The sequence below is a fragment of the Gymnoscopelus microlampas genome, assembly GCF_963454915.1.
Source record: "Gymnoscopelus microlampas genome assembly, chromosome: 7".
In the NCBI taxonomy this organism is placed as follows: Eukaryota; Metazoa; Chordata; class Actinopteri; order Myctophiformes; family Myctophidae; genus Gymnoscopelus; species Gymnoscopelus microlampas.
This window is the reverse complement of record NC_139944.1, coordinates 22,387,075-22,531,253: the sequence shown is the minus strand read 5'-3', so window position 1 is coordinate 22,531,253 and position 144,179 is coordinate 22,387,075. Positions and strand designations below refer to the sequence as shown.

General features: G+C 41.2%; 2 protein-coding genes across 3 annotated transcripts; one reads left to right on the top strand and one right to left on the bottom strand.

Annotated features, from left to right (window-relative positions):
• The first annotated feature begins 52,116 nt into the window (after positions 1-52,116).
• On the top strand, positions 52,117-117,678 carry col2a1b (collagen, type II, alpha 1b). 2 transcript variants are annotated; one of them, XM_084063144.1, is made up of 54 exons: positions 52,117-52,433; positions 57,094-57,303; positions 58,829-58,845; positions 59,417-59,449; positions 60,499-60,531; positions 60,705-60,758; positions 63,687-63,788; positions 65,144-65,221; positions 67,515-67,559; positions 70,197-70,250; positions 74,834-74,887; positions 76,634-76,687; positions 78,013-78,066; positions 78,272-78,325; positions 78,762-78,806; positions 79,600-79,653; positions 80,094-80,138; positions 81,258-81,311; positions 84,635-84,733; positions 85,219-85,263; positions 87,222-87,320; positions 87,513-87,566; positions 89,077-89,184; positions 89,472-89,525; positions 90,357-90,455; positions 91,912-91,965; positions 93,158-93,256; positions 93,687-93,740; positions 94,557-94,610; positions 95,088-95,141; positions 95,703-95,756; positions 96,194-96,238; positions 96,737-96,835; positions 98,298-98,405; positions 98,567-98,620; positions 98,778-98,831; positions 99,208-99,261; positions 99,455-99,508; positions 101,337-101,444; positions 102,211-102,264; positions 102,448-102,501; positions 102,604-102,765; positions 104,948-105,055; positions 107,436-107,543; positions 108,041-108,094; positions 108,766-108,873; positions 109,661-109,714; positions 109,925-110,032; positions 110,316-110,369; positions 111,030-111,137; positions 111,725-112,013; positions 112,745-112,932; positions 114,107-114,349; positions 115,156-117,678. In XM_084063144.1, exons 1-54 carry the CDS (start codon positions 52,346-52,348, stop codon positions 115,300-115,302), a joined length of 4,470 nt encoding a protein of 1,489 aa, XP_083919270.1. In that variant the 5' UTR covers positions 52,117-52,345; the 3' UTR covers positions 115,303-117,678. The 2 variants fall into 2 exon arrangements, with proteins under 2 accessions (XP_083919270.1, XP_083919271.1); XM_084063145.1 differs by lacking the exon at positions 57,094-57,303.
• A 3,079-nt stretch (positions 117,679-120,757) lies between these two features.
• On the bottom strand, positions 120,758-125,393 carry LOC311048198 (leucine-rich repeat-containing protein 3-like). The gene is made up of 2 exons (XM_084061300.1): positions 125,235-125,393; positions 120,758-122,145 (listed from the first exon to the last, which is right to left on the bottom strand). The coding sequence occupies exon 2, from the start codon at positions 122,065-122,067 to the stop codon at positions 121,219-121,221; it is 849 nt and encodes a 282-aa protein (XP_083917426.1). The 5' UTR covers positions 122,068-122,145; positions 125,235-125,393; the 3' UTR covers positions 120,758-121,218.
• Positions 125,394-144,179: the final 18,786 nt, after the last annotated feature.

Here is a 144,179-nt window from a genome sequence, read left to right as displayed (position 1 = left end):
TGTTTGCAGTTTGCACAGTGCAGAGAGAGAAAAAGAAAGAGCTTGAGACAGAAAGAGAGAGTTGGATAAGTCTTGCAGGGTTGTGGTTTGTGTGTGGAGCACTATTTGCAGCAGTCTCAGGAATTATTTACCATGAAGTACGACCCCAGTGACCACTGAGTTGACCAGTGGGAATATAGGACAGGCATTAATGACTTTCTTTTATATTGTAACTGGACTAATGTTTCATTTACATGCAGTTTTATGATTTATGCCATGCAGTAAAAAATAATAATTGAAAAAACAGAATTCTGCAAATTCCTTTTCCTGGCAGATGCTGCAGCTCATTTAAAAAAATCATTAAGGCTTCACTTGGCATCAGCTGATGCCTGATTTGAGGCATGAGAGGACATGACAAGGACGAAAAGATGAAAAGATTACGAGGAAGGGGGAGAGGATGGTGTGATGGGCGGGAGCCAGAGAAGGAAGGTATGAAGGGAGGACGGAGTAGGTGGGGGTGCGAAGAAGAGAAGAAGCACATTTTGGAGAGGAAGGGAGGAGTCTGTAGAGGGTGGGCAATCCCTTCACCAATCTGCACTTTCCTTCCTGATACAAATAGTGCCCTTAAACCAGTGGTTCTCAAAGTGGGGTCCGGGGACCCCCAGCGGTCCTTGGGGGGGTTCCAGATGGTCCCCAGCAAAATGAGGTTTAAACACTTAAGCCCTGTTTTATTTCATTTCTTTTTTAAATGTTGACAAATCTTGACAAATCTTCTCTGGCCAAATGGCCAGATACATATTAATACATACATAGATTTGGCTGTCTTTTAATGTTTGAGAACCATTGCCTTAAAGAATGGACTACATGCAGCAAGCTTACAATACATTGTCGCCGTTTAAGCCCACTTCTATCCTGGGACACCTGATTTGTGTTCAATCTCAATACCAAAAATGTTCCGTTCCCCCTCTTCCATTCCTCTCCTCTTCCCTCAGGCCTGCCAGGGTGTCTGATCATGAGAAAAAAAGTCGAGGAATGCCAAAAGGAAATAGCTCTAGCAGTCATGGATCCAAACAGACAGAGAGCTGGCGCAGCGAGGCTCCCTTCTTGATGAAAACGTTTTAATAAATCATTGTTAAGAAGATGACGCCATGTTAAATGGCTTACAGTAAAAATGGATCATAAAATGTTAGCAACTCCAGTGCCACTGGGGCCTCTAACACTTACTGTTGTGATTCATTTTGCGAAAATTTGTATTAATACCACGGGTGCTGTATTAATGGCAGCTCCTAATAGTTAGGAAGGGTAAATGCAGAGGACAAATTTGACGTTTGTGCAAATGTACAGTAGCCCCAACAACAACCAAAGGGGACAGTCCCCACAGTATCGCCGCAATGCCAGTGCTGAAATATAATGGTCAAGAGTGATGTATGACATTGTCTATCGTGCAGTCCCATATATTCTGTGTTTTTCTTGTTTGTTTTTGTTTTTTGCTTTGTCTCCTGTGGTAAATAATAATACAATTAATACACATACTTCAGTCAGACACTTTTGTCAAGAATGATATTGTGTTGAATTTGGCAGTGTGACAGTACGACACAGAATCTGAGATTACTAACCCCCTTGAATCAGAGCCTAAGATACAGAGTTATTATATGGACATAACATTGAACCCTTCAAGGGCATAACTGAAAATACACAAATCATACAATCCCAAGAAATCCATACAATTAACACACTGACATAGTGAAGAACTAAATGCCACAAGGAGGAGGCAGGGTGGTCGAGGGAGTTTGATCACTGACAAACTGCAGAAGAGGTGCTGTGACCTACAGTGTATGCTGAGCATATAGTATGAAGAGTGAACAGCGTTCTCCTTAACAAGACCACCTAGAATGAACCAATAGGATTGAGGGTGTATGTGTTAGCTTGTTTCCAAAAGAGATTGGAGGGTGGCTTAGCGTGAGGATCAGCTTGACTGCCAAATACTGCAAATACTGTATCACTTCTGTCTCTCCCTCTCTTTTTCTACTGTCCCTGTCATGTTTATGTGAGCGCACAGTAGAAGCGTTGCTGTTGCACAATAATGTGTTTATAATCTGTTACCTCAAATAATGCACAATATTGATCTTTGTGATATGAGGTTGAAAACGTTTTGTTTGATGTTTACCACTCAAAGAAGCAGAACATCAAACAAATGACTCTATCAAAGAAATTACAGCAGGCCGGGTTTTCAGCTCCTGATGCTTTTCATTTCATCCATGTGATAGCGATTCATTTAGACTCTGCCTGGGCACCAGGTGAATGTGATTAGCAGCAGCAGCAGTCTGGCTCCTCGGACCAGGCTTTGGAAATTGGAACCAATGCATTACACAAGTGGTTTCCAAACATTTTATGTGTCGCACTCGCAAATAAATCCATTTTTTTTAACCTTTACTACAAAGAGAAGATAGCAAATTTCACTATTTTTGAAATAGGGCATAAGTGATCATTCATAATACATTTTTGTCAGTTTAGGTCCCAGCTGTATAGGGAGACACCAAAATTCTCTTTTGGTGCTTGAGCTGAAAACGTTGGGGAGCCCTTGCATTACACTTTGCTCTGCCTCACTGCCTGTCGTCGCCAGCAGCACCTGTAGGTGGCGCACTCTTCCTGGCAGTGACCAGTGGCAGGTGGTGGTTGTGGTACAGTGAGGCTTTAGTTAGCAGGGCCTGTGGCGTTGGCCCGGTGCGTCTGCTGTCTATGAGGCCATTGTATCAGTGAGGTAAAGATAGCATCGCCCGGTAGCCATCACCTCCGCGGACACACAGAGCCTCCAGTGTTCCGGCCCAGCCGTCCATGAACGGCAGACTGAAAGTGTCTGCTTTGCTCCCCTCTCCCCAGTCTCTATCTCATGGCCTCTGTCTGTTTGTCCCCTCGCTGCTGTTATCTCTTTATTCCTCTCTGTCCCTCTCTGTCTTTCTGTCTGGCTCTAGCTCGATTCATATGTCGTCTCACGCCGAAAATAGCCGACCTACAAGTTCACAACACGTCGCATCCGCGACGTGTTGTGAGCTTGTAGGTCGGCTATTCTCGGCGCGCAACACTGTTGTGCGACGAAGCATAAATTAGGCTTCTCTCTCTTTGTTGTCTCTGTTTTTCTTGTCATTACCTCTATCACTTACTGTCCCAGGCCCCGTCAGACTCTTGACTTGCTGGTCTAATTACACCAAACTGGTACCACCAACACCCCCCCCCCCCCCACCACCACCACCCCTCAGCCGCCCTAACCCTTCCACCTTTCTATCATTCACTACCAATTACTTCCACTGCATTTATTCATGTACCATATTGTTGAACAGTGGTTCGGACACACATCCTGCCAATAGAATGTTATATTGCCCTATCAGTGAAGCCCTTGTAACTGCAATGGGGTCATCTCACTCACTGTGTGTGTGTGTGTGTGTGTGTGTGTGTGTGTGTGTGTGTGTGTGTGTGTGTGTGTGTGTGTGTGTGTGTGTGTGTGTGTACACACTGGTACTGCTGGGAATGGAGGAATATTGCCCACTGTCATTTGGTAGGTAAGGTTGTCAGGTTGTCTAAGAGAGCGAGCCTTGTCTCTGGCTATCCCTAGAAAATAATTATATCAAGTATTTTGGTCTCGTGCCAACTTGACATCTACCTTCCCTTGGGTTTCCATGGAAACTCAGTCCTCAGCAGGCTCGTTGCTGATGTGAAGGTCAGGTCAGGTACGTACAGTGGTGGAAGAAGTACTCAGATTATTTTTTTTACTTAAGTAAAAGTAGCAATACCACAATATACAAATACTCAGTTAGTAAAAGTCAGGCATTCACAATTTGACTTAGAAAAAAGCATTGGGATTAAAACATTTAGATATACAGTATAAACTCACAACATGTCGCATCGTAACACCTTGTAGTGGAGTAAGAAGCGTATCAAAAATGTAAATATTCAAGTAAAGTACAGTACACCAAAGTACTTGAGTAAATGTACGTAGTCATTTTCCACTACTGCAGGTGTACAAAATTGGTCATCACAGCAGTGAGGATGGAATGAGCACTGATGTAGGAAGGTGAGGACAGATGAGGTAATTGTGTGTGTCAGGCTGCCAGACAGGCAGGCGGAGTAACTGCAGATAACTACCACTGGTCCCAACCCACCAGTGAAAGCGCACTGAAAGACAAATTTGTTGGACAATTAGAAGCTGTCCTTAAAGGGGTATCTCACTTTAAAACTATTCTGGGGTCATTTTAACGTCTACTTGGGCTTTTGTGTCCATCCCTGACAGTTCTTATAAGTTGCTTGCTTCAATATTTAGATATTTTGATTAAGAAATGTATATATACATGTCCCCCTCCCAAATATAAACCCATTGTAACTTCAAACTCTATCATGTTAACCATGTTAGACTCAATGAAAGGGTTTTTTCAATTATTTATTTAATTGTATTTAGTTTTCGTGCAAGCTCCATTATTTTTGTAGACAGTACAGTACAGAAAACAACAACTTGAGGGCACCTGGCCAACTCACTTGGGGGCGCCTGGCCTCAAAGGGATCTGGCGCTCCCGTTCCGTTTTCTCACTTGTACTGGTTTCTCACATGTACTGTAACATATACGCACAATATATATGTAGACATGTAGATATCTCGAGAAAAATGTGATTTGTATGCTGTGTGGTCCCGTTTTTCATGTTATCCATTATGAAAGCTAAAACGGTACGTCAGTACAATGCTGCTTTAAATCAGTTTATGTACCACACCACTCTCAGATTTGAGTAGAACGTGTTCACAAGTTAAAATTCCTTCTTGTTCAAATTTGCCAGCTTATCCCACCACCACAGCCTTTTACAGTTTAGAGCTGGCCAAACTGAGATGTCACAGATGTCCATGGAACAGTGTGTCAGCTGAGAAGAGCACACAGCTATGTTCTGTCATTCCTCATGTAATTCCAACCCACCCCCCTACCCACCCACCCACACAAACACAAACACACACCTCCTTCCCCGCCAACACAGATTACCACATTCCTTTCTCTCTAACCTGGTCTTTAGAAGCCATGCAGGGCCGGAAAGTGAATGGTTTAGGGAGAGGACTTCTATGTACAGTAGTGCATTACTATAATGTTCACTGAAGTGATCTACAAGCTCACAACGTTTCAGATTGTGATGTGTTGTGAGTTTGTAGATCTGCTACATTTGGTTGAGAGGGAAAACATGAGGGGACCCCGGTCAAGAAATTATATAGGGTTTAAGTGATTAAAAATATATAAATGTTGTCAAATGATGGTACAGTATGTACAATATTGAGGGATGATCAAGGCAAAATTATTATTATGCCAACCACAGACTAGTACTGAATGTTGATCTGTAAGACAATAATACCACGGCTCTGTATTTAAATATGGTGGCTGTCATTCATGGAGTGGAGTCAGGTGTTTTGACCCGATGAAGAGCCTTGGCTCGAAACGTTGTCAATAAATTTACATTGGAGCAGATGAGTGTGCGGGTTTATTATTTTTCGTCAGTGGACTCAGGTGTGCCATGCTCATAAACAAGTATTCATACTTACAATATACATGCAATTTAATAAGGATGAAATGTATGAAGTTTGAATGAGCATTAGTTGAAGGCATTGTGTCCAGGCAGCTCAGTCAGTTGAGCACCACCAGCTCAGCGTATGAGTACTGCTTGGGTGAGTACTGGAAGTGTTGGTAGTTGTGGCGGTCCTTGTTGATTGGCTGATACTGACAATATAAGCGACTCCCTCCTACTTAATTACTTACTTAAACACTTACTTAAAATGTAAATATTTTTTACTTGAAGAATTAAAGGCTCAATGCGTAAGTTCTGATGAATTTAAACTTAAAGGCAGCTGTGTCGTTCAGATATGCCTTGTCAGCAAACTGATTTAGACCTACTGTTGTAATGTATAGAGATGGGGGTTAGGACATTCTCAAATGAGATACTTTTTGTATGATAGCACTCAATTTTGGTCTAGATAATTAACTTTTTGCTATTTGCTTTAGCCGCAGCTGCATTGGGCCGTGATGACAACGGGGTCATTTTCTCATTAGGAGCAGTAACCCAAAGCAGTTGCTGTGACTTTCCAAACTGTCAACATCTTTGAAATAATATCAACCTAATTAGTTCTACTGTGCTGCGTGCTTTTATCTCACATCCAAATACAACACACGCATAAAAACATCAGCAGTCGCGGCCTTCATGTTTCTCCAGCTCCTCAGGCAACACCCCGGGACAGAGAACCAAAGAGATGAACATCATCTTCCCCGCAGGAAACAGGATGTCCTAACTCAGACTTCAGACTGGCGGACTGAGGGGGCTCCACTGCACAATCCAAACAAATAAAAGTGTTTCCAATATACGATACGTGCCAATCGGAAGCTCGGAGGCCACCCAAAGTCCCTCCCCCTCCCCCCTTTGATCATGTCTTCAACCAATGTCTTTATTCCCGTTCAGAGACAAACAACTGGTTCCAAGTTAAACATGCTTTCTGCACTCATCCATGACATCAATAGGGAATAGTGCTTTGTTTGAAATTGATATGTTGTTTTTTTAATCCGGAAATCATTATTGATCACCCTTGAACAAAAATACATTTTGCTTGGTGTGCGTTCAATAACAGCATTCAGTTATTCATAAACAGTAGCTTGAATAAGGCATGATGAATAAAACATGAAGACAGTAGGTCAAAAGGAAGTCAGAGCTACTGATGTTCATTTTTCTCTAGTTGTAGCACTATGACACTTGCGGTACAGGTACTTAAAGGTAGGGTAAGTGATATTTTTGGGTTAAAACAAAAAGTATTTTGTTAAAAGGTTAAAGCACTATATTCTAATCATTGCTATAGAGTGTTTGTTCAGTAACAGATGTCTCCGTGTCTCTCCAGCTCTTTAATAAACAGAAAATACATTTTTCGGTAGGTGTCAAAATCTCAGCCAATCAGGAGAAAGTACCAATTTTTAAGCTTCATTTTTATAGTTTTCCAGTTCCAATTTTGTCTGCTCATTTCTTAGTGTCATCACTTCCAATTTCACTTGTTTAATCTATATCCTGATTGAGTTCTCTATCCTGATTGGATAAAATTGGAAATGAAACTGAAACTGAAATGAAAATGCATTTTCTGTTTTATAAAGAGCTGGAGAGACAAGGAGACTCCTTTTACTGAACAAACACTCTATAGCAATGAGTACTATCAGAATATAGAGCTATTTAACACTTATTTTAACCAAAGAAAATCACTTACCCTACCTTTAAGGTACTTACGGTACAGGATGCCAATTAATTAGCACCAATAATGCAATGATATGTATTGGCTGTCTTCTCATAATCAATTAATTCATTGATCAGTTGGTTTGTTCTTAGTCGACCTAGACCTTGTTAGTCGACTAGTCTTATGCTTATTTCCATGCGCATCTCTTGTAAACTATACTCCTTTAATTCTACCAGTCTATAGGCCAATAGCCAGTAGGCATTGTGACAATGCCCCCCCCCCCCCCCCCCCCCAGCATATCCAACCATGGATGTGTCAACACTGTGTGAGAGCAGTGCTAATGGATGAGGTAAATCAGTCACTCAGTCATCCATAGCAGCACCACAGGCCAGCATGGCCCCAGATCACTATCAGGTACCCCTGACCGCCAGCTCCATATGATCTGCCCTTCCACTGAGGAATGAGACCACGGCCTTTTCATTTCCTCCCACCACTGTGCTCTGTGGTGCAGATGCGTGGCCCTTTTAGCTTTTTCGTCCATGTGGATATTTGAGTGTGCCCGACGGCGAGCAGATCCTAATCCACGTCGGCGGGGACCTCTCCCTTTCTGTTGCTTTTTGCAGGTTTCCCCCTGCTCTGTTTTCTGTGTAGGGGGGCGAGCGTTTTCCATTCCTGGGGAAGTAACATGGATGAATGGTAGCTTTGTTGGAAGGGCTAACTTCATGTTGATTTGGTCTGGCCTTTGAGCTACCCCACTCTTCACCCCTCGATACCCCCCGCCCCCCCCCAAACATTACCATCCCCGCTTTCAATCATCTCTCTTCACTTCGCACTCCATCTTCTCCAATTCCTTAGTTTTATTTTTGAACCTTCTCTTCTTTTTCAATCTCTCTGTCCTCATCTGTTTGCTCTCTCTTTCAGTGTGTGTGTGTGTGTGTGTGTGTGTGTGTGTGTGTGTGTGTGTGTGTGTGTGTGTGTGTGTGTGTGTCTCTCTCTCTCTCTCTCTCTCTCTCTCTCTCTCTCTCTCTCTCTCTCTCTCTCTCTCTCTCTCTCTCTCTCTCTATTGATCACAGGAAGTGGGAAGTACAGGGCATAACTGGGGGAGCTTTGATCCAGACGGGGCCTCTACTTGAGAGTACAAGAGTTAGACCAAGAGCAGGGGTCTCAACAATGGATGCTCAGTCCTCCAAGCATGACCAACTTTATTTATAATATTAACTCTTATTTATATAGCACTTTTCAAAACCAGGGTTACAAAGTGCTTTACACCAGCGATTCCCAAACTGTGGGCTGGGGCCCACTGGGCTGTCAGGACATTGCAAGTGGGCCCCCAAATAACTGGCAAAACACAAACATTTTATTGATTATATGATTAATAATAATGAATATTAAACAATGATTGTATATTTTTGGGGTATTTTCTGACTTTATTTATAGTGTATTGTGGAGATGGACAGGAAACAGGGAGAGAGAGATGGGGAGAGACTACATGCAGCAAAGATTGTCAGGAACGGGACTCGAACCTGCGATGCGCTGTCAGGCTACGTTAGAGCCTAAGTGCCCGGACCGCAAGGCCATGCAGCGATCCGGGCCATTTCTGTATTTAAAACATAAAAAAATGCATTTACATTGGGATACCGAATAAATAGGAACTTGTTTGTTAGTTCTGTTGATCCAAGCCGGAACACAATCCGAGATTTTCAAGTTGGCCCTGATCCAGAAAACGTTGGCAACCACTGCTTTACACAACTGAGAGAGAAGAGTGAAAACAAGCAATAAAAGAGAAGGAGACATATATATGTAACGTAAAAAGCAATTACGCGTTTTAAGATGGGATTTAAAAGTACTCTGTGAGAGCCTACTATGATCCTCAGGCAGGCCTTTATAAGGCCTTGGAGCTGCAACAGTGAAGGCTTGATCACCTTGGCTTTGGTCCTAAGGTTTGATTTTGGCAATGCCAGAATAGCCTTGCCCAAGAATATCAGGCTATGAATGTGCTCATAGGGCTTAAAAGCTCAGATATGGTGCCGCACCAGAAAGTCCATTAAAAGTGATTAGTAAAATCTTAAAATCAGTCATAAAACTTAATGGAACCCTGGCAATGTGCTCTCTTTTCCGAGACTAAGTTAGTGAAATTTCTGACTGCAGCATTTTGAATTAACTCTTGGCTAGTTTTGATAGACAAGGCATGTTTCATGAATTTCAGAACAAGCAATCAATGAATCAACTTTATTTGTGTAGACTCAGAGTTCCATTCAAAACAAACAACATAAAACACTATGCATTACAAAAAGAACAACCCTATTCCATAAAAACATAAATAAATTGGATATTACAAGAGACAATCATACCAGTGTTGACCGATCTTGTAACACTGAGCCTAGGGTTTAAGAAGATAACATAACATTTGCATGACAGTTCAACTTTTGACCATGGTTTTGCAGCATGGTGATTAGGGCTGTGGTTGGTTTAGGCAATTAAGAAGCATACAGTATCTGATTTGCCTTATTGATGGAGAAAATGAGGGAATGTCTCCTCTGTTGTAATCTGTCTCTTGTCTCACAGCTCATTCTGTGCCTGTGGTCCATTCATAATGATTTAATACCATATATACCCATATACACATGCAAAGCAAGCTTCCAAGATTTTAGTTTGAACTTTCATTTATTTATTACTGTATAGGTAGTAGCCTACTACAGTAATAAATAAATCCAAAATACTGTGAAGACTGTGGCCGTCACAAGACATTGCTTTGGGGTGATACAACAACATTTTAAGAGGATGGGCATGGGCCAACCATAAACTATCCTATTCAACACTACAGTATCTACACCTAAAGCAGTGACAGTGGTCAGAGAGGTCAGCAAGGCGGACCCTCTGTTTGTGGGGGCTGTGGTGTCCATGGATATTGTTTGGTGAAACACCACCAATGCACAGAAAGGTTAGAGGGGAGACAAACAGATAGGGGGTCAGTTTGTTTGGGATTCTTGCGAAGAGACAGTTCACAAAGGCCTTCTAATGGGAACCAGCTGATTGCTGACTGTTAATACAGCTATGGCCAGGCTGGGGCTATTTGCTTTTGTTCTCTAGACCCTTAGTGGCGGTGGGGGGTCTGTTTGTTATCCTTAATGCTCCCAAGACTCCAACGGAGGCAAGAGACATTTTTATTGGGTCAGGTTTACTTTGGGCCCACAGGATCTTTTTTTTTTTTTTTGAGCCACTGTTTTGGTTTTCATGAGTGAGAGATTTGCTGAAATACCACTGAGCAAAAGTGTCAAGAAATCCTTTTGATTTGCTGACCTTTTGATTTTTTTGGTGTCCTGAGGTGAGGACTGTCCAGGCTCTTTATTATCTATGTTTCCTAGCAGTGACTGCTGAATGTACAGCAGCATCGGAGGTTTTATTGATTGATTGAATATTTTATTAACAGTTCGCAAAGACAAGCACAGGGAAGTACAGTTCAATACAAGGTCTGTTAAGAGGATTTTAAACCCAAGAAAGCACTATTAATGTAGCTCTGACATGGGGCCATGTGATTAAATGCTTAATTATGAGAGCATAGTGGGCTAGCTGAAAGCTAATACACTTTTGTTATTCTAGACTCTAAAGTAGTACATTTAAGATTTATACAGAATTTAAACAATACAGATGAATCAGTGTCTTTGGCTAGACTATCAGAGTTGTTATATGGACAGAAGGAAACAGTAGGGACATAAATCTCCTATCTTCAATGTTTAGTATTAAAACTACTGTTGAGGAAATGCATTTTTATTGTATAAGTTCATTATTAAGAGATAAAGCAAATGGGAAATTAAAAATTATAGGATAAGGTCTCTCCACTTGACATAAAATACAGAAAGGATAAAGTATTTTCTACCTGACATAAAATACAGAAAGGTTATTCAGTTTGCTTACTCAGCAATTATGTAGCCCACATCAACAGGAACTACTGTGTGCTTTTCTCTCCGTGGGGAAGGGGGTATATCGGTATGGTTCCTCTAGTACCCCTCCCTGAGTGCATTATGGGAAGTCTGGGATGTGGGGCAAGCTCCTCTATGCTTCTCATCCAAAAGCAACAAGAGAGATCATGCCCCGTTAGTACAAAGAGTCAATATGTAGAAGAGAATTTGTTTCCTTTCCCAATCTCCCCATCTTTTCGTTTTTCTCCTAAGACAGACAAGCATGTGAGTGTTTAGTCTGGGTTTCCTGCTGTACCAAAGAAATGTCTATATTCCTATCAGAGGGCATTTGATTAATTTTTGGGAAGGCTCCAACATAGGTGTGGTCATGCAACGGATGGCTTAAACTTGTCTTTCAACGCAACATGTGAGAAGTCATGAAAAAAAAGCTTTTTCTATTTATTCAAATGTGTGAAGTGGTCTAAATTTCTCTAAATGTATACTGTCCAAGTCTAAATTTATACTTAAGTCTGACGTGAAAATCAGTAATTTTCTAATAGTGACATGGTCATATGACAAAGTATAAATTAGCCTTTAGTCAGACAGTGGTTCCATGGTTTTAAATATGTCTTCTTCATAGCACTGAAGGGTTCTCGATGCTGGTACATAAATACAGACCAGCTTAGACATGGAACAGACACACGAACACGCTCCCGTGCGCGCGCACACACACACACACACACACACAATCACACACACGCACACACACACGCGCATGTGCAGGCACGCACACACACAGCTTATTTTTCCCAAAAGAATAAAAGTACTCAAAACACAAATTGTGTCAGTAAATTATCTTTAATCACCTAGATACTGCAGCTGTCTGACTACAGAGCCAAGTTATGGTTAGAGATGTGTTTACAGGAGCTCGCCACTGCAGTCCTGTAACTACCGCAGCAGACGAACACTGAATAGTCTACAGTACATGATATTGTACCCTCTCATCTAGGCCACTGTCAGAAAAATAAAACCTAGCTATACAAGTCTGATTATCCAGTTGGAAAATGAGACAAATCACACAAGCAGCCTAAACACGTACAAAATATAATCACTGCGAAAGTCTACACTAAATCAACTCTGAATCTAAATAGATTAAACCTAGCAGTTCTACTGATTGTTTTGATGCTGAGAGAGGCAGACAGTAGAGTTTACCAGAGCTGTTCTGTCCCCCCCTGAGACAACAAGCGCTGTGTAAACTGTATGTCGGCTTTCACAGTTTATCCGAGTCATTGGTCGAATCTAAGGCCGTGTCTTTACCACCCAGGCTGTAAGAGAGAGAAACAGCCTGACCACCCTCACTGTCACACACGCCATATAGTCCCCAGTTCCTGTTCCCGTTCCTTTTTTTGCACAAGTGTGCATTTCCGCTGCACAACCCTTTACTGATCCAAAGGGAAAGTGATTGGTAAAAAGATAACAGCTATTTCTCAAGCCCTGCGTTGAGCAATTAAATCACTCTGATTGAACAAAAGCCATTCAATGGAGACCATACACACAATAGTCTGGCAATTAAAATCATCTAGCATGCGAGAAGAGAAGCTTTTCTTTTCCTCTTCTGTCAACTCTGCTTACACCATCTTTTGCATTTCCGTTTGCTGATTACAAGGGGTCCCCATCGAGAGGAGATTAAAGGCTTGATTGCTCTCTGATGCCTCTTGGTCGTGTCTCAGTACATTAAGCATTTTGTTTTCTTGTGAAGACCCGTCTTTCATCAAGAGTGTATGCCAGCAGGTTGTACCACTCCCTATGGAAAGCTATCTGGGGCACAAAACAGCAACTGTCCAATGTTATTAAAGTTAGTCATGCAATGGAAAGATCAGCTTCACTAAAGAAAGAATGAAGGAAATCCCACCAGACTGAAAAAGAGGGGGGGGGGACAAAACAAAAAACAGACACCACAGGTAACTTTAGCATGAATTGTGTTGCTTTATTGAGCAACACGGATGTATGTTGCATTTGAATTTGGAATCCAGTAAAAATGTAAGGAGTGACCAGATGGCACAGTACCTGCCCACCACCGTGGACACTGGGATTTGATTCGTCCACGGTGCCTCCGGCTTGGCAGGTCGCTCCAGGCGAACACAACTGGCAGTGCTTGCAGTTGGGAAGCTGGCAGGGGAGGCTGATCTCTTATTTTTTAGTTTAAAGATATTTTTGGGGGCTTTTATTTAGAGTTGTACTGTAGAGACAGACAGGAAACAGGTGGAGAGAGATGGGGAGAGACATGCAGCAAAGCTCGTTGGGAACCGGACTCGAACCGGCGATGCGCTGTCAGGCTACATTGGAGCCTAGGTGCCCGGACCGCTACGCCAGCTGTCCAGACCGAGGAGGGTGATCCCTGTTGGTCGGAGTGCCTGTTCAGCAGGGAGTGGAACCGGGAAGGACAGCCTGCTCCTCTCCGCATGCGATACGCCCTCCCGGTGAAACTCTATAAGAAGTTACTCCATGTGTGCTACTCCATCGGAGGAGACGTGATTGTATGCACCTCTGTTTCTCGCCGTGTGGTCCAGGGACCACCATTGGTCTCAATGGACCCTTACGGGTCTGTAACTCTCAAAGTTCAATTACCACTGCAGATTTTACAGTGTAGATCAGGGTCCCAGAGATATCCCATTGTACACTCTCAGAGTTACAGAGCCATAAGAGTGCGATACCAAATGGTAGGGGTTGACAGTGACTGGAACTGGAGGGGAATTGGCATAAAGAAATTGGGGAGAAAGGTGAATTTGTTTTATTTTTATAGTAGCAATAAAATCAAAGGAAAGCATAACATGAAAGAACAGCAATGTCAGACATGTGTTGGCAATATGGTATCAAAGAATGCCATGATCTAACTGGAAGGGCACAGACAGTAGCTCTTCTTTACCGCTCAAATACCCACTAAGCACGTTCTTCCCTCTTGTAGATACCTGTACAAATTATAACATTGTCCCCTGGTATTATGGCATGAGTTGACTTGCCTTCTTAATTCCAGGTGAAACAAAGAAAACTCAATGTTAAAAATAGCTGTAGTGGCCCTTATAGTTATATAAGATAACATCTTTCTGAAATGATTCAAAGGAGCACCAGAACAGGCATACCATATGATATCTCTTATCATGTTCATATCATACCAAAGAAGAAAATTCAACATTTCTGAACAATTCCACCCTGGGCCGGATGATTTAGTGCCTCTGTAATTGACTGTTGCATGCATCACCTGGCACTAAAATGTCAGACTTCTAACAGACTGCTACATTTGTCATATATTTACAGAAACACGCATGTGCGCAAAGTCAGGGTGGACGGGTGAACCCGGTGCTACTGTGCTGGAAGTGAGCTGTGAGAAAACTAAGTGTGAGAGGGAGAGGGGAGGCGAGACGAGTGCACACCGGCTGCCAAAAGGGCTGATCGAACCCAAGCTGCTCTCAAAGAATCTCCAGACCAAACATAAAACAACTGGCCTCCTACCAGACAATGCTTTGAAGGGAAAAATTCAACAGTGAATTGAATGATTCCCTGCAACAGTTTTAGAAACAATACTTAACCACTTGAACGCCAGCATCCATATTCTGCGGGGAACATTAGCTCTTCAAGCTCACAACGCGGCTTGTATGTCGGCTATTTTTGGCGGAAGAGATTCGGTCCAGTTTAATAAGTCGACTCTAGAGGGTGATTAAATTATACTGTAAATACTCTATTTTGATTGCAGCCAATTTTACTCTAAAATGTAAAATAAATACATTTTCAATATATGTACGTGTATGGATACATTACAGAATGTTTTAAACATGTGGTACAATGTTACTGTAACTGAAAAAATCACTGACTGTTCTCCAGTAGTGTACAGCAACGGCCCTTACTTCGCCATTTCCTTTCGCCATTCAGAGCGATTTCCCTCAGTGTCGGAAAGTGAAAACAGAAAGGCCTTTCTCCATACACTCGAGGCTGACTAATGTCATAGTTATCATAAAGGGACCCTCATAAGGAACAGAGGCCCTTACTGTTCATGTAATTTTGGCACCCCTTTGGCACCCGCCACCATTGGCTGAATTTGACTGTCAGAGCTGGGAAGAACACGTTTGATAACTGTCCTTATTTTCCGTCGCGTTGCAAGACAGTATACTCAGTTCAGACCGCTGTTGTGGAAATCTGCGATTTTGTACCAAGTTGGGCCCTATAGGATGAATCAGAACCTCTGTCTCACCCAGTATTGACATACAGTCTGTTCTCTGTGACTTGAAAAAGCCATCACTGTCTGTAAAAGGAGAACACTTCACAGCAAAATCTTTACTTACCTTCCCACTACATAGTTCAATATAGACAACCATCCATTCTGACACAGGAGGCTAGAAAGTGAAATGATTCCACAAGCAGTACATATAGAGGGTTCACTGTAGAGAGAAGGACAGGAAGGCATGCCCGAGGTTAAGAAGTTGTTTTTTTATACTCTAGGATGTGTATAAAACATTTAATATGGCCTACCCTATTTAGCAAAGACGTGGAAGTATAGGTTACTTGAAAACGTACTCACATTAGGCAACATCTTTGATATGACATAAAGAAAGATATAAGTCTGTTAACCATTATCGCAAACTTTGTAGTGTAGTTTTAAATTGAACATGTGGGCATAATCTTTGAATAAAAGCTTTAGTCTTGATTTGACCAGTAATCCTAGATCAGAATTATTTATTCCATTAATAGATTATTTTTGTATTCATTCACCCACATTCAAATGTGCCCACATGAACCCACGGACAAGATTCTAGATAGCAGACGGTAATGCTCCAGACAGAGGGAGTTCAGCTTGAAACCTACTGTACTGTTAGGTCTAATTGGTTTAACAGTACCACAGGACCCCAATGGAAACAAGCCATACTGTATATTCTTTCTTGGGTTCAATCCTTTTAGCATTGTATTTGTATTGAACTGTACTTTCTGTGCTTTTTTTTTTTTTTTTTTACAAACTGTTAATAAAGTATTCAATCAATCAATCAATACTCTAGCAGTCTGGGACCCCATCACAGACATATTATGTCTATGAGTACAAACTAATTGACACATTTTTGTTCCCTGGCAGTCAGACTGCCACTAAATCAATATTACCTTCCTTCCCTGTACTGTGCATTTAGTAAAATACTGTAGGTGTGTTATTCCTATTTTCGGTGTTCGACACCGTCATACTGTACAACAGAGTATAAATCAAGCTTAAGTGTAGCAAGCAACTAAACAGTATTGATGCTGTGTGCACAAATGATATCTGTGATCTGTGTAACATTCCGGTGAAGTCCCATGGGCCACGAGAGAGAGAGAGAGAGAGAGAGAGAGAGAGAGAGAGAGAGAGAGAGAGAGAGAGAGAGAGAGAGAGAGAGAGAGAGAGAGAGAGAGAGAGAGAGAGAGAGAGAGAGAGAGAGAGAGAGAGAGAGAGAGAGAGAGAGAGAGAGAGAGAGAGAGAGAGAGAGAGAGAGAGAGAGATCTGTAAGGATGGAATTTATGAGAAGTTGTTGAGAAATAGAATAATTGCAGGTAAGCCAGTCAGAAAATATGTTCAAAGTATCACAATAATTTCAAGAACTGCACTTTAAATCTGCCCTCTCTTTGCTGTTTTAGGCAAATTAACATTAACACATTAAAGTCATTATACAGGCCTATAATTAAGCCCTGTGAAGGAATAGGGGTATAATTGTCTCCCTCATGCAGACTGGGCTCTTTAAAAAGTGTGGGTATTTATACTGGAGAAAGCAGCATTGGTGCATTGGCTAGCGAAGGTGTAGCCTATTTCCTTGAACCGAAACCTTCGTCAAACATTTGCTGTACCGGATTCAACTGTTGGTGAGGAGCAAATAGAACAACTAGGGCAAGTCACATTTTGATCCCACATAGAACCGGGCAAATGGCCATATTCTAGTGTTAGAAATACCTTTAGCAGAATGAACTACACCTGCGGAAAAAAGGAGGGACAGCGCACGTTTTAAAATTCCTAGAACTCTGGCTAGACGTCAGTCAAAGTAGAACTGCTCAAGAAAAGGATTTCTATTTTCACAATAAGCCTGGGCTTGGACAGAGTTTCCAAAGTGGGGGGTAAGCATAATCCAAATTGGCATTGGAGCTGGCTTAAGCAGCTCCTGTACTTTCCCTCTCTGTTCTGTGCCAAAACATAAAATATAGAGGATATTAATGCTTAACCCCCACCCCCAAACCCAACCCTGGTGCCCTCCTCCCCGGTCGTTTAAAGCCAGAGGTCTCCCGCAGGACATGTGAAAATAACACCACCTCCACGGACACAAGAAGGGTCTCAGTAGCAGTAGTAGCGTGACCTTTTCTGAGAAAACCACAGATCTGTTATAAAAAAAATGAATCTGGCAAACTCTGCAGGAAAATGATCACGTTTCCAGATCTCATGTGGCTTATGTCAACAGTAGATAGTTATATATTCAGGCACCGGGTGAGACAGCTGACCAACTACTCGAGTAGTCAAATCAGCTAAACCCAGTGGTTCTCAAAGTGGGGTCCCGGGGACCCACAGTGGACCTTGACAGGGTTCTGGTTGGTTCCCAGCAAAATGAGTTAATAGCAAAATCAGTTGAACCACTTTAAACCTATATACATCAGTAGATGGATAAATAATAGATAAATATCTCTGCTATTTTCAGAAACGTTTATTTTATTTTTCATTTTTGAATATTTTTTTGAAACATTTTAACAACACAAATCTTGTATGGGGGTCCCTGGCACAAATGCTTTTTCAGATGGTGGTGGTCCGCGTTCAAATATGAATGTGGGGGTCCTTGACATGAAATGGTTTGAGAACCATTGTGTTTTAACAGTTTGTCAGTTAAGTTAGTCAGTCATTCAGGTATAGTCAGTGAATCGGACAGCCAAACAGGGCCTGTCATCTGGGCATGTCATAGGAGGCAAAACATTAGGTACAAATAATTGAACATTCATGAAAAATAAAGTAGAGACTTATTTTTGTAAGTTTGGGTCCCGTGGAGACTAAAATGTTTCTTTTGTGTCTCGGGCTAAAAAGTTTGGGAACCACTGCTGTGAAGTCTCCAGTTTAGTGAATCCTGCTCAGCTGAGACGCAGGCATAGTGCACATTTCCTCTGTCTGTCTGAGACCTGCTTGTTAGAATGAGAGCCTCTGTGAAAAGGAATTTGTCATCCTGACTTCTACAAAGAAGATTCCAAGACATGATGAAGCAACAACATAATTGATTACTTTTCACTTTTGTCTTCTAATAAGGGCCAAACCGCACCAATGCAACTAGTCGCAACTCCTCGCAACAAAACTCCTCACAACTGCCATTGGGGATAATGGTTGCGAGTAGTTGCAAGTAGTTGCATGTTGCAAGGAGTTGCATTGGTGTGGACTGTCCTTTAGACTGATTGTGTTTCAGTGACAACACATGAAGACAATCATTAATCACGTCACAAACCTCAACTCCATGAGGCACATAGGCAACATTGTGGGTACTGTGTGTAGTCAATTAATCAGTTTTAACAAATATATGACACATTCTATGTTTTTATTTTACAATCCACCCAATGTATTCACTTTATTCTCATTAACTGATTCATTCATGTGAATCTATGGCTGCTGTCATCCATTAGAAACGTACATGTGTGTTCCCTTGCCTTTTAAAATCAAATACCCTCCCATGCAGCCATGGTCTTCACTCTGATACTTAACCCAGTGGTTCTCAAACTTTTTCATGTCAAGGACCCCCAAAAGGATATGTATTTGGCTGCGGACCCCCCATCTCAAAAATATTTTGTGCCAGGGATTTTTCAAAAATAGCAGATCTACAAGCTATGAGCTTGTAAATCTGCTATTTTTATATAAAGTATGGTTAAAGTGGTTAAAATGATTGTGATGCTATATTAACTAATTTTGCTTGGGACCCCCCCCCCCCCCCCCCCCCCCCCAAGGACCACTGGGGGTGACTAAACCTAAACATCCTCTGAAAGCTATAGGTAATCCCCTCTCCCTCTAATGGTTGGATGCTGTCTGTGTCCCCGACCTGCCTGTATCCATGTGAGTGTGGAACAGGCCCCTTCTGACTCACCGCTGGTATACAGAGCACCCATTGAACACGCTGCCAAAGTTATTTACTGGACCTGTGCCACCGGGTGATTAAAGCACACGGTGGCGTGGTGATCTACTAACCCACCCCACTGAGAGGACCCGTGCTGCAGGGCTGAGAGATGATGACGCGTAATGCTATGCAGATTGTTGTTAACATAATGTTTGCCTGACTTTGTCTTTTAACTCTAGTTATGTGACCGTTTACCCTCTGATGAAAGGGACTGTTAAATTGAGAGATGTGATGTTCTGACATGCAGCAAAGAGCCTCTGTTTGGATTCAAACCCGGGGCAGCTGCGGGAAGGACTGTAGCCTTAGATATGGAATGTCCTCTTACCAGGTGAGAGACCGGGTCCCCCTTACCCACTTTCAACCTCATGTCCCTATTTTGGGCATGTCATTATAGGCAAAAGCTATTTTTTTATATATATATAGGGCTTAAGTCGTTAACAGTTTATTTTTCATTCAAATACATCCTTTATCAATATTTCCTGATTAAATATGAAGTAGATCTGTCTCACTGACATACAGTAACACTACATCAGTTTTGTCCTTCTCATGACATGAGACTTAAAAGCACATTACATTATATCTGCTATCTTGTTATATTGTAATTGTTGTATTGTTATGTTAGCAGTCTTGCAGAGCATGCTACACCAACATTTTGCTGCTTGTTCCTGTATGAATGCGTGATGAATATACCCCCTTGAATCTTGAATCTTTAACTTGATTTTTAGCTCTTTCCATGGCAACATTATAAAGCCATGTATTACATTTGGAATTTATAGCTGGAGCAGTAGCCTTGTTCATAAACATCTGCACTTTTCTTATTTGTCTCAGAGGTCAGAGAACAAGAAAGAACACTTGATGTTCAGCAAAGGAAGGACAGCAGAAATAGTAGATAGGTTCATTAAGACTTAAATCCCCTTTTGTGTGAGTGTTAGGTGAGCCCATTATTCCAAAATAAACCCATTTAGCACAGATGATAATACCAGCACAGCCACTTCAGGCAGGAATGTCCAATGCCTGTTTCATTGTGTTTAATGGTGCACTCTAATCAGCTTAGAGGATTGCTGTTCTTTTGCTGACAAGGTTGAGCTGAGATAAATGTGGCACATGTCTGCCACAAGGGGGCCTTTTTGTTCTTTATTTGTAACAATATTGCATACTCTTGACTTGTTTCTGAATGTTTGGCTTAGTTCCTCTCTCTTTCTCACACACACACACACTCACTCGCGTGCTCGCGCGCGCACACACACACGCTCACGCGCGCACACACACACCCGCTCGCGCGCGCAGTCTGCGCACGCACCTTACCTCACCACTATCTCGCTCTCACCTGCCCCTCCGAGTGAGTGAGTGAGTGAGTGAGTGAGTGAGTGATCCATACGGTATATACATACAGTAAACACAGACTGCAAATACATACAACCACCAGACAAACACGTTGAGATGTGTTTGCTTTCATTTGATCTATTTAAGACCTTATGATTAACACCATATGTCCTCTATATGTACTGACTGGGGTTCCTGTTGAACAGGGTTCTTTTGTCCGTCTTTAAGGAGCTCTCTCTCTCTCTCTCTCTCTCTCTCTCTCTCTCTCTCCAACCCCCCCTCCCTCCCTCCCGGCCCAGTGACCTGCTTTCCTGTGCCACTCTAGGCAGCTCAGGTCTTGAGCTATTCCCCCTCATACACTGGAGTTAGACTGACTAGGGACAGTCGTTTTCATTTTATTCTGCCAATACATGCTGGAAGAACTAGGAAGCTTGCCGAAAGTTTTCCAACACCAAAACTTCCGCCATACAAGATCAGTGCACGTTTTCACATAACATGGATTTCAGAATTTCCACAATATTTCTTGCATTTCAGTTAAGTGAAAACGCGACTTTTACTTACAGTAACTTCCTCCATCACTGCTTCTACATGCAGAGTTCTGTTGTGGTGTTTTTCAGCCCTTGGTGCTGCTAATAATGCACACACTGTCTCACTCTGCATTATTAACCTCGGACTGAGATAATACTTGGCCTTTCTCCCTCAGTGTCATTAGGCAGAGGAAGAAACTTAGGATGGCTGTGTGACTCTATGGCCTTTCGTTTAATGCCATCCTCTTCATTTGTACTCAAGGCATCTACAGTAATTGGCAGATTGCCATGACACTTGTTAGATTAGATGTCCTTTATCATACACAAGGGGAAATAATTTTGCTCGGGTTAGACGAGAGGTCATTACACCACAGTAAAAACACACCACAGTAAAAGACAATAGCAAAAAGAGGTAACTCTAATTCTAATGTTTTATGTCCTCTCTACACTCTTGGAATGTGCATAGTGGGGCGGCTGTGGCTCAGGAGGTAGAGCAGGTCGTCCAATGATCCGTGGGTCGGCGGTTCGAATCCCGGCTCCTCCTGACCACATGTCGAAGTGTCCCTGGGCAAGACACTGAACCCTACATTGCCTCCAATGATTCGGTCGGCGCTCGCTTGCTGCCATTGGTGTGTGAATGTGGGAAAAGTGGGGACGCTGGCGTCGACTGTTCGCCGCTCCACCTCCCAATGTCCCCCACCTGTATGAATGAATGAACCATTGTAAAGCGCTTTGAGTGACTTGGAAAAGCGCTATAAAAATGCAATTCATTATAGTGTGTATGTCTGCATGAGCATGCACGTGCACATGCGTTGGTGCGTGTGTGTGTTCATTTTCTAGCACCACTGACCTTTAGGGATGGTGATGGAAATTTTTCTGTTGGTTGGTCATTTGGTCGGGCTCCCATTGGTGTACCTTTGCTCCACCCCTTTTTCTCAATGGCCAGTGACATACATTTCATAACTTTTTAACTGCTTGTTATTTAACATAGTGCTTCTCAAACATGTCATGGACGCCCAAATTGGTATGTATTATGGTGTGGACCCCCATTTGAAAACATTTGGTACCATGGGGGACCCCCAAAACAGAAGATTTATGTTAAAACAAATGTTTCAAGCTTTTTCAATTCTTTTTTTCAAAATAGCAGATCTACAAGCTCACAACGCATTGCATCGTGACACGTTGCTGTCGCACACCATCTCCCAATCACCATAATTTGGTGAATTATTGATGTATATGTAAATGTAACCACTTGAACCACAGCATCCCTAATCTGGGAGGAGCATTCACCAAAATAGAAAATCTACAAGCTCACAATGCATTACGCGTTGTGAGCTTGTAGATCGGCTGCTTTGGTGTAGAAGGAAAGCGGTCCAAGTACAGTTGCAACTTAGGTCCGTTTTACTAAGATCAGAGGGGTTTGATTGAATACTTTATTATTAGGTTTGCCAAAAAAAGCACAGAAAGTACAGTTTAATACAAATACAATGCTAAAAGGATTGAACCCAAGAAAGCACTATGGCTTGTTTCCATTGGGATCCTGTGTATTCAATTCATAGAAAATATACAGCCATATACTGATTTACAGTACCGTGTAGTGTGGTGAACACATGGGAAGTGCAATGACTTCTCTAATCTCATTGTTGTCAGCTGTCAGCAGGGCTATAAATTAAACTCCATGGTGCAGCCTGAATAGTGAGCTCAAAGGCACAGAGCTCAGGAAAACTGAAGCAGAAAGGTCTATCGCTGGCTGTCGTGCCAATAGGTGCTCTGATGTATTTTAAAGACGGGGTGCCGTGATTTTCAGTGATCCCCCCCCCCCCTAAAACATAATCATCAGGTATTATGGTTATACTAGCAGGAAGATTTTCTTCAAAAAACTGTACAGAAATTGATAAAATTATGTTTTTATGTGGACACGCTTCCAGTTCATTAAGTATACCTGGTTCTCACCTTAGCACCTCCTCCACCACCTTAGCACCACCCACCTGTCCTAGTCCCTCCTCCTCCTCATGCCCACACCTGTTGTGTTATGATAATGAGGGGGAGGGTATATTTTTACTTTTTTTACTTTTTACTTACGTTTACTTTATAGTATTAGTTGTTGTGCCGGTGAGGTAAGAAACCCTGGGGGGCTTATGTGAGTACCTCACCGTACATACATAGTACAGAAGAAGGTGCTTACAGTGAGTAGAATTTGGCATCAACTTTTTAATTTCAAGGACCCCCATAACTCTGAGAGGGACCCCCAGTTTGATATGCATTTTTTTCTTTTTAAAAAAAAATAGTCTCTGACCCCAATCAACACCGTACAGTCCACAGAGTTAATTTAACTCTGAGAGTGTGCAAATGGAACTAGAAAAGGTGCTGATAAAGTGTACTGATTTGCGTGATGTTTGGACACAATTTGTAGGAGTAAAATAAAATAAAAAATGTGGATGCTGCGTTCCTGATTTGCAGCATTTTGTTCAAAACGGGCCACTCCTGCAAACTTTAGATGTCAATCTTAGCCAACCAGGAATATGACAAATCAAACAGATCGGTCTTGATTACAGGACCACAGAGATCATATACCGATTTGAAATTTGGATAAAATCAGAAGGAGTCAATTTAGAAATAAATGTTTTGCAAAAATCTGCCTCCTGGTGGCACTATAACAGGCCCATGTGAAAACATTGGGGCAGAGGTTCTGCTCTGGCATCCAGGGAGTGAGTATGCACAGTTTCGCTGCCATCATGCCAACGGTGCCGGAGATTAGCTTTTCACAGACAGAACCACACACGCACACACACATGGACGGACGGACGAACGGACAGACAGACAGACAGACAGACAGGGTGCAAAACATAGTCTCCGCCATGCCTTTCGGCCTAGCAAAGACAATGAAATGAAATAGTTCCATTGTACTCTCAGCATTACAGACCTGTAAGGGTCCATTTGGAACCCCCTCAAAGAACTCTGAGGTTGGACCCCCACCACTGCACTAAATAACAATTCATCAAGCATCTCTAATAGTTCTTCACAAGATCTTTAAGCATGTTTGTTCATTTGACCAATCATACTGCTTAGGTTGACCAGCCATTGCATAGGAGAAGAATTATTCTGAAACATTCCTAAAGTTTTTTGTTTTGTTTGGTTTTCCCTCAAATGGGTGAAATATCCAATCAGCTGTGTCTTTTTTGCTAGTGTCTCTTCTCGGAGCTCCTGGCTCCAGCAGGAGAGTCACATACAGTACAGAGGCCCACAGTCTTTCAGGAAGTTATTTTTTCCCCCACTAAAGACCTGGACTAACCGGTCATCCACATTAGGCTATTCACTAGAAAATGCCCCCCTACCTGAGCCATCCACATCCCCCTCAACAGGTCAGCCTGCTGCAGAGACCCAGTCTCCCTTTAGACCCCTGGAGCCTGCTGACACCCCCAGCTGCCCCCCTCTTTCTCTCTCTCTCTCTCCGCAACCTGCCTTCCTCGTCTTACCATCCTCCCACTCCGCTACCTTCCTCACTATTCACCCCTCTATCCGTCTCCATCATGTTTTTCCTCACTCGTCTCTTCCTTGCTTCTTTCCTTCCTTCCTTTCCTATATGTATCCCTCTTACCCCACTGAGTCCCTATCTCCTTACCTGCCTTGTCCTAGGACACCTCCTTCCCTTGTTCCCTTTCCTCGTTCCATATACCCCTGCCCCAAGACCTTCTACCCAATCTGTCCTTCCCTTTCCCTTCCCGCTATACCTCTCCTTCCTTTGGCACCGCCTGCCCAACTGTACCACACCATGACACACCCATCTGACCACAACAGGGGTTCTCAAAGTGGGGTCCGGGGACCCTCCAGGGGTCCTTGAGGGGGTTCCAGGGGGTCCCCAGCAAAATGTGTTAATATAGCATCGAAATCAGTTTAACTACGTTAACCCAAATGTTCTCTTATTATTATATTACACAAAATATGTTCAGATGGGGGTCGGTGCTCAAATACACATTACATTGGGGGACCTTGACATGAAAATGTTTTGGGGGCTTTTTCTGCCTTTATTGATAATATACAGTAGACTGACAGGAAATGGGGAGAGAGAGATGGGGAGCGACACGCAGCAAAGGTCGTCGGGATTGGTATTAGTAGCCTAGGTGCCCGGACCGCTACGCCAGCCGTCCGGGCCATGAAAATGTTTGAGAACCACTGGACTACATCCACCTTTCATCACGTCTTTCCCCATTTGGCCCACCTAGTCTCCCCACCCCTGCTCCTTTCACTTCCTGTTTCCCCCATGGACCTACAGTATATAACACCACCTCTTCTGGACACCGTCGCTTTATATTACTTGTCCTCTATCTATTCACATACCTTAATTGTAGACCTCTTACGTCTACTCTCCCCTTCTCTGCCCTCTGCTATGTTGGCTAACTTTGATGGGACTATTTCTGCAAATTCAGTATTGTCGCTGTCGGGTGAAAAGCTGTCCAAACCTTCCTATGGATCCTATGTAGTTATTGTTTTCTACTTATACACAAGCTCCACAGACTTAAGTCGTAAGCACTTTCAACCTCGCATCCCTATTTTGGGCATGTCATTATAGGCGAAAATAAGAAATAAAATAAAAATAAACAAAAATACCAGACCTACAAGCTCACAACACTTCCCACAATGCTGCTGTCATACGGCAAAGTATAAAATAGCACCAAAAAACACCAAGAAAACAATGAAATATGGAGATACAGGGTTTCTGCGCGACAGTGATGATATCATGTATAATATCCATACATCCCACAATGGCTCTATACCCCTCTCCTTCATACCCAGCTCCCTAGCCTCTTTCCCATCCCCTTGGTGTACTACCTTACCATCGGTCAGCATTCCTCAGCCCTGCCACACAGAGCCTCATTGTGTCAGTAGGGTGGGGAGAGGGTACACAGTCAAACCTCAGCCTGCGCCGCGCACTGCCGTCGGGATCACCTTAGGATGCTGCAAATGGAAGCAATAGGCCTTTTACACTCTCCCTCCCTCCCTCACTCCCGTCCGTCTGCCCGTCCGTTCGTTCATTGCTTCCTTTGCCCTCCTTCCCTCCGCTCACTACACTTCCACTGGTGTTGGACATCAGCCACCGTCAACAAGCTCCAGGTTCTTTTTTCAGCAGCCGGTGTTTCTGACCAAAAAGTCCAGCTCAAAAAAGGGCATTGATGAGAAATTAGGGGGGGGGTGTTAGAGCGAGAGAAGGTGGTGGAGGTATGGAAGGATGAGAGGTGTAATTACAGGAGCATTGCTCTCAATACCTGAGGTGCGAGAGTGAATGGCTCTGCCCTGTGCTGCCTGCCAGTCAACCTGGGCTTGGTAGTTCTTCAAACATCACAGGAATAGAAATAGGTGAAGGAGTTTGATCCAGTTTATGCCTGTTCTGTGCTATACTCAGCCAAACAGGCCTCCAAATACACTGCTGTTCAAAAGGGTTGATATTCCTTTCTATGGCTCAAATGTTGGGTTGCTATTATTTGAGAAGCTTTGTAATCCTTTACTATAATAGATAATCAACCACATTGGCTCAATTAACCTGCAAGAACTCATATTAGTAGTGCTCCTGTGTGTCACTTGTGTGTTTTTGATCATTTAGAGTAGCCAATTATTTTTAGTCCCCAATTTAGTCGTTATGCTAATTTATTCCTTCCGCTGCCTTGCCACTTCTGTTGAACCCGTACTGGCTCGCCTGCCAGTGAGGAGGCCCCACCGAGAGGACGTAGTGCCTCCGTCCTACACTCCTCCCGCTCAACATTCACTGACACGCATCTCCCCAGTCCATAGGAATATATGCAATGACAAATATCACCCTCTCCCGAACACAGGCCAATTGTGTTTGTATAGACGCTCGGCCAAGCCAGATGCACCGCGGTGGATTAGAACCGACTAGACTCCACGGCGGTGGGTAGGTACTTTACCCCTGCGCCCTCAAATGTAGTTATTATTTAGTCACAAGCTCTTGTTAATGCTTTTCGTTGGTTAAATATCTAAAAAACCTACACCTGGCATCCCTATTTTGCGCATGTCATTAAAACCGAAAGTTTTCAAAGATTTTCAAAAGAAAATCTACGTTTTGCCAAAATAGCAGATCTGCAAGCCTTTTCACTACTTTTGCATGGCATTCATTTATGAAAAAAGATGAAATATGGCCCGACAGCCACAACATGTAACAACACAGCCTCTAAATGCTTATTAGTGGTAGCATATGCAAACGGCTGTGATTCAAGTATTAGCCCATTTCACCAACACCAAGGTTAATCGGTTCAATTGGCCTTGTTTGTTTATTTATCACGTGTGACTCTCAGTAACACTCAGAGGTTCCAGGGAGAATGGCCACGACATGACCCCATATTCTGGGGGAAACATTAGCCAAAAATAGCACATTGTTGCCGAAGAGACGGGAAAAAAACAGTCCAAGTACAGAGAGAGAGAGAGAGAGAGAGAGGGAGAGGGAGAGGGAGAGAGAGAGAGAGAGAGAGAGAGAGAGAGAGAGAGAGAGAGAGAGAGAGAGCACTTTAGATGAAATGGGCCATAAGATGGAGGGTACTTTGTCATGAACACACACACAAATTTAAAGACAACCTCTGCAGTATCTACAGTATGCACATAGGTGTACACAGACACACACGTGCGCAGACACACATACACAGACTCTGCACATTCAGTCTGAGAGTCCTGCATTCCAGAGAGGCTTAGAGGCTGGGTGAAAAGAGTGAGGCAGCCACACAGAGGGATCTCCTCACGAGATACACAGCCATGTGGCCTGCCTTCAGCCAGATTACACAGTGAAGGCAGTCCACTGGAGCTCTGTTTCTCAACCAGTGGTCCACGGACCATTAGTGGCCCATGGCATAATTACAGGTGGTCCAAGGGAAAAAAATGAAATGTAAAAAATATATGTATTCTACGTTTGTTAGAATTATCAAAAATATGTTTCAATTCTTAAGTCAATTTGAGACAAATGTTGATGGCAGCGCTTGAAAACTTGAAATTAAATATTGACGGTTAAGGATGTGAGCTTGTAGTTTGGCTTTTTTTGGCGCATGACAGTGGGGGTGGGGTGGGGTGGAGGGTCCTTGTAGATTTTTCAAAATATGCTAGTTGTCCAGAACTCAGTTCTGGAGTTCTAGTGGTCCAGAACTCCAGAGCTGAGGCTGGGGTTCAATCACTTGAACCCCAAGAGATTTGGTGTAGAGTGAAAAAAAGTATAACAAGTACAGTTGCAATGCAGGTTTGTTTTACTAGAATAGAGGGTTTAAGAGCCACTGCACCAGAGCACCCACTGACCATGACCTGCACCTTTACCAACCTGGACTTTCTCTCCTTAAACCCAGTTTATGCTCCGTCACACAGTGGTGTCACGCATTTAAAATAGCCTACCTAGAAGCTCACAACAGTGTTGTGCAACATTTGTATATTATCTGTCTTTTCTGTGTTCATTGCTATCTATTGTATATAACCTCACAACAGTGTATTAGGGTTGACTCTTTGTGTACTGTACAGTATAGGGCTGTTTTCATATCCTTTTATCCACATTATATGTTTAAAGAGCACTCACTGTGACCTTATGGAATAATAACAGAAAACATGTGCAGGCATACTCTTTCACAACAGAGGAAGGATGAGGGAAGAAAATGATTTGCTTTTAATTTACAAATGACCATTGAAAACAGTTTTCAGTTACTTTAGTTTGTTCTTGTCACTAAGGCATTCTTCTTTTTCTTGTATAAGATGTCTTATTATGAAACCTTAAGCCTCTGAACTAACTTACAAGTACCAAATGAATATAACATTTACAGGCTATAACAGTTTGCTACTGGGGTAATTGTAGTATTTAGGAAAAGTGACTTACTTTCAGACATCACTAACATTATTCTTACATGATAGTGTGATTTTCCTGCAAGTGTCTTTTTGTCTAAACAATAGTCAGTCATTCTTTCCAAAATCCATAAATACACAATAACTATCATCACTTCTTCTCCAACACAAAGGAGGCCTCAAGTCCTACTAAGTGTTACAACCTGTTCTCTCACTGCCGGGGCCTCATCCATCACCCTCACAATGACCCCAGTAGCTGGGCTGTGTGTGAGGAGTGTGCATGTGTTTGTGTGAGGAGTGTGCATGTGTTTGGCGAACTTGTGTGTGTGTGTGCGTGTGCGTGTGTGCGTGCGTGCGTGCGCGCAAGAATCCAGAGGTGAAGATGAGTCTGAAAATGTGCAAGTGATGTATTAATGTATTATTTTAATGAATAAAACATAATTTTAACCAATCTGTATGGTAGAGCAAGTTAACACAGTATATGTACTCTTCCATTGAAAATGTAGACCCTGGGTAGCACACCTACTGGTTAACAAGCAGTACTGCCTGAAGCTCAGAAGCACTGTAACATCTCCCCTGACACTCCCAAACAAACAATCGTACAAAAACAAATCTGTAGTGCTTGTTTAACTCTGTCAAAATGGATGCACAAGGGACCTGTTTAAGGGTCCATTTGGACCCGTAAAGGTTCAAATGGCAGCCTGTCTGTGTGTTGAACGATACACCTTGAACTGTATTACACTCCCTGTATAATGAGGAAAGGTACAAGTAAAAGAACCACTGTATACTGTAAGTTGGCTGTTTATGATAATGAATGATACAGTACAGTATGTGTCCCCTGTGTTTGTCAGTGTTTCACAGTGAGAATGGTAATGGAGAATCCAGATTTGAACATATTAGGTTAAATAAGTCTCCTCCAGTTGACACATAGTAAAACATATAAACGCTTTAGCAGTAGGAAGTAGTGTGTGCCTCCTGTATATTTGTGCTTGAGCATGCATGTGTATGTATTTACTATAGCATGCATTGGTATAAGTAGGCTAGGTGCATGGTAGTAGTAGGCACATACTTACATACTTACATTCCTCTTTGTCCCCTATGGGACATAAGGCTGCAATGAGCGCTCTCTGCATTCGGTCCCTGGCAGCATGTTGCGCCTCTCCCCATGACAGGTTCATCTGTTCCAGCTCTTATGTCACAGTTCTGCGCCAGGTGGTTTTGGGCCTCCCAGGTTTTATTTTGCCTGGTGGTGTCCATCTTAAGGCGACCCTTGTGACGTGGTCCTGCTCCATCCTCAGTACATGTCCCAGCCATCTCAGGCGTCTGTGTGTAATCTCCTTGGTGATGCTCCGGCACCCAGTTTGTTTGTACAGTTCATTATTGGAGATTTTATTAGGCCAAAAGACTGGCATATTCGTCTGTGGCATCTGTTGTGGAACACTTCCATTTTCCTCATGTCTGACCACTCGCCAGCTCTCGGAACCATACAGCAGAACAGACTTGACATTGCTGTTGTATTGGAGCATCTTGGTTTTAAGGCTGTATTGCTTTGATCTCCAGATTGAACAGAGTTTGGAGAAGGAACCCTGAGCCTTTAGTAGGCACATATGTTCATGTATAATTATATTTAGGCATTTGTGAGGATTAATGGCTTGTAGGTCAGTCGCACAATGGTGTCTCATGCCAAAAAAAGCTGATCTACAAGCTCACAAGCTTGTAGATTGGCTAATTTCCGTGTGGGTCACCATTGTACAACTACTGTAAGTAGAAATCATGCTTTAGAGGAGCATGCTTGAGGCCAGAGGGTTCCCGGTTTTATCCCCTGAACCTGAAACCAGGTTGCAGAATGCTTTCTATCGAGGTGCCCTTGAGCAAGGCACTTTACCCCTACCTGCTCCAATGGTGCTGCTCGGTGGCCAAATTAGCATGAGAGTAGTTGTTGTACTGTGCAGCTCCTGCGTGTGAATATGTGTAACTATGAGTGCGAAGCAGGGTGTTGCTGGAAAAATACGTCAGTACTATGACGTCAGTGATCCCCATATTTGGCCAAAGTTTCAGTCCAATCTGACCTCCACTGACTTCCAGTGTAAAAAGTGAACCAGTATTCATAATATGTGAAAGATATTCTGAGATTTACTTCCTTGGCCTACTGGTAGTGTGCACCAGAAATGTGGCACTGATCTGTCCAATGGTTCACAAAATTAGCCCCAGACATGCACGCGCGCGTGTGCGCGCGCACACACCCTTTTCTAGACGACTCTCCCCATAGGAAAAACGCCGTAAAAAAAAGAAAACAACTTAGCCACTTAAACCATATACTTTGTGTACAGACGGGGGGGGGGGGGGGGTCTGGAGCTGTAAGGTTTGGGAACCACTGACACTCTGATGGTTCTCAAAGTGGTCTCCCCCAGCGGTCCTTGAGTCGGGTTCCAGGGGGTTTCCAGCAAAAGTAGTTAATATAGCATCAAGATCAGTTTAACCACTTTAACCCTATATAATTGGCTATTTGAACATAGCAGCTCAATGAAAAAAAAAAATTAACAACAGAAATCTTATGGGGGTTCCTGGCACCAAATATTTTCAGATGTGAGTCCGCGGTCAAATACATTTTCATTTGGGGGTCCTTGAAAATGTTTTAGAACCACTGGACAATGTGATGTCAGCAGCCAGTAAGTAACAGTAACAGATAAACAGAGGGCTCTTCTCATGTTACTACAGCCCACGACCACAGGGCACAGACAGGAAAGAACTGAAGATGTCAACAGGGTGTGAGGAATGTGTGTGTGTGTGTGTGTGTGTGTGTGTGTGTGTGTGTGTGTGTGTGTGTGTGTGTGTGTGTGTGTGTGTGTGTGTGTGTGTGTGCGTGTGCGTACGTGCGTGTACTTTTATTGCAATACTTATGAGGAATGTCCCCACAAGTACAATATACAGTATATATGTATTGTATATAAATAGAGAGAGAGATTTTGTAGATGGGCTATTTTGAGTGTGCGACCCCGATACTCAATCTAACTCAGGCTTTAGGGCAAGGGCTAAAGATGGCCAAAAATGGCGTTTATTTAAATTCCGTTAAAGTGTGTGTGTGTGTGTGTGTGTGTGTGTGTGTGTGTGTGTGTGTGTGTGTGTGTGTGTGTGTGTGTGTGTGTGTGTGTGTGTGTGTGTGTAAAGGCATGCATCCTTGTGTATTTCTGTGTCCCATATGTGACTGTTTGCATGTGTGCTGTGTGTGCTTGCGTATACGCTTATATCATTGGGTGTGCATGTGTGTGTGAATGAGTGGGTGGGTGTGTGAGTGGGTGGGGGTCAGGAGGGCACCATTGGGACAACACCAGTGCTTATTGATTCAGCTTTGGGGACAGGAGGGGGGGGGGGTGTAAATGTCAGAGTGAGGGCCAGCCTGCAACGGGCTCCCACCACAAAATTTACTGCTAGCTCATTTTCTTTAGCAAACGCCCCCTGGAGTGGTAGAATGGCCCACTGCTGTGGGATGATCCCTGTTGGACATTCTTCTATCTTCATTTGTTCTACTGTCAAATTGTACTGCAGTACTGTATATTCAAGTTGTACTATTAGTCAAATTATACTATAGTGTAGTCAAGTTACTATAGTCAAATGTAGTTGTACTACAGTCAAATTGTCCTATAATATTGTTGAATTGTACTACAGTCAAATTGAACCATAATATAGTTTAGTTGTACTGCAGTCAAATTGTACACGCTTTCGTGGATTGTTGATGTGACTATAAGATTACGTTGATCTTACTACAATATAGTTGAGTTGCACTATAGTCATGTTGTTCCACAGTAGTCCAAATGTACTATAGTCAAATTGTACTACAGTATAGCCGAGTTGTTGTCAAATTGTACAAAAGTATAGTCGAGTTGTACTAAAGTCAAATAGTTATACAGCATACTGTAGTCAAGTACTATGGTATGTAGTAGTAGTTCTCTTTCCTAGCCAGTGGCTATGAAGGGATTTTCATCCCATTAAGTACATGCTCTGACTTTATGAACTTCAGGAAGGCTTTTTGTTTTGTTTTTGTATTTGTTCGTGTCAGAGTTTAAGCCTGAGGTAATCTTCAAGTAGGTATAGCTTTGAGGAAGTTTTAGGAAGTCATTGATCACCTATTCTGATTTTTCTTTTTTCCTTCTCTTACGTCAGACTTGTTGGGGCAGAGCTGATGTATTGACAACAGACGATTGAAGAAGGCTCGTCTTCAGAGAATGATTCCAGATGGAAGCCAAGATGTCCTCAACCCAGAGGACCATGACAGTACAGGATCTGAGGGTCCATTTGTCCAACTCCTTGTGCGTGTGCGTGTGCATGTCAGGGTTATATACTTAACTAAAACTAATGAAATAACAAAAACTAGAACTAGAATTGGAAAAACATTTTAGTTAACTGAAATTAAAATAAAAAACAGACTTTACAAAAAAAGATAATTAACTGAAACTCTATTGGTTGTTTATAAAACTAGCTAAAATCATATTAAATGCCCTTAGTTTTAGTTTGTCAAAAATCTTTTCGGACCTTGCTGAATCTTGTACTTGACTAATCCATATTACAATGAAAAACTGAAACTAACATAAAAACTAAACTAAAACTTTGCCTTTTCAAAAATAAATAAAAAAAATAACCAACTATCAAGGACCGCTTTAAAAACGAATCAAAACTAAATTGAAATTGAAAACAAAAAGTCAAAACTAAATAGAAATAAAAACTAACGAAAAAGCAAAACTGTAATAACCCTGTGTACTGCGTGTGTGTGCGTGCATACGTGCGTGCGTGCAAGAGAGGGAGAGAGAGAGAGTCAGTGTCAGTGTGTGGGGAAGGACAGAGCTCTATAGTACAGAGTTTTTATTGTTCAGAATAACTCTCTACAGCCAATCCAGTGCAATGACACTAAAGATGTCCCAAATCACAACAGGACAGACACAACCCGCAACTCCTCTGTTTCCCATTAAAAACGCAAGGTTACCCCCTCTCTTTCTCTCTCTCTCTCTCTCTCTCTCTCTCTCTCTCTCTCTCTCTCTCTCTCTCTCTCTCTCTCTCTCTCTCTCTCTCTCTCTCTCTCCCTAATACAATCCAGCTTTAAGCACATGGAATCAGTGTGTCTGTCCAAAGCACAGACACAATCTCTCAATGTGTCTTTGTTTTCCAAAGTCAGAGTCGTCCTCCACAGCAAATTGGGGGTTGTTTCTTTTGGACTATCTCACTATCAGATTCACTTCAAAATTCATGAGCCGCCCTGCCAAGAGTTTCCTTTTTGTCCACACTTTATTCAAAATGACCTCCATTTCTCTCTCTCTCTCTCTCTCTCTCTCTCTCTCTCTCTCTCTCTCTTCATTCTTCCTCACTTCCATCTGTACCATCTTCCTCCCTCCACTTTTCTTCTCCCTCTCTCTCTTCCTGGATGTGTACTGTATGCCTCTCCCATGATTCATGGTTTTTGGCCAGGAGCACCAAGTGTACAGTTTTTTAAGGGGAACATTCCATTTGCAGCAGCTGACAACGTTTGCCCTGTGATTATGCAACCTTATTGTATGCCAGATCACTTTCGGGGGACAAATATTGTAATTTTCATCAGCTCAATCCAGATCAATCCAGATCAATCAGGATAAATCAAGATCAATCAAGATCAATCAAGATCAAGGCCACTGGACATGACAACATCCCCACCAGATTCCTCAGAGACGCAGCTGTCTCTATTGCTCTCATGGTAGCCCACATTACAAATGTATCCATCAGTCACTGTCACATCCCACAAGAATTCAAGATGGCGAGAGTAATCACTCTGTATAAAAAAGGAAACAAATTAGAACCTGGCAACTACCGCCCCATTTCCATCCTTTGTTCCATCTCAAAGGTTATAGAGAGATTAATTCACAAACAAATCAACAGCTACCTCGACGAGCGCAAACTACTGTTTGAATTCCAATCTAGTTTCAGAACATCCCACTCCACTGACACATGCCTAGTACTGTATTTGATCGACTACATCAAACGCGAGGTAGACTCGGGAAAATTCTGTGGCATGGTCATGCTGGGCCTCCAAAAGACGTTCGACACTGTAAATCATTCAATTCTACTGGATAAACTGAAGGCGACCGGTTTTGATAGCACATCGTTAAACTGGAAGAAATCCTACATTGAAGGAAGAGAACAAGTTTGCTGACGACTCAGCACTCCTGGTCTCGGGCGAGGACAACATGCAGGTTGAGGAAGCTCTCAGTTCCAAACTCACCAAAATCCGTACTTGGCTTACCGATAACAAACTGTCACTACAACTTGGTAAAACAGAATCCATCCTCTTTGGGTCTAAGCATTCCCTCAGTAAGGTAAATGTAAATGATTTCAAGGTCAGAATTTATGACATGGTAATCTCCAGCAAAGAAGAGGTTACCTCAGTTGAAAGCATGGCAACAAAGGTGATCAAAAAAGTTAATCAAAGAACAAGATTTTTGGGTGGAATTTCCTCTTTTGTCAACAAAAGTGCTCTCAGGACTCTTGCCGGAGCCCTCATTCAATGACACTTTGACTATGCTTGCACCTCCTGGTTCTCCAACATCTCAATGTCTCTAAAGACTAAACTTCAAACCTCCCAAAACAAACTAACTCGACTTCTTCTCGGCCTAGGGGCCATGACCCCTAGGCCACCTTTTTCCAACCCATTTTGCTAGCCTAGGCTCAGGGTAGAAGTCAGGGTTAAGCAATTGAAAATGGGATTGGCATTCAAAATAGTCAATGCGTCTTTGCCCTCAATGCCCTCAATACCCGCATATCTGACTAATTACCTAAAAAAAGTGAGCGACACCCACAGCCACAATACCAGAGGGAGCAACAACAACGATCCCACCCACCTTTAAAACAAACATGGTTAAATTCTCCTTCTACAGCACTGCCACCCAAGTGTGAAATGCCCTGACCCCATCCCTTAAAAATGGGGATCACTGGCTTCCTTTAAAACAGTCCATCTTTCAGGAGGCCAAAGGGGGAGGTAATTGTCACTTCTCCCTTAGACAGATGATCACCCCCCCTTTTTTCTACTATGTACTTATAGTGTTTTATATTTGTGATGATATTAAATGATGGTGTTATTTTTTGTTATGTTGATGAATTGAATACATAGGACCCCAATGGAAACAAGATCGTAAGGACTTTTTTGGTGTTATGCTTTTAGACCAAGTGTTTGACAGTTTCTGTCTAATAAAATATTCAAATATTCAATCAAGCTTGCAGAGCTGATCGGTAAACAGACGCTTCAACTATAGTCGTCACTTTTCATTCTTAGTGATTAATAAGTTACGCATCTAAACTCACAAAGAGGTAATGGAACATGTTGGTTGAAAACACTAGGAATATATATCTTAGTGCAGATGGTCGTCATTTGGCAAAACTATATTACAGAATACAGAAGAGAAACTACAACATGAAAACAATTTATTTTGAGACTTTATAATCACAGCCTTTAATTTTCTATGCATGGATCAAAGTATGTTGGATTGGAATAGTTTTATTTTTGCGCGAACTCTGCTTACAATATATAGTATACTACATTTACAGAGGACTGTGCCAACAGCCCCAAAATAAAGCTGTCTGTACAACCACCTTATTTAGCAGGGACACTGACTGGAAACACCCCCCAAAAAGTAAGTTCAAGGAAACAAGAAGGCACTTTTTGACTTAATGGCATGTTTTCAGTCAAATGTCTGTCATCTGAAGCACTGGCATGCTTTAACCCCACTATTACACCACAAAAAATGAGGGCCTGTGATTGGTGGATTGTCTGACCTACTGTAGACTGTTCAGCATGACCCTATTATCAAAATATACAAGAATACTTGCTTCATTCAAAGGCTGGTTTGCCGGCATCCAGCTTGTATTTACTATGCCCCCTGCGCAACTGAAGCGTGGTTTGGCTGGCTGCTGCTTGAACTAGGGCAGTGGTTCTCAGACGTCTTAATTTCAAGGACCCACGTAACTCTGAGAGTGTAGAAACTCTCAGAGTTACAGACCTGTAAGGGTCTGTTTGGAACCCCCTCAAGGAACCCTCGCGCTTTTGAGAACCACTGAACTAGGGTGAAAAGAAAGGAGACATTTACATGCACTGTATACGTTTAAGCTGTGTGTGCGCGTGTGTGTGTGTGTGTGTGTGTGTGTGTGTGTGTGTGTGTGTGTGTGTGTGTGTGTGTGTGTGTGTGTGTGTGTGTGTGTGTGTGTGTGTGTGTGTGTGTGTGTGTGTGTGTGTGTGTGTGTGTGTGTGTGTGTGTGTGTGTACACAGGCCTTACAACACTTCAAACACGCAGTAACCAACTGTTATTTATACAACACTGTAATACATGCTCACCAGCATACATGCAAGTCTGCATGCAAGCACACACACACACACACGCACGCACGCACGCACGCACACGCACACGCACGCACACACATGCACCCAGACACCCAGACACACACCAACTTTTTATACAACACTGTTATACATGCTCGAATGCCTGCGTGCATGAATGCCTGCGTGCAGACACACACACGATCGCGCGTGCACGCGCACACACACACACACACAGACACACACACACACACACACACACACACATACACACACACACACACACACACACACACACACACACACACACACACACACACACACACACACACACACAGACACATGCACACAGACACACACTTGCACATACTGTATGTGTACAGTACGTTGTTTGTGGCTTGCAACTTCAAACCATGTGACTTGCAGCCTCACGGTATAATTCTTACCAAATGTGGGGAAGGCATCGTAAAAGTGCCCGTCATTTAATAAATAATGATCTGGTTTAAGGAAGGGGTGGTGTCACTCTGATGTCTCTCTGTCATCTTCTGGGCGGCCGTAACTGAATGGGTAAAGAGGCCGTCTGGGAATCAGAAGTTCCCTGGTTCGCCCTCCGGTTCGTCCCTTGGTCTGCCCAGTCTTGCCCATGTGTCAAAGTGTCCTTGAGCATTGATTAACTACTTTATTAGCAATTTGCAAAAACAAAGCAGTGGAAAGTACAGTTCAACACAAGGTCTGCTAAGCGGATTTTAAACCCAAGAAAGCCTATGGCTTGTTTCCATTGGGGTCCTTTACTCAATTCGTCGAAACATTTAATGACAGACAAATAAAGCAAGACACTCAACCCTTCCTCACTGCTCTCCGGGCGCTGTATTAATAGCGCCCAGCCGCCCACTGCTCCTAATAGTTAGGATGGTTTAATAAATGCAAGGGGTGAATTTCACATATTTGTCAAAAAAATACCCCAAAGGAGTGGCGACTAAATAATGATTAAATAACATCAGCTTCCCGTTTGTTGACCAGGAACAGAAGGAGAGCACACCTTGCACTCACCTGTTTTAGAATCTGTTAGTTTTAGATTTGATTTCAAGATGTTGAATTGTGTGACCCTTTGGCCTCATGTTGTGGAACGGCTTGCTGGAGGATGTGAGGGTGGATATAATTATATATTTTTTGATAGATTCTATTTATAGATACAGTAGACTGACAGGAAATGGCGAGAGAGAGATGGGGAGTGACACGCAGCAACCTGCGACACACTGTCTACATTAGGCTACATTAGCAGCCTAGGTGCCCGGACTGCTACGCCAGCCGTCCGGGCCAAAGACTAAAACTTAAAACACACTTTTTAGCAATTTGAAAAAAAAAATCTTTTTGTGTGTTTACTTCATCTTGCACTTTCACTAATTATTGTCTCCGCCAGGCCGAAAGGCATGGCGAGAGAGTATGTATTGCCCCCTGTCCGTCCGTCCGTCCTTCCATGTGTCCGTCCATCCGTCCTTCTGTCTGTGAGCAGCTAATCTCCGCCACCGTTGGCCAGGTCGCTGTGAAACTGTACACACACTCCCTGGAGGCCACAGCAGAACCTCTGCCCCAAATTTTTCAGATCAGCCTGTCATAGCGCCACCATGAGGCCGACTTTTGCAAAACACATTTTTGGATATTACTCCTACAGATTTTGTCCAAACAACACGCAAATCGGTACACAGTATCTCTACAATCATGTGATCAACACGGATCTGTCCGATTTTCCATATGCCATCCTGATTGCCTAAGATTGTCTTCCAAAGTTTGCAGGATTGGTTCATTTTTAACAAAATGCCTCAAATCATGAACGCAGCATGCGATTTCCGTGAAATTTTCCACGGAGATTCCCACTTGGCCCAGGAAGAAATGCCACTTGAAAACTTTCAAATCAGCCTCATGGTGGGGATGTAACAGGCCGATTCACGTTTTTTACCTATAACTGCACGGATCTGCGTTAAACTTTGCACACACACTGCCTAGAAGCCAAGGAAAAAACTTTCCCTGCCCTGCATTTTTCACATACTGTATGCTTTTTACAGCGCCACCAGGAGGCTGACTTTTGTAAAACACATTTTTTGCTTTTACTCCTTCAGATTCTGTCCAAAAATCACAAATCGGTCCACAGTATCTCCATAGTCGTGTGATCAAGATCGATCTGTCCGATATTTCCTATTCCATCCTTTTGGCTAACATTGGCTTCCAAAGTTTGCAGGATAGGTCCTATTTCAACAAAATTCCTCAAATCATGAACGCAGTGTGCGATTTCCGTGAAATTTTGCACGCACATTCCCACTATGCCGAGGAACAAATGGCACCCTTTTCACATTGGCCAATTTTTTTTTAACAAAATGCCTCAAATCATGAATGCAGTGTCTGATTGCTGTGAAAGGCCTAAGAAGAAATGGCACCCTTTTCACATTGGCCTATTATAGCGCCACCAGGAGGCCATAATAACCTACCTGACCTGGCGGAGACTTGTGCTCCGAGGAGCACTTTTTCTAGTTTTATTATTGGTTTTGTTGTGTTGGCTCATGTCTTATTTTGCCTTTTTTTTTACCTGCTTTCATTTCCAAAGGTTCAGCACTTAGAGTTGCATGTGATGTATGACTTGTGATTTAATTGATTGATTGATTGATTGATTGATTGATTGAGCAATGTAAGATGGATATTCTCCTTTTAAACCTTAATGACACATGTCATCCCCTTAGGGTGCTGAACCTCATTAACACTGTTTATGTATATGTGCTCCTCAACCCTGTGACCCCCCCCCCCCCCCCTCCCTCCAGACTGCTGTATGACCTTGACCTTGAATCTGGGGGATGTGTACGAGGCTGACCTTGTGAAAAGTTTAATATGTTTATGCAACAGGGGTGTAACAGTTAATCGAACAAATCAATATAACCGATTATTGAAATAAGAATTGGTAATTGATAATTTAATACATTTATTGATTAATAATCGACCTGCATTTTAGGCATGTCATTATAGGCTAGAAGTTTCAAAATAATTCCAAAATAGTGAAAATATCAGATCTAAAAGCTAAAATAATCGATAGTTGTAGCCATCTATCAATGGTATGGAGGTCTAGTATCGATCAAAGGGACCCCAGCTTGTCCAGGTTTGCCCATGCAGCTGTTGTTGTGAGGTTACGGTGGTGGGGGTTGGGCTGGAGGAGGTAGAGGAAGAGGAGGCTTATGTTGAGAGGGGATTCCTGAGGACAAGACTGGAAGGGGGAGAAAAGCACAGCTCCACACAGCTGTTGTCTCTTTATCTACACCTGGGCACTGAACTTCACATACCAGCACTAAAGAACACAATCCTTTCATAGAGGGGCTTCTTCTCGCTGTCACCCCATGTGCTTGACTGTTCCGTTTCCCAACTGGAAGGATTTAAAGGTTTAAAAATGTTTAAGTGAACAACTTCGAAGTGGTTGGTGAATTTGTTTTGAATTGTTTCTATTTTTCCAATTTGTATTTTACTTACATTTACCCATGTAAGCTGAGAACATGAATAATCTCCAGTTCTATTGCTATGTGAACATAAACTAGAAACAGATCTGTAATGCAACCCTTGGCCCTGGAGTACCAAAGTCTCATCAAAACCACGCCCCCTTTGTCATAAAGACGTTTCCCCATTTAAAAATCCAGTGGCGTGGCTCTGCAGGAGGCTAGCTGTCTATAAGAGGATTGTGTGTGTCTGTTGTCTGTGTACCCGCAACTACTCAAATGTCTTGTGCACACAGCCAGTAGGCCAAGGAAGTACCTCCATGACTTTTCACAAAATGTAACTTTAATGCCTGTCGAGCATCGGCCTACACGGGGACCACGCAGGTCGAGAACGATGCAAGTCGGGAATACACCCAACCGGTTCAAAGTGGTTTGAACCGACCGCCATTGCCATCATCATTAGAGCCCACTACTTACCCGCCCCTACACCTCCCCAACCCCAAGTATGAAATGGTATAAAAGTATAAAATTGCCATCATGAATATGGTCTATGACACTACTACAAGTCAACTCTGCAACTCTAACTCTGTATCTTCACAATGGACAAAACTTACCAGGTTTACTCTTCACTTACCCTGTTCTCTTCCCACTCATGTATTCACCAACGAGTTTCATCTACAGAAGCTCTCCACTGTGATAAAGGGGTCTATTCATAGAGCTAACCTGGGCTGATCTACAGCAGGAAATGAGTTCCATACCTCAAGGGTACTGAGACTCCACAATACAGTGCGCCCTCACAAACATGGCCTCCAGTGTTTTGACTGTGCTGCTGTCGTCACGTTTGGGATGTCTGTGAGACAGGAAATATTTTTGACATGCTATACGGTGTTGCTTGTTAAAATGTGACAGGTAAGGATATAGGCACAAAACAATGCATAGTTGCATACTGTAGTAAAAGGTTCAGCACTTCGTCTGGTGCAAGTTTGGAATTATTCATACCACAAAGTAAAAAGGTTGATTTAATTGTCACTGTATTCTGGGCAGCACTTGAGGAAAGTTCACATTTTGAGTAAAGGAATTCTAATGTCTGATGATGACACACTGAAAACCTTGCTGGTGATTGAGGGTTCTGGGGGAAAACGATCTGTTCCCCTTAGGAAAAAACAACAATAAAGATCCTGCCAGCATCTCCTAAAATCAAAGCAAGTGAATCACTACCAGATGAGTAGTAAATCCACATTGATCACAATGAGGCCCCTCCTCGCGTTCTTTGTTCTGATTGTTTGTTTGGCCTCTTAAAGATGGGAATCAAACTCAGCACGGCTGCCAATGATTAGCTATTTTCATGTCGGTAAGCGTTTGGGAGGTGCTCAAGAAGCCCAATTTCTGAGATACTTGGACAAAGCGACAAGTGTGATGGTAGAAGGCAATTTGTGTTATTTGGGTATAATAAAAATCCAAACTTGGCTCTTGCAGGCAAATGAAACTCTTGGCGTGTGTGCATCAGTATGCATCTGTTGTAGGCTACGCTAGCTTAAGCTTTATATACTTTGTCATACGACAAATGCAATGCGACGCGTTATGAGCTTGTAGATTGGAATTGTTTTTGAACATTTTAAATTTGGACTGCCCCACCATCAGGGTGGGGTCAAATGAAACAATGTAAACATACTAAAGACTTACAGAATCTCACTGACAATACAATATGTATAAAATGTATTTGCATGATAAATACATTTATTATTATTGTTAAAACATATTCAACTTGTCATCTGATACCCCATGCTTTTCATTGGTTCACTATTTATAAAATCCAAAGATACACTTATTACCACTTTCACAAATTATTGTTTAAAAATAGACAAAATAGCAGATCTAAAAGTTCACAATGTGTCGCATTGTGACATGTTGTCTGCTTGCAGATTTGTGCCACACTCTTGTACAACGAAGTAGGGCATTAATTTACAAAAGAAAACACGAAAGGTTGACATATGGGGATGCAAGGTTTCTGCCTGACAGCAACAATACTATATTATATACAGTATTTTCTTTGATTAATGCAGCCTTGAAGATTACATTTGATGATAAACAATTTGATACTTTGATATAATTTCAATGAGCATTTATCTGTGTTTTGAAATAATGGACATGACCTTTTATGCTTTAAACAATTACAATTTAGGTACCGTATTTAGCAGGCGCTATTAGCCAAAGAGACTAACAATAAGCAAGGTAAATAACAGGCAGTGTAATGCCTCAAGAAACTAGGATACCATACCAAGTAAACCATGAACCTAGCATCTGTCTAAATAACATGCTAAATTACATTCTTAACATTTGTGGTCAAGAAAAACAAACCTAATGGCAGGCCTGGCTCTTGAATGAGCGAATGAGTAAAGGTTGTGCAAATGAGTAAAGAGTGGCAGGCAGACAGTTTGCTGTGCAGCTTAAGGCCATGTGCAAAGATGATCTCTGAAGAGATCCCAAGAGGGCATGAAGAGCAGATGTGAATGTCTGTTGCAGGTGTGAGTTCCAGGGTCTTCGTGGACTCTTTCACTTTAAAGGCTATGCTCATAAAGTCCTGTAAACAGTCAGTCACCCACAAACGCTCACACTTGGAACTTCCGCCAAAAAGCAAATATTTCAAAAAGCAGTTACAATGTTTCAGTGTTACAATGAGGATACTTAATCACTTAAATTTAGTTGACTGGTGTGCCCCAGGGTTCTATCCTTGGCCCCCTTATTTTTTCCCCTATAGTCTATGAAATTAATTCAAGGACCCTTTTTTAGACAAAAGTATTATAAATGTAACTGTGTTGTTTTACATTCTTTTGCCTAATAAAATTTTCAATCAATTTCAATCAATCAAAACCCTACACCAAATCTCTTCACTGAAAATAGCCGATCTACAAGCTCTATAGATCTACTATTTTCACTCAGTGTTCGCCTATTATGACATGCCCAGAATAAAATTGCCCAATCTAATATATATATTTTTGGGGGGGCTTTTCTGCCTTTATTTCGATAGTATAGTGGAGAGTGACAGGAAACAGGGAGAGAGAGAGACAGGGAATGACACGCAGCAAGGCCGTTGGGCTCGGGAATCGAACCTGCGGCTCGCATTAGAGCCTATATGTGGAATGCGCCTTAACCACCAGGCCCAATCAACATTGCCCAATCAAAAAAAATTAAAATAAAATACAATTAAGGCTCATGGCATTTTTCCGTAAAGAGCAATATTCTGCATACTGTACTGCACATCTGTTCAGTGAGCACGAAAAATAGTCCAGGTACATTGTCCAATGTTACTGTTATCTTGGGCACAGGGTACCGCTGCCGAGAAATACAAGGAGATGGAATACAATGTTCATAGGAACACTTGCCGGTGAAATACTGGGACGTTTTGGATGTCACTGACGTATCGAAAACAGCCTTCAGGAAACCAGACAGCCCTGCAGAAAAGAAAAACCTCCTCAAATCCCCACAGCCTGAGCCCATTTTCAGAGCAACGCTGATCACACTGATAGACAAACCAGACACATTCACACACAAACAGAGAGAGAATGAAAGAAAGAAAGAAAGGATTGAATGTGAAAATGGGTGAGAGAGAGGAAATGGGAGGAGATGTTACTATACTCAGGTATAGTAACATAAATGCAAGTTTATTTACCTGTTCAAACAGTATTTATCCTATAATGGTTGTAGAATTTCCCACATCCCTCTTTATTCACACACACACACACACACACGCACACGCACACGCACACACACACACACACACACACACACACACACACACACACACACACACACACACACACACACACACACACACACACACACACACACACACACACACCAGTATACTAATTATGAGTTAGTGTTCTACTCAATATCATTGACTATTTCATGCAACTTTTAACTTAAACTTTACTATTCTTTAATACTGCAGAAATACTTTCTCTTGAAATATCTGAAGAAGTTCAGTAATGTGTACGTCAGCTTTCACAAATGCACATGAAGTTTCCATTGCTTTCCCCACCCTTCTCTCATCAAGCTCTCTTTCTCTCTCTCTCTCTCCTTTTCTCAAAGTGTCTGGAAGAGGCAGAATAACACATGCCTGGACCACTGAAACCCAGCTCCCGAGCTCTTCCAGAGATTTGGACTATTTCAAAAAGCTCCCAGCCCCCAACACCGTGAGGAGATTTCCACACATGCTGCCACATTTGCTGCTTTCCTCCATTTTCCTTCTCTTTTTATACCCTACCTTTCATTCCTTTGTTTTATTATTCTTTAAATTGAAGTATTAATTTGTTTGTTTTTCCTCACAGGTCTACCTTTCACTGCAGTAAAGATACATACATTTTCTGTTCACATTATTTTGCATTGCAGACATAACTCTTTTTTCTGAGTTCACAGTTGAATGTCGACCGTTGCCAATTCAAACAGTGAGGCTTTGTGAGAGACAGTCATTGACCTAAGTAAATATGATGGGGTTGTGTTGTTGACGGATGTGCCACCCAACTAGACAGTGTGGGGTGTCTGTCAGTCTGGACTCATCAAACACACACAATCACACACGCACACACGCACACACGCACGCACGCACGCACACACACACACACACACACACACACACACACGTAACAAGTGACAAGTAAACACATGCTGTCTTCAATCTGTAAATTCTTGCTCACAACAGAACACACATGGTTTTTATTCTTATTTTAATTTTTGGGTCAAATCTCTTGCACATCTGCATATATTATACTATTGCACAGCACTATACTGTTGGCCACTCTGCTGCTGCATTTACACTATGTATATTCTGTACAGTATATGCAAGTTTCTAATGTATTCTCCTATTATATTCGGTATATCCGTTTTCCTTTGGTATTTGTTGTTATATATCCTACCCCAGTAACCCAGGGAAGGCTAATTTATTAATTTAGGATTTTCGGATTTGTCTTCTCATACACACTGTACACAGACACAGTTTACACCCTTGATACACTCATCACTTTATTACATTATAATTATTGCTGCTACGTTTTTACCTGTATTTTGTTTCATTATATCTAGTTTGCCGAACATGTCACACCAGCATTTCACTGCACATAACAGTACTTGTGAGTGACAAATTAACCTACTATATTTGAATTTTGATTCTTGAACACATAACGTTATGTTGCAGTGCCCACACAACCAAACACATGTGTGAAGGAGTAATAAGAGTATTTGTTAGTGCTTCCTTCTCTCCTGAGTGTAACATTCCTGTGTCGTCTGGTCACCTTGCTCTGCCAGCAAACTTCATCAGGTAGCACGCACACACACGCACACACAAACTGTGAAACTGGCTTCCCAAACCATTCCTGGAGTCATGTGACAACTAAACAGGGGGGTAAAGTAACAGTCCTGAGAGGCATTGGATGACAGGGCTCCAATAGTAGCTACTTGCCAATTAAATGACCTTATCAAAACAGACACTTCTGTGTAAAACCAGAAAACCCTGAGCACGGGTAGAAATATTTCTGCCAACAAACATTATTAATCTTATTTGCTTTGAAGTCAACATCTCCCATTAACATCAAAATCAATAAGCTAAAGTCTGCACATTGGAACCAGATGATTTACCTTTTAATCGAATCAGAGCCAAGGCCCACTGGAAGTTCCCAGTCCTCCTTCGAGCACGAGCACTTCACCTATAAACAACTAAGTATTTTAACCACATGAACCTTAACATCCCTATTCTAGAGGGCGAACATTATGTGAAAATAGCCGATCAACCAGCTCACAACACGTCGCAAAGTGAGGTGTTGTGTGTGCTTGTAGATTGGCTATTTTGAGATTTTAAGTGTAGAGGGAAAAAGGAGGGGGCCTTGTATGGACCCCTGGGGAATATAATATCATTAGTTATACAGAATATCCTAAGTATACTTATACTTAGTTGACTCTATATTATAGGGTTTAAGTGGTTAAATAATTAAGGCCATGTATTAATGTGCAGTAGTAAAATTGTTCCTCACAGCTTCAGGCATGTTGTAGTAGTTGTCTGCATAAAAAATGGACTGTGGCAGCCATCTTTTATTTTGCAATCGTAAGGGAAATTGAGTGACAATTTGAGGGATAATGTGTTTAGAACTGAGTGGCAGGGATAACGAGTAAACCAAGGCCATGCCTGTTTTGGCCCTTTAGTGGAAACCAGGCTAAGTAATGTTATTATGGCTAAAGGTGGTGTACAGTAGTCCCAGGATAGGACTCTTGACAGTGGCCCCTTTCACATCCAACCCAGCTGGTGATGTCATGGCTTTTGTTATTTCAGTGGCAATTTCATATGGGCTCAGTTAAAGCTCTCCCTGCTGTGTGCAGCCCCCCCCCTCTCTCTCTCTCTGTCTGTCCAACCCACCCCCTCTCTCATCTTCAGTCCCACCTTCTCTCTTTTCACTTTCAGCTATTCCCTCCCTCTTGCCTGCATTCCAGCTTCGTAAGATCCCTTTCCCACCCACCCACCTATTACCTCTCTCTCTACCTCTACCTCTCTCTCTCTCTGTCTGATTACCTTTCCAGACAGACTTCATCTCACAGCGTCTATAGAACTAGATATTCACAATCCAACTCTGTGACCCATCCTCTTCTTATAAAAGTACAACAACTCACATCAAATAAACATCCTATTATCATTCCAGCATTTGCAATTACCGTAAATGTTGAGTGAACAAAAATATCACTGACAAGCAAAGGCAAATGGTTATAAAATGTAAGCTAGTGCTTCTTTAGAAATAGAATAAAATGATTGAAGCTAGTGCTTCTTCAGTATAGGACATGTGTCCTTGCGAAGAATTTCTGAAAATTAAACCCAGATTGGTGAAGTGTCAGGAGAAGTTAAACAATGAGCCTCTTATTCACACACTGGAAAGAATAATTACTAAACTCTAGGAGAACACATACTGTATCTTTTAACCATGTGAACCCATAGCGTTCCTTTTCTGGGGTGAAGATTCCGCAAAAATAGACGATCTACAAGCTCACGACGCGCCACGTTGTGAGTTGCGACGAGCTTGTAGATCAGCTATTTTCAGTGAAGAGATTTGGTGTAGAGGGAAAAGGGGAGGGGACCTAGTATTGACCCCTGGGGGAGTCCAGTCAACGAAGTTGATGAGTTTAAGTTATTAATGAGGCTCTCAATCACACTATGGAAGGAATAATGACTAAACTCTCGGATTTGGGTGCTCAGATGACACATATTTGATGTCCTTGTTTATTTTCTCAACCATTTTGAAGCGTCAGTAGTACCTCGTTGGAGAGGGACATGTCTGTCATCTGCGCTCAAAGGCTTTTTGAAACATGAATCAGCTACAGGACGCTCGCTGATGTCCTCATGTCTCCCAGCCAGGAAGAAGTCTCCCAGGTTCTCTGCAACAAAGGGATGTGTTGTCCTAGCTTATTGGTGAGCAGTGTACGTAATTAAAGAATCGTTTTTTTTTGGCTTCTCTGCCTTTATTAATAGTTTTTTAAGTGAAGAAGGACAGGAAAGTGGGAGAGAGAGACAGGGAGAGACACGCAGCAAAGGTCGTCGGGAACGGGACTCGAACCCGCAGCGCGCTGTCAGGCTATCAGAGTGTAAGTGCCAAAATGCGGGCCACAGTGTACGTATTTAAAACACTTGAGTGTGCATACAGTATCCATGCGCGCACGCACGCGGGCACGCACACACACCCTAACCACACAACCACACAACTCATGCACGCTAATCTCTCAAGATCTGTCAGCACCACTACCTTAAACATGTAGTGTTGCTGTTAGTAGGAATAAACACAGAAGCACCCGGGAGGAAGTAGACTATGAAAGGGGTAGTCTCGCGTAGCCAGACAACTATTCCACAATCTCCGAATGCTATATAAAGTCTGGAACTACACCGAAATCCGAGAGAGGAAACTGGCACTTTCGTTCACGAAAATATATTTTAAAATATCTTTACGTTTATTTTTTTAATTTCCATTTCTGCTAAGCAGCAAGCTAAATATGCTTAGATGATTTTAATTGATATTAGGATAAATGTGCGTGACTGTAAAGACAAAACGGAAGTGGGGAGGAGGCTTCACATTCGGTTTATATTCTAATCATGATCAGAGCTTCCGAGTCCCAGATTGTATGAGAAACATTTGAAAATTGTGGGAGGCATCAGTCTGGCCACGCAAGACTATGAAAGGGGAGGAGCCAAACCCAGTTCCTGTAGCTACACAAAATATTTGGTGGTGCCCCCATTTACCGAATGGGTTCCCAGATACATATGTATATGCACTTAACCACTTATGACGTAAATACTTAGGCAGATGAAAAATAGCCGATCTACAAGCTCACCATGCGTCCGTCGCATTGTGAATGCATGCATGTACACAGATTTCATCCATGCATTTGCATGGTCATGTGCCCACACAGAAACAGATGAACATAAAATTTCAGAGTAGGAATATCAAATAGTTTCTTTCTCATAACCCCCCCCCCCCCCCCCCCCCAGTGTCAGAATGGTGCCATTTCCCAGGAAGTGGGCTTCAAAGAACTTTCTTCAAAGTGATCTATGGGATCATTGCTGAAAGAGCACATAATGACATATGACCCATATGATCAACAAATAACCGCTCTCATATCTCACACACGTACATAAAACATGAATGCAGAAATATGAAGAATAAGACCTTCCTTGACTTCATTGGAAGGGACTGCACACTTCTTTGTAAAAAATCGCATGATGGATAAAGTATGCACTCTTGACTGGCAAAGCTACACATATGAGTGGTGTTACAATACAAGTGTTCAAAAATGTTGGTCTACAAAAGAGCTGGCTTGCGTAGCTAGACTGGCAGTTGTGCCAGCCATAACTAAATGAGAACTACGTTTGCTTTTTAGCTTGCAGTCTATGAATAGATAATTACTAGGCTGGCTATCCAGGAGCTTTGATCCATCGACTGTACAGGGTTTACGAACAAGCCACAAGATCACAAAAGAAAAACAATTAGAACCTACTGTTTGTTATACATGTGCTCTGTGTTTAGTGACGACCACACAAATCAGCTGAAAATATTCCTAATTATAAGTCCATTTTGTAAGAAAACTTGGAGGAGCAAATATAAGATTAAAAGCAAACTTTGAGGGGAAATTGTGTACAGCAAACATACAAAATAGTTTATACGCAAATGAAAACAAGCTAACCTAAATCAAATAAATGGTCTAAATGTGCTACAAGAAATGTACTGGATGATAGGCCAAGTAAAACTATCTGTCTGTGGGAAAGGAGATGCTCTCAGCTAAAAGGTATTTTCGTGGAACTCACAAATGATCCTTATAACCCAAAACCTCTGATACAAACATACCCCACCAAATGGACACAGGCTAGGGGACAGAGAATAGATCTTCAACTGCATCTCAAGGTGCACCAGCTGCTCCCGTTTCCAATAAAGTGTGAGGGGTCAAAGTTCAAAGTTCACAGGTCCCAACCTGCACAGTAGTGAGGAGCTCAAGGCAAACTGTCCCCTGCCATTTATATATAGTCTCAAGTTGGCTATGAGTTTCAAATGGCTCGTCATGGCTTGTCCCATGAGCACTTACATTTGTGATACAGTGCTCAGCCACATATGACAGGGTAGGGCCAGGAACCAGAACACCCTCTCAGTACTGATCATGGGTTTGGTTCTGAGGTCTAATGAGGACATTATAGTAGTAATGCATGCCCATTTTAGTGCAGCCATTTGTTCTTTCTGTTGAGCAGTGTGGTCCTGGGCACTCTTTCACCTCTTAAACCCTTTATACTTATAGATCATCTACTTTTTGCCTAATGTTCATCCATACAGCCTATTATGACATGCCCCGAATAGGGATGCTAGGGTTCATGTGGTTAAGACCACCACAATGACCACTGCATAACATTGCCATTGTTCTGACCATCAATCTCTGTATTATTACTGTGTGTGTGTGTGTGTGTGTGTGTGTGTGTGTGTGTGGTGTGTGTGTGTGTGTGTGGTGTGTGTGTGTGTGTGTGTGTGTGTGTGTGTGTGTGTGTGTGTGTGTGTGTGTGTGTGCGTGCGTGCGTGCGTGCGTGCGTGCGTGTGTGGCGAGTGAAACATGAGGAGGACTTGATTGTATTTAACATTCATGTGAAAACAGATGTGACACATCCTTGACTGCAGAGCACCATCCATGTACTGTAAATTAAGACCAGAAGTTTTGTAGAACTGAGTTGAAAATGTGTCCATTCACAAAAAGGACAATCTTTAATGCATATCTGATGTAATGCACTTCTTCATGAGGACAAGGGGACACCAACCCCCCTTAATAAAGTGAGTGAAGGGCTTGTCAAAGATGTCCTTACATGATCCATGCTATTGATAAGAAATATGAGAATGCAAAGTAACTCAAAAAGTTCCAGGTACAGTACTAGTAAATAGCTAACTTTTCGTAAAACATCATAGTCTGTTCTTAAGCCTCTTGTGATGATGACGATGCCGATGATGTTCTGTAGTGCAGGGATGTTCTGTAGTACTCTACCTCACCCAGGGCCCGCCTTTCCTTTCCCACAGGCTTTCAATCTTCCCATGGTTTCTTTGCTTTCCACCATGAGCTTTATTTGTAGCTATAAACCAGGGACTTATCAGCCAGGAGGGTGTCACTGTCAGGCAAACCAGGCGAGGTCTCTCTTTGTAGGCTATACATCCTAATGGTTCCAGTCAATTAAAAAAGCCATGTTTCTCAAAAGCATTATCAGTCACAATAAGTAGCTGCAGCCTACTGTAGGCCTATTGCACACGTGATGGGGAAACATCTAAAGATGTAAATGCAATGAAGCATCAATGGAAATCTGTGAATTGTAAATGTTTAAATGGTCATTTCCATCAATAGTTGTAAAGTAAAGTAAAGTACGTTTTTGAAAATGTCACTCATTCACACAGATAACAGGTGCAACATTGAATGTTCTATAAGGCTAATTGTAAGTCAGGAGTAGTCGAGACAGAAAAGCTGTGAGGAAAATTGTGAGTTTAATAATTGCCTGCCAATTAGACTCCGGTTACATCCCATGTGTTACCGCTGGAAAGTAAGCATCTTCATGAGATGATCGTATAAACGGCGTGTATTAGTTTCTAACAACAACACTGGGGAGAGAGAGAGGCTGTATAGCTACTCGCACTAGCGAGAGGGGGAGGGTCGCTGAGTTTGAGAGGAGGAGGGAAAGTTTCACTTTTTAGGTACCCCCTTTTCAGTAGCACATGGGGGGAAGGAGTGGTCTGGAGGAGCCGGGATAATACAACCTGGCTGGGAGGGAGGGGAAACGGGACTCAGATTTCAGCTTGACAGGGGGTAAAAGGGGGTTGGGCCGATAAATTTGGGAATATACGAAGATTCATTGAAGGCAACGGGGACATAAAACTACAGTACCTGATCACCCTGGGACGGTCGGTGCTGAGTGTGTCGCTGGGGTCTGGGTCTGTGCTGGATTCCCTCTTGGAAAGGTTGAATGTTGAACGGTTCGGCTTTGTAACTGGGATCAACACCACACTAAATACCGAGAGAAGCCTCCAGCTTCCCTTCGATCCCGTTCTTTTTCTCCCCCCAAAGGTCCTGCATGTCTAATATTTAGACATGTTCAGCTTTGTGGATCCGAGGACTGTACTGCTACTCGTAGCAAGCCAAGTCCTGCTATTATCCGTTGTCAGATGTCAGGATGACCGTAAGTCCACTTGCTTTTACTACTTTGTATACTTTCAAAAGTGTTTGGTTATATTCTTAACAAATGTTAATTATGACAGATCTTACATGCTAAGATTCATATCAGTGACAAGAATAGTTATACAGTTATCAATTCAAGGAGCCTGTCATGCATTACTATGACGTTGAACAGTGGTTCCCAAACTTTTTAGCTCGAGACCCAAAAGAGAAATGTGAGGTCTCCCCAGGACCCAAGCTATAGTGAAAATAGCAGATCTACAAGCTCACAAGGCGTCGCGATGTGACGCATTTTGAGCTTGTAGATTGGCTATTTTCACTACTTCTTAAACATTTTTCCTAATGTATGGACTTTCCTTGATTTCATTGTTATTTATTCATGGAATTCTTTAGAAAAGTCATTTGTTTTTAATTCATGAAAACAAATGGCAAAAAGTAAAGGGATATTTAGTCTTGACCCATAAAAATGTGTCCGCGACCCACAAATGGGCCCCGACCCAGTGTTTGGGAACCACTGACGTAGAACACCTGTAGGCTACTTTGCGTTGCCATTGTCGTTCATTGGTGTTATACTCGCACAGTTACGCATTGACCAATCCGGCATTATATCGTTAAGCCGGTCATTTGGAACACTGTGTGATTGATTGCTGCTATATAGTTTGGAAGATAATCGGAGCGTTGGTATTCATGCCTGCAAGGCGTAGGAAGAGTAGCCTGGTTTAATAGAAACTAAATAATGTGGAATGCATTGTGCGTAAGGTAACCGGAAGACTCGCCCCAAAACACGATCGCCCCCATTTTCTTTTCGCGGACCAGCGGTTTTTGTATTCTTGTATTTGTTTTACTGAAGATAAGTTTAGAAATAAGTGTAGGGTTAGTTTTACTAAAGGTTACGTTTAGGCATAGTTTACTGAGGTTACGTTTATGAATAAGGTTAGGTTTAGGTATAGTTACTGAGGTTACGTTTAGGAATAAGGTTAGGTGTAGGCATATTTTACTGAGGTTACGTTTAGGAATACCAGGTGAATACCGCCGGATTTGCCCCCGGGCGACTGTGTTTTGGGGCGCGCGTTTTGGTATTCGTGCGTAATGGTGATGGAAGAGACATGTGGAACTTCGGCGCATTTAACGCGCACACAAGTGAAGTCGTTTGTTGGAACCTAGTTAACAAAGTGCTGATATTGTTTTTTTAATGATTAAATATTATATGAACCTAGTTCTGCTAGAGCATTAAAGCCTGCTTGGGATACTGATCCAAAGCTCCAGCCCCCTCCCCACTCACGGACACCTGCGGGCACTTTGGAGCTAGCTACAGCTGGGAGATCATAGATGTGACTTTAAAGAAAAAAGATCACGATATTTATGGGCCACACGTCCAAATACTCTAGGTCTGGTTCGCATCATGCGTTCTCTGGATGTCCTAAAAGTAGTAGGCGGCAGGCCTATCTCTGCTTTTTCTTTTGGAATTAGACTTCTGAACTACACGTTAAACTGGGGAAGCAGCAGCAGCAGAGCAATAGATATTAGATCATTTGTGTATTATTCTCCTACACCATTGAAAGGCAATTAAAATAAGTATTTTCATTATGCATTTTTCATGAATATATTCCATATATTGTCCAGTAGGCCTACTACTTTGCTGGCATTCCTGGTGCTTCGACAGGGTCCCCCTTTTAACCACTTAAACCCAGATAGATACTTTAGTGAAACAGACCTGAGTTGGCTCTGTACTTGATGTGCTCTTGTTTCCTTCTACACCAAATCTCTTTGCCAGAAAATAGCAGATCTAAAAGGATTGTGAGTTTGTAGATCAGCTAGCTATTTTTGGTGAATGTTCCCCCCAGAGTAGGGGGCGCTAGGGTTCAAGTGGCTAAGGCCAGAGCTCCTTGGTTGAGGGGGATGGAGGTGGTCAGGCTGAAGGGCCTTCAGTGAAAAGCTTTAACATTCCACTGCTGTCAGAGGGCATCGAGGCGAATCCAGGCTTGCTGAAGCAGAATGATTGCCTACTATCCATAATATCCCTCAAAAGAAAAGCTACAACTATTTTGTTTATATTCTCTCATCGTGTTAATATCACCCTGCTAATTATGCAATTATCTGAAGCCTTCCCATTGTCTATTTACAGTCTTACAGATTAGCTATTACAAGTCAGCTAAATTGGAATGTGATTCATAATCACTGATCAAAGTACATTATCCCACGGAGACAGTTGAGAATGAAGGTATGTGAGTAGACCTGGCCCAGAAATAATATTCCATATGATTTTAGAGTTTCCATCTGCTTTAAAGATTACCCAGAGTCTGTGACAGAGAGAGAGAGAGAGAGAAAGGGAGTGCAAGACACAGACAGTAGGAGGAAAGAGAGATCAAGGACTGGAAAAATTATTAAAAAAGGGGTTTATTTATTATTGTAATTCCGAAAAGCACATTCTTTTGATGATAGGGTTAGGGTTATGCATACCAAAGCTCAAATTAAAATAGAGTAAATGAGTGGTAACCCAAAAGAGAAAAAAAGGAACAGAAAGAGAGGGGGGGGGCCTTCAAGCCAAGGCAAGAAAAAAACGAAGCAATTTTAAGTCTCAGGTTACCCTTTTTGGAGTTGTAGGCCCCTGGACATAATGCAAGCCCTTCTTTCCTGGGGACTAACGTCTACAGGCTGAAATATTTTCTGGGTCCAGAGAGCCTGGATGTGACCCCAGCCTTGCAGGCTCAAAGGGCATCAAACAGCCACTCACACCCAGACACTCACAGTGGACAGGGGTCAGTCACTTCTTTATCTGTCAGCCCCCAGGCAGACTGACTGACTGACCATCCACAGACGCAAGGCTGGCCACGGCCAGAGGGCTCAGCTACACTGTAAAATCCTGAGTGTTCATTTAAATCTCAGAGTGTAAAAATGTGGGTGTAACAGTTGTTGGGAGACGAGTACTGTAAAGGCCCAGGAGTTACTAGATACTCTTGCGTGGCAGCTTCAGCTGGAAGCCAGGGTTGACTGCAATATCCCTGATGCACACCTGGGTTCACTTTACCATTTTCATCCTCCATTTTCCTCCTGCGGCAAACTGTATGGCTGCCAACACACACGGAGGAACTGCACTGCAGATTATCTTCAAAGCTGTTGCGAACTGTCAGGATGACAATGGGTCCCATTAGTTTGTCAGGATATTTCATCTCAGAAGACTCTTACAGTTTTGATCGAACGAACAGACATCTTTAGGTCCATATGTAGTGTACTGTACCAGCACCTATAAAACAAAATATCGCCCCAAAAAGCAAGTTATGTGCATGAAAGCTGTCCATTCTCTCTTCTCTGACATGTTTGAACTGGCATCTGACACAGTCATGGCTTCCAGGTGGGGGTTAAAAAGTGCCCTATATTTGTACAAGGCAATAGTTTGTGAATTGCCTGCTCTGTCCCCTTCCAGAAAGACCTCATTCATTGCTATTGAGGTCTGTTGGGTTACCTAGACCTAAGCAGGCCTCACAGATAAATATAACTACTGTACTTACTGCCTCTCTACTCTGCATTCTCCGAAGGCCCCCTGGCACACCAACCGCGGGTCCCACCTTGAAGGTTCAATGCTTGCAATCAGAGCATTTTATGTGTGGCCTCATGTTGACCATGGAATAAGCTGGTGGGGTGCACACAGGAAAGTGAGCTGAATGTATGCGACTGATGTCCAATGAGTTCACTGATGTGTAGTGTAAGGCCCAAGCATGTACAGTAGGTCTATGGTTACTAGTGTACCTGTGCGGATGCACGGCCCACTTCCATCACATTCCATTACGCCTCTGGGCTATGCTGCGGTCAGATAAAAACCGTGCCAACACTTTTTCCAGCCAATGAATGCAAAGTCTGTGTTTCGCGTGCAGTAATTTAGGGCGTCTTCATAGCGTAAACGAGGCCTATATTTACCTTTGGAGTGCAATTAGAGGGGGGAGAAGTTTAGGCACGTGGTCCATCGCTCCTGTGAAGTCATCAGAACTTTCCTCAAAGTTTCTGAGTGCTGCTGTCCACTGTTGCACAGTGCTGTTGGACTTCAGAGTGGCTGCGCTGCCACCCTGTGGTTGATGTAGAAGTTGCAAGTGCTCATGTTTGTTTCATCACCTGTGTCTATCATTGGTTATTCCTAAAGGCAGTGTTCAGCTATTATTGGTTATTTATAGAAATTATGTTTGCTAAGAGAAGAATGTACTGTATTTGTGACAATGTATACTTATTTTATCACCAACATTCATGTTTTCCCCACATTTATTTACTTCTTAATCTTTATCTTAAATTTATTTGGATTATTTACGTATTCTTATTAATATTGTGGACTGCCTGATCATGTGCAATATGGCCCCAGCAGGCAAAGAAAGCACTTTCAACTCTTGAGAAGATTTCAAGAATGATTGTTCATGAGAAACACAGACACAGTAAAATCCTCATTGTTAATTCATCCATTTGTAACTCAGAGAAGGTACACATGTAACCAAATGGACACTTGGTTACATTTGTACACTCTCAGAGTTAAATGATCACTGAGGATTTTACTGTGTACTGTGGTTTGCACAGCACTATTAAAACCTGATGCATAATATCCTTTTCTTCCCCCCTCCCACAAACTTCCTGCCTGGTCCTCTGTGTGTGTGCGTACCTTACTATGGTCTCTATACACACAGAGGAGGACGCATTTAGCTGTACTCAAGATGGACACCGCTACAGTGACAAGGACGTGTGGAAGCCAGAGCCTTGTCGTATCTGTGTGTGTGACACGGGAACCGTCCTGTGTGATGAAATTATCTGCGAGGAGTTAAAAGACTGCGCCAAGCCTGAGATCCCATTCGGAGAGTGTTGTCCCATCTGTGCAGCTGAGCCGGCCCCGCCCAGTGGTCGTAATTTATTTATTTCACACCTCTCATAAATAAATTACTGTGCAAAAGAAATCACCTTGTTTGCTTTGGGAGAAAATTGTGACGAGGAAGACGTGTTGATCAAAGGCTTGCCATCCTTTAGTTTGAATACTGTCCTCCTGTCCCCCAAACAAACAAGTGATGATTCAAAACAACCATCAACAATGACACTTCTGACTAGATTTCAGTGAAATGCTACCTCAGTGTTGTTATTCCATAGCTGCCTCACCTTGGGCCCAGCTTGTTTCAATACTGTCGTCTGCTCTTTGGTATCATAAAAACATATGGAAGTCATTATGGAAATTCCTCACTCTAACAGACAGGGCCTAGAATGTACTATTCTACTCAATTTCTGCAAATCCGATTTGAAAGAGGGATAAATATGAGGGTCTGTTTAAGTCATAGATATTTGTAATACTTAAACGCATTTAATCAATCAAATGTTAAAACATTTGCAAGGCTATCAATGTCCAAACTTTAACCACTCTATACTTAATTTACCAGAGTCCCCCAAGGTTCTATACTAGGCTCCCTCCTTTTTCCCTCTACACCAAATCTCTTTGCCGAAATTAGAAGATCTACTGTACAAGCTCACAAGCTTAAAGGCACCTGCAATCAGTCAACATTATGGATTTGTCAGTTTTCTAACACGAGAAAAAGAAAAACATTTGAGGCACATCATTGAAATCAGAAGTGTCATTGTCTGAACAAACATGCCCTTTGATACAAAAGCTTTATTGAAATGCTCTATTTATCTTCTTTTTTTCCCATTCAGTACCATATCAAGTGCTTAACTAAATAATCAATTTTAAGCTATCAACCAACTAAAAATAATAGCGTTAAAGCTTCCAGTTATTATCTATAACCTAACATTGTCATGGGATTCGTACATCCCAGATGCACAAGCTGAGGGCTGAGTTTTCTAGAAGCGTCATATTTATACATTTGACTTTCAGTTGGACAACAAGGAAGTACTTAGAATGCCTCTGAAAAACTCAGTCCAGGCTTTTAACAGCTTTGATGTTCAGAAAGAGTGACTTTTACATAGGCAACTCAAGAGTTCCTTGCTTATTATCATCCAGTTTTATCTGCTTCTCCTTTGCTTTGCTCTGAGCTCTTATGCCTAATTTATACTTAGTTGTGCACTGGTGTCTTGCACAGAAAATAGCCAATCTAACAGCTGAGCTTGAAGGCTATTTAGTGCAAGACACAATGAGCAACCAACTATAACTCAGGCATTAAGATGGTACCTCAACCAACACTTCAGTCCCGATGGGCTCTTCGGGTGTCTGTATTGGTATTTGGTGGTGGTCTTCAGCGAACTGGGATTCGGTGGTGGTCTTTAGTTTAGTGTCATCTAGAAAAGTACATTTGGCTGTCTATAGACGAGTGGCCTTCTGTGAATGAACTTGTAAGGATGACAAACCTAGTGGATTGTTGTTATGCAGTGTAGTTGCTAACTATCATCTGCTTCCCCCCTCTACTCCTCTCTACCACATAACAGGAACACCTGGAGCTAAGGTGAGACACTGTGGAATATTGAATGTTTGTGTGTGCATGTGTTCATGAGCGCAATCACATGCAATGGCCCCGGTGTGTTTGAGAAGATGTGCGTGTATATGTGTGTGGTGTATGCCGGTGTGTGTGTGTGTGACTGTGTGTGTGTGTGTGTGTGTGTGTGTGTGTGTGTGTGTGTGTGTGTGTGTGTGTGTGTGTGTGTGTGTGTGTAATGCATCTCCCCAGTACCTACAATTACATCTATATCTGTCCCAGACTCGGAGCTGGAACGTAGCCCTGCAGTTTATGGATTTACCTCATACTTTGATGTTAGAGACCTTTGTCTGACAGATAATACCTATTTCCTACTTCACAGAGTGTGCCATATTTACTGTATGTGGCACACCACATGTCTAGTAATACTGAAGGGCATATCTATGTTCTCTGTTTAGTTGTTTCTGGCTGAACTTTCATATCTTCCATGAAAATATTTGTTTTATTATTTTATATAGTTATGGGCTTGGTGAATATGGATAAGCCCATGAATATCATTTTGTATTCCTAATCCTAATTACTGCATGATTTCCACTACCAGGGTCAGAAGGGCGAACCAGGAGACATTACCGATGTAAGTTAACAACCTTCAGTAATCGTTTATTCACAGATAACATCTGTTAGTCTTTCCTTTCATTGCTGCAAGGAGACTGATTAGTCAAATGCTTTGAGGTTTAAACTCACCAGTGAGGGAGAAGGGATTCACCCACAAAAAACAATTCAGCATCACCACAAACACTTCGCCTATTGTGAGCTGATTGTTAGTGACACAATGAGAGCGCAGTGCAAGTACTGCAGGTTGCATAATACCCCAGGCTGTGGATGAGTGTGCAGGTTTAGTTTTTTATTAATTGGTCACAGAGAGGGGAGAGATACACTAGGACTCAAGAGAGGGCTTGAATATTGTATACTGCTAATGTACCATAAAAATATATGACAACGTAAGAAAAAGAATGGGTAAAAATAGAGAGCGAGACTGAGAGAGAGAGAGAAAATTGGAGAAATTTTGATTTAGGTAAGGGGGCAGGGTGTAAGGGCTTCTCAGTCCATTAGCCCTGTTAACCCACTCTACAGGCAGACAGCCAAGCACAATAAGGCCCTATACACTCCCTCCATAGAGCTCCCTACAGGCCCGAAGACAGGGAGGGAGAGGGAGAGAGAGAGAGACCTCCACACCATTGCCACGCTGCACATGGAAATACTTTACCCCTCTCAGGGCTCCATGGCAGGAAATAAGCAGGCATTGTTTATTGTGCCTTTGTTATGATAATGCTTTGCCGGAAGAGATTAGCAATCAACAACTCAGTGCAAATGGAAAAAGGTTATAATATAACAAATACGCTACATTTTTACTTTCCTCTGTCTACAATCTGCTATAGAGAAAATAACTTATGCTGAATCTTACTATGAATTTAGCTTGAGTTAACTTCTTCAAGGCAGAGAGTAGAAAAAGCAAACCTTAAATGGTTCACTGTATCTACAGTACATTGTAACAAGTTACAACACTTACTTGGCAGCTTTGAAATATTTGAATTGAAATCACAATCTCATACATTCATAATGAAAAATAACCTACAGCATATGGAACAAAATATTTATGCTGTCTTTCCTCTGCTCATACAGGTTGTAGGACCAAGAGGACCCGGCGGACCTATGGTATGCATTGCTTTTGCGTTATCTATCTAATTTAGTAGAAGGAGCTAGCGTACAATTCAACTTTTTAGTTCATTTTTGACCATAGGGCAGTATGAAAATCATAGCTGCATGTTGCACACTATTTATTAAAATAGCAACCTGAAGTTACTGACTCCTGTCTCTTCCACACCCAGGGCCCACCAGGAGAGCAGGGATACCGTGGATCAAGAGGAGACAAAGGCGAGAAGGTACATCTAAAAGCTGCATAAATCATTTCCTCTCCCTGTTTGTTTGAAAATGCTAGCTTCTGAACAATTTTGTTGGAACTGATAGGGAGGGAGGAGGGGGGTGTGGTGGGTATGTTTGCAGCTGCTCATTGCAGATCTACAGAATGTCAGCCATTCACTGAAAAGCTCACCGAGGGCCTGTCATGTGCCATTTCCACTAGGCTGTGTGGTCTGCTTAAGGGGCTGGGTTGTTTAACAGATGTGGGGCCATCTGAGACTCATAATGTAAACCTCTGGCTGTCACAGAGGCCTCATGTACATCAGGGTGGGAAATCAGTGTTGCTGCGTCGGTGAAGCTGCCGCGACTTTGATCCGTGCATTAATGTAACACGTAACACTTGTATGTGATGGTGGCTGCAGGCCAAAGGCATTTGTAATGTTTAAGTATGTTTCAGCGCAAGGTGAATTGATTTCCTCCAAGTTGGAGCATTGGAGCATTGGGTTGCATTAGTAAGGCATGAGTGTAGGAATTTTAATGAGACGTTTTTTATCATCGGAGTCGCTGGGAAAAGTCTGCAGGGGTGTTCCTAGTTCCTAGTTCCAAGTGGCTGTTTGTTGTCTTAAAGGGCAGATTTGTATGTGTTGTTAACAAAATGGAAGCGCTTTCAGACATTATATACCGTGTAATGAGTCATTTAAAAGACGGAAGGTATGTAGCTGAGCGGCAGTAACCATTGTGATGGGAATTCTCGCCATTCTTGAAGACAACTAAGGTCACGAGTTTGGGGTTTCAGTTGACCTTACAGCTGAAATAGGACGCTGTTATTGCAACATTTTAAGACCAAGCACATGTAGCCTTGCTGTTACAAAAAATGTGTTCAATAGCATGGATATGCTATTGAATTGTGATTTACACGTAAAGGTACACAGTAAAGGCCAGTCCACACCAATGCAACTCCTTGTAACTCCTTGCAACATGCAACTACTTGCAACCATTATCCCCTATGGCAGTTGCAAGGAGTTGCATTGGTGTGGACTGGCCTTAAAATTGTTTTGTTGCAAGGAGTTGCAACTAGTTGCATTGGTGCGGTCTGGCCTTAAAAGTGTGTAATAATAATGGAGCCACAAGGGAACTCCCAAGTTGTTACTTTAGTGATAGAGTATGTTGATACTATTTAAATTCTGAATCACAACAAAACAAAACAAAAAACCCTTGAATAATAATCATAAGGCAGTAAAACAGTTAGTTCCGCTGTGTTCCACAGTGATATGTCATCATTAAAGGAGTAGTTCACCCAAAAAATTACTCATTTTCTATCAATTGCACACCCCATGAAGCCTTGAATCCATGGATTTTTTTTTGTTTTCATTGCATTCCTAAGCTAATAATTTGATTCCTGTCTCCTACTGGCTAATGTATCCGGTAGGAGACACAAAGTAGATTCTTTGTGTCTCCTACCGGAAATACACCCGGTCATCAAATTATTGGCTTAGGAATGCCACAAAAACAAAAATATATCCATGAATTCAAGGCTTCATGGGGTGTGCAATTGATAGAAAATAAGTAATTCTTTTGGGTGAACTCCTCCTTTAAGCTAGTGTTTGTACAACATGGTGACCTGTGTGGTGCCCAACACATACTTTGTTTAGGATCCCTTGGCAGACTCATTTGTCATGGCATGCACAGTTCTTGGCCAGTTCTTATCTGATTTGGCATGATAAATCATCAGCAGGTGCTGTCTCTCTCAAATTCATTATGCATGGAGCCATATTGTTTCATTATAATACTCCCACTCATAGATGTTACACTGCAAAATCCAGAGTGTTCAGTTAATTCTGAGATAAGCTAACGACATGAACTCCAGCGGTCCTATTCTGGGCATGTCATAATAGGCAAATATTCCGCAAAATAGTAGATCAGCGCTGTGAGCTTGTCGGCTTTTTTCGGAGAAGACATTTGGTGTAGTGTAGAGGGAAAATTATAGACCCCAGACTGGGAACACCAGTCAACAAAGTATATAGGGTTTTGCTGTGTACAAAACTGGTGCTTGATCAACAATAGTTCATAATCCGCTGTTTGGGAATGCAATGTAAAAATAATCAACATCAGTCATGATGACAGATTCCTTGCTGTCGCCAGCAGGTCAGGTGTGAGGCCTCGCCAAGTTCGCTGGTGTAGAATGTCAGTGTTGTTTGGACAGCGTTCATTTGGGTATTAGGAACCTTTTCACAGTACCTGCCAGTTACAGTGTAATGGTTTAGTATCTGCCAGACATGGTAGAAAGTGTCTGCCAGCGATGATTCAGTGATACAATGCTAGAGTGGTTTATTCAAATTGAGTTCAAATGTCATTCAGATTTGTTCAAATGGAGTTACGTTAAGGAAGTGACTTGTTTAGTTCCTTTTTCTTTTCTTTCTCTTGTTCAATGTTTATTCAACAAATGTGTCTCAGTGTAAGCTAAGAAATTGTATAGGGTATAATGAGTCAACATAAAAGGGGGAAAAAGGAAGTTAAGCTATGTAGCTAAGCAGCAATAAGCAAAAAACAGATGACTGCTAAAACAACTGCATACAGGCAACCCAGTAATTTACTTGGTATATACTGTAAGTTGTTCAGGTATTCTTTAGCTGTGACTGGTATTACTTTATAACCAAAGGATAAAACCATTTAAGAAAAAGAAGCAAAATAATATTTATATGTCTGAAATAATTATTTTAGTGAACTTTGTGTTCACATAATAATTCACAAATTTGATCTAATTGAGCACCAATGAATTGGACCTCACAGTCAAGCCATATCTACTCATTCCTTTCATTTGCATCCCCTTTAGCCCACTATGGGGGATTAAGTTACGTTTTCAAAATGTAGTGTTTCAGTCAGGCTGGATGAATGCAGTTGATCATCTGTTTCTACAATAACAAACAAACATGTCTCTTTCTCTCTCTCAGGGAGGCCCTGGCCCCCGTGGCAGAGATGGCGAGCCTGGCACCCCCGGAAATCCCGGCCCCCCAGGACCTCCAGGACCTAATGGACCCCCTGGCCTTGGTGGAGTAAGTATCCAGGCATGACAAGGAAGGGGGAACTGCAGACATGGGGGCTGATAGGCGGAACTCTGATTCCGAGGCTGAGAATGGCTTCAGATTGACTGGCCGACGGGAGCGAGACAAATGTCAGAATGGTGCAGGGAAAGACCATTTGGGAGAAAATGAGGGCACAATAGATGGGAGGAATTGCCGGCGCTGGGAGGAGACAGAAAGACAACGGTGAAGAATAGATAGAATGCTTCTCATTCTTTGTGAGAGAAAAGGAGAGAGGAGGTGGGTAGACAGGAGGAGGCAGGGAAGGGAAAGACAAGAAGGGCCTTTGTGAAGGAGAGAGAGATGAAAACAGTTCACATACCTCCTCTATCTGCCCTGTATTACTGTTGACAAACAGTCCTCTGATTCTCCATTACGGAACCCAACAGAGATCTTTCAAACTAAATATAGTTTATTATTTGTCTGATAAACAGACAGTAGTGTCAAGTGTGATGTATCACCCTAAAAATATATTAATTGGTTCAACACAAACGGTGTGCGGGAACACAAGTTCTGGTTTAATTACCTATATCCAACAAATGACAAGGTAGAGTAAGTGATATTTTTTGTTAACACAAGTGTTAAATAGCTCTATCCAATAGTAATCATTGCTATAGAGTTCAGTAAAAAGTAATTTCCTGTCTCTCCAGCTCTTTGATAAACAGAAAATGCATTTTCAGGACGGTCGGTTTTCAGGACACATTTGATCCAATCATGAGAGAGAACTCTTATAGGACACAGGATAAACAAGTGAAATTGGAAGTTATGACACAAAGAAACGAGAAAACAAATTTTAAATTGGAACACTATCAAATTGAATAGTAGTAGTAATAATATTGGCCCACCCCACCTGAAAATGTATTTTCTGTTTATTAAAGAGCTGGAGAGATGGGGAGACCCCTTTAACTGAGCAAACACCCTGGCCTATAACAATGATTACTATCAGAATATAGAGCTTTAACATTTTAACGAAAACTTTTTTTTCAACCCGAAAATAACACTTACCCTACCTTTAAGTATGGCAAGTTTCTAAGTCGACTATACATACAAATCAACTTGATTCAACTAGTTTTTCCTCAGTATTTGAGAGCATTTTCACGTTCATCAGGAATTTAAGTTGACTATGTACCTTGTAGAATTGCTCATATAAAGATCTAATTATTGTAATGTTTGACTTCCTCTTTTGCTAAGGATAGTAAAATGTGTGTGCCTCACAGATGTTGAAATAGACAAATCTCAGCCATGTTAAATACCTCGCAACGACCTCAAAGACCAGTACTGCCTAACCATGCCGATCACAGACAGATAACAGTTTCCTCTCTTTTCAGAACTTCGCTGCTCAGATGGCCGGTGGATTCGACGAGAAGTCTGGCGGCGCCCAGATGGGAGTGATGCAAGGACCAATGGTGAGAGAGCCCATGATGAGACCTACTGCTGTTCCTTTTACAGTGTCCTGCTGGATCCGTGGACGTGATAGGAGAAAAAAAAACAGACGGCAAACTGGAGGATCTCCTGAGGCAGATGTGATTGTTTTTCCACCGGGAGGAGAGATACCCTTCCTGACAATAGGATGGAAGAGCAGCTTCACTTCTAGGAATTAACAGCCGATTACTGCAGTGAGATCCGTCTATGAGCTACGGACTTTTCATTCCATCTGCAACTTCCCGTGGCTTTTTGTTTTTTGTTTTGTTTCGTTGTTGACCTTTCTCTCTTTTTTAATGGTTTTGTGGAAGACCCTGTGGGGGACGGCTCTACCCCTAGTGTTGAGGAAGAGAAAATACAGACCTGTGGGTTCTGATGGAAACACTAACACCTCCCATGGAGAATAGAGGGGATGGCTTTTTTAGAAATCGAGGAAACAGCCGTTGATCTTTTATTATTCTTTCGAATCCACAAGAAGCCACCGCTACTGCCAGCTTGCCTGCTGGCATGACAAGATTGCCTGTGTTGGATTGAGGAGCACACTGGGAGCTATTTTGGTTTGGACAGACACGGCGCGGCTTGGCGTCGGAGATGCTGGGAGGGGGGTTTGGAGTATATCAGATCCCCGTGGTTTGCAGCAGTCTGTGGCTTCGCTCTTTAGACCCAAAGAGCAGCACTCGCCTGTCCCATCTGCTCGTCCGTCTTTGAGTGCTCCCCAGCCACATCACTGGGTCCCTCTGTGAAGCCGGCGCTCATTTGGTTTGGACGTTGCCAGGCTAATGGTGGAAAAGAAGCAGAGGAAATATAAATAATAAATAATATTGACTGCACTGACGTCTAAAGCACAAAGTCCGAAGTCACAAACCACCCCACTATGCCCAGACCCATAATCCCCACACCTACATACCAGACAGTCAATCAGCACTCTCACTGAGAGGCTGGCTGCAAGCACACACACAAACGCACACGTGCAGACACATACGTATAAACACATATACACACATACATGGCCGTATCCCCAAACACACACATATAAACAGTCCTGAGGATATAGAGCCCCATTGATAAGACTGTACCCATTGCGGTAGAAGCCTCCCACACACCCGCTGAAAAGATGACTTTCATTCCCTTCCGAGAAGCACTATGCACTGCTGTGTTTTGACATTTTCTTTGGCTACCGCCCCACATTTCTTAAATATAATCAGAACGCTGAAAGTGATGTTTATAAAAAGCAGCGCATTGAAAGGAATACTTCTTTCTTTTTCTTTTTTTTTTCTTAAATCCCAGGAGTAAGCCGTTGCATGGAAGCCAAATAAAAGCATCTGTTCATGGGGGGAAATAGGAATTTTGAGAAACTTTATTGATACCAGTTCACTGTCCATTATACAGTTAATTCCATCTCCATTTATATTCCTTTTGTGTGTGTGTGTGCATGTGAGATAGAGTTAAAGAGAGAGTTAAAGAGAGTTATAGAGCAAGAGAGAGGCAAGAGAGGGAGAGAGAGAGAGGGATTTGGCTCATCACCTTCACAGAATGTAATTTGGTATTGCTGAGTTAATGATGCATTGGGGTTGAAGGAACATTTTCTTTGATATGTGATTCCAGTCAGAAGCTCTCACATCTCAGATTAATGTTCAGTCAGAGAAGATTGGGCAGAAGTAACTGTGCGTCCCTTTGAGATAAAAGGTTTGTTCATGAGTATCTAACAGACGTCACAAAAAATGAAGACCAGACAGGCTTTTTTTGGTTAGTTACTTTTGCTTTTATTTTTTTAAATACCTATTTTTGGAAGGTGAACAGATGTGCTGTTTTTCCATCCAGGTGACAGTGGATGCTAACTATTTTAGGGAAGTCATGTGGAGTTCAAGTACTCCACATAAGGATACAAGACTAATGCGGATGACCTATGCACAGCAGGGGGAGAGAGAAAGAGAGAGAGGGGTGGAATGACAAAGATGATGAAAAGGCTAAGAAAGAGAGAGAGTCTGAAAGCCGCTGTGGAATTTCAAACGATTTATGGAACTGACAGGGCAAGCAGGGCTGTTGAGATTTCTGTAGCTTTAGGGCAAAACAGGGGGGAAAAAATAAAAGTAATATAGAGCTTCCCTGCAACGGGTTCTCTGCCACTGTTGACTGTACCTGTTTATGTGTTGTCATGTTTGAGTAGGTTAGAATGTATGTTGACGTGGTGAAGTTTGTGATTACCTGTCATTGTAATGACGTCATGTCTTTCGTCTTCCCCCCTGCCACCCCCTCTGCCTCCCTCGCCCCACCTAGGGCCCTATGGGTCCTCGAGGACCACCTGGACCTTCTGGATCACCTGTAAGTACACCTTGCACACTGTCAAATGCAACCAACCAACACAAGCACACGCCAGGACACACCCGTAGACATGGACGTTAGCGCCCCGCTAGAGCCTTTGCCCAACAGCGTATTCTAGGCCGCCTTAGATAATTGTAACTTGCATTATATTATTTAGATAACTATGCTGACCCTCCAAATGGCTTCTCACGCTGTAGCAAAGGTGAACCGTGACAAAGGCACAAGCAAGCTGATAGAGAGGTGTGTATTTACACGCACACGTACAGTACTTCCCCAGTGTACTACTGTACTGCTGTACTGTATGCCCCACAGTGTGTGTTTGGTTACCGGAGGAAGGTGGCACACAGTAGAATACTTTCATCTCCAGCTGCAGGCTGCAGGGCTTTTTCCTAAGAGCTGCTGCAACGCAGACACGCAACACCTGACAATTTAGCTTTCATGGGACGCCCCCCGAATACCCCCGCCCCCCGCCCTTTCTTCTCCACTCTGCAACTCAGCTATAAGCTCTACCTCGCAGCCCTCCAAAGTGAAGCTATTAAAGTTCTAGGCATTGCCAGTTTGACTTGTTTCAACTTGATGCTTTAATCACACAAACCAAGCCCACATCTGGGTAGCCTTTATATTACCTCTATCTGTTACCTTTGGATGGTTTTCAATTGGGTGTTGATTGTATCCTCCTGACTGTCGTTACAGTATTATTTGCCTTACCTCCGGCGAGGTGTGACACTGAAGAGATTGCATAACAATTGTGTGCAAGTGATGTGTTGCAGGAGGCTGAAATGTGTTTACAGGTGTAAAAATAGATAAGATTCTGTTGCTGGTGAAAAATGCTTTGTGAAGAATTTTATAAAAAACATTGCCCAAAATAACGTATAATATGATGAAGGTATTTCATCTATTTGTTTTAGAAAAATATGCTTTGATTACACTTAATTGGAATAATTTATTAGACTGGGTATGAGTCAGCAGTTCTCTTAAAAACTATTAAAGAAATTCGCCAACGGAGAGTTATTGAATTTCAAATTCGTTTTGACCTTGCTTCAGTTTAGTTTTGATTAGTTTTTAAAGCGGGTTTGATAGTTTAGTTAGTTAGTTTTATTTTTTTTGGTAATATGTAATATCTACAAGCTCAACGCGTCGCAGCACTTTGTGAGCTTGAACATAGTTTAAAACGAAGGACATTTTCTCTATGATTTTAGTTACTTTCCGTTAGTTATCATCTTCTTTTTTGTAAAGCCTTGTTTAAATTGTATTATTATATATTTTTTCCAATTCTAGTTTTCATTATTTCGTTTAGTATTAGTTAACTATAATAATCCTGCTAAACTGGGTCACCTCCTCATTTGCATTAAATGTAGCTACATTGTCGCCAGAACAGATCAGGATTTAAACATACAACTTCAAACAAACAAAATGCAAGAGTCTCCTCTATTTCTCGTCACATCTGTACCTATTTTGCCACAGTATAGTAGGCCCATTCTCAAATGATGTAGTGGCATCCTCTCATGATAAATGGTGCATTTATATAGCGCCTTCATTCAAAGCACTTTACAATGCGCATTACATTCATCCATTCACACACACATTCACACACCGATAGCAGAGGAAACTATGCTCATTGAGAGCAGTTAGGGGTTCAGTGTCTTGCTCAAGGACACTTTGACACCACACAGAAACAGATTATATGTTTACCCTATGTTTTGAAAGGCGGAAAAACACCATCATCTTTTCATTTCTAGTCGTCTTGTAATTTCCCCACATGCCCTTTCTTAAAAAAACAACAACCTGTGGGCTGATTGACTAGAAATAGACTGACAAAAACCAGTGGTTCTCAAAGTGCGGTCCAGGGACCCTCAGGGTTCCTTGAAGGAGTTCCAAATGGACCCTTACGGGTCTGTAACTATTGAGAGTAATCAATTTGAACCGAATGGACCCGTAAGGATCCATTTGAATACTCTCAGAGTTGTGGGGGTCCTTGAAATTAAAACATTTGAGAACAGCTGGACTAAACTAAAGGCTAAAATACACCACACATTAAACAGCATCACCCAACTCCCATTGTCAGCTGACTGTCTGCCTGGTACATAATATCCAGCTTTATGGATTGACTCAATTGGTCTGCTATGTGAGGATTATTACAGTACTGTTCAAACACTCTTGTAATGGTAGTAGCTCATGAACACGTATCGTTGCTGTTGGGTGGAAACCTTGTACTACCAATCCCGTTACTTTTCAGAATATGACAAAAAAGAAATGTGTTCCCAATGGATCCAATGTAGTTATTATTTAGTCAGTTATTTTAGAACTTTCATCGGTTACATATTTATAAAACCCACAGATAGACACTTTCACTTTCAAAATCAATAGACGATCCAACGTGCCGTTGTGAGCTTGTAGATCATCTATTTTCACTGCTTTTGCACATCACTGTTTTACGACAAAGTAGGGCATTAATTTACACAAAATAATTATAATTCGTAAAAAGTAGAAATTTGGAGATACAAGGTTTCTGCCCGAAAGTGACGATATGACTTTTGTATTAGCACGATCACCCCTTCACCAACCAGTTCATATACAGTTATGTTACATTGTCGCCAGACACCCTTCCTTAATCTCTCTCCTATCTCTGCATCTCAGGGCCCACAAGGTTTCCAAGGCAACCCCGGAGAGGGCGGAGAAAATGGACAATCTGTAAGTACCCCCCACTGTACTTTTACTGCCCCCAGTGTACTCCCATGTTGGTTCTGTTCAGATGTCCTACACTGTCTCGCCTTCACTATTTTGTCTCCATGCCTCCCTACCCTCTCTTGTCTCTTTATATTTATGCTCAGGCTGTTATTATACATAGAAATTGGTCATAGCATATCTGCTTCATTAATAGTTCAATGAAAAATAAAGGTTTAAAAATGCATTCCCAGCCATTGATAGGCCTGCTTCACCAGGGTCTTTTCTGTGTACATTTTTACATGGCTCTCCCACGTGGGAAACTAAATATCTCATTCAAAAAGGGAATCCCCCCATTGGCTGAGGGAGATTAGGATTATATTCTGCTACTCACTATTCAAAGCTGGTTTAGGGAGGAGCCCTACCTCCTCAACCCTGCTTAGAACTTCTCATCTTCATCTCAACATTCCTGCTACAAGCCTATGCAGACCTGCTTACTTTCCCTCTTTACCCGTTTTCTATTGACAACTCCCCAGGTCTGTCTAGCTTTTTGTGTTTGCCCACATACTTACTCAGAAGACTTCCAAGCCCCCCCAGTAACAGCTGGCTTCCTATCTTTAATCAAACCCTTCTCAGACAGACCTCTAGCCACCCCTCGCCTCTAGAGAGAATTGTTCCCTAAAGCAGTTCTCAACCTTTTTTGAGCTCTGGCATAACACAGTCATTTCTATTTAATTAAATTGTTTTTATTAATATTTAACATTAATGATCTTAAAGCTTGACTTAAGCTTAGTTGTGCGCCGGTGTCTTGCACCGGAAATGTCTCATCTACAATGAGTTTTGTTCTTGTAGATCAGCTATTGTTGGTGCATGAGACCGTGTGCAACTAAGTATATTAAGCCTTATCAGTTATTGTTTAATTTCAAGCTTTTTTCCCCACACTCCATGTTACATTTTAAAACATTTTCCCATGGACCACCTGTAATCATGCCATGGACCACTAGTGGTCCGCAGACCACTGGTTGAGAAACAGCACCCTAAAGGGCTCTCTGCATGGTTCAAACAAACTACTGAATATGACATGACAAGTTTAGTTGTTAGTGCCTATTCCGAACTACCTACACTCAAAGATAGGGTGAGAAGCTGTCCGTCATAGAGAGTCATGGGAGAGGGGTCCGATTCTATCCATCATGGAGGAGAAAAAAGAGATGGGGAGAGGCAGAGTACAGTAACTGGTTAAGCGGATATGCACAATGGATGATGAATTGCACTTTTTACTATCTCACAATGCCCGCAGTTAGGATCTGATGTTTTAAAACATGGACTGGAACCCTACATAAAGTGCGCCAATACACTTAGGGCTGGGAGTTGATTTATCTGAGAGTCTGGCAGTGGCTTCTCCAAGCTCTCGCGGTGTGCAAGTTACATAACACAAACACTACATTAAGTAATTGCAGACCACCTGAAACCCTGCCCATTCTCAAACCTAAGCCTTCTTGGCCAGTCGTTGCGGAAAGTAGGCGTACACTTTAGATTGGCAGTTTTGAACGTTTTACAGAAACGGTCGGATCTGGACGCAGACCCGCCAATCTGAACATCAGAAAGAAGCCTATCGACACTATTCGATGATCTGAACCGCGGTTTGTTTGAATCATGCAGCCATCAACCCTCTTCATCTTTCTGTCCCTATTACTTTGCCTCAACCCTGCCTAGCCTTTTCTAAACTGTACTATCCTTGCTTTCCAAATCGCCCTGTCTGTTATAGCCAGCGGTGGAAGAAGTACTCAGATTTTTTACTTACAGTAGAAATAACTCAGTGTAGAAATACTATGTTACAGTCCTGTAATACAAATTTCTAAGTACAAAAGTATTGGCATCAAAATATACATAAAGTACCAAAGTAAAAAGACTAAAATCTTTTTGAAAATAGCTGATCTACAAGCTCATAAAGCGTTTCGATGCATTGTCAGCTGGTATGTTGGCTATTTTTGCTTAAGTACAAATAGAGCTTAAGTGGTTAAAAGTATGTTTTATACGAATAATGAATCTGCAAAGTAACTAGTAACTAAAGTTTTCAAATAATTGCAGTGGAACAAAAAGTACAATATTTTCCTCTCATTTGTAGTGGAGTTTAAGGTATAAAGTATTAAAAAGTGGAAATACTCAAGTAAAATAAAAGTACCTCAAAATTGTACTTAAGTACAGTACTTCTCCTCGATCTTCCTCTGCCCTTTCCAGAAGTCTGGCCGCTTGGCGTTCCCTCAGCATGCAACCAGTGTTAAGGGCACTATAACTATAGAAATATAGTATTAAAAATCGTCGCACATTAAAAACCAAGCACAAAACGATCATTATAAAGATATAGTTTTACAAATCCTTCTAACTCAAGTGGATGTCAAAGTTCACACCACAGCTATAACAAATACCAGTGGTGTAAAGTAACTAAGTACATTTACTCAAGAAACTGTATTTAAGTACAATTTTGAGGTATTTTTACTTTATTGGAGTATTTCCAATTTGCGGTACTTTTACTTTTAATACTTCCACTACAATTATTTGAAAACTATAGTTACTATTTACTTTGTAGATTTTGATTATTATTATAAAACATACATTACTTACTTCAGCCCTATATTTGGCCAATTGAAAAATAGCAGCTTGTAGATCTGCTATTTTCAAATGATTTTTATACAGTTTATTTGAAAACTTTGCCAAGGGACATTCTGCACAATTAGTACTTTCTACTTTTGGTACTTTAAGTACATGTTGATACCAATACTTTTGTACTTTTACTCAAGTCAGTTCCAGACTTTTACTTGTAACAGAGTATTTTTACATTGCAGTATTGATACTTTTACTTAAGTAAAAAATGTGAGTACTTTTTCCACCACTGACAAATACAACAGTGAACGACATAGTTATAGATATCGTTATAGTTGTAGTGCTCAGTGTGAACGGCCCTTAAGGGTCTCCCCACTGCTGTGTTAATCTGCTCCTGTGGAGTTCAGACACGCAGACTCTCAGTCTCTGATGTGCTTCGACTCCGTTAACCTTCCGCCCCAGACAAAATGTTTGAGCACATCATTAAATGTGATTAAAATCAAGCCTGTTGCCAGACAAAATGGATTTGTCTCTTTGGTAGAGGAGACCCATCGTCCCAAATTAGTATTTTGGTATTTGGTATTTTGTCAAGTGTTTCATGATAGCGGAATGTTGATGAATGACCAGTTTAGCCTTTCCGGCCATAAGTAATTGACAAAAAAAGACTTATTCAGGTGTTTGTTCTCAGAGCAGGGGAGCTGGTATGGCTGTCCGGTTGCCCCATGTAAATTATTCATTAGGAGTATAAAATATATTGTTGCTGTCGGGCAGAAACCTTGTGAATCTCCATATTTCAGGATTTGTTTCCCTCCATAAATGAATGGCCTACTTCGTCGTACAAGTGTGTCGCACATAAGTAGTGAAAATAGCAGATCTAAAGTCTCACAACACGTCGCAATGTGCCGCATTGTGAGTTTGTAGATCTGTTTTTTTGCTACTTTTGATCCATTTTGAAAATTAAAGTGAAAGTGGTTAAGTGTGTATTCTTTTTTGAAGTCAGTTGTATAAGCATTTAACCCATGAAAAGTATTACCAAGAGCATGTGACTAAATAATACCTAACCATTGGAACACAGGTTCTTTTTTCCATTTCCTGAAAAAGTAAAGGTTTTGGACATACAACGTTTCACCCGACAGCCACTGTATCAGTGTTTAGACGAGATGAGATGAAATAAGATGTTGCAAGAAGACCTGCACCCCACATCTTCACAACCTCTCTGACCCTCAAAAACAGCAAAGAGACAAGGGGGAAGGGAGAAACTGATTTAAAAACAATTGTAATACTGGGAAAAAGAAACATACACTCACTGAGACTTAATAAGAGAAAGGAAAGAGCTGGCCAGCACACTAAAAGATATTGACGCATTTCCTCCCATTCGAAACTTAAATCTAGCCTGTACGGTAAATCAGTATCCAAAACCGATTCTGACTTATCATAGAAAGATAGTCTTATCAAAAGGGTCATAATTCTACCAGATTCATCAGAATCCTTTGATTAATTACTTCCCTGTCCTCATTCTTTGGATGAAGAATCCTACACGGATTAGAAAGTGGAGTGCAGCATGTTTTCATAAGAGCAGAGTTTAGTCCAATTTCATGCTGTAAATTGTTGCAAATGACTATGCCGCTGGCGAGATTTTCACAAACAGATCAATCTTCAACACAAATTGGCAAGATGAGAAAACCACTAATTGTTTTCTGTTAGTGTTGGAGGAAGTTCATACTTAAAGTCAGGTTGCTGAGTGTAACAATCCATTATAACATCTAATTATTATTAGAATAACCTGTCCTGTGGGCATGCTTTTGTATGCATCTCATTTGGCATCTCTTTCAGTATTGTTTTCTCCCAGGGGTGTTTATAAAATGAAGGAGAAAATAATATTGTAACCACATGCTCTGAATCACTCCAGGCACTAGGTTGTATACTATGTTATGTTGCCCCCTATTGGTTTTTGATGGCAACTGCATCTCACCTCTCCTTGTTTTGTTTATTTTTTTCTCCCCTAACAGGGACCCATGGGTCCCCGTGGTCCCCCTGGACCTGCTGGAAAACCTGGAGATGATGTAAGTATCTTGCTGTCATGCACACATCTATAATCATCAAGCTTATTTGTCACTGTCGCTTTTGTGTCCCAGCCATATTCTTATGCCATGTGATGGGTAATGCCTGACTGGTTGCGTACTGTGTTGCACAAGGGAAATAGCCGATCTAATTGTAGATCGGCTATTTTCAGTGTGATACGCCGTTGCACAACTAAGTTTAAATCTTATTGGGTGAAGTCTTTATTCTAACCTTGAGTCCAAATTCCCCCCTGAAATTCTCATCAACAATTATCACGCATTATTCCTAATGGTCCTTCCACCCACACATCCAACCTTATCACAATGAGCTTTCATTGTATAAATCACTGTCCGATGCACCTCCTCTCTGTACACTAGATACACACTCTGACTCATGGAAGAATGTAAATATGTATGGACTCTGGCATTTATGTTTGTGTGCGTGTTTCAGATCAGATTGACCAAGCATAATCAATATCTCTGATAAACAGTATGTCTTTCATTCATCACCTACCCATTTGATCTACAGTATCTCTGGGTTCACTGGCTAGTAGTCGATACTCCCTTGCTACTCCAGCTCTATTTGTAAATCAGTAGAACTCACTCTAGCTTGCTGCTTATAGCCAGTCTGTGTCTTGGCTGAGTATTGTTCATTGTTCCAAATACAGTGACATAAAGTACTGTCACATTGCCAGACTTATCTCCTCACTATTTGACATTATATTATTAGTGATATGGTAAATTGAAGGAAGGACTCATCATTGACTTATTAACTTGTTTTCAGTGCCTATAATTGCGCCAGTAGACATATTTCACATTATCACTTTCATCTAATTAGATTAATCAAGTAGGCTAATTTAAGATTTGAACTAGAATGACATTCAGAGAGATGCTAAATGCTGCTCTCGGCCATGTGTGGTTCACGTTACATGTAACGTCTACTCCACCACATTGGATTCCATTTGACATGCGTGGAAATTTGTGCAAATTCAATACTTTAGGTTGGTTGACTGATACAAAATATATTTGAGTCCTTGGTTGCCTATCAACCTATCAGAACTGTAGGAGGTGGAGCTGCTGGATAGCCATACAGGAGTATGTAAATACACATGGACAGGAGTGACTGCAAAAAGCTATTAAAGAATGTTTCATGGATGGCATGTTATATAGGCAGGTGCTATGTTGATGTTTAGCTGATGTCCTACTTTCTTTGAAGCACTATATTGTTTTCTTTGCACTCTACTTATTTGACCATGTATCCTGTCGTTTGTTGACTATGGCTCATGCCATTTACTCTGATCTCACACACTTAAGTCGCTCTGGATAATGCCTTGGTCATATGACGTTGTCACGCACTGAAAACAGTCGATTTTCAAGCTTACATTACGTGGCGGATGCAACGTGTTGAGCTTGTAGATTGGCTATTTTTGGGGTGTAACGCCGTCGTACAATGAAGTATAAATCAGGCTTGAGAGCTTCTGCTAAATTGTAAATTGCAATCCCCCCATTGTTGTGCGATGACTTTGGAACTTTGGAAAGCATTTAAATTCAATACCCACTTTTAGCCACTGGATGGCAGCAGACGTAATATGTCACACTGTCTCCACTAGGGGGCTCAACATTATAATACAGGAGTAGACATACAGCACATGAATATGGAATAGATTCAACAGTTTCATTTCTTGTTTAACATTTTTCTGTTTTGTCTGTATCAAACACTGAAATAACACATTTAAATTGCATTTATAGGGTGAGGCTGGTAAGCCTGGCAAGTCTGGTGAGCGTGGACCAACTGGACCTCAGGTAAGATTTCCTATTGTTACGATGTATTATGATTGGTATTTCTTTAATAATGTTTTTAAAATAATGTCCAATACCACTCAATGCAGATAATCTGTTTGTCAGTTTGTTTGTTTGTGTTTGTTTGTTTTGTTTTCTTTATTTTTTTAACACACGTAAGCTAGGACATGATTTTGTCAAGTTTCTGTTACATTAAAAAGCCTTATTCCATGACTTGGTTTATAACTCTATTCTGATTGGCCAACTAACTATTTTTAAAAGACAGACCTCTATTTCACAAATCAAGCTACAGTCTCAGCGTTGTTATGTATGCAGTTTGTAGAATAGAATCTAATGGACTACTTGCTTGTACATTAATATTTCATGCCAAATTATTGGTTCGTTCATAAGTAGCCCTGAAGTAAAAGTGGGATAATTACAGTCAGCCCATCATCATTGCAAAATAAAGCCCTTCAAGGTGATGCAGGACGCTTCCAATAAACATTGACCGTAGGCTTGCTACATTATCGCTTTATGTACAACTGAGATGTCATGTCAATGAACAGCCTGAAGCTGTTCTGCAACACAGAATAGGGAACAACAAATAGGGAACTCGCTATCTGTAATCCTGCAATATAGGCCTGAGACTTTACACCCAAATGTACGTGACATTATTGCAGTGCTATTTCTTAACCCTAGCATCCCTATTCTGGGGCAAATCTCTGTGAAAATAGCAGATCTACAAGGGACATGTTGTGAGCTTGTAGATCGGCTACTTTTGGCTAAAAGAATTTGGTGTAGAGGTAAAAAGAGCGGACCAATTACAGAGCCTGCCTTGGGGGACCCCATTCAACTAAGTATAAAGGGCCCACCCATCTGACCACTTAACACAGCAGCCGTGTTAAGTGGTCAGATGGGTGCCACAAACACTTTTGAGATTCTCAAGTGGGCCCTTATCCAGAAAAGGTCTAGAACAACTGGTCTATACAGAAATATTATGTCTTAATCTGTGTTGCTGCAGTTTGAATTGTAAGCTAAAACCCAACTAAATAGAATAAGACCTGGGTTGTTCTCTGTCTAAAAGGCCTCATGTGTAAGAGGGAATATTTAGCACTGGCCAGGCTTTAAAAAGAACTCGCTTTAAAGGTTAAACAATAAAAAAAAGGAACCTTTGACTCTCTTGAGCATGTCTGTCACACGTGCCCCTGGCTGCCACTCAGCTGAGGAAAAAACAGATGGACAGCAAGATAAGTCCATACTCATCTCCCCCCCCCCCCCCCCCTCTCTCTCTCTCCCCCCTACTTTCCACTTAAATCTATCTTCCTGCTATCTTTCCTCTCTCATAAAAGGGAGCCCGTGGATTCCCAGGAACTCCTGGCCTGCCCGGCATCAAGGGACACAGAGTAAGTGGGAAGGGGGTCACACTCAGGACACACAGTGTCTGCATCACAGTAAAGTGTAAAAAATACGGTTCAGATTAAAAGCATTTAACACTTTGGATTTTTACTGTGCATCAACAACCGATTTGCTGTTATCACACATTATAAACAGCTTGTATTCTTGGGCTCCTGTCTGTGAAGTCACTGTCTCGTCCTGCTCTGTTTGAAGGGTTATCCAGGTCTTGATGGTTCAAAGGGAGAGACCGGAGCTGCTGGTTCCAAGGTACAGTTCCCTCTCTTACGCCTTTCTTGTTCCTCAGCGCTCCAACGTCTTCTCCTCTGTATGATTTACAATGTTGACAGTGTAGCTAGTTAACCACCTTAAACCTGGCATCAAAAGGTGTCAGAAATTGTGATAATAGCTGATTTGAAACGTATTGTGAGCTTGTAGAACAGCTCTTTTCGCAATTTTCCTACAAAAATGTTTTAAATAGGGCTGAAGTGGTTAAGATACACTTTAACAAAATAATATTCACATAATCAGTAGCGCATTACTATTATATGCCATAAATAGCTGATAATCTTTATTATGATTATGATTATTAGCCTACTTGGTATACTAAGCAAACTATTATCAAACTACATTTATTAGTAATACTTTCAATATTAGAACAGAATGTCTGTCTGTTGTCATTAAACTGAGAATTTTTTTTCTTTAGGGTGAGGGCGGTTCTCCCGGAGAGAATGGCTCCAACGGACCAATGGTGAGTACATCTGGACAATCACACTAGCAAACGTCTACCATCTAACAATGGTGTCATATTCATTTCAACCCACTAATACAGTCCTAGATTACATTTGAAATATGATAAAATGACATTCAGGTCACATAAGGTCTGAGATTTGAGTCATCTTACTTTTGATTTGTTTTACATAAACTTGTATTTATGCAGTGTAGATTGCTCTTTTACAGCAATGCCCCACAGCAATGTGAGCAATGACTCACCACCCCATACAACATTAACAATTACATTCAAATCAATGCAGTTATACATTTTTTCCACATGTCACATCGTTCAATCAGTACCATAAATGTTCAGTGGCCCAAAAAATCACCCCATTTAGTTGGACTGGGCAACTAATGCAGGGTTTACCTCCAACATCTGCTGATAGGCACACACAGTTTCATGGTTTTACAGGAATCTGTTTCAAAGTTATTCAAAGTTATGCATTTTTTTGTTAGAAGCCATGACCAACTGCACACCCCTTTGGCCAAACAGTATGAAAAGTTAAATTTTTCCTTGTCCCAAGATCAAACTTTCCACAAAGTTTCATGCAAAACCAATCATAACTTTTAGAGACATGCTGCCATCAGACAAATGGAAAGGGACGAAAACATAACTTCTGTCCTCCTCCATTAGCGGTTTCTGTGTCCAGTACAATCAAGTACCCTGCTCTTGACAGCGGACTTAAATGATCCCAAAGAAGAAATCTGGTCTGTTTCTTATACATTATATTGCACAGATCACAAGCTAATCATTCTTTGTCTCCACATAGGGACCCCGTGGTCTGCCCGGTGAGAGAGGCCGCCCTGGACCTTCTGGATCTGCCGTGAGTACCGTGTTTCTATCCTGTTCCCTCGACACAGAAACCTATACGCTTACACATACTCTGTAATACCCTGCTTTGTTAGAGTATAATTTATAGTATTATTAAGTACAGAGAGTTCCCTGTCCAGTTGGGCCCCATTAGTGTTAGTTTTAGGGACAGCCAATGTTTAGTGGGTAGAGTGGCCGTCTGGTAATCAGAAGGTTACCGGTTCACCTCCCCGTTTGCCTAGTACGTATATGTGTTGAAGTGTCCTTGAGCAGGACTCTTAATCCCTAACAAATTTCCACCCGAGTGCCTCTGAGCAGCCATCAGCTAGGACCCCTTCACCCAGCTGCTGAGTGAAACTGAAACAGAATTTCCCACAAAAGTACTGTGTCATTTTATTTGCAAAGCTGTTTCACTACCTTGTGCTGATGTTGTGATGTGTTTCTAATGTCCAGGGTGCGAGAGGAAATGATGGTTTGTCCGGTCCTGCTGGTCCCCCAGTAAGTATGAACGCACTCAGTAACATGTTGCTCTAACTGTTAATTTACGAAAATAGCTGATCTACACGTTTGTGAGCTTGTACATCAGCTATTTTCGGTGTGTGACACCATCGTACGATGAAGCACAAATTCGGCTCTAGAATCCTGCAATCATCTCCAGTCATACCCCCCCCACCACCACCACCATTCCTTCACTACAACTCTTTTCTGTCATCCTTTGTTCCCCTTGCCTCACCCTGTTTCCAGCATCCTCTCACCAATGGTATCCAATCACTCCCCCCACAAACTCTCCCACTTCTATTCTAACCCCCGCCCTGCCCATCTTTCAATACAATTCAATTTAATTCAAAGGGGCTTTATTGGCATGAGAAGACATACGTTTACATCGCCAAAGCAAATATCTAACAAACCCATCAAAAATCATGACTAAGAAATGTATGTACGATTAAAAAGGGAATAAATATGTGTAAACAGAACTGTGTTACAATGTATTAGAAAAAATAGCTTACAGAACCAGAAGAATTGTGCATTTGTTGTTAGAAGCAGTTGTATACATGTAAGCAGCAGATAACTTGGTATAAAGCTTTTGGAACCTTTGAGACGAATAGCAACACGTTTTGTCAGTGTATTTAACATAGTAGAGAGATAGCAGCAGTTCTTCAAATGTAATTAAAGGTGTTGCATTTGTTGTATTTTCTGTAGTTCTATGTACCGAGATCAACACGGTGTAGTTAGTGCAAGATTGCACATTCGATTAGTGGACCTTAGGGTGGTTATATTTCAATACTCTCCTACCCCCATACCTCCCCTCACCCACACATCCTCCTCTCGCCTGTTCTCTGGCCCCTCTGTTCCCACCCGTTTCCCCACCTCTGTCACGCTGCTTTCCTCTTCATTCACCCATGCCCCCCCCCCCCCCACACACACACACACATGCCCCTCTCCCCCTTACCTACACTGTACCATATAGCCTTGTGTTTTTTTCCCCGTCGTTATTATGTAAGTTCTTATTCATGGCAGTAGCCCCAGGAAGTAGTGATTGTGTCAGGAGGAAGGGGAGTTTCTGTGCCGGCAGCAGTGATTGACAGCCTGTCCTGTCCTCATTACTTTTGTCTTTAGGGCCCAGTCGGTCCTGCTGGAGCTCCTGGCTTCCCTGGCTCTCCTGGTTCCAAGGTATGTGAGAGCTAACTCTCTCCCTCTCTCTCTCTCTCTCTCTCTCTCTCTCTCTCAAACACTGCAAAATCCTCACTGTCAGAGTACAATTGACACTGAGGATTCTACTGTGTCGTTCCATCTCTTGCCTATGTGTATTGTGTGTGTGTGTGTGTGTGTGTGTGTGTGTGTGTGTGTGTGTGTGTGTGTGTGTGTGTGTGTGTGTGTGTGTGTGTGTGTGTGTGTGTGCGTGCGTGCGTGCGTGCGTGCGTGCGTGCGTGCGTGCGTGCGTGCGTGCGTGCGTGCGTGCGTGCGTGCGTGCGTGCGTGCGTGCGCACATACACATACATGCATACATGAGCCCTTCTTTTCTTCCTGTCTGTTTTGTGTCTTCCTTTGATTTAGTCATTAAGTCAACACAACTGACCTGCTGTAATAGTCCCATGTTTGGACCACTTTGAACATACCAGTGAGCCAAACTATTCTGAGGAATGTGACAGGTGACAAAGAAAAGGCACTTTTTGTCATCCCATGCAGTTAAGAGTCATTTCTGCCTGCCCTGAATCACATCAGAATGCAGAGTGCTCAGTAAATGGAGGCACATGGCTCAAAGAGAATTTTGTTGACTCAAGTCGAAGAGAGTTACTCCTTGATTTATACTTAGTTGCGCACCGGTGTCGCGCACTGAAAATAGCCAATCTACCTGTCACGCTGCAGCGCATTGTGAGCTTGCAGATCTGCTATTTTTGGTGCACGACACAGCATGCAGCCAAGTATAAATCAGGCATTAGTGAAACTAGAGAAGATGGCATTGGAAAGTGCTCTAAGCCTCCTTCTGTGTGGAAAATGATATAGGGGGTTCTCTCTCTCTCTCTCTCTCTCTCTCTCTCTCTCTCTCTCTCTCTCTCTCTCTCTCTCTCTCTTGCTTGGAACTGATTTATTCCTCCTGCATGGCAGACAGACCCAGCTCCATGCCCGGGGGCCTGATGCTGATGGTTTTTGCTTTCTTCTCGTTCCCCAATGAGAACATAATTTAGGAATTAAACCTGGGAGTCGCGGCTGTGTTTACAAAATCCAGCCTCTTTTAAAAGATGCCTTAATCACTCCAAATTGTGTGTGTGTGTGTGTGTGTGTGTGTGTGTGTGTGTGTGTGTGTGTGTGTGTGTGTGTGTGTGTGTGTGTGTGTGTGTGTGTGTGTGTGTGCATGCATGCGTGTTTATACGGTACACAGCACACATCTGTGCATGTCCTTTTAACACGTGTGCGTGCATATAGATGAGAGAATGTGTGTGTGTGTGTGTGTGTGTGTGTGTGTGCATGTGGGTGGGTGCGTGTATGCGCGTGCATGCGTGCATGTGCATGCGTGCGTGTGTGTGAGCCTGTTAATCTGATACTTTGATCTATTGAGCAGTGCCTGCAGGGCAGTGTTTTTGTCTCAGTCTGTTAGCTCCTCGTGGGCCCACAGAACTCCTTCTCTTTGTCCAAGTTTTTACTGTCTGCACTTTATAGGTGTGACTTGGTGCAGCTGAAAGGACACCAGCCAAAAAGCCTTGCAACGGCCACAAAACAAAAACATCACAAGGAGTTTTAACCTCAGCTCAGTGAACCGTACACTTAATTGCAGTTGACATTTTGGCAACAGACACAATACACTGTTGTGGAACAACACTGCACTGGAGACATCTTTAACCTCTTAAGCCCTGTATACTTCGTTGTCCGATGAATAGCCAACATAGCCGATCTACAAGCTCACACGCGATGCGACGTGTCGCGTGAGCTTGTAGATCTGCTACTTTTGCTATTTTGTGAACGTTTTGAAATTAATGGAAAGACAAAACAGCAACATTTCACCAGCAATAACAACTCCAAAATATGGACGACAGGATGAAAGTCAATTTAAAAAATCTCTAAAATATCTCTATATACTTTTGTACTGTTAAGAAACCCTAACAGATGCCCATACTCTCATCGCAGCAGGCACGTTATATCCAAGCTGTCAGAGGCCATAATGCATTGCAGCCACTACCGCATGACATGCAAATACATACAAACTCTATTAAGTCATGCTGTTGAGTCATGATGTATAAACGACTACGTCAGCGGCAAAGGAATTCCATTCAACCTGTTGAACCCTGTGACCTCACAAGAGTGCGGTGTAATCATTGGCTGATGCCCGTAAGGGAGGCGGGGACTAAAGTCTTAGATTATTTTAGTGAAAACTGGCCCCGCTCTGGACATGAAAGTCTGCAAATAATTATCCACTTGGCTCTAACTTGTGCACTTCTTAGGCAAACACTCATAAACTATTTATTGAAAGGCCAACTAATTGTGTTTTGCATTAATTAAATATGTTTGTACAAATTAAACTCCAATGTCATTGGTTTACCGCTTAAAAATGTAAATCCCAGACCCATTGAAAGAGAGTTACAACACTTTTTGATCTTGTGGCGTCATTCGTGTATCGCGTGTGCTTCATCAACACCCATTATGAGGATTCAAGTTTTTTGGAACAATTATTTCCGCCAACTTAGTATTCTTGATGTTTTCTCTGAGTGCACTGAAACAAATGACAAATCAACTGTAAGTTGGTTTTGTCAGTAAATGATTGAACATTGAATATTATAGGAAAATTATTCATTTACAACAAAAGTCTATGGGTTGGTCGTAACTCTCTCCCAATAGTTCTGTGTTTCTCCAAATTCTTTAATTAAACATGGTTGTTTATGAATTACCTCACTAATAAGGGATATAACTCATTGTCACCCTAAATGCCACTTACAGTCCTCAAACATATTTTCTTTATTTTTACTTCTAGTTAGCAATACTTTAAGCATGTAACCTACTTACTCCCACTGTACCTCGATGAAGTCTTATTTTCATAAGCATAGCAGATCTGGCATTTACAATTATGTCTAGTATGGACCATCAGAATTCAACTATCATTTGTTTGATATCACCCCAGTTAGCAGGCTATAGGTCCTTACACTCCGAGAGAGTGTGTCCACACAGAACGTGAATATAACACGGTGATAAAGCAACTGAATTATTTTTCAAAACTTGGTTGATTTTTCACAGTGAATAAAAGCATCAACCCGTCATCACGGTGTCATCACCATCATCAAATTAATAGTTTGATGTGAAATCTTTGGGCAATCTGAGGAATTTTCGGATCATGTATTCAGGATCTTAAGAATGGTGCATGAATGATCTGAAATATTTCTTCTCTACCAGCCAACAGCAAAATGACATCCATTAGGATGTAGGCCTAACATTCAAGTTGTGAACGTGGTCTGTAAACTTTGAATGGATCAAGACTCTTCTCTATCAACTGTGTTTTTTACCAGGGAGAAGCTGGCCCTACCGGTGCACGTGGACCTGAGGGTGCACAGGGACCCCGAGGAGAGTCTGGTACCCCAGGATCATCTGGACCTTCCGGCGCATCTGTGAGTAATGTTAAAGATATGTTTTAAGATATGTTTTATGGTAGAAGGCGGATAATCTTAGTGATATTCTGTAAAGACCATGGTGCACTGACAATGCAGATGGGCTATTTCATAAAATAAAATAGAAAATGAATATTGCAACCAACAATATTTTGCCCTATCATTTGTGCTATCCACATATATTTTGTTGTAGCTGTAACTCTACCTGTACAGTGAGTGATTAATAACGTTGGGAATAATCATGTAATAATTGTTGAAGAGTTGTACTAAAATGAGTCCCATCACATCACTGAAGGACATTCCCCAGTTATATACTACTTTTGATTAACCTGAATGGCTGTAGTCCATCTAAAGTCCAAGTGGCTCAATGCACCTTTAGGAAAATTCTGTCTCATCGCTAATGATAGACGACTAGATGAATGAATCTGAGAAAAGTAGTTCCTTTGGAGCAATCCACTGACTCACTTTACCCCCTCCTCCTGCAGGGTAACCCTGGTACTGATGGTATTCCTGGATCTAAAGGATCAGCCGTGAGTATAAAGCAATACTTCATCTATCTCACATACCACCACTCTATTACTGTCATCCCCCCTCCCCGTGGTACTGTGGAAATCTCATGGTCTGTTGCCTGTAATTGTCTTTTATTGGGAGTAAAACCTGGTTGGGCGTTAGTAGAGAGGGAGGTTGGTGAAAGCCGTTGTATCCGAGTTATCAAGTCTGCATCTCACATTCCTGGCATTTAATTGACTTAGGTCTGTAACATCTAGTAGAATTACATACAAACTGGTTCATCTCCCGTTGAGACTACACAAAGCTCAGGCCGAGTTACTCTTCAGCAGTCACACACGAGAGGTTGTGTTAATTGTGCTTATTTGCACTGCTGTGCTGTGGCCTAGACACAACACGTGCCTGCACTGCTGTGCCAATAACCACAACAAAGCACAACCTCTAGTGTTTTATTGCTTTTATAAAACGGTTACCAAATATGGCAACAAGAAAATCATAGACATATTCCATTAAAAATAGTTTTAATAACAATTTCGGCCTGCACAAACACAGTGGTTTGCTAACTGTTTTTTTTTGGGGGGGGAGTTTTAGATATTCTTTTTGGCTTTTTCTGCCTTTATTTGATAGTATACAGTAGGAGAGAGAGATTGGGAGTGACACGCAGCTAAGGTCGTTGGGATCGCGACTCGAACTCGCGACTCACTGTCAGGCTAGGTGCCTGGACCGCTACGCCAGCTGTCCAGGCCGCTAACTGTTTTTAACTTGACATTGTAGAGTGAAATATGAAATTAATTAGTATTGCGCATCAGCATGCCTATTTTTCACCTAAAATGTTATCAGAAACTGTTTCTGTTGGATTGCATAGGTGAAAGAGAGACCATTTCCAGACAAGCCTGTATTGTTTTTAGCATTTCTCCCAGCCACGGAGTGATATACTGTAGAACAAAAACAAAAAGCAGAATTCTTAGCCATTGTATGGTTATTATACGACACCTATGAACCAATCAGACTCCACCTGTTTTGTAATTTTCCTTAAAATAGCCTAAAGAATGCAACAGTTGTTTGTCTTATCATGTCTTATATATGTTACCAGTGTGACCAGAAACGTTTTTTGATGGGCTGTTTGTACTGGTTAAAATGGAGATTGTTTTGAGGTAGCGTTAGCATTAGCTATGCACTGTTATTGTAGACAGAGCAGCACGGAGGGCATTACTTTACTTTTGTCATGGATGTCGCTAAAGGATGAGCAACTCATACTGCGTGCCGTGCACTGAGGTTCAGAGTGCGATGGCAACACAAAGCTAAAATAAATAGATAGAGCTGATACTACATGGAAAGACGCCATAAGAGGCCTGACCCGGTCCTCTGATCAAAACAAATCCAACTTGTCAAAATCCTCATCCCATCGATGCAGTCTCACAACTGAACAGAACAGAAGTTGTAGCATCAGCATTTGCAGTCATAGTATGAAAGTGGAGCCAAATGGACCTGTAAGTTATACATCCAAAAGGGTCCATTTGGTTCCATTTGTACACTCTCATATTTAAATTTACATTGATGATTTTGATGTATAGCAGCTGAAGTAGTACAGGATTTACCAGCAATTCCTTTTATGCATAGTTATGATGGCTACCAGAGTTTTATTACATATATCATCATATTCATTCATTATTATGAGCTATGGAAAGACTTCAAAATTCAAGAAGTTTTTATTTGTCACTGACCTACACCAATACAGGTACAAGCAGCTAAATGTTTTTGGGACTTGTCACCGCAGATTGTGCTACATACATATAACAAAACTATATTAAAGCAAAGAAAAAAGTCCCGAGACGACTAACCAGGGTCGTGCCATCAGGGAATTTCTGAAGACTGAATGATCAAGTTAATCGATTATTGGGTGGATGGATAGAATGTATTTTTTTTCTTCTTTTTTTTCATTGATTCATTAATTGACTTCCTCTCTTGTCTTCGTGTGTAGGGTGGTCCTGGTATCGCTGGTGCACCTGGTTTCCCTGGCCCTCGTGGCCCTCCAGGGCCTCAGGGAGCAACTGGGCCTCTTGGGCCCAAAGGAACATCTGTATGTATGCCCTCAATAGTTCCTTTTATACACAAGAATACTTTATTGTTGCCAAGGGCTTAGCCAGTATGGAAACAGACTAGAGTGTGCTGTTAAATGTAACAAAACCTCTCTCTCTCTCTCTCTCTCTCTCTCTCTCTCTCTCTCTCTCTCTCTCTCTCTCTCTCTCTCTCTCTCTCTCTCTCTCCTCAGGGAGATCCTGGTATTGCAGGGTTCAAGGGGGAGGCTGGACCAAAAGGAGAGCTCGTAAGTGTTTTTTCCCACTGACTGGCAATTATCTTTGCAGTCTCACTTACTGTCTCAGAACATTCAGGAACTCCCTGTATACCACTCACTCACACACACTCAACCCCACTAAATATCTTGATATAATAAATAAGTACTCTCCCAAGCATAATAAGTTAGTTTGAGGACCATACCGCTGGTCTGGCATGTTTAGCCCATTGACTATGACTCACCGTATATGTGACATCACTGCAGACCAATTTCCAAATCATACTGTGGATTCCATTAATCTCAGTATGGTATGAAAATCAACATGCAGAGACTTGAAACTTGCAAGAGGTTAGGTCAAAATAAGACATTTCACTGCTTGTTTATTTTTGTCAAAGTTATGTTATTATTTAGTTTTAATGCATTTTAAAGCACAGATTGATTTGAAAAGTCTACCCTGGTCCCCGGGGAAAAGATTGATATTCAAATTAAAATGTGCATGACTTCTTAATCGTGCAATTAGGTTTAGCCAACGTTGACTCAATTATTCAGATAGGTTTGGTAACCTTTTAATGACTTTGGAGAAAATGTAAACTCATGCAAAATCTCGAGCCCCAGCATCCATATTCTGGGGGGAACATTAGCCAAAAAATAGCAGATGCATGTGCTTGGCTATTTTTGGAAAAGAGATTTGGAGAAGATAAAAAAATAAAACGGTCCAAGTACAGAGTCAACGCAGGTCCAGTTTACTAAGTCTAGAGGGTTTAAGTGGTTAATGTGAATGTACAATATATAGTCAAAGTTGTGTTCTTTAATCTGCGTCTTAATGACATTAGATGAAATTGTTGCTAGAAACCAGAAGGGGGCACTAGCACACACAATTTTATGTAAGTGTATCAATGTTTATAGAGGTTTGACAAAAATACGAATATACTGAGCTCGTGAATAGAAACATTCAAGACCGCTTTAAGAATCAATCCAAGGAACATATAAATGCCACCCCTATCCCTACAACACATATTTTTACAGCAACCTTAGATAAATCGGGCCTCTTCCTTACTTTCACAGGTTTTACCAATGATGCTAATTAAGGTTGTGTTCCAACTTCCATTCTGTTCGAACAGTCAGGGTGCTGATATTATGCATGTTGGCTCACTGGAAACACTCTGTTACACCAGTGGGTCGCAAAGTGGGGTCCAGGGACCCTCATGGTTCCTTGAGGGGGTTCCAAATGGTCCCTAACGGGTGTGTAACTCTGAGACTGTAGATTACGGTCCATTTGGTTCCATTTGTGCACTCTCAGAGTTATGGGGGTCCTTGAAATTAAAAAAGTTTGAGAATCACTCTGCTACACTAAATGGAACAGATCCTCTTTATGTTAAATAACCGTACCCTACTGTACCCAGCCACCTTCTGGGCAATCTTGTTTACAGATAAATCAGGAATAGAAAGACGAATACAGAATAATTATATTTTTAGAAGGACCATTGTAAGCAGACTCTTTCCATGCTAATAGTAGTTTGTGCTTGGTTGTGTTTGCTAGGGACCCGCTGGTATTCAGGGCCCACTTGGCCCAGCAGGAGAGGAGGGCAAGAGAGGACCCAGAGGTGAGCCCGGTGCTGCCGGACCCCTCGGACCTCCCGGAGAGAGAGTGAGTACCATCACATCTGTCCAATGTGGTTTGTCAATGTTTGTAATGTTTGTAATGGTTGATAACACTGCGTCGCCTTTAGTCTTTCTTTGCAGTTAATAAAACTGTACACCGCATTTAAAATACCCAGTGTTAAGGACCCATAAGGGTCCATTTGGTTACATTTGTGCAGTATCTTGAGTTACGAATGGATAAATTAATACAGAGATTTTGACGGTGTAGCATCTTGGCCTCCAATGTAGCTGTTCAGATAATGATCTTCATACATTTTCTTGTTTTCTATTTAGGGATCTCCCGGTAACCGCGGTTTCCCTGGTCAGGATGGTTTAGCTGGTCCCAAGGTGAGTGTCGCCATGACGATGTCTGTCCCTACGGGGGAGAAGCTTATTATAGCTGTTGGAGCGAAATGAACTGCCTGTGGAAGCGGAAATGAACAGGACTGCATTCATAAAAACAGAGCGTTAAGTTTACCAGAGACTAGTGTCCTGTACGTTTAGAATAGTCGGTGGAATTACAATACATTTTGAATTTCATGCCATGGTCAGGATAATGTTACTCAGCTGACTCATACATTATCTACTGTGTATAATAATTAGATCAACATTTTACCAACAACATCCCTATAGCTAAGGAGTGATATTTCAATCTTTTAAACCATTCATTTTACTGAAGTTTCATTAATACATTGATAGGATATTGGTGGTCTCTGGTTAGTGCTTTGTTCTTTGTTCAGTGCTCCTTTAATATTTAGGTGTGTTACACATAATGAGCTTACGAATGGAAACATTCAAGGCTTTAATAATCAAATTGGTCTCAAATGATCTGTTGAATCTGAAGAGATATGTCCTTGACTTGAGATCAACGCTACATGACTCACTGCAGCGCCAACAGTGATTTTTGCAGTTCCATGATGTGGCCACAAGGTGCCAGCATAGTTCTCCAAACCATGATTTATAGCATACAGTATGTTCTTTATCCATTATCCATTGACATAATTACCTAACACTATCTAACATAATTTGATTCAATCAAAATGAATCAATCCACTCATCTGCAGTAAATTAATGGGATTGCCCCCTTGGTCTGGACCAGGCATGGGAAACTAATTACATTTTTAATTGGACTGACTGACTGGCTCACACACGTTGCTAATTCTCTGTCTTTCTATCCAGGGAGCCCCAGGTGAGCGTGGTCCAGGGGGCGCAGGTGGTGCCAAGGGTGCTGGTGGTGACCCCGGTCGTCCCGGAGAGCCCGGTCTTCCTGGTGCCAGAGTAAGCTGATGTCTTCTCAAAATAGTTTATTTTGTCATTGGTGGTCAATGTATTTCTTTCGACTTTTCATATTCACTGGGTTAAGGCATAAAGCTCTATAAGTATGACACAATGCCAGGGTTTTCTTCAACACCAACTGATTTATGTTTCAACTGATAATTGTGTACCAGTTCTTACGGTGTTTTACTAGTATAAGTAGTAAAAGTATAAATAAAAAATGAAGCCACTTGAATCCTACCACAGCTCAGTGGATGAGGTTTTATGAAGATCTTAATCAATGCCATTCTACTCTCATGGGCCGTCCCGCAGTGTCACCTGCACTGCAGGATTCACTCTGTTTCTGCCTTTTAATCCAAACTGACCAGAGCACACAATGGCATTTGGCCACATTGCACTGCGGGACAGGTTTGGGATAATAATTTCGACCCCACTGGAAGAAGCATTTACAGTACTCATGTCAGTCTATATTGTACTGTAAGTACCAGTGGGTTGGTGATACAAAGCATTTAGTCAAGTTAGTCTGTATTGTAATGACCAGTGGGTTGGTGATACAAAGCATTTAGTCAAGTTAGTCTGTATTGTAATGACCAGTGGGTTGGTGATCCAAAGGAAGTGACAACTTTCTTTTATAGGAACACTCTTTTGTTTGTAACACCGCACACCAAGAACCAAAGAAACTCAACTCTAAGGGCACAGCTCCTGGTTATTACCCCAGTTTCTCATGGTTCAAAACCATTAAATTCACATAACATAAGTATAACAGAAAACAACATAACACATTAACCACATGAACTCTGGCGTCCCTAATCTGTGGCGAACATGCGGCGAAAATGGCAGATTTACAAGCTTACAACACAGCATGCTGTGAGCTTGTAGATGTGCTATTTATTTGGTGTGAAGGAAGAAAAGAAGGGGGTCTAGTATAGTCCGCTGGAGGACTCCGGTCAACTAATTACATAGGGTTTAAGTGGTTATTCCCTAGCCTGGCATTGGCCAAACTGATCTTGTGGGTTCACAAAAGTTCCCCAAGATGTCAGTTTGGACTTCGACCCACAGGAGACGAATATAGTGGGCGGGAGTACTTACCTTGACAGACAAATTCCTTCAGACAATCAGTGTAAAAAAACATCTGACGTCCAGTCCAGAAGTCCAGACTGATATCATGGGGAACTTTTGTGAACCGACGTGATCAGTCTGGCCAATGCCAGGCTAGTTATTCCCCCCAGCACATTCCCCATAACAAAACAACAATTTAATAACACAACAATAAAACAATACACAATGTGTGTGCGCCCCGGGGCATGCTGGGAGGTCTCTAGTACACCACAGAATGTTTTCAAATCTTGCCTAGCCCAACACAGGGCCTAATCTGAGGTATGAAATCAATTGTTCATAGTGTAAATACATGTTGTACCTTATTTGAATGTGGTCTGCCTTCTCTATTCTCCACTTCTAGGGTCTTACTGGTCGTCCTGGAGATGCTGGTCCTCAAGGCAAAGTCGGACCTTCTGTAAGTGCACTTCTGCATGCTGTAACATCCATTATTGTTTTTGTGACTAAATCTAAATGACTGTGAGTGGTGATATGGTACATGTCATACTTCCACGCATTTAGAGAATTAGAGGGTTTTACAGTGGTACGGTGTTGCAAAATGTACCACGTCTCCTTATCAGCGATAATGTAGGGCTGGGCAATATATCTATATTATATTCATATCATTGATATTAGACTAGATATTGTCTGGAATTTGGGATATTGTAATATCTTGATATGACAAACGTATTGTCTTTTCCTGGTGTTAATCACTTAAGTATTTGAAATATTTTCAGAAAGCTTGTAGATTGGCTATTTTTTGTTTTGTTTTGGGGGAAAACGTTTGATATTAATTTCATAATATCAAACGCTAATAAGAGAAAGGCATTTGATCAAAAAATAATATTGTGATATTTCATACATCGCCTAGCCCTTTGTTAAAGCATATAGGTTCTTGTAGATGTATCTGCAAGTACAAGCTTTAACTCAAAGCATTGTTGCACTTTAATTATGCAACACTGTTATTGTTTATAGCTTCATTAAGAGAGACTTCAGCAATTGGCTCTAACATTCACATTCAAAATTGAAACTAAGACAACCACTCAGATTCACTTGAAATTCAATTTGCCCAAAGTGACTCATCTCGACCATGTCATGATGACCTTCAATGTCGAGGTGTATTTAGACCTGTGTTTCCTGCAGGATTTTTTTCCCATCTTAATGGAATGGTCTGCAAAACACAACTGTTCACACCGTGAGGCAGTGGCACTAGAAGCCTCCATTGAACCCAAATTCAATTAGTTAAGTGGGTAGGCAGCTCCTCTGGGCACAATGACCCAGTTCACCTGTCCAATAATAGAGGGAAATGACTCATTGTATTTCCTATTTTGTTTTGTGCTTCTCACTTCTGGTGCTCATTGTAAAAATGATCTATATGTTTTTGTTGAGTACACTGAACATTTAAGTTTAATGAAACTAATGATGGATTAATTGATTGATTGATTGATTGATTGATTGGCATCCCATTTGTTAAAACTAATCATCACATTGCATCCCCTTCATGCTGAATTTATCTGAGAGAAAATGCTTTTCTACTCTAGCATCTCTTTCAAAACAGAAGCAGTTTTTGGCTACATGTCTCCTAAACATACTGTACTTGTCTCTGCCAGGGAGCAGCTGGTGAGGATGGTCGCCCAGGTCCCCCTGGACCTATGGGAACCCGTGGACAGCCTGGCGTCATGGGATTCCCAGGACCAAAAGGAGCCACTGTGAGTAATTTCATAAAAAAGTGTGAGGTGACAAATCCATAAATCCCATGAAATTCATGCGAAATAAATATATTAAATCCATTTGCTCACCTAATCACCCAGCATCCCTATTCTGGGGGAACGTTAGCAAAAAATTGCCGATCTACAAGACAACGTGTCACGTTGCGACGTGCTGTGAGCTTGTACATCGGCTATTTTTAGCAAAGACATTTGGTGTAGATTGATAAAAGAGCACACCAAGTACAGTACAGTGCAACTCAGGTCCATTTGACTAAATATAGAGTATACTATAGTATATAGGGTCCAACAGATTAATTGCAGCAGTCTTACATTATACTGTAGCCTGCCGGCCACTCACTAATACATTTTCTCTCCTCTCAGTTTTCTGTGGATTGTGACTAATGACAGCATTTTGTATCTGTCTTCTTAGGGTGAGCCCGGAAAGGGTGGTGAGAAAGGACTGCTCGGTGCACCTGGACTGAGGGTAAGTCATCCCTTCTCCTCCTGTCATTCATCCACTCTGGACGAACACACTCACTTAACCGTACAGTACATCTGTGACAAAATGGCTGGAGATAAAATACATGACTACGAACACACATAACTCAGGGGAGTCAATCCAGACCGGCACACACACAGAAGCTCAAAAGAGACGTGATGCGACTCGTTGTGAGCTTGTAGATCTGCTATTTTTGCAATCTTTTAACTATTTTGAATGTGAAAGTGACAGTAGTTAAGTGTGTCTGTGGGTTTTATAAATATTGAACCAATGAAAAATATTAATATAAAGAGCTTGTAACTAAATAATAACTACATTGGATCAAAACATTTTTTTCCCATTTCCTGAAAAGTTTTGGACATAAAAGGTTTACACCCAATAGCGACAAAATAACATGACAATCTGAGACTGATTTGTAAGATGATCTGTGTGTTCTGGTACCTTAATCTTTCATGCCATCTATTCTGTAAGTATTGAGTATTGAGGATGAGGATCAATAACCGCCTGTCCAGACAGATACTTTATGTTGCAGTGTTTCGACTTAACCATCCCAGCTGCAGAGTGATGGCCTCTTGTGTTCAGCTTGTACTGTACTTAATAATGAGTTATCAGATTAACACACTTGAGGTTGTTTCCTTGCCATTAAGCTGGCAATTTTGTCTTGTGACACTTCTTCCCTAGACCTCTAATGCTCTGTCATATCAGAAAAACGTGTCAGTCTTTTGTGCAGTGAATAGCATGGCCTATGACCTCAATATTGATGTCTCTCTATCCCCTCTCCCCCCCCCCCCTTCTCCTTAGGGTCTGCCTGGTAAAGATGGAGAGACTGGTGCGTCTGGACCTCCCGGCCCTGCTGTACGTATAATATCACACTAATCCTGCTTCATAGCTCCAGCTGTGATCTTATCCACAACTCCGCTTTCAGAGGCAATGCATGACATTTCACAGGCTGCCTTGATGATAGCTAGCATGCCTGCTAAAGAGTGCTGTTCACAGACTTGAAAGTATGTCTGTTGTACCTAGATGTAGCCTATCACGTACAACATATATCATTCTCATATAGTTTTGATGGTAAGTAGACGATCAAGAATTTCTTGTGGCTAAGGAAGAACACAGTTCACCTTTCATCACCGTACATTACAACATGAGATGTAGAATTTGTAATACAGTAACATTTTATATAATTACTGTATGGAACATGGAATATATCATAATCAACAGTATATATGTTTTTTCTACAACCACTTCTAGTTCTGAGATGCACGTGAAACGTCATTCATGTGCCCATAAATCGCAGTAGTTGACTGTCGACATTCTCTCCTGACTCTATAGGGCCCTGCTGGAGAGAGAGGCGAGCAAGGACAGCCTGGACCTTCTGGCTTCCAGGTGAGTCTATTCACCTGTATTTACATCAACATAAATGTAATGGACTGTACATAAACCTCTAAGTATGACTGCAGCTGTAATGCCCAATGTATTCAACCTCGTACAACAAAGTATAAATCGGGCTTTAGGTGTAAATGCAACTATAACTGTAGTGTACTGGTAACTGGAGCTGTATCTGTATTTAAAGGTAGCTATATGGCCATTTTCCTTTTGCTCAATTTATCTCCCAGACTGATAAGTATGGGAGATAAATAGTTCCCGAGCCATGTGGGCCATAGGTGAGGAGCCTATCTACATTTCCGTAGCATGAGGCAGCTTGATGTACAAGTACACCCCCTGGGCATGACGTTAGTATGTCGCAGGGATTTCCCCCCAATCCAATCCTTGATGCTGAGTGCCAAGCAGGGAGGCATTGGATACCATTTGCATAGTCCTTGGTATGACTGACCACAAGGCCACTGATCTGGTGCCAGACTGATACTGTACATCAATCACTATATGACATCTCTCAAAATGACAATGACTATAATCTTTTTCTGTTTTTTTTTTACTTGTGTGCAGGGACTTCCTGGACCTCCCGGTCCCCCTGGTGAGGGAGGCAAGCCTGGAGATATGGTAAGAACTATTTTTGTTATAAAGGAAAGATTGAGACCGGCTTTCCCGCAATCAGATCAGCATTAAGATCCTGTTTGTTGCACTTTAAGACAAAAAAAAATCCTCTTTGCACCAAGAGGTTATTGAGAAACCAATTTCATATGGTCATGTACTATTGGGAAAACCACCCTTGAAATTGTTAGTTGTCATTAATATTGTTTTCTGGACATTCATATGGGTCACTTACAGAGATCCAAAATGTAAAAGACTTATAAAGCCAGTAAGCCACGGTACACTTCAATACATAAATCCAATCTCAATTTGAAGCACGTTTAAGCACTTCCACAAAACGGTCATATGATGGTCATCTCATTTTTGATGATACCTCTCTCACCCTCTCTCTCACCCCCCCTCTCTCTCTCTCTCTCTCTCTCTCTCCTCTCTCTCTTTCCGTACAGGGTGTTCCTGGAGAGGGCGGGGCTAATGGTGCTACTGGACCCAGAGTAAGCAACTCTCCACATCTCACTTCATCATCAACCTACATTAGCTCAGTGTTTGCCTAGTCAAAACATGGGAACAGAAAACACTCCTCGCGTGTTTGTGATTCTTCTCCATACCCATTTATTTCTCTTCAAAATGTTGTAACTAAATAGGTCATTTACACTCTTTATTGTATTAGTCATGGGTTTTCTTATTTTTAAATTCCCTTTAGCACACTGTTTTTCAGTGTTAGGTCCAAGGACCTTTATGGGTCTGTAACTCTGAGAGCGTGCACATGGAACCAAATGGACCCTTAAAGGTTCCATTTACACTCTCAGAGTTAAATGAACACTAAGGATTGGGGTCCCAGAGATTGAAAAAAAAAAGCCCATCAAACTGGAAATGAAAAAGGTTAAGAATCTGCTTTAACACACACTGATTGGTTGGTTGGTTGGATGGATGACTGACACCGCCATGCATATTGCTAATGATCTATCCGTCCTGCTTGTGTATCTGTGCAGGGTGAGCGTGGATTCCCAGGAGAAAGAGGAGGCGCTGGCCCTCAGGGTCTGCAGGGACCCCGCGGTCTGCCTGGAACTCCCGGAACCGATGGGCCCAAGGTGAGTCCGCCATACATTTGACCATCACCAAGACGTCCGATTATTTCACAAGAAACCTTGCGTTATGAACAAAAATATATAAGATCATCTGAGGCCATTTCCTCTTAAGGTTATCTGATAAAGTAGGTTCAAGAAAGCAATTACACTCCTGAAAAGCAGCAGGGCCGTTTGGTTGATTCATGCTGATAGGGTTGCAGATAGGACAGAGACAGAACTAGCAGCAATGCTGTCTGTGTGTCTGCAAAAAATATATATATTTTGTGTAAAATGTATTTATTTTGTATGTGGCCAACTTTTCCTTGCGAACAAACTAGTGAACATTGTCAATACTGATGAGCTCACTGCAATGGCTCAGGTTGAGGCAGACAGACAGACAGACAGACAGACAGACAGACAGACAGACAGACCTTATTATACAAAACAAACCTTAAAATCTTCAAAATGTCAAGAAAATGTTTGTATAAAGCATGTGGTTATAATAACAGAGATAGAGAAAGCAGTAGCTCTTATCCTGATGATTCAGAGTCTGGACAGTTCACAGAGCAAGCATGAAGGTGAAGTCCAGAGGGGACAGATAGAGGGTGGGATTAGAGTCTAGACACAAGGGTGATTGGTGACAGTTATGATGACAGCAGGGACATATCTCCCCCTTCAGCCACTGTAGAACAGTGTAGAAGTAGTGGCAGAGGAGATAGGCACTGTAGAAGCCCTGTGGTGAAATCTTATTGCGGCAGATAGACAGCAGAGTGTTGGTAATGTCTCACTGATTACATCTGTCTACGGCCTGTGGAGTAATGACGGGCTGCATATGAAATGACAGAAGTGCGCCCATGATTTCAGTATTGTTTGCTTTGAAGTTCGGTTGCTAAGTTTGCAGGATAAAAGTTCCATTCCTAATTAAAACTCGAAATTAGAATACATGAAAACATTCCATTGCAGACGACTTTCACAGTGCTGACACGAGGAAAACACTTCACAAAGCTTACGTTTCACTTTTTTTATTTGGTTCACATCACAAAAGAAGAACGCTTACGTGTTTCATTAGAGTGCTCTGAAGAAGATTCTGTGCCGAAACGCATAAGCGTTTTTCTATTTTGAATCTGAGCCACATAAAAAAAGTGTATGTGAGTATAATGTGCTACCTCTTTACATATTTTGGGGATATGCTTTTGGGTTTAGCACTCCATTATGAATCCCATTGAAGTGCAACCTCATTTCCAATTCTCTTCACAAATCTTATTTTCTAAAATACATTTATGGTACCAATTTAAGAATCAATGTTGGTAAGAGCTCAATTCATAATTTAACATAAAAATGTATATATGTATGTATGTATGTATTCTTTCTTTCTTTCTTTCCTGTGTACAGTAAATAAGATCATAGATGTATGGGTGTTGTTGACAAATAAGGTCTCCATCTCAATGTTTTTCTTAATCTTTGTCTCCCCCCTCCTGCATGACAGGGAGCCATTGGCCCTGCTGGTGGTTCTGGAGCCCAAGGACCCCCTGGCCTTCAGGGTATGCCTGGAGAGAGAGGTGCCTCAGGCATCTCAGGACCCAAGGGAGACAGAGTGAGTAACACATGACCAAATCGAGCCATCAGTAACATGTTTATCTGTTTACTTCTTTTGTTATACATTGACTTTTTCATGTGGCTGATACACTATGTGGTCCCATTGTACTGTGGCCAGTCGGTGACCTGTAACTGTCTTTGTCCCTTTGCGTCACATAGGGTGACAATGGCGAGAAAGGACCCGAGGGTGCTGCCGGCAAAGACGGCGGAAGAGTGAGTCATTATCATTTTGTTTTGTTTTAATGAGACCCAAATGTCAGTAAACCAACTTCATAAATAAACGTGTTGAATAGCTCTATATGTTAATAGTGTTTTCAGCATGAATTCAGTGTCAAAGGTTCATTAGTCCTAAAATGACATTTCTCCATAGGGTCTCACTGGTCCCATCGGCCCCCCTGGTCCTGGCGGCCCCAACGGAGAGAAGGTGACAATTTTAACCTGCTTTAAAAAAATATATATTTATTTTATTGAGTCAACACTGTAACTACTGGGACTGTGAATTAAAGGCCAGACCTACAGTATAATGAACAGCTAGCATGCTAATGTACATATTTTAAAATGAAATGTGTTACCAGTAGTTCAGCCATGAGAAAAATATGACTACCCTTATCTTACTGTTCCAGTTGATGTTGAATTTGCCTCCTTTAGTGTATTTACATTTAGTGTATTTACATTTAGTGTATTTTATAGACAGGATTTGGTAGAGTTTGGAGTATTTTATTATTGTCTATGATGGTACAGTGGGAACTCCCTGCTAGTAGGTGGATGTGCATTTGTGACACCTGTGTCTCTTCCTCCAGGGTGAATCGGGTCCCTCTGGTCCATCAGGTGCTCCTGGTGCCCGTGGTGCTCCTGTAAGTACCTCTCACCCATTAACACCAGTTCACCTTCATGTGCATAATAGATAGATAGTAGTAGACCAGAGGACAACATGTATGTTTTCCTCCACCCCTCTTCTGTATTTGATAGAATTGCTTGCCTTCATGACTACTCTTACAGTAGGCTGATCTCTGACCTCTATGTTGCCTCTGTTTCCTCATCTTTCAGGGTGACAGGGGTGAGAATGGTCCTCATGGACCTGCTGGATTTGCTGGACCCCCTGTGAGTATCACCAGAAGAATAGCAGAACAGCACCTACGAAATGTTTTATGAAATACTTTTCATCAAAGTATTAAGGGACTTTTTGTTTTGTTTCCTCGAATGACCCTCACAAACAAGCTACGTTGGCTTGTTTTTGCGTCAAAACTGATTTGTGCTATACCAAAATGAAATTGGAACAGCTTTAATCTCCCAGGTACATTAATGAATTCACAAATACAGAGATATATTGTAGGCCCATAGACTATGTGTATATAATATGTTTTAACCAATAATGCTGAATCATATCTTGTATATATATAATATATGATATTTAACATAATAAGAGAACGTTTCGTGAAAATCTGTCTTCTAATTCAGCTCTCACATTAGATCAATATCAAAATTAACGTTATGGATCGTTTCCTATCTTGTGAATACAACGGCAGCCTTTTGTTTACATTTTACTTATCTTGAAGAGACATGTTAAGGCATCAACCCTTTATAAGAGTCATTTACATTTCTTTTTAATCGCTTTTTCTCCCCAATTTAGTCATTATGCCAATTAATTCCTCCCCACACACATTTGTGTGTTGTCACTGCTGTTGTATCCTACTGACTGCCAGTGAGGAGCCCCCAAAGGGAGAACGTAGAGCCTCCGTCCTACTCCTTCCACTCCATGCCATCCATTTTGTTCCATGCCTGGATTCAGAGATTACTTCAAACAAACATATTTTGATAAAGCCGTATCATCTCAACAGATGCTTCTTTCTATCAGCTGCTTTCTAGAAATATGCCACAGCTATTTGTAAAGGGAGTGTTTCCTTGCCAGACTCTCAATTACTGTATGATTCATTATTGGATTTATTTCAGAATTAATAACTATTCAAGGTTTGGTACATTGTAAGTTCTCAGATTCCAACTTGCTCTTAAATGAGACTTAACAATCCAAGTAAGTTATCAGTAGGGTAGAGCTAGTCATTTTTAATTGTTTTGATCTTCGGTTTTGACTTTACCTGCACCTCTGTGTGGCTAGATAAAACATGAAAGCCTATCATGCATCCCACAGACTATATTAACTAAACTAAACTCTTAACCGCTTAAGCCCTAAGGTTACTTTCATAACCCCAGTACTCCAATGATATTTTATACTTTGTCATACGACAGTGTCATGTTGTTGAAGTGGGCCGATCTACAAGCTCAGAACGCATCATGACGCGTTGTGCACTTGTAGATCTGCTATTTTAGCTATTTTTGAGAATATTTGCCCACTGTATAATGACATGACCAAAATTGGGACGCCAGTGTTGAAGCGTTACCTGGGAGTTTAAACATGTACTTATATAGCTCTGTGTCTAGACAGTCTACCCTGGCTTGCTGGGTGGTTACAAGCAATGACATCCTTTGTCAGAATTCTTGCATCCATTTGCTTTCTCAGCCACATATTCTATATAACAATAAATATAACAATTCACCCCAGACATCGCCAGATACAGGCCAAACCTGTCACTGACAGGACTTAATAAATTGTTGCTGTCGGGCAGAAACCTTGTATCTCCTATGTTTTTCGTAAATCAATGCCCTACTTCATCATTTCGCTATATTTGAAACATTTTGAAAGTGTTTACGTAAGCGTTAACTCTGAATTGGGTTTTATAAATATTTAAACAATTAAATGTATTAACAAGAGCTTGTAACTAAATAATAACTACATTGGATCCATTGGAGGTTCTTTTTTCCATTTTCTTAAAGTTTCAGAACAGTTTTGGACATACAAGGTATACCAACAGCTATGAAATGTTTATGTTTATTATGTCACACTTACATCCTTGTTTCTCCTTCTTCTCTACAGGGTGCTGATGGTCAGCCTGGAATGAAGGGAGATCAGGGAGAAGGTGGACAGAAGGGTGATGCCGGTGCCCCTGGACCCCAGGGACCATCTGGTGCCCCAGGACCTGCGGTGGGTGTCACTGTGCTTTTGACATTTGTAATAAAGCCGAAGAAATACAGTATTTTGCCGGGTTCCCAAAACCCATAACCCAAAACAACACACTGTACAGTAAATGATTGTAACAATTTTGACAGGCTTTATTTTGAGATTAACAAGAGTAACTGGAACACTTTGTAATTGTAGAATGCTCTACTCTAAGCTATGAACCAGCCCTTGAAGGGGAATTCCACTGCAAAGCAACATTAAAATCCTTTACCAGATCGAGGTGTAACGGATTACATTTCCATATGAGGCTGGCCAAAGTGATTACTGCACATAATATCAATACCCTCATTACATTTTTAACAACTATTTTAACTAGACAAGTGCAAAACTTGCTGTTCAACTACAGTATGGATTTCCGTGTGATTGCCATGTTCGATTATTGTCTTTCGATTTACCTCAGTTTTAATACTCAATAACACTTGAAGCTGGAGCGTTTGCAGTAGGTTAGGGCCATATCTTTTCATTTTACATTCTCTGCTACATTTTTGACAGTCAGGTTAACATCTAAACATAGCTGTGTGTGTTGCTGAATCAGCCCAGCATGGTTGCTGAACAGATAAGCCTGCTGTGTCAGAATGGAACTTATTCTTTCTTTTCCTTTCAAAGTATCTTCTCCATTGTGACAGATGAAATCCTGCATAACAGCTAGAATTTTGTATTTATTTAAAAAATATTCTTTCATGAAAATAACTCTGATATCAGACAGTAAAAGAAGTGCTTTCTATTGCAGGGTCCCACTGGTGTTTCTGGACCTAAAGGTGCTCGTGGTGCTCAAGGACCTCCTGTAAGTGTTAATCTTGAGCTTCAGTAATGAGACCCTTATTACTGAAATTGTGATGCTTCTCTCACAACCCATTAAAGACGTAGTGTGATTTAACTTTATTTTTTACTGCAGAATTATTTTATGCAACATTTGGGATGGTTCTGATTGTTTTGGGGTTTGTTTTACCTTCCTTCTCCTTGTCAGGGTGCCACTGGTTTCCCTGGTGCTGCCGGAAGAGTTGGACCCCCTGGTCCCAATGTAAGTTCAATCAACCATCATAATATCGTTGAATATTGAATTTCTTCATTGCCTCTTGCAGGCAGAAAGATACATCAGTGTATTAATCGTTGCACCCTACAGGGTAATCCTGGCGCTGCTGGTGCTGCCGGTCCCCCTGGTAAAGACGGCCCCAAGGGTGTGAGAGGAGATGGTGGTCCCCACGGGCGACAGGGTGATGCTGGGCTCCGTGGTCCTGCTGGTGCCGGTGGCGAGAAGGGTGATCCTGGAGAGGATGGTCCCCCCGTAAGTCGAAACGCCATAGCTCTCCACAATACAAGTTCCAACACCCAAGCAGCACTGTAATACCATTTGACACATGCTCCTACACAATGCACTCTCAGTGGCAAGAGAGCCTTATAGATGGACATGGTCACCCATTACTTGGAAAGGAAAATACTCTTACATGTTCTCTTATTCTATGTTATATCGTTCTGTCAGCCCACATGTGGCAATTTCATGTGTAATGGACAGCGGCCTCATAATCTCTCTGTTAATACACAGAGCTGTCAGTGTCCGTCACTGACTGTAGAGGTCTGTGACTCATAGAAAGCGTGAGACACTAGTGACCCATTTATTTTTTTAATGGCTGCAGACGTACAACGTACAAAAGTATATATATATATATATATATATATATATATATATATATATATATATATATATATATATATATATATATATATACTGTAAATTATATTATAATATAGGCCTATATGTTGGAGTGCAGGCGTAACGGAGAGAAGAGAAAGCAAGTAGGCTACACACCAAAATAGCGTGCAGTGTGTATCTGTAGTGTGTATTTGTGTGTTACAGTACCTTCGTCGTTCCAATCGGGTCAGTGCGGTGCGGTTCACATTTTTTATAACAGCGCTGCAATTATGGCGAACAAGTGAGTCATGAGTCATGACACACGTCATCGATGCGGGCGTCATCTGCGCGACTGTCATCGATGCTTTTTATCAGTCAGGTTGTTAATAGTAGTCCAATACGTACTGTAGCACAGCACAAAGCAGACTGCAGCTCAGGTGATAGACAGCCTTATAATGGGAACCAAAAGATCTTCCCCTGCCTCCACTCTACCTTACATGAGTCAGCCGCTATAATCACATGACGAGCAGTGGCAGCATGATAGCACATCTCAGATGATGAAACGCTCAAAAGCATCAAGACAGCAACTGTGTCAAGATCCTTCCATCTACAGTAAGGATTATCCTTCAAACCATGAACCATAACGTTACTGTCGGGCAGAAACCTTGTATCTCCATATTTCAACTTTTATATATATACAAGTAAGACGCGCGAACGCTGGAAGCGAACGCAGCTCCAAAATATTGTGTATTTAAGGACGTGTGTGTGTGTGTTTTGACTGTAGCTGCACTCTGGCGCACTCTGTAGCTGCACACAGGCAGTGCATGCACAGTATTGCACACAGAGACACACACACACAAGCCGAGCAGAGTTTCATAGTATGCTCCACTTGGGCGGAGGCGCGGCTTTGCCGCGCCTCCTTCCGCGTTCGCAATAAATATATTTATTTGTTCTTTTCGTAAATGAATGCCCTAATTCATCATACTACAATGTCACACAAAAGTACCAGAAAAATCCGATCTACATGCTCAAAATGTGTCACATTGGTTATTTGTGCTACTTTTTTTTATTTTTACATTGGATCCATTGGAACAGACAGTTTTTCCATTTCTTGAAAAGTAAAGCTTTTGGACATGCAAGGTTTCCACCCGACAGAGACGATTAGTTAACGCATCAAAGGCTCCGTCAGGCGACTTGTGCATCTCAGGGTTCACATTGAGTAAGGTAGTAAACATACAGTACATGAAAGATTTGGAGTGAAGGAGAGGCTTTTGCACTGCAGGACAGGTGACAGAAAGCATTTGGTTCGTGTAGTGTAGATCAGAGAAAGGCGGCGACAGTTGATGATGATCTAGATTTGTGTTGATGCAGTTGGGAGTTGCATGGTCTCAGGAAAAGGATAACAGGAAAAGTGTATGACATGTCGGAATGGAAACTGAACAGGAGGAGCAGAACAGGGCAAAATAGAATAGTACAGAACAGAAGCTTCTTACAACACAATACCGTATTGAAGAGTAACACAATATTACAGTACCACTAAAATGTTAAATTATTTTTTTTATGGAAAAGGAATGAGGTATTATCCAAAATGGTGATTAAATGAGAACACCCATCCACAAAAGTGTAGATCAACAGTCCATCACCATGCAAAATCTAAATAGGACACTGCACACTTTTACAGAATAGATTCAAGTTATCGAACTACTAGACTACCAACATGTTTCAGACATTTCTAAAAGGAAAGAATTAAACATGATACTAGCCTTGTGTATTGATATACTACCCCTAACATTAACTCTCTGTCTTCTTCTTTCTATTCCTCCACCTTCCGTCCCAGGGTCCCGACGGTCCCTCAGGTCCTCAGGGTCTGGCTGGTCAGCGTGGTATTGTGGGTCTGCCCGGACAGCGTGGTGAGAGAGGTTTCCCCGGCCTGCCTGGACCATCTGTAAGTCCCTTAGAGTTCAACCTGTTCAATTATTCAACAAGCACACCTTCAAGAATGGTTCTTAGAAGAACTCTCTTTGTGTGCGAGGTTTCAGGGGTTAGGGTTTATGTAGTTCTTTTTTTACACTTAAACCAGGGGTTCGCGAAGGTATTGCATGTGGTCCCTGAACATGCCTTCAGTAATGTAGTTAAGTGAAGATGTTTTTGTTTATTTGTTTGTTGTGTGATATGAGGACTGTGAAATGATATACATTGTCGTTATCATTATCAGTGGTCATTTGAGAAGGCTTGTAATTCCAAATGTATTTCAAGCTTAAAGGATATTTTCATATCATTGGTTCTCACTAATGTTCATTATAAAATGGCACAATTTTTGTAGCTGTGGACAGTTCAGAAACCCGCCTACCAGTGACATAATCAATGGGGAATCCAAGCTAATAGAAACGGCAGGCTTTCTATTCCTGTAAAGTTAGCATGCTATAATAGAAGCCATTGTTCTTGCATTAATAAAAAATCACACCCTGTGTGAAGGAAGCGGTGCCTTTGATGAGCCCCGTATTGATGTTGTCATCAATATTTGTTTATGGGACAGACACACACCCGGACAGACACACGGACACCCGGACACACGGACACACAGACAAAGTCAGATATAGAGCGGTTGGCACCGCTAAAAATGAAATAAAACGTTTGAAATCTCCTTAGAAATGACCAAACCTGCCTACCGATGATGTCACTGGTAGGCGGGTTTCTGAACTGTCCACAGCCCTCCTCTGAGACAGAGGAGAATATAGAATTATTATGAGCATTAGTGAGGACAAATTATATGAAGATAGGTTGAAAATAGCTGAAGTCGTCCTTTAATTACTACAGAGGAGGATCAGCTCATGAAGATCCACAGACTCTGTGAAGAGGCTCATGTATGAAACACAGCCCTATGTGAAGTTCTTCTGGATGAGTTGTCAGACAGAATTCCCAGAGCTTACAGTAAAAGCAATGTAGTGTTGTTACCTTTTGCAACTACATATCTCTGTCCCTGTCCACCACTATCTAGCCAAGAATAGACTCTGTGCAAGTCAAGAAAAACCCTAATCTTTAGCCCATATCCCCACCCGAAAACAACACTGGTACCCAGATTGATTCTTGGTGAGGATGGTAGTCCCTGGGTCACAATCAGTGGAAAACCCCTGCCCTAAATCTTACACTATAAATAGAACATCACTTACGTTGCTATTGTGGGATATTGTCCTCCAGTGATGGAACTGTTGTCAACCACTTAAGACCTATATACTTTGTCATATGACAAATTGCGAAAATGGCTAAGCTTAACACGCATCCCATTGCGACGCATTGTGAGCTTGTAGATCTGATATTTTCGCTGTTATATTAGAATTTTCTGGATTTTTTTCTTCTTCTAACTTTTACCTATAATCACATGGCCAACATAGGGATGCCAGGGTAAAAGTGTTTAACCACACAATTAATCTTGTCTCACTCAATACTTGACAAGGAGAGTGAACTCTAATACACCTTCTCAAAGTCAATGTGAGAATTGAAACAACACACAAGTCAGGGCCCCTCTCCCAGCGATGTGATGTTATGAGATGTGTGACCGGTGACAGGATGACACATTCACATGGTCCCTACTCACAGCATCCCAGGGGGGGCGTGCCCTAGCCATTAAACATTCATCGAGCCACATGAAATAGATGGAAAGAAAGTGCGGCACAAATGTCACTCAAGGATGCTTCAAACATGCTTTAAATGATGCAAAATTCAGTGCCTGTGAAGGTAACGGCGAGGTTTTTGTAGATGGGAGTGTTCTACAAGTCTTATCACTTTCATCGTTCACATACAGTACATACTTTTGGTGCTGACAGGAATGTCTACAGTTCACTTCACTGGGATGCCAAAGCGACCACAGATACCGTAGATGCATAGAAAGGGATGTCACATAATTTGACTTTGATGATACCGTATATTGATGATATGATACAGTAGTCAGATTACGTTATCGTCACCCTGCTTCATCATGGCTTTTTGACAGGTGCAATAGCATACAGTACATATTGTGCAACATATGAAAATATGCTGAACCAGTACTTTTGAATGCACAACTTGACTGAGCCAATTAATCATTTGTATTCTCTATGCATAATTCCTTCATCATCTCTCTTTTACAGGATTATAAAATAGTTTTCTTTGTGTAATTTATGACTTTTTTTGCTATTTACAATGCAGAAAGCTTTTAGCTTCTATTTTATGTGTTGTTGCTTTTATTGAATTATTCATGTCTGTTGAGTAATTTAAATATTACGTGACATAAAAAAGAGAATCCACTGGCTTCCCTGTAAACAAGCTTTTATCTCTGTATGGTTCAGGGTGAGCCTGGTAAGCAGGGATCTCCTGGTGGGAGTGGAGACCGTGGACCACCCGGACCTGTTGGACCCCCTGGATTGACTGGACCTTCTGGAGAGTCTGGCAGAGAGGTGTGGGACTAGCCATCACACAGCATGCATGTTCTCTGTGCCCTGCCTCTCATCTATAATTTAGTCCAAGGAATCCTAAGCCCCTTCTTTCAGCCCACATCAAGCTGATTAAAAAGCTCCATGCTGCTACCCACCAGAAATATTCCAGTGTAACACATTTTGCTGCTATCTTGGGCTTTAGGGGGGTGGGGAGTTCCTCTTGAGATATAGGAATTCCAATTCAGTCCATGAGTTTGTTTTAGGATTGCTGCCAACTCACTATATTCAGATGGTCAGAACAATTCATAGAACAATAATATCATAAGAAAAAGGTAACATTTTAACAATATGCTAACGATATAAGGTATAATTCTACCATAATTCTTCCTCACATGCTACAATTTCTCTACATGCTTGTATAGCTTTTATGCCTAAAAATATGAACTTCATGTAAGCTGCATTAGTGCCACTTGCATGATGTTAAGGGAAGCTATTAACATGTAACATTGTCATGACAGGGCAACCCTGGATCTGATGGACCCCCAGGAAGAGACGGCGCCACTGGAATTAAGGTGTGAACTCTTTCATGCGTTGTCCGAATTCATTTCTTATTGCTTCAGAACTAATTGGGCCTTGAGGACATAATTCAGTATTCTCCACTATTACTGTGCAGTGCACCAACTATAACTGTGGCTGTGACTGTATCATTTATTTATGTTTATGACAGTTCTATTTAGTATAGACTACTTATTACGACATGATACTGAGCATAGATGTTATCATCACTGTCGGGCGGAGACCTTGTATCTACCAAACCGCTACTGTTCAGGATATAGGGAAAAAAACATCTATGTTCCAATAGATCCAGTGTAGTTATTATTTAGTCGCAAAACCCACAGATTTAACCACTTTCACTTTCACTTCTGAAGTTTTTCCGAAACATCGAAATAGACGATTTCCGCTACCTTTGGAGCAATACTCTTCGACAAAGTACAGTAGGACAATAATTTACAAAAAAATTAAATTAAATTAAATATCTAGTGTATGCCCAACAAGGTTTCTGCCCAACAGCGACGACATCTGTGAAGCTGTGTTTAGCTGTGGGTGAATCTACCGGTTGTGTATTGATGTCTAGTTGCATAGACTGCAGTTAGTAATCTGGAAGATGCATCAGGGATGATGTTAGTTTTGCAAAATCCGTTTTTCACGCCTGACATCCTGTGTTGTGTTCCGTCTGTTACAGGGTGACCGTGGTAACACAGGTCCTCTTGGTGCTCCCGGCGCTCCAGGTGCTTCCGGAGCTCCCGGCCCTGTCGGACCCACTGGCAAACAGGGAGACAGAGGAGAGGCTGTGAGTATTAATATTTCAGCATTGAGCTTTGTCACGGTTTTGTGTTTTATTAAAGCTACAATCCAGAATTTATTTTAATGAAGATGAAACTTTATTTTTAACCAAGCTGTGTGATAGAGTATATTAATAAGATATAATTAGTAACATGCATACTGGTTGTAAGGCGGTCCCCCTACATTTCCATTGAGACATTTAGACCCTGGTGTTGGGTAGGACACGTTACTGGTCGACAAGTAGCCCTGCCTGACGCTCATAAGCCCCATATCTCCAATGGCAAAAAGGGGATTCCTTCTTGCCTGAGCAGTAGATGTTTGGTCTTTGGGTTCAGGTCACAGGTGTTAAGTTGCAATTACCTCTCCATTGTGAGAGGACATTAACTTCATGAGTCACGTTGGTTGGATTTCTCTTAATACATCTTTGTCAAAGTAATATGTATTATTCCATTTAGAGTCCAGAGTTACCACAGTACAATTTGAAAATGTGAAAATGGCTTTGTGATGCACATCCACTTGTAGTTCCACAGTTGAGCTCTCATTATAAATTACATTAAATTGATAAAAGGAAGATTACAGCTACAATAGATTTGATCCAGGATGAACAAGATGACTACAGTGTATGATGGCTGCATGACGCACAACCAATTGTAGGCGCACAGTTGAGAAAACGTAATTTAATTCAAAAAGGAAAATTACCAGTAGACTAATTAATGTTACTAACATTATGTAGATCTTAAATAGATATATGTCATAGATGTATTTCATAACCGTGTGTTTCTGTTTTTTCCTAGGGTGCCCAAGGCCCTGCTGGACCCTCCGGACCTGCCGGAGCAAGAGGAATGGCTGTATGTGTCTCTCTGAATGAATACACTTTCTGAACATATTTAGAACACACACACACACACACACACAATTTCCTGAAGAGTTATTAAAAACAGTGCCAGGCACCAGCCTACTGTATCTTGGTTAAATATACAGTAGGTCATGTCTTTCATCTGCGGCAGAAGTGATATTATGAGTATTTACTAACAACTTTGCTGTGCACTCCATTTCAGGGACCCCAAGGACCCCGTGGTGACAAGGGTGAGGCTGGAGAGTCTGGTGAGAGAGGACAGAAGGGACACAGAGGTTTCACCGGTCTGCAGGGTCTACCTGGACCTCCCGTAAGTACTCTGTACCTACTGTATTACACTAAACTGACATTATTCACACAGCAGCCATTTTATGTGGTCGTCTTTTATTGCAAATGATTCTGTGTTCTATTGCTCCTCTAATAAGGAAGACCAAATGATTAATTGTTGCGGCAGCAAAGTGTATTTTTTAATATTATATCCCAAAATCAAGATGCTTGATAATATATTCATTGTGTTGCTGTTAGTTAGTAGTCATGGGCTATTTCAGTATTTCATCATCATCATCATCATGCTTTACTGTATGTTTCTGTAGGGTCAATCTGGTGACCAGGGTGCTACTGGATCTGCTGGACCTAATGGACCAAGAGTGAGTACAGAGTACAGATTTATAAAATATATTAGAATATGTAATATTTCAATAGTACTGTGGTGCCATGTGATCTCGACAGTGATTCACAAGAAGATCTTATTCGTATTTTTTTTTTTTAACCTTTATTTAACCAGTAAAAACACATTGAGACACAGTCTCTTTTTCAAGTGGGAACTGGCCAAGATGCAGCGTTAAATTTACACAGTCTAAGCTTAACATACAAATACAAAAACAAACAAAATAGTCATCCAAGATACATCACAAATACATAAGATAACTCCTAATGATACACTTTTCACAATAGAAAAAAGCCAATAGTCAAACAAGAAATAGTAATACACACAGTGTACAACCAATACAAATAACCAAGAACCTACCGCTAGGCTAGTAAACCTCCGGACAGGTGCAGTTGTTTGTGAATAAAACTAAGGTGATTCTTTTGAAGCTTCTCAAGGGAATTAGAGCAGCCAATTTGAGTTTGGTCTGGAGATCATTCCACGACCAGGGGCCAAAGAAAGAAAGACATTTTTTTATTATTATTGTTAAAGATGATGAACACTGATCTCAAATCAATTCTCTCTCGTAATTAAGATTTATTTTCACACCTGAAAGTTGTTGAGAGATAAATTAATCTTCTGTGGTTGTGTGTGTGCCTAGGGACCACCTGGACCTGTTGGCCCCGCTGGAAAGGATGGTTCCAATGGTCTGCCCGGACCCATCGGACCCCCTGGACCTCGTGGTCGCTCTGGAGAGTCTGGTCCTGCTGTGAGTGCTGTCAAATTGATCTTGTAACAAAAAATATATAAATGGCCATTAGCCTGTCTGTATGTTTCCCTAGACATACTAAACGTATTTCTTTTTGCAATTTGCTAAATGTTCTGTTAAGCAATGCATGTACTGCATGTGCACACTAGATTGTTAATCATGTATCCAAAATGGCACCTATACATAATTATGCCCTGAGTCATACAGTATACATTAGGAATATACTTTGGCTCTGTAAAATCCACCCTCTATAGTATAGACTACCGTGATTATCAACAATAATCTTCATGGTATAGTATAGAGTCTATACTATACCATGAAGATCATCGTTGCTAAATCACGTTAGTGTTAGAACTATATATTAATATCCTATTAATATATATCCTATATCCTAATATCCTAGTCTATAATAGGTCCCATGATCCAACCAAAATCTGTTCCATCACATTTAGAATTAGACATAATAGTGAACATTGCTGTGGTCCTTCTCTCATAACAGTGACACAATGATCCACCATATTCCTTTAGCTGTCTGAAACACGCCCTGTATAACCCTCCCGTCTTCCTTGTGTTTTTCCTCCTCACAGGGTCCCCCCGGAAACTCTGGTCCCCCCGGTCCCCCAGGTCCTCCTGGCCCTGGCATCGACATGTCTGCTTTCGCTGGCCTGTCGCAGCACGAGAAGTCCCCCGATCCTCTCAGGTACATGAGGGCCGACCAGGCTTCCGGAAGCCTCCGCACGCACGACGCTGAGGTAGACGCTACGCTCAAGTCCCTCAACAACCAGATCGAGAACATCCGCAGCCCAGAGGGATCCAAGAAGAACCCCGCCCGCACCTGCAGAGACCTCAAGCTCTGCCACCCTGACTGGAAGAGCGGTGAGTGACAGTGGGCAGAATTGGTCAAATGGGGGTTGGATGATGAGCTGACAGTGTGTGTTGTTGGCAATTGAATTCATGCAGAGTTTCAGTTTTTGTCACATTCGTTCATGGTGAATGAAGAATCCAAAAACTAAGAAAATACTTGAGGAATTCAAGAAAATAGCGGTAGAAGATTAACAACAGCACAACTATAAAAAGAAATATCTGTTTATAAACTCCAACACTACTCTCACAGTACAACCCAAGTGTCCTGTATCCAGTCGTATCATCAGTACTTACTAGAGTTCACACGTACTGTACACGCTCACCCAGGCGCTCTCCTCAGACTGTTTATCACAAAGTGTTTAATTTGATAATGTGAAAAAAAATATTCTCCATGAATTCAAAGTTTAACTGGGTGAGTAATTGATGAACAAAAGAAAAGGATGCTTAAAGTTGTCATAGTGTGCATAGTGTGGCTGCTAGAACAGGCATAACTTAATAGTCTGATTCAATCAATACTTCACTAACTAATCAAATTTGATTACTGGCTGAATGCTATTTGTGCTAGTATGGAGTATATGGGAATGTATGACAATATTGTCTTCATCAATAGAAAAATACAATGTCACTATCTTATATAGATTAGACATACCCTTTCATAAAAGTCTAGTCACCAACAGAGCCACGCCGTAAAAAGGTGTAATCCACCCAGAAGCTGATCCCATGTGCTTGCTCTGTGTCCGTAGGAGAGTATTGGATCGATCCTAACCAGGGTTGCACCATTGACGCAATCAAGGTCTTCTGTAACATGGAGACTGGAGAGTCATGTGTCTACCCCAAGCCTTCCGGCATCCCACGCAAGAACTGGTGGTCCAGCAAGAGCAAGGACCGCAAACACATCTGGTTCGGAGAGACAATGAATGGAGGATTCCACGTGAGTCATACTATGATTTTCACCTTTCCGTGTCATATGAACTAAGCTGACATTCCCACCTCTGTTCTTGGTAATGTGGTTTATATAGTTATGAATGTGTGGGAGCATACAACTTGATGACATAGTATAGTAGGACATAGTATAGTAGTCAAAATTATGTGTGGACGAAATAGTAGACTGTAGTATGACATTTTTACAACAATAGAAACATGTATGGGTCAGTGACAAAATGGGGTTAGCAAGATGACAAAGTAAAAAATAAATGTAAAATCATATTTTAAGGGCATGTATCAGGTTTGTTAAAATGTGCATTTTGCAGTAATGTTGGTTGCATGTCATTTGAAAAGACATTTTGCAAAAACTTTTACAATTGAAATTACATAATGTGCCTCAAAACCACATAAAATCTTAAATATTGAATATTATATCCACTTGGAGTGAATGAAAGTGTACTTGTAATGTCAGTGTCATGATAGTATCATGGTCATTACCATGTCAGTGTCATGGTCAGTATCATGTCAGTATCATGGTCAGTATTATGTCAGTATCATGGTCAGTATTATGCCAGTATCATGTCAGTATCATGGTCAGTATTATGTCAGTATCATGGTCAGTATTATGCCAGTATCATGTCAGTGTCATGTCAGTATAATGGTCAGTATCATGTCAGTATAATGGTCAGTATCATGTCAGTATCATGTCAGTGTCATGGTCAGTATAATGTCAGTGTCATGTCAGTGTTATGTCAGTATCATGTCAGTATCATGGTCAGTATCATGTCAGTATCATGGTCAGTATCATGGTCAATATCATGTCAGTATCCCAGTATCATGGTCAGTATCATGTCAGTATCATGGTCAGTATCATGGCAGTATCATGGTCAATATCATGTCAGTATCCCAGTATTATGGTCAGTCTCATGTCAGTATCATGGTCAGTATCAATCAATATTGAATAAAACTAGACATTTTAGACTACTGTAGGTCCTCAGAAAGTACGAAAGTAAATTTTTATTTTCTTATTGTATCCCTTTTAAATTCCACTAAACTATAATGGACACAAAAAAAATGTGCATCACATCATTGACCAATATTATAATAACCACATACATCATTATAATGTTAATAGACCGTTTTTGCAGTCCTTGATGGTCCCTTGTGTTTCCTCCCTGCAGTTCAGCTATGGAGATGACAGCCTGGCGCCCAACACTGCCGCCATCCAGATGACCTTCCTGAGACTGCTTTCCACCGAGGCTTCTCAGAACCTCACCTACCACTGTAAGAACAGCGTGGCCTACATGGACGCCTCAGCGGGCAACCTGAAGAAGGCTGTGCTACTGCAGGGCTCCAACGATGTAGAGATCAGAGCTGAGGGCAACAGCCGCTTCACGTACAGCGTCATGGAGGACGGTTGCACGGTGAGCTTGGCACGCAGACAGACACACAAAGACATTCCTGTAAATACTCACACATGGGACAGCACAACTGCACACCAAAGTACTGGAAAATACATCCACTTTATAACGCTTCTGTACATACATCCTTTTTTTCTTCTCTGATTCTTTCAGGGACTTTTTCAGTATTGAATTATATTGATTACAGACATTTTTGCAGTGTGTTTTGAGCTAATGAATTCCTTTAAGACAAGAACAAGATCACTTGCACACGCTTGCATCTGAGGCTACAACACAAATTAATTAACACCATGCTCCCAAAAAGCCAAACGTGTTTCCTGTTTGCCCGTACTTGTTCCTTTTGCACAAGTACGGGGGGGAAATAGCCGAAAATAGGCGATCTACAAGCACAGAACGCATCGCATTGCAACACGTTGTGAGCTTGTAGAGCTGCTATTTCCAGCGAGAGACTCCACCATACCACTTCTTATGAATTAAGCATTACAATTACTTACAAGGTAGAGCGAAACTGTGATATGATCAAACATTGACTCTCTCTCATGCCCTCACCAAAACAATCTCATTTTCTCGAGGCGTGGAGTGAATAATGGAGGAGCCCGTTTTCTTCCATAATTAGTTTCACTTTTTATATATCACTGAATCGAATAGACTGTTTATATTGTGTTTATAGTGTGCGAAAATAGCCCATATACACAACGCGACACAAAGAAAGAAAAACAACTTTGATTAGTTTTTATAATCGATTAGTTCGATTTACTGTTGCACCCCTAAACTTAACACTCTCTTTCCCTCTCTCTCTCCCTCTATAGAGACACACAGGACAGTGGGGAAAGACAGTAATCGAGTACAGATCACAGAAGACATCCCGTCTTCCCATTGTAGACATTGCCCCCATGGATATCGGTGGATCAGACCAGGAGTTTGGTGTCGACGTAGGCGCTGTCTGCTTCTTGTAAAGAAAGGAGGGATCGAGAGATAATTACGAAGAGGAAATACAACAAAGAATAATTAAGAGAAGAAAAAAAAGATGAAATGAGAGAGGAACACACTTCCAAAAACAAAAAGCGGAAGAGAGAAAGAGAGAAAAAGAAAGATCAAGACACTTTAAAAAAAAAATGGGACTTTTTTTTCTAAGTAAAAAAGTGCTTTTCCAAGTCGTACTCCTAGGATATCTGCACTGAACGGCACCAGCAATTGTCATCTGTGATTCGTCCAGAGTTGCCTCCAATCACATCATCCCCTAAGGACATCCAGCAGCTCCCAGAATCCCCCACCCTGGGTGAACCCACGTACCCAGCCCCCCTCACTTCCCCCCTCCCCTTCCAAATGAAGAAGGAGGCAAGGTGAGGAGCATAAGGGAACACACCAGGGAAAAAGAGCGAGAAAGAGAGAAAGAAAGTTGCGTTGGTGTTATTTATTTATTGTTTAGGTTTGCATCCCAGGTGTGTCAAAGCTGAGTGTGTTACCAAGTTAAAAAGCCCACTCATATAAAAAAAAGACCCTTATCCTCCAACTTCCACGCCCTCCTTCTGTCCTGCACCCCTCCTTTTCCCCATTACCATATTATCCACTAAAGAATACATATCTCTTATTGAAACCAAAAATCTACAGTAGCTGTAAGTTAGTAAGTGCAGGTGATCCTATTTCTACCACCCCAGTGTGTATCAGAAAGTTACTGTGTATTATAATAAAGGTCAATGGTGCTATTGTTGTAAAACAGTCTGTATTTTTTAACTACCGGATACTGATATGTAGTGACATGTATATATGTGTATATATGTATATGTGTGTATACATATATATACAGTTCTCAGAGAGTACATTTCACACTGGGATTTTGTATTTCAGTGTGATGAATGTCCCCCCCGCCCAGCACTCCCTGCTTTCCCCACCCTGTGCTTCAATCCCTACACATGAACACGCCCACCGTCGCTTTTTTTAAATTTGTGTCCAATTTGGATAGAGTCATGAATTGAATTTTCTTTTTTTTTATTAGTTTTATGTTCAGATTTTTTTTTCTTTTGTTTATTTGTTTAGATATTCTAAAGCTACCTCACACACACAAAAAAAAGCAACTACATAAAATAAGCCCCGCCCCCCCATGCGAAACTCAGTTTACAAACTCAGCTTGGGCAAATATGTTGTTGTGAGAAACTTGATCATGAAAGTCCAGCCTCTGCGCCCCATCCCGTCCTACCCCATCCCGTCCCCTCTGCTATCACCGGCTTTGACCCCATCCCACTTCACTCCCTCCCATCCAAACCCTAGTTGTGCCCTCACACAGGATGTGCCCTCTGCCTTGGCACACACACACAGACACACACACACTCACACACACGTGTGTCTAATCGAAGTTACCTGCTGTAAGGCTGAACTGCCCACTGCGATGTCCCCACACTATGCATTGCTCCCTTACAAGCCAGGAAGCGGCCACTGCCAGGGCAGAGTGTCCATTCATGTGAGGTTGTGTATATTTTTTTATTATTAATAATAGTATTATTATTAATAATAATAGCATTATTATTATGATGATGATGATCATGACTTTGTTTTTGTTACGGTTTTGATTAATGTAAATTGGAAATAAAAGACAAAAACAAGTAACAGACTGACGTCGCTTTTTATTTTATTTTATTTTGTGTTTTCTTTTCCTTTTTTTTTTATGTATTCACCGAGCTGTTAACAAACTATTTAGTAAACTTCACTTTTTCAATCAAATTCCTAAAAGTCATCTGCGACATGTGGAGACGCCCTTTGTCAGTGTTGTTGCCAGATACATTTCCAGGGGGAGAAACAGCTCAGAACTCTCAAGCAGAGGAAGTGGAGAGATGGATGACATTGGTGCCATTTAGTTTTTGCTTTGTTTGTTGTTGAGCAAGAAAAAATTAGTTGGATAAAGCAGGTGGAAAATTGTTCATATCATGTACTTTTTTTTTTGTATTATGTAAAATAGTTTTTCAATTATTTCAGTTAGTGCAACGCATGGTAGAGTAGAAATGGGAGTCACTGCAGACCATGATCAACACATTCTGTGATCTGATTGTGTCACCATGTACTTATTTTCTCTTCTCATTTTCATTTTCTTGCCTGACCTTTCACCTTAGCAATAAAAGGTTGAAGCATTTCTATGAACAAAACAGAGCCATGTTTGTTTTATTTTTTGTACCCCTCCCCAATCGTTTTTTTTTTATAGTTCATTTATTATTTAATGTATTGGTTTCCAAATCTATGATGTAATCCTTGTTAGAATAAATATTGGCATACAAACAAGAGAGAAAGCTGATCAACAGGACAAAATACATCACCAATAAAAAATACTTCATAAAAAACTACACACAGGACATGTTTGGTTCTTGTTGTATTTTGGGTCACTGGCTTGCCCACAGCCTGGGCAAAGGTATACAGCAGTGGTTCTCAAACATTTTTATGTCAACAACCCCCAAATTATTATGTATTTGGCCGTGGACCCCCATCTGAAAATATTTTGGGCCAGGGACCCCCGTACAAGATTTGTGTTGTCATTTGTGTTTCAAAAATATTCCAAAATCTTCATACTTAAAATAGCTAAACTACAAGCTTTCAACGTGTGTAGATCGTATAGATCTGCTATTCTCAAATAGCCGATGTATATAGGGTTAAAGTGGATAAACTGATTTTGATGCTAGATTAACACATTTTGCTGCGGTACCCACATTGAGAACCACTGGTCTACAGAACATCCTACACTTAAGGCAAAGGAATATCTAGAAAACTGAACCCTTATGTTAATTCCAGATTTGTGGCTTGCAAAACACAGATAACATTGAACAAATATTCTACTTACTGTACGTTGCAGATCATGTAAAGCTACATCAATGCTTCATGAGATTATGGACAGAGTATAATTTATTCCAACATCAAGGCCTATGTGGTTAGTTGTTAAACATAGTTTGCCATATCTGATCTGGGTGCTACAGCTTCACTACAATAGCTATCATAACAATATAATCAATTCCGTCTGATTCGAGGGTAACAGGAACGCTCGCCCCCCCTTTTTTGCACGGAACTCTCGTCCGTCCGTCCGTCCGTCCGTCCGTCCGTCCGTCCGTCCGTCCGTCCCAAGTGGTGGACCACTCGCCCCACTTGGTGCGAAACGCTCACCCCCAGCGAGGCGGACCACTCGGCCCGCTTGGTGAGAACAGACTACAGCCCCTAATATTAAGTTAGGAAGTAGTTAGGCAAAATATCTGTTACAACGACGGAGGCACTCCGTTTGAAGCAGACTTTAACCACGAGAGGCACCACTGAGCGAACTGTTAGGCGATTGGGTCGCCGTGCCGAACGTTGCCCCCCCCCCCCTCGTCTCGATACTCCCGTGGCGTCAAACATGGCCGAGTAGGTTCTGGAGGCCAGAAATACCTGACCGTTCCGAGGTCGCCGGATTTGTGGGTCCGACCGTTGTGAGGTTGCCGGATTTGACTGGGGCGAGTGGACTTTGGTGGCCAGAAATACGTGGGTCCGACTGTTCTTTGGGGCGAGTGTTCTTGTATTCAATTTGAGTTCTAATTCACAGCTTGCCTCTTCATTTACAGTAGGCTATACTCCATCATACAAAGCCCAACGTGAGGGCTTGCAGATCTGCTATTTTCCGCATGCAACACCCAGTACAATGAAGTATAAATCTCACAACACCACAAGCTTCAGTCAAACTAAATTTTACTCTGTACCCACAGACCACACGTAAAACAATACAATTTACGTAAAGCACTCTCAAAGTTTTCATAGTTATCGAATGAAGACTGTAGCTTTCCATCTGATGCAAAGACACAAATGATTTGAAACACCGGCATTAGAGTAACTGAGAAAACTATTCTTTTTGTCATTGTCACGGGCCATGCCCTATACACACACACAATTATCAGGAACATTGCACACACACGCTACAAAGCTGATTCTAACATCATTGGACGGTAACTAACATCTGACTGCTTTCTGCAACACGCAAGGACTGCAATAGTTTTAAACGTGTGTATTGAAAACTGTGTAAAAGTGAATTGATTGTTTGTTAGTCACTTTTATCTCCTGCACTGCTGGTGGCAATCTCCTTCATTAAGCGGGTGTCAAATGCTGTGGAGGAGAGGGGGGTTTGTCTTAGCCTGGTTTTTATCTCGGTCCAGTGAATTCACATTATCGTGTCTGTGCTCAGGGGCCAGGCCATATGACTGACACACGCTGATTGGCTCTTCCACTTTTTGGTTTCTGCAAAACGCCCACCCAGCACCTGGGGCCAGACCGGTCTGCAGAAGACACATGATAATGTGAATTCATGCGACTGGGATGGTTTACCAGGCTAGGTTTGTGTGTGCTTTATGAACAAATTGTCATTGAATTATTACCCCAAGTTGTATTTGAGTGTTTAGATTACTCGTATGTTAGAGGGAAGGTGTAGAAGACCTAATTGTTGCTCATTTGATTCTGTGCCTTGTGGCACAGAAAAAGCAAATGGAGATTGCAGTGACAGAGAATCATTGACTCAGCCAGCCCCGAGGGAGAGCTGACAGGGTCCCTTCGTGGAAGGGTGTAGCCTGCTATAGTTCTAAACCGTGGGTTGTTTTGTTTCCTTAGTTTTTGCCGTAAGTGTTTATTTCTTATTCTCATTTTTCTCAAGGCTTAATTTTTGTTAAGTAATTATTTGTTGGCTTGGCCAGCACTGCATAGTGCACAGACTGTTGGTGCTCCTTTTGGGAGAAAACAAAATACACCTAAAAGGGCATTTCTGGACTTTTTTGGAGCCATGGCATTACATTTGTCTTATTCTCACAGTGGATTCTGAGAAAACAACAATTATGACAGTCAGTGTGGAGCAGTTGGGGCAAAGTGGCCTGACATGGACATACATACATACTCAAGAGATTAATTAAAATCTAAACTAACTGCAAAGCTCTCTCAGGGAAGAGGGCCATATTAATCTAAGGTCTAACAACCAGCATCTTAATAATTCAACCATTTCTAAATCTGGTGTTCATTTCTCTACATGGGAGACACCCGGTACAGTATATACACCAAGCTGTCATGCCCGTCTGTCTGATTGCTGGTGCTTGGTGACAAGATAGCTCACTTCCTTCTCCTGCGGATATGCTCAGACTTCCTGAGAGTATATTTAGATAAATGGTTGTTTATCCTCAGATAACTAGCATTGAGTGTTAATTTAACTTCAATTAACACAGACTACACACAGGCTGTTGGTAAGCCCTACTAGGAATTAACACACACATACACACACACACACGCACGCACGCACGCACGCACGCACGCACGCACGCACGCACGCACGCACGCACGCACGCACGCACGCACGCACACACACACACACACACACACACACACACACACACACACACACACACACACACACACACAGTACATTGACACACTTAAAACGACACACACAACCTCCCTCTTGACCTGACAGAAACACTGAATATTGCATATGAAGTGTTCATTATAGGTCAGTGGGTTTAGACCGCCATAATTCAAGCTTAATGGAAGATAAAACAGACAGCATGGGCTGTGATGAAAAGAGGGGGAACACAATTGGTGCAGACATGAAAGGAAAAGCTCCCCCCCTATACATTCTCTTTTATGTTGTTCTTTTTCATGTCTCTCATTTGTAGGAGAGAAAAAAAAACATTTTAAGAAAAAATACACTTCAATATTTGGAAATAAACATATTAAAATCAAAAATAAAATATTGCGATATGGATATATGGAATGCAACAGTTGGGCATATTGTTGGGCATATCTCATCAGTGCCTTTGTCCAATCTGACTCCCTGCCAAACAAGAGAGTCTTTGAAGTGGATCAGTCAGTCCACACAGATCCACACTGACGGCTCAGAAGCCCGTGCTGAGTGTGTCCGTCTCTGTGGGTGACTTGCGTGGGCTGGGTAAACTCTTCAGGTACTCCAAATGCCTGCGGGCCTCGGCCTGGTTCTGCCTCACATAGTACACCACGTAAACGATCACCATGAAGAACCACACAAACATGGTCACCAGCATGGCCACGTCGGTGGTCTTCCGCTGCAGGCTGCAGAAGTTCACCCCAGTGTCTAGGAGTCTGACCAGCGGCTGTCCTTTGTGTTCCAGGGATCCCGGATCCTCCCACCTGCTCCCCTCCCCCGGGGCGTGCACGGAGCTCTCGCACACAATGCCATTCACCGTCTCGGGCTCCAGGTTGAGGGTCTCCATCAGCTCCTGCAGGGCACAGTCGCAGTGCCACGGGTTGTGGTAGAGGCGCATCTTGGCACGAGTACTTCCAAACTCCTCCCTGCTGGCCCGTCTCAGCTGGTTGTGCGAGAGATCCAGCAGGCGGAGCTCGGAGCCCAGGTGTCGCAGGGCGCCCGACGCCAGCGAGTCGATGCGGTTGTGGGAGAGGTACAGGTCGCGCAGGTGGACCAGCTCCCGGAAGGCGCTCTCCGGGATGTTGCGGATGTAGTTGCGCTCCAAGTGGAGGGAGACGGTCTCCGGGGGTATGCCCTCTGGGATCTCTCGCAGCCCGGCGTCATAGCACAGGACAGTGTTCGTGTCCCAGGAGCAGTGGCAGCTGTCAGGGCATTGGGGGCACACCTGGCCCCACAGAGCCGAGAACAACAGCAATGTGCAGAGCTGTGTATTGAGGTCCGCTCCTCTTCCCTTCCTTCGTCCCCTGCTGATATGTCTCTCCTCACACCAGCCAGTGTCCATCGCTTCACCATAGCCCCCTGACGCAAGCCAGGCCCTGACCAGACACTCTCAGTCTGCTGTCTGTGATGCCACCAGAACCTGGGAGGTTGGATGAAGGAGCATGGTTAGTGTCTGAAAGGGCAGACTCTCTCCCTCTTGTACACACTCACTACATCGCACGCACGCACGCACGCACGCACGCACGCACGCACGCACGCACGCACGCACGCACGCACGCACGCACGCACGCACGCACGCACGCACGCACGCACACACACACACACACACACACACACACACACACACACACACACACACACACACACACACACACACACACACGCCCATCACTTACACATACACTTAAGCCCCATCCAGCGTGCCCTCATCAAAGCCATCTGAGAGAGCCATCAGCTGGTTGAAGCTAAAAAAAAGTAATCTGCCCTCCGGGAACCAGAAAATACTCCCTCCCCCCTTTCCTCTTTCCCTTGCACACTGACAGGGGGAGACATTTTTTCCATAGGAGAAAAAAAGGTCAGTGGGTAAAGGGGTGGAAAATGAAATGAGATTAAGCTGATTTATCTGATAAACCCGCTGATGTACAGCCAGAGGCAGGAGGTTACAGCAGGTCAACAGATTCTCAGTAAGAAATATGTGGCTTATCACATCTCACAAAATAATTGAGGTGCTGCTGCTCACAACAGCCTATAGGACAGTGTAACATAAAGTCTGGGATAAAAACTAATTAAATAAACTGGGCGTGCCTGGCAGCAATAATCAATCGATAAGCCCGAGTAGTGTTTGCTACACTATCACAGACAAGAACATCAATCGTGCCTGCCTGTGTCCCTCAGTGTCGATAAGCAACAGCTGGAATAAAGCTAATGGAAAACAAAACACACACACACACACACACACACACACACACACACACACACACACACACACACACACACACACACACACACACACACACACACACACACACACACACACACACACACACACACACAACGTTTCAATTTTACAGGGAGGATATGGTCTTCAAATGTTAGCCTACTTCAAAAATAAATCTCTAGAGAATTTGATTTCAAGACCAATTCCTTAAATGTCATGCACTTTCTTTCTGCTGTCTCTCAGTCTATCTAATATAATAAAAACAGCCATTCATCTCCATGTGATTGCTTCCTTCACATAGATTCTATAGGGGTCTTCAATTTGAGGCTGCAATGACCTAGATTTACTTCAATAGCCTATAGTCACTCTACTATAATTTCAACAAAGGCTGGCCAACAGGTTACATCAATATTCTCCAATATAACAAATATGTTAATTTAATATATGAAAAAGCACACTCACATGCCGCAATACATTTTAATGAGTGTTTTGAGCCTAAGCTCTTTTAAGATTTAATACAATTTAATATCTCTATGTTTTTTCGTGGTGCCAGAATCTATCTGACACCACAAAGGTACTAAATTGTGCAATTAAGGGTCATTTAGGGAAAATTATATCAGTACAGTGTATTAAATCGACATAATGGTCCATAGATATTGTGATTTGTGTGGCAAGACAGCATGGCACTTTGCTGTCTCTGGGTTTTATCCACCATTAGACCTAGTTAAATCAATATTGTGAGTGTAGAGTAGATCAATCACAGACAAGAGGGCGGAGAGAGAGAAACAAGACCATGTGAATCTCAAATCCCACAAACAATGATCAACTCTTTGGGGAAGATGAGGCATTTCAGAAGAAAAGAATAGGGGGTAGCAAAAAAAAACGTTATCACTTGAAACAGATGGATGGGCATGGATTGAGATGCACTCATTGATCTGAAATCAGATTATTCTGCAAAAAATGTTCAGAGTTGGGGGAAATATACATGTGGCAATTGCCATTCCCTGAGACCTTCCCTGAGACCCAAATTTGGGAAATAAGGGGGTGCTATTTTTCTGGTGTGTGAAGTGTGAATTCAAACATATTTTAGTATCTTTAGTAAAGTGACTGAAAAAGTATATGGCATCTCCTTCTGACTTTAACTTCTCACTTGTGTAAGATTATTATTATAAGATTAGAGGGGGCAGAGAGAGAGAGAGAGAGAGAGAGAGAGAGAGAGAGCGAGCGAGCGAGCGAGCGAGAGAGAGAGAGAGAGAGAGAGAGAGAGAGAGAGAGAGTGATTTCATTATCGAAAGAGTGGGCAAAACCATACCTATATTAAATTGTTCATAGGGTCAATACGAGTAAATAAATATATGATAACCTCTCCACAGGAGCAGCTTTTTCATGGTTATCACACATTTTGTTATTTTCCCCATACGTACATGACAGGTGAAAAAATGACAACATTTAAAAAAGAGTTATCATAATGAAACTTCCTGAGTTGATTACTTACATGAAGACAATGATTTATCGTATTACAAGTTTTCTGAAATTGTATATTTAAATATGCAAATTGGGCTTTGGAAAGTATGCCCGAATTTGCATAACTTTCCAGAATCAACATTGGAACATTTGACAAAGCCAGTGTCAACATTCTTATTTAATTTCGTTAAGATGTTGGAGTCAAAGGTTTTTAACGAGGGAATATTCAATATCTGGCTCAATGTTTGGGCTCTGGCTCATGGACTAAATTCTTAATTTGCATATTTAAAAATACAATTTCAGAAAACTTGTAATACGATAAATCATTGTCTTCATGTAAGTAATCAACTGGGGAAGTTTCATTATGATTTTTTAAATTTTGTCATTTTTTCACCTGTCATGTACGTAGGCTATGGGGAAAATAACAAAATGTGTGATAACTATGAAAAAGCTGCTCCTGTGGAAAGGTTATCATATATTTATTTACTCGTATTGACCCTAGGAACAATTTAATATAGGTTTGGTTTTGCCCACTCTTTCGATAATCATTGCTCAATTTTGGGGCTCTGGCTCATGGACTATTATGATTGCCTTTATTATAGGCCATAACTGACATCCTATCTATTTAAATAGTCATTTCCTAATTGTTTGAACGAATTGTTTTTCATGAAGCCATACAGGAATGAATGGTTATCGCATATTGACGGGGAAAAAATGTTAGTATCTATAAATGTTACTTTTAATTTACTTAGGGTACCTTGCTGCTATGGACCTGTTTTTAAGATGAGACTTGAAAAGTTAAAATGGGAAGCAAAATAAATACATACCTGTAAACTTGAAATGTTCTTAGATTGAAGTCCAGAGGTTTAAGGATTTTATTCTAAGTTCCTTCTTCAGGTTCGTTTGTTCTATGTTATCTGACGGAAATTGGACTTGAAGTTGAATAAAAGAAGAGATCAGGTCCGTGGCTGCAGCCTGCTCTCTGCTGCCTCCACTTCATCCTCTGTGACTCGGTCCTCTTCAACACTGTTGTCAAATTAAATGACATCTCTCTCTCTCTCTCTCTCTCTCTCTCTCTCTCTCTCTCTCTCTCTCTCTCTCTCTCTCTCTCACCCTCTCCCTCTCCCTCTCCCTCTCTCTCTCTCTCTCTCTCTCTCTCTCTCTCTCTTTCTCTCTAAGGGAACCCTCTCTCCCTCTCTTTTAAAGAGACAGAGAGACAACTGAATCATGAGGTTGTAGATGGACTGTTCTTCGTGCAACACGTATGGGCTCAATTTAGTGCCAATATTATTTTGTACTTGTAAAATGATTTTGTATTTGTAAACAAATTTTGTATTCGTAAAAAAAATATTTGTATTCGTAAATAAAATATTTGTATTCGTAATAAAAAGATTTGTATTCGTAATAAAAAGATTTGTATTCATAAAAAAAAGTTTTGTATTTGTAAGTAAAAGATTTTTATTCGTAAGAAAAAAATGTGTCCATAAAAAAAATACTTTTTTGCTATATATATTTTTTGGTGTGTTTGTAACATGTGTTAAACATGTTGTAATTGTAGAATTATATTTACAATGAACATTGTGACCAGAAAAAAATAACTTTCTACAGATTGCAAAACTTTCTACAGATTGCAAAACTTTCTACAGATTGCAAAACTTTCTACAAGTTGCAAAACTCTATTTTTGGCACTCTGCACTTCCGGGTCTGAGCCAATCACGTGAGGCCTTTCCCACTACCCAATCATAAAGCTCCATAGGTCTCCATGGCAACATGGCAAACAGGGTTGCCATGTTGCAACCCCAAGAGTTTTAGCTGCAACATAATTCCATTGCTCAGGAAATAAACAACGGATTACAATAATATAACATTCCCTATAATCAGTAACATGTAGGTGATACCTATGTCTATCAAATATGGTTTTATTGAAAGGCAATATATATATTTAGAAATATATTTAGCAAGCAAACAGGTAATGTCCGGGGGCCTCAGTGCGGCTGCAGAGTTTGATTGAGTGTGAGACTAGGACACTCATTATCCCACATGCCATATGTCAAAATGACAGGCTTCACCGGGAATCGTGCGCGTGTATTTTGCCAAGAGATTGGTTACATAGTTTAATTGATATTAATTTATTAGTGCATTCAATTTCCCCATCCACTTTAATGGGAAAATGAAAAAACTCGATTTCAAGTATTTTTTTCTCAGAAACTGTAAGGGCTAGAGTTACAAGACTTGGAGGGGAGGTGCATAATTTAGTCCGAAATTATCAAAAAGAAAAGTACACCAGTCGGCTTCATGGTGGCGCTATAAAAGCCCCCTTTACGCTTTGGCCTATAACTCTTGAACCGTAGGTCGTAAAATAAAAATCTTTTTTCCCTAGATTCCTTGGGTCATGACGCATCTCCCCATATAGGCCACGCCCATTTGCGTCAGGATAGATTTTCCGCCTCTTAAGAAAAGACCCGTCCACCTGCCACTGATTGGCCTACCAAACGCCCCCTTCTGTGACGCACACGGAAGTTTCCAAATTTCCCTGCTGAAGCGGAAGGAAGTGGAAGGCTAGCCCAAGCCTTATATGGGCTAGCCCTGCGGAACAAGGAAGCGCGCCCGAGATACGAACGCTTCAGAGCCGAAGGAGGCGTCGGTCTACCTTTATATGTCTATGTTATAAACCACTGTTAAATATTGGAATACAGCCAGTCCACTAGATGGCGCTCGCGTGCTGTCTTTTGGTCCTTGTGTATGATGTCACATCCAGGTCAACCATAGAGGTATAGAGGTCAACAGTCAGTGGATCAGTGGATTTGTCCATAGATATATATAAAGGCTAGATGACTCACCGGCGCTGCTGGCCAATGGAGTACGACGTTGCCACATGGCGGCCATCTTGGGACGGTCATTCATAACATTATGTCTATGGTGCATGTACTTTGAAATAACCATAGCGTGCTCAATTTTCATCCGATTTTCAAACGGTTTGGTGTTTTGTAAACACTAAAGATGTAGTTATGATACTGCATACTTCTTTTTTTCTTTAAAAAAAAAACATGATTATAATTATTAGTATGCAGTATCATAACTACATCTTTGGTGTTTACAAAACACCAAACCGTTTGAAAATCGGATGAAAATTGCGCACGCTATGGTTATTTCAAAGTACATGCACCATAGACATAATGTTATGAATGACTGTTGCAAGATGGCCGCGGTTGAGCTACGCTTGCGACGCCCCCTTGAGCCATCTAGCCTTTCTATATATCTATGGATTTGTCTCCATAGTGTTTACATACAGCTCATCAGACACAAGCCAACAACCTATTATTTGTAAAGGTAAAGTTACTTCTACTAACTGTGTGCTGTGTTATTATTATCTTGTTCTCTTGATGATGTTATTGCTCTTTTATATTTTACCATTTGGAAATTGCCTTTAGATTGGTTTGAGAATGCTAGCAATGCTAACTATGCTACCTGCCTGTGTACACACACATAGGCTACAAGCTACAAGCTACAAGCTACAAGCTCACAATCGCGACGCGTTGTGAGCTTGTAGATCTGCTATTTTCAAACATTGTAGTACTTTTACTTTTGGTACTTTAAGTACATTTTTATACATTTTATAGATACATTTTACTTGTAACAGAGTACTTCCACATTGCAGTATTGAGTACTTTTTCCACTACTACCTACGATAAAGGGAACATGAAGTGTAAAATGTGAATATCTATGTAGAATGTTCTCCTTCACTTTGTAGTGACTGTGCCATGGACACTTCTTATGGTGGATTGACTTGTTATATAGGCTATATGAGCATAACCTTGGTTTCCCTCAGCCAGGCAAGATAAATCACTAGTAGTTCTACTGTAGGCCTACGTTTTCTCTGCACTATTGTTGAAGTTGCATATATTTGATGAATATTTTATGAAGATTTTTCATTTTCTTTGGGACATTTCATACAGTTTAGGGAGTTCTGCTCAAGTGAATTATTTATATTTTTCCACACCTGACAATAATAATTAATATACTAATAATGGGTGTGATATAGTATAGATTTTATTACGACATCATATGTGTTGCTATGACAACCCATGGTCAATACAAAGAGTAAAGGAGAACATTCTACATAGATATTCTGTCTATTGTAGGTAGGTGCTAAAATGACTCCTAATTAGTGTGGTTGCCCTAACAGGGCAACCAGACTATTGTTATCCTCCGAGGCCATAACAGTTTATTTTGAACCGCATCTCCTCCCACAATTTATTTTTCCCAATTTAGTGCCATATGTGACCGGCTTCACCGGGAATCGTGTGCTTGTATTTTGCTAAGAGATTGGTTTCATAGTTGATATTGATTTATTAGTGCATTAAATGTCCCCATCCACTTTAATGGGAAAATGAAAAAACTCCCATTCAAGTATTTATTTCTCAGAAACCGTAAGGGCTAGAGTTTCAAGACTTGGAGGGGTGGTTCATGATTTAGTCCAAAATTATTGGGGAAAAAATACACCAGTCGGCCTCATGGTGGCGCTATAACAGCCCACTTTACGTTTTGGCCTATAACTCTTGAACCGTAGGTCGTAAATTAAAAATATTTTTTTCCCTAGATTCCTTGGGTCATGACGCATTTGTGTCAGGATAGATTTTCCGCCATTTTTAATTTTCATCAAAACACACTTTTAGCTCCTCCTCCCACGTATTTTGTCCAAATTTTCTATGTCAAAAATCGGTACACATGATCTCTGGGCCCATGCGATAAACATATCCAAACGGCATTTTGATAGTCCTTACCGTTCGTCCGTAAATGGCTTCCAAAGTTAGTGGGAGGGGCCTGTTTTACCAAAAATGCCAGAAATCACGAACGAAACGTCCGGTGAATCCCAAATTTGAATCACATGTTGAGGATGGTTTACTCAACAAATCCCCAAAAGCATTTCCATTTTGACCCATAGGGGGCGCCACAAATGCACAAAATGTAACCGAGGCAAAAACATGATTTTTGGGGGGATCAGTCCTCTCAAAATGAAATAAATGCGATATCAGGAGTGACGTGACAATACGATTGGTCTGTTACATTTGTGGGAGGGGCCTATTTATGTAGTGGGAGGGGCCTATTTCCTAAAATCAAAACGGCACGTATCACGAAGGCAGGATCCGATCGGCACCCGATTCGAATGGCACGTCGCACGGCCTCCGACGGTATTCCTCCCGGCGTATCCCTCGAGTCGTGATACGGTCGGCGCAACCACACTTTGCAATTTCCCAGAATTGCGACACGTCTAGTTATGGATGCTATAAATCAGTAGAGACCCCCACATTAACGTATGCTTTATGGCCACGGACCCCTAGGGACCCCCTGGCCCAGGGGCCCCCATCTGAAAAATATTTAGTGCCAGGGACCCCCAGAAGAGAAAAGTTATGTTAAGAAATTCAACATCATTCAAAATGTTCCAAAATTATAAAATATGGATAAAGTGGTTAAAATGATTGTGATGCTGTATTTTAAATTGAATCGATTTTTTTTTGTTTTAAAACATACTGGTTTTAAATAGACAATTTATTCAAATATGTAAATATACACGATTCACATATGCAAAGTACAAAAGTATTCACATTAAAATATACTTAAGTGCTGAAAGTAAAAGTACTCATTTTGCAGAATATCCCATTTCACAAGTTTCCAAATGTGTAAAAATGCTTTGAAAACAGCAGATCTACAAGCTCACAACGCATTGTGAGCTTGTAGATTTCAAATAGCCTAAGTATGCATAGGACTGTAGTGGTTAATGCATGTTTTGTAATCATATTAAACATCTATAAAGTAACTAGTAACTAAAGCTTTCAAGTAATTGTGGTGAAGTAAAAGTACAATATTTGCCTCTGAGATGTAGTGGAGTAGAAGTAAAAGTATTGAAAATACTTAAATAAAGTACAAATACCTCAAAATTGTACGTAAGTACAGGAGTACATGTACTTAGTTACTTTACACCGCTGCTCTGCACAGGTGAAGATGATTTAGTGTTGATGAGTAAAAAGCAGTCTGTGGGGATCTATTCACTCTGCAGGATGAAGATCCGGTCAGAAAACGCAAATGGTTTGTCCATGTGACGTTCGTTTGAACGTGTTCAACGCACCAGATCCAGTAGGCGGGGCTTTAAACCGGATGTGTTGTAAAAAAGTATTTAAAAAAGACGCAAGCGCACTACGTCTGCTTTCAAACATTTTAGCTTGCACCACGTCGCGCCGCTCTGCTGAAGGTAATGTTTGATTTATATCTAAAGTTTAAACACTCACTGTGTGGGGGTTTGTAGATCTAACCCTGCCATATGTTCATGTGTGTTTATAAATCTACTTTAGTCTTGGATCAAGACGGCCCGTCAGGGATTGTATTATTTATGGTGATCGAGTCTGATGTTTGTTGGTAGTTTTAAACGGATCATAAATCCTCATAAATGAACCCAATCCAACATATAAAGTGTTTAAACACAAAGACACGGCTGTTACCCGTCCATACGGGTCTGTTGTGTTCCGTAATATTACGTAGAGTTTAATAAAGACGCGTCTTAGTCCCGTGTGCGTCTGAACGCCGTTCTAGTTCCACATTTACATGGACATTTACCTGCTGCAACAGCCACTTTACCAAATAGTTTGTGGTTCTGTGTTTAAGGCTCGTGCGTCTATACTTATGTATGCATTGTAAATATAAAGTGATTATCTTAAAGCCACAGATGTTATCCGTACATACGGGGTGTTTGTGTTCAGTTAATGTTCAGTATAGATTAATAAAGAAGTGTTTTAATCCCCTCTGTGGATGAACGTCATTGTATTTCCTGGATTACATGGGGTGTAATACCGGTGTTCACCTGCAACAGCGCCACTTACACCCATTGAATGATATATACAGTGATGTTCAGACAGACCAGATTGAAACATTTATTTATCGAATAATGCGGAATTTTACCGAACATAAAGGGTCTGTATGGTGGGATAACATCTGTGGCTTTGGGATAAACACGTTATATTTAGAGTAACATACATTTATCAAGATGTTTGAGACTTTAACATGGAACCAACTAACAAACACTATTTTTGGAGAGTGTTAAGAATGTCAAAGATAGGATAATGATAATAATGTCATTTTATTTGTACAGCACTTTTCACATTTCATACTTTTCATGAAATATCTAGAACAAAACAAATGTAAAAGCCTAAGGATAGAGATTAAACTGAGCTAAATTGTAACATAAGATAAATAACACTCAGGCAGGATAATAAGTAATCTAAACTAAATATCGATATCAAAATCGATAAGAAATCTGAGTCTTGATCTAAGGCTAAGATGAAACTATAGACCCCTTAACAGACGACGTCACACTGATAAGAACCAGTATGCGTGCAACCAGTATGCGCTAAATGAAACCCATTCTATCAGGTCTCGCTAGGACGCGCCTCACTAGCCAACACACAAGAGGGGGTTGGGATGTGCTGAAACTAGCGCACCCCGAAACAACAGGTTGGAAATTGATTGCATGAAACAATCACCTGCGCATCCAGTCTCAATGTTAGTAAACAATTAATTGGTCTATAATATCGTCTCTATCGGGAGGAAACCATAGAATGTCCCAAACTGTTACTTTTCAGGATTTAAAAAATGGCAAAAGTAGCAGATCTACAAGCTCAAAACGTGTTGCTTTGTGCCACGTTTCAAGCTTGTAGATCTGCTACTGTTGATGGTACTACTTGAAAATGTGTCCACATTTTTCAATATGTTTTTTTAAAGCGAACATTTTTAACACTAATATTTGCTTCTGGGGGGATTCTACAAATGTCTTCTAAATCAGTGGTTCTCAAACTTTTTCGTGCCAAGGACCCCCAAATAGACATTTATTAGCCCGCGGACCCCCATTTGAAAAGATAAGCCAGGGACCCCCATAATAGAAGATTTTTACGGCTCTCTAGCAGTGATTTTCAACCATTTTAAATTTCAAAGACCCCCAGTTTGACATGCATTAGGGCTACAGACCCCCATTTAATGGCATGTATGTCTCTGGGACCCCAATTCATATTGTAAAATCAATGTTAATTTAACTCTGAGAGTGTACAAATGGAACCAAATGGACCCGTTAGGGTCCATTTGGTTCCATTTGTACACTCTCAGAGTTACAGACCCATAAGGGTCCATTTGGTCCCTGTCCATCATTTAGCTGGGGACCCCCTGGAACCCCCTCAAGTACCCCTGGGGGTCCCCGGACCCCACTTTGCGAACCAATGTTCTAAATCATACGTTTTTTGAAAAAAACTTATGTTGCTATAATCAAACTTTTTCATGTCAAGGACAAGGACCACCCAAAATGATATGTATATTTGTTCCAGGGACCCCCCAGAAGCAAAAGTTTTCACAATTTTTCAAAAAATAGCAGATATGCAGGCTCATAGCGCCGCACTCGGTGAGCTTGTAGATCTGCTATTTTTGAATAGCCAAAGTGTAAGATAATGGTATAAGTGTTTACACTGACGCGTTCCCGGTCTTAAAGGGTTAACACTATAGCATACATGGGCAACTGGCGGCCCGGGGGCCACACGCGGCCCTCACCTTAACTTAATGCGGCCCGCAGGTTAATAGTGATATATGTTATTGATTTCAGCTGTTCCAATTCCAAACATGCAATTATGACCCGCTTTAATTACTCCAGTCTATATTATTAGTTCAATGACTTTATATCCAATGTATTTGTATATAAGTTCATAAAGGTAACTTAATTATAAGCAAATCCGTTTGAAATTAAATTAAAAAAAAATTCAGGATTCCAATTCCAAAATAGCTGATCTACAAGCTCAAAACGCGTTGCGATGCGACACGCTTTGAGCTTGTAGATCAGCTATTTTTTGCTACTTTTGTGTGACATACTAGAATGACGAATTTAATTTACAAAAAAAGTAAAAATATGGAGATAAGAGGCGTCTGCCCGACAGTAACAATAATATGCAATGTGTCCCTCTGGAGTGAGTGTGGAAATATAGTGGCCCTATACACCATCAAAGTTGTATCACCCCTGCACTATAGCCTACTTAAAAACTGTATTTTCTATTATTATTGTTATTAATATACAATATATTAAATTTAATGTTGGTATATATCTGTGTCTTGCAGGTTAATCATGTGACCTTCTGCTGAGTGGACTAAATCTACTTCATACAGTGAGTTAAAAACGCTGAGTCATGGCTCCTAGCTATGACTCAGCGTTTGACTCACTGTATGAATGCTTCAGGGAAGGTTCAAAGGATGGATGGAGTCATCAGGAGATAGCTGGTAATAGAGTGTCTGTAACTCAGGACAAGGGGCTTGAAGATGGAACCTCGATGGCGTCGACGCAACAACGAGGCCCTGAGAGCTGAAACGTATAACGGTGCCAACGAACGTTCTCCGTTTGAGATACAAGGCGTACGATGCTCGGGACGTGGTGCCATACAACCTACGCGGCTCTATTAATACCAGCTATCTTCAACCACGCGGCGGGAGGCCCCACACGGTACGTACCTGGATCACACCTGGCTAGCAGTGGTGGAAAGTAACTAGGTGCATTTACTTGAGTACTGTATTAAGTGCAATTTCAAGGGATTTGTACTTTCCTTGAGTATTTCCAAATTTCAATACTTTTACTTTTACTCCACTACATCTCGGATCCAAATATTGTACTTATTACTTCACTACATTTATTTGAAAACTTTATTTTAGTTACTTTGTAGATTTTTACTATAATTAAGAAAAACAATTATTAACCACTTCAGCCCTATATACATTTTGGCCATTTGAAATTAGCCGATCTACAAGCTCACAATGCGATGCGACGCATTGTGAGCTTGTAGATCGGCTATTTTTAAAAGATTTTAATATATTTTGAAAACTTTTGAAACGGGATATTCTACATAATGAGTACTTTTTATTTTTGGTACTTCAAGTACATTTTGATACCTGTACCTTTGTACTTTTACTCAAGTGAATTTTGAATTCTGGACTTTAACTTGTAACAGAGTATTTCTACATTGCAGTAGTGATACTTTTACTTAAGTAAAAACAAATCAGTATTTTCTTCCACCACTGCTGGCCATTATAAACTAGGTCTGTGTCACCATTACAAAATGGAAGTTGACGATTCATTGTCACATGATTGATTGCGATCAAAGATTTAATTGTGTTTGACGTTGAGCATGGGAACATTATGAATACAAATGTAATTTATTTTTGGCTTTTAGGGCTTCGTAAACAAAAGTTGCACAAGGTAGATATGACACATAATTAGGGGTGTGCCGATACACTAATTTCACGAAACGATACGATACGATATTTGGCTCACAACTTCGATACGATTTCGATACGATACGATACGCACTTTTTTTATTATGAAAATATATGGAGGAGAAAAAAAGAAAATGCAAACAAATAATTCTGTTTCTGCATTATTCAGACATGCAAACTTGTAGCTTTTCAGCTACAATAGCCGTTTTGAATCCAAATAGTATGACACCTGACCCGAAAAAAAAACATGTTGTCACTCTTTTCACTTCGGGGCCGTTTGCATGCCTGATTATTATGATTGTTAAAAAAAAAAAAAATTCAAAAACGATATTTCTTTTTTCCAAAACGATACATATCGTCGCGAAAACGTATTGCGATATATCGCGGGACGATATATCGGCACACCCCTACACATAATATACATCATTTAAGTACAACAAATACATTCATAGTGGGATTAGCAGAGTGGAAATAGCCAATCTACAAGCTCAGAACGTGTCGCATCGCAACACGTTTTGAGCTGGTAGATCTGCTATTTCCACAAAATGTTTGAAAATATATGAACATTATTAACATGGTAATGATTATGACGATTATGCAAAACATAATTGCAAATTCAAATAATTGCAATTAGGCTATTGCGTAATAATTGTGACCGGTCTAGTATAAACCCTACCCTAGGGTTTATACTCATGGTAACTGATGACTGGTATCAGACATCACTTTGAGAGCCACTGGTCTAGCGGCTGAGAGCTGAACCAAGACGTCTGTGGTTTTATTTTCAAGCCGAATCCCAACCCTCAACATTCTGCCTCCTCCAGTGTTATGGAGAAATTGGTGACCTGGCAAAAGATGTGTCCATCGTGTCCATCACATGTCAAACATCCAAAGTAAATCACTGCTGTTAGTTCATGAACAGAGTTGCTCTGTTCATAAACAAACGGTTGTTATTTACATTTGGACGTGGTGATGTTTTTGTGAAGTCCACGAGATGGTCGCATGTTTTCTGAAGGTCACCAATTTCACTGTAACACACAACCATGCTGGAGGTAGGAGGCACAAACTGGAGTTTTGGAATCAGCGGCCATATTGGAAATAAATCGGGCCTCTTCCTCATTTCCCTTCACAGGTGTTACCAATGATGCTAATGAAGGCTCTGTTCCAAATGGACCCTTACGGGTGTGTAACTCTTGAGTGTACAGATGGAAACAAATTACAGTCCATTTGGTTCCATTTGTACACTCAGAGTTATGGGTGTCCTTTGAGAACCACTGTGCTACACTAAATGGAACAGAGCCTTCATTTGTATCATTGGTAACGTGGTAATGTGAAGGAAGTAAGGAAGACGCCCAATCCTTGGCCAAATGAATATTCATGTGGGGGTCCTTGATATGAAAACATTTGAGAGCCACTGTCTTTAGTTGTTTCTGAAACTTGATGAAATGATAAGCATTGTAGACTTTACTTGAACATGGTGTTTGATACAGGAATAGATGGCACCTCTTTGCTAAATTGGCAATGTTTCTCCCAAAATGTAAAGCAAATGAAGAATTTGCAAAATGTTCTTAAAGCAGGGGTCTTCAACAGGGGGTCCGGGACCCAGAGTTACTACAGGGGGTCCGCCAAATCTTTTTTTACATTAACCACTTGAACCCTAGCATCCCTTTGCTGAGGAGAACTTAAGCCAAAAATAGCAGATCTACAAGCTCACAACGCCTCGCGCTGCAAGGCGTAGTGAGCTTGTAGATCGGCTATTTTTTAGCAAAGAGTTATAGGTGTAGAGGGAAAAAAGAGCAGCAAAAGTTTATCCCAAACACAATTTTATACAATATAGAGGGGGTCCCTGCTTCATCTCTCTCTCAGCTAGGGGGACCTTGGCCTGAAAACGTTGAAGACCCCTGTCTTAAAGGGATAGTTTAAAACAGTGGTTCTCAAACTTTTTCATGTCAAGGACCCCCTAATTGACACTTATTACCCCGCGGACCCCCATTTGAAAAGATAAGCCAGGGACCCCAATAAGAGAAGGTTTTTACGGCTCTCTAGCAATGATTCTCAACCATTTTCATTTCAAGGACCCCCCAGTTTGACATGCATTAGGCTACGGACCCCCATCTAGTGGCATTTATACCTCTGGGACCCCAATTCACATTGTAAAACCAATGTCAATTTAACTCTGAGAGTGTACAAATGGAACCAAATGGACCCGTTAGGGTCCATTTGGTTCCATTTGTACACTCTCTTAGTTACAGACCCATAAGGGTCCATTTGGTTCCTGTCCATCATTTAGCTGGGGACCCCCTGGAACCCCCTCAAGTACCCCTGGGGGTCCCCGGACCCCACTTTGAGAACCAACGGTTTAAAACACTTTTTTCCTATGGATTAGTCACCCCATGGAGACATGAATTCATGAATATGTTTTTGTTTTTGTCCCATTCCTAAACCAATAATTTGATGACCGGCAGCGGTTCCGGTAGGAGACACAAAGAGTCTCCTTTGTGCCTACCGGTCCATAATTCAAGGCTCCGTGGGGTGACTAATCGAAAAAAAGTATGTTTTTGGGTGAACTATCCCTTTTTAAGTAATGTAAAGTATACATGATGTGAACATGTACGGGTGGGTACATCATTATCAGACCTAAAACGTACTGTTTTATGCCCACAGTGGCTGTAGGCCAGTCAAGCATCTTCAAAGCATGTACTTAAAGGAGTAGTTCACCCAAAAAATCACTTATTTTCTATAAATTGCACACCCCATGAAGCCTTGAATTCATGATTTAGTTTTTGTCTCTTACTAAGCCAATCATTTGATGACCGGGTGTATTTCCGGTAGGAGACACAAATAATTTACTTTGTGTCTCCTACCGGATACATTAGCCGGTAGGAGACGGGAATCTAATTATTGGCATAGGAATGCGACAAAAACAAATCCATGAATTAAGGCTTCATGGCGTGTGCAATTGATAGAAAATAAGTCATTTTGTGGGTGAACTACTCCTTTAAGTTACTTAATTACTTACTTTGAGGAATAGAAATGGCCAATTACACATTGAAGTGCCCACTTTTCCCGGGTGCCCACTCTTCTAGTTACAAAAATGTTGATTTATTTTCAAACATGTTCAATGTTCATGTACAATACAATTAAATCCTTAATCACAATTATTTGTGACAATTACTCAAGTAAAATGCCATAATGGTGACACAGCCCTGTCAGTGACCAGCTTATGGCTCTACAGACCATCTTGGCTTCCAAAATGCCACCCTGTAAGGCCTGCTCAACTCAACGTTTTTGTTTTCTTTTTTGTGTCTTTACAGAACACGAAGATGACAAGAAGTAGACGTCCGTAAGTGAAGATGGCAGGAAGGTAGGAACCTTTTGATTGCAGCTGCCGCTTGTTAAGGGGGCTACATGCTACATGCTACCATACCATGTATTTGGTAATTTGCGTCGTCTATCGTTTCACGTCATTTGCATCGCGTCATTTGTGGGTAAAGCTTCATCACGTCGGTCCACATCACATAGGACCATGTGCCTTTCTGTGATGTGGATTAATGTGATTTTATTTATTGTTTCACGTCATTTGCGCCCAAAACTTTGATCACATCGGTCCACATCACATATGACCATATGTGGTCGTAACTTCTCCTCTTTTTCTCTATTCTTTGCTTTAATAAAGCAATAACAAGATTATTTGTTTTTATTTACTTTTGTGTCTGAGTTATTTGATCGATTTTTTATTTTTGTCTATCTTTCTTTTCACAAACACATTTCTTTCTTCTTGCCTGTCTATTGCACTAGTTCTTCACTAGTGGTTTGTGTGTACAAATGTATGTGATGTGGAGCTATGTGATTTATGTCTGGTATCATTATGGTAGCATGTAGCCCCATTAACACTGTGTTAACAGTCATCTATGCTGTAGGTCTGTGCAAACTAAAAGAGAAAGCAAATGATGTGCGTGGTGTCATTTGCTTCTTAGTGTTTTTTTAATTTCATCTGCTGTTTGAGTCGTGGCTGCTGTTCAAGGTAAGTGATAGTAGTGACACGGTCTATCATTGGTTGTCGGGCAGAAACCATATATATATATATATATATATATATATATATATATAATTTTTTTTTTGTCGTAAAGACATTTCTTTACTTGGTCATACCGTGTGACAGTGTCACATACTAAAGCAGTACAAACAGCCGATCTACAAGCTCACAACGCAAAGATCATGATAATTATATTGGATCCATTGGAACACAGGTTATTTTGTGTCCATTTTAAAAAGTAACAATTTTGGACATACAAGGTTTCTGCCTGACCTCCATACTTTAACTTCCCCTCTTTTCTCTTCATTATTTGCTTGAATAAAGTTATAACTTTTTTTCCTTCTAGTGTGTCTTTGAGTTTTTTACAAATGGAACCAAATGGACCCGTCACTGGTCCATTTGGTTCTATTCGTAGTACTGACAGTATACGTATCCAGGCTGTTTATGTAATGACAGGGTACAGTATATGTAGGCCTACGCTAAGCTGTATAATATAGTGACAGGGTACAGTAGATGTATACTAGGTTGTATAATATAGTGACAGGGTATAGTATATGTATACTAGGTTGTATAATATAGTGACAGGGTACAGTATATGTATATTAGGTTGTATAATATAGTGACAGGGTATAGTATATGTGGCTCTTGGTCACATAGCAAACTCACATAGTTAAACCTATTTGTGCTTTATCTATTTTTGATAAAGTTAAAAATATAGCTTTTTTTTTGCCCTGTCATAGTATCAACTAAACATTTTTTTAGCTTTAACTGTAAAATTTGCACTATCAGCGCCGCTTGCGTTGCGTCATTTAACGGGTGGCGGGCCAGCGGTTTGCGTCGTTTGCGTTCAATGCCCGTCATTCGTGAAGAATATGTAAGGGACTGGACCATTTTTTTTTATTATTGGGTCACGGCCAGCGTTTGTGTGATTTATGTCTCGTAGCATTTCGCGTCATTTGCGTTAAGTAATTTGATTTGCGTCGCGTCTCAGGATTTCACGTCATATCCGTGCAGGTAAGTCTTCATCACGTCAGCCCACATCACATAAGTCCATGGTGTAGTGTAGTGTAGTATGTGATGTGGATTGATGTGATGTATGTGTTGTCATTTCACAACACATGCGGGTAAAAATTACATTTGATTTCACGTCGCTTCCGTCATATGCAGGTAAGTCTTCATCACGTCAGCCCACATCACATATGACCGTACACGGGGGCCGTATGTGATGTGCATTGATGTGATGTATGTCTTGTGTTGTGTCATTTCACAACATATGCGGGTAAAACATCATCACGTTAGTCCACGTCACATATGAACATATGTGGAGGTATGTGATGCATGTCGTCCTTTACGTCGTGTGTCGTTTCGCGTAATTTTATTGCCGTTGTACCGTTTCAGCCTATTTGCGAGTAAAGCTTCATCACGTCAATCCACATCACATAATAATAATAATAATAATAATAACATCACATTACTGGTCGTAGGGTTAGGGTTATATGTGATGTGGATTTATGTGATTTTGTGATTATTTCATGACATTTGCGGATAGCTCGTCATTCACATCGGTCGGCAATTTTTTCTTTTAGGCGAGGTACACGCCGTTGTTTACAGTAGGTCAGAACAGGGAGAGATGTAGGGCCATCATTCATATCATATGCATTTAATGACTTTGGTTATTCCTGTTGCTTGTGTTGTATGTTGTGTATTAATGTCATTCATAGTGTTGTATATTGTGTACTAATGTCATTCATAGTGTTGTGTACTAATGTCATTCATGCTGTTGCTGTATTGCTGACAAATATTGGCACAATTGATTTTGCGTTGCGTCATTTGCGGTAAAGCTTAATCATGCCAATCCACATCGCATATGACCAGTATGTGATGTGAAGGTGTTTGACGGATGTCGGCATGTGCATCACGTATAGTTACTCGTTATGTGCCGTCATTTGCGAGTAAAGCTTCATCACGTCAATCCACATCACATAATAATAATAATAATAATAATAATATAATATAAACGATACATACAACCATATGACCTGTATGTGATGTGGACTTTGTTTCACGTTGTTTGCGTACAATGTCATTTGGCCGGAGAATAATGAAGAAAATGGACTGATGCTGGACTGAGACTGATGCAGAGAACTTGAAACAAAGAATGCCGCTGCCATTGCGTCATATGCGCCTCGTATGATTTATGTCAATCGTTCACAAATGATGTAAATTATACGAGTCTCTCTATCTATCCCTCTCTCTGTCTCTTCATCCCTCATCTCTCTATCTCTCCCCCTGCCAAGTATGTTGGTGAATGTAATGCACATTACAAAGTGCTTTGGTTAAAGGTACTATAGATAAATGCACCATTTAAATTGAAACTTTGAATTGAACTCATAGGCATCAGCTAGCAGCCACTGTGACACTGTGTAAGAGGCAGTTCAGTCACTGTAGACTGTATTACTTCTGGAAAATAAAATAAACATTAGTCATAACTGTGTGATTGCATTCTAAACATTACAGTCATAACTGATGTCATTCAAAATGTGTAAGCTCTATATTTAACAGCTACCAGGCATTGTGCCACTGCAGAGGTTCCCAAACCTTTTAGCTCAGGACCCAAACTAGTGAAGATAATAGATTTGCAAGCTCACAACGAGCATGTAAATCTATTTTCACAACCTCTTTTTTTTGGTTTTGTTTCTAATTTATTGCTTAGATTTGTTGTTTTCACGAAATAGCACATGTTCTATTTTGCTTGCTTCTTATATATGCTTTTAATTCATTTTCATTTTAAAAATAGTCACTGTTTGAATCTGGATCTGAAATGATCAATAAACAAACAATGGCAAAAACACACTGGAATGTAAACATTTCAGTGTAAAGATTTTCATAACGTTTTAGCTCGAGACCCAAAAGAGAAATGTGATGTCTCCCTGGGACCTAGTGAGAATAGCAGATCTACAAGCTCGGCTTGTAGATCTGCTATTTTCATTACTCTTATTTTAATATTTTAAATTGAATTTCTTTGATTTTTGTTTTTAAATGTATCAGGTTCTTTTGAAACATAAGAACTTTTTACTACTCTAAATATTGTATTTTATTCATGTAAAACAAAAGTAGGATGCTAAAAGGAAAGAGGAATATTCACTGACTGATCTCAAAAACAAATTAAAACTGGCAGAAATAAAGACTCACTCCATAAAAACCTTAAGGAAAACTCCTCAGACAGAGACTAAGAACATATATTTTTATTTTATTTTTTCTATGTTCATAAAGTGCTCCAAGTGCTCAAAGCGAAAAGTGCAGCGACACACATTTAGGTCGTAGGACCATCGTCAGTGCAATTAAAGCTTCATCACGTCAGTCCACATCACATAATGACCGTAATGTAGTGTAGTGTAGTATGTGATGTGGATTTCTGTGTTGTCATTTGTGGGTAAAGCTTCATTATTCATGCCGGTCAATAGGCGAGGCACTGACGATGGTCCTTTGACCCAAACGTTTGCTGCTGCACTTTTCACTTTTAGCACTTGGAGCTCTTTATGAGCATGAACAAATAAAACACTAACATATATTTTTTTAGTCTCTGTCTAAGGTGTTTTTCTTAAGGTTTTTGTGGAGTGAGTCTTTTCTTCAACCGGTTTTCCTTTTGTATAAAGATGTTAACATGGCTTCACATTTATGGTCTGTAATGATTAAATTATTACAAATTTCTAAATGTTTTTGTTTGGAAGAGTCAAGATTGTATTTCACACTTGTAAGTTCTGTGGATATTTTTGCTTAGTTTTTTTGATAAAAATATGATGTATTGTTTACCCGATGATTAAATGCATTATCAGGTTGTCATTAAAAAAAAAAGTAAAACAAAAAATCCACAGAGCTTTAAAAAGTGTTGAATAAAATAGTTTTTCCTTTAAAAACAATCTTAATTGTGAACTACATTTTGCTCATGTACAGAGCGTTAATCGATAGGGTTATGTTTTGATGTTGTAGATCTTTGATTTGATTGAATACTTTATTAACAGGTTTGGGGTGGGGGGGGGTATTTACTCATGACCCAAGAAAATGTGTCCACGACCCACCATTGAGTCCCGACCAATAACTTGGGAAACAGCGGACCATTACGTCAATCCACATCACATAATGACCATAGTGTGTGTCTGGTGTAGTGTAGTGTAGTATGTGATGTGGATTTATGTCTCGTATCATTTTGCGTAATTTGATTTGCGTCTCGTCTTATCATTTCACGTCACTTATGTCATTTGCAGGTAAGTCTTCATCACGTCAGTCCACATCACATATGACCATAGGCGCTGTATGTGATGTGGATTTATGTGTTGTCATTTGCGGGTAAAGCTTCATTATTCACAGCGGTCAGTAGGCGATGCACTGATAATGGTCCTTTGACCCAAACGTTTGCTCTTGCACTTTTCACTTTTAGCACTTGGAGCTCTTTATGAGCATAAAAAAATAAAACACTAATATATTTACTTAGTCTCTGTCTAAGGAGTTTAACCATAAGGTTTTTGTGGAGTGAGTCTTTTCTTCAATCGGTTTTTATTTTTTTTAAAGATGTTAACATAGCTACCCATTTATGGTCTGTAAATGATTACATTATTACAAATTTTAAAAATATAAAATTGGTTGGAGGAGTCAAGATTTTATTTCACACTTGTAAGTTTTGTGGACATTTTTGTTTTTTGATAACAAATATGATCTATATGTCATTAACCCGATTAAAAGCATTATCAGGTTTTTATTAAAACAAAGTAAAACAATGTCCACAGAGCTTTAAAAAGTGTTAAATAAAATAAAGTTCCTCTAAAAATGTCAATCTTAATTGTGAAACTTAATTACATGTTGCTCATGTACTTAATCCATAGGGTTAGGTTTTCATCTGCCGTAGTTGTAGATCTTTAATTAAATGTTCATTTTTGCTGTTGTTGTAGATCTTTGAAATGTGTAAATCAGTGGTTCTAAACCTTATTCTGGATCTGACCACTTAACATGGCAGCCGTGTTAAGTGGACAGATGGGTGGGCCTTTTCAGAGCATGCTTTAAAGACCAATCAATCCATTGGTACTAACTTAGTATAAATGATTTATTTAGTATAACTTTTTTATATTAAATCTTAATGTTTTTGCCAAATATTTAGGAGGAGAACCACTGGTTTAAATTTCAACTAAATGTAAGTTGTATGTTAAACAAATAATTCCCCTACTTTATGGAATTGCTTTTCTTTTTTTAATTTACTTTATGAAATTAGTTTGAGCTTGTAGATCTTCACTCTTGTAGATTTTCATTATTTTCTTTATGGAATTTCTTATTTAGCATTTTCTTAAATTACATTATTTTGAATGTTTTTCTCTATTTTGTGACATTGATCTTGTAGATCGGCTATTTTCACTTTTTATAATGTTTTTTGGACATCAACAATATTCCAATATGTCAT

Excerpts from the sequence above, each read along its gene's own strand:
- col2a1b (XM_084063144.1), top strand. The coding sequence starts at position 52,346 with ATGTTCAGCTTTGTGGATCCGAGGACTGTACTGCTACTCGTAGCAAGC. Across the intron at positions 59,450-60,498 it reads AACCAGGAGACATTACCGAT|GTTGTAGGACCAAGAGGACC; the intron begins GTAAGTTAACAA and ends CTGCTCATACAG. Across the intron at positions 87,567-89,076 it reads CTGGACCAAAAGGAGAGCTC|GGACCCGCTGGTATTCAGGG; the intron begins GTAAGTGTTTTT and ends TGTGTTTGCTAG.
- LOC311048198 (XM_084061300.1), bottom strand. The coding sequence starts at position 122,067 with ATGGACACTGGCTGGTGTGAGGAGAGACATATCAGCAGGGGACGAAGG.